We start from the raw sequence: 144,179 nt of genomic DNA on the forward strand, positions 1-144,179 counted from the left end.
TTATGTAAGTTCAGGTGTAGGTTAAACTTCTAAAACACTTCAGTCAAAAATTATTTAAAACTGACCTTTTTTTGGTTTTAGTTTCTGAAGAACATTTAATTAAAAAAAAAAGAAGAACCACAAGAAATTTAGCTTCAGATCATTTAGATAATAAATTCTTTCTTTGTGGAGATTTTTTAAAATGTTACTTTTACTCAGGTATCCTTGTCATATGAATATTCTACCAGTTTTGAAGCGACGCTGCTCCATTGACTGCTGGGAGTGTGCTTATGCTCGTGAGCACAACTTGCTCTGAGAGTTTTGATACGTTATCGAAATTGCTGATCTGTGTGGTCAAGGACTTCCTGCTTTCTGTGCTGGTTCGGCCCCTGGTGAGCCGGTCCTCTTGGCGATGGTGAGCTCCAAGGCAACAGCAAGAAAACGCAGCTTTAAATTCCTCTCGAAATTTTCCTGGCAAACCGAGAAAAATGAAAGGAAAAGGAAGTATTCAGAACTGTTTGAGGAAGTAACGAGCAGGGTACAACTGAGTTGCTCCCTTGAGCCAAGCTAACAATGAGGTGTAATTTTCCTCAAAGATGGGGAACATCGGAAGAGGAAATTGAGTTTATTGGAAGTTTGGTAGACTCTAAAAACAACGCACAATTCCTATGCCAGAACGAGATTGCTCCTCGCCTGTGACTCATGAAGCTTGCTTCAGTGCTTTGTAGTTACAGCAGATGTGTTCGTGACTGTTGTTATATTTTAACATAAAAATGATCATGAGAAAAAAGATACACAGAGGTGTCCCATATATAAAAAAAAAAAAAAAAAACAGAAAAAGTAATAGTGAAAACTCTATAGAGGTTACTCCTGCCTCTACTAGTACTGACACCCCCACCTCAAGAAACTATCCAGGGAATGGTTTCTAAATATCTGGAAAGCTTCCAGTTCCATAATCTTACTAAGCAAAACCAAAAAAAAAAAAAAAAAAAACCTGGAAGGGAAAAATTTTAGAAGGTATTCTATATCTTTAAATGGCAGGGACATTCTAGAACTGCAAAAGTGAAAAAGCTTACAACACTTCTCTTGCAATGTTAGGACACACCCTGCTTTCTCTCTGGGTTACAGAAGCATGCAGGAGAAGAGGAGCAGTCTAAGGCCTGAGGGAATGGCAGGCACCTAGCAGGTTCTCCGTAGCTGTCAGTTGCCTGCCCTAACTTTGCCTCACTCTTCATACTAGAACATTGAGTTCATCCAGGCATTCTGGCTTCCAGTGCTCGTCCCTTCAATTTCCTAATAAATTGTGTTTCCATAATTTAAGATACAAAACTTAGGTCACTGAGTATTATTTTTATAAAGACAAAATTATTTCTTAAAAATGAAGGTCAAAGTTGATGGTTGAAGATGCACATATCATTTATTCAGTGTGCAATAAAATAAATCGCCATTCTCCCCTATGAAGTCACTGCAAATTTGGAAAAAAGAAAGAAAAGGGAAATAGCCAATAGACTGGAGATGAAGAAAATGTAATGGAAACAAAAAGTATCTAGAAGTCAGGTAAATATAAACACAGCAATAATGTCTAGGAGCTGGCATTGTGACACTGTGGGTTAAACTGCTGCCTAAGATGATGACATTGAATGCCAAATCATTGAGGCTGGCTCCAGCTGCTCCACTTCAGAGCCAGCTCCCTGATATAATGTCCCTGGGAAAGTACAGTATGGCCCACTACCTGGGCACCTGTGACCCATGTGGGAGAACAGATGGGCTTCCTGCTCCTTTCAGTCTAGCCCACCCCTGGATATTGCAGCCATTTAGGACGAAACCAGAAGATCTCATTCTCTCCTTTTCTCCTTCACTGTGTCACTGACTTTCAAGGAAATAAATAAAAATCAATCTTTTAAAAAGTCAACTTATTTAAATTTCTATAATTATATTGATTACATGATCATATGAATGTGTTTTGTTATTTATAAATAAATTTTGTGATCAGAAGTCTTGAGACAAACCTGAGATGTTACCCACAAGAGAAATGCAAATAGTGAATTTCTAAACAGAAAGACTCCAACTTAACCTCAATTAGCCTCTAAATTTTGGAGAAGGGATAATATAGAAATGCAAAAGAGACAAAAATATTTTATATTTTTTGTAAATTACAATTTTAAAGCATGGCACTCAAGATTTTACATTACTTACTTAGGATTTTAACTTTTCTCTTAAGCAGCTTAGATTTGCAGAGGAAAAGCTCAGATGATTTTCTTTGTTAGATTGCATGCAATCCCTCTCATAAATTGCAAAATAAAAGATAGATCAGATTAGGAAAAAAGTGTTTTAGCAATCAGTTAAGTTTGTCATATATTTCAAGAGTATTGCAACCCTCTGGTCATTGATCCCTAATCCTTGGTAAAAACTTTGACTTATAAAAGAAATAACTGAAAACTCACCACTGAGAAAATTATAAATAATTGGGTTCGCAGCACTATTGGCGTAAACAAGCCAGTGTGAAAATGTAAACCAAGCATACACAGTCTCTCTATCTTCTGTGTGGGCGAACATCCCAAATACTCTGGAAAGAAAGAAATAGCAAGAGAAAACACAGTGTGTTTAAGAAAGTACCTTTTCCATTATCAAATTCAAGGTGAGCAAAGCTATTGATGCAAGCTGCCTTACACCACATCCTTTACTACCAGTGCTGAATACTGGTTGGTGAACCATGGGGTAGTTCCTTTAGAACAAAGCCCCTATCTGAGTAGACATACCATGGCACGATTTGTAAAAGAAAAGTTCAATCAGGTTAGAGAAAGAGCATTACTTACTCATGCAAACAGCAAATAAAATGCTTTGTGCAGATAAAAATACAGTAGTTGAACATATGTATCATATTTCATTTTGTTTCTTAAATATAATAGAAAATATTGTATTTATTATTATATGGATCTTTGAAAAGCAGTCAATGAGAGGAAGTCTGTAAGTATTACTTTCATTTGTGCATGGATGAAAGTATTAAATTTGCTTAATTCCGATATTCCTGGCCTTGTTGAAATTTCACTTCTTGGACTTCTTTATCAGAGAAGAATTATTATTTTCAGTAGACATAATCACAGAAATTTCTTAAAACTCATAAGCTTCAAGTTTTCATGTAACATACTATACCCTAAAATATTCTAATGTGGCAACCTTAGAGACTTAAGATTTGTTCCAAAGTCAAAATATCATATGTATCAAATTCATCACACGTATTCCCTAACCTGTAGTACTTAGCTTGCACTGTAAGTTTGCAGATCAATGTTCATAATGTGTTATCTGCTGGGGGCGCTATCATTGAGAGCATGATTTTTGTCCAATCTTAATCTTTTATTTCAGTAATAATACATATGCTAAAAATATTTTCTCTGGAAAAAAGTGATGCTCTTATAGATAACCAGTTTTTAATAAAAATACTGTGAGACAATATGGAATATGAAATACATTATTCATTATAAGCCTTCATTTAGAAATAGCTTTGAAATTTTGGACAAACCAGAAATGATATGAGGTTGATTTTGACAACTCAAGCAAAAATTCAAGTTTCAAAGAAGGAAGTTAGGAATTTTATTTGTTTGTAATATAAGAGGGAGAACCACTTTAGGACGTGAGGGTAAAACTAGACATGATCACTTCAAGGAAAAAAAATCTATGATAAAACCAATTTTCCAAGTCATTTTATGTTTTTAAGCTGTAAAAACAGGCAGAATGTACAAAAACTTGAAAATATTTAAAATTTAACATGAATTTTCTCCTTAAAATTTATTTGTTTTCCTTGGAAAGGAAGGAAATGTCCAAGTATATAAATTAGGCGCTTGGATACGAGTGAAAGAAAGCTGTAAGTGCTGAGGTGTAGAAATGCCAAACCAGCAGTTCTGGAGAGTAAAGCAATAAACAAAAGAAAGATGAAAACCCATCTGGTGCCGTACTCAGCTTCTTCAGGCTTCATTTTTAAGAGCAAGGAACCCAATCTAGCACAAGAACATAATTATATGATATTGCTGTGAGCAAGAAAAAAGAATAAGAGGGGAAGCATGAGAACATATGAAGGACAAAACCATTCCTTTCTTCCTCAAGGAATCAAGGTGCCAGAAATCTTACACTTCGGCTGTGACAAAAGTTCATTTTCCATTTCTTCGCTGTTGAAAAAAAGCCATTAAATAATCAAAAACACGGGCCAAAGGGAATGTGAAATCTTTGCAGCTGGGTTTACCACCTTTAGTTGGAATCCAAGCAAGGCTGTCTCTCTCTAGAGTCCCCAGCTGTGAGGAATATGATATTGACTCCGAATCAGGGAAAAGTAGGAGGAACAATTCTGGGTTTAAGTTTGAAGCTCATAATAAACAGAATTAGCATTGTCTTGGGACCAGTTTCTGTACGACAGCGTTGATAATTTCCAATAAATTTGGTTGGTCATGAGGTTCAGTGTGAATCTCAGGCTCTGTTGTTCATGTTATTGTTCAATTATTTGGACTTAATAGTTGTAAAATTTCCAGTTGTAAAATTTTACATCCTTCCTCTCACTGAAAAATTGTGAAATTATTTTTTAATAATATTCACCTTGAGCTTGATCCAGTGACTTTGAAGCATGTGTTCTCTTTCTGGTTTTATATTGAACATGCAGCATCTGCTTTGATTGCTTTTTTTTTTTCTGTTTGAAGCAAAACATCATTACATCTTTTCAATTCTTACACAGAATTTTGTCACAATTGCCAATGACTTTGAGAACTTCTGGGAAATCTTTTTTTCCTCATCTCATCAAAAAAAAAAAACCTCTAAGCTGAAAATACTGGTGTTTTTGTTTGTTTATTTCACGTTAAAATGCTTTGCTGCATGGAAGGCTTAGCAGTTAGTGCCAAGAGTTTGGGAACATCTGCTTTCTGTCTGCCATTCAACAGAGAATCTGCATGGACAAGAGGTAACAACATCATCCAGTCATTTGGCCTGTAAGGTACCTATCAAGAAAATGTAGTATTTCTCCCTGGCTTGAAAGAAAATACTTAATTATTAACCAAGAAAGGAAAAACAACTTTATTTTCAAATAGTAGGTGAATTTTACCTTTTCAGCACATTGAGGATGCTAATTGGTAGGTAGCAAATTGCAAACACCAAAAGCACAACCATTAACATCCGGGCTGTTTTCCTCCTGGCTCGGATCTGCTTTATTTCAGCAGCCACAGCGCTAATCCGGGACTTGGTCTGCTGGACTGGCATGCGAGACTGTGAAACGGGCTGTGACGGCTTCCATTGTCTCTGAACTACAGAAGATGTTCCAGGGATCTGAAAGGAAAGGGGATCCTTTGTTGCTATTTGACTTAGGAAAGTTCCACTTTGGAGAAGTAGTTAGAAGACCCAGGAAGGTGTGCCAGCCTCGGCAGGTCTGGGGGGTGCCAGTTTCCCCAGGACGTTGGTGGAATGGAGCAGGTTTTTGACTTTCCTTCAGGCTAGGTGTCCGGATGGAAGCACTTTAAAACATCATAAATTTGTCAAGTCTTAAAGACAATTGCAAGTGGAGAATATGTCCACTTACAAGAGGGGAAATAAGAACTGGAGAGTGAGAATGCTAAAAGGAAGACAACCGAATTAGGAATTCTGGATCAACTCAGATATGTCTTAAAAGTATGAAAACCTAGCAGGTAAGGAAGCCACGCATATGAATTTTTTCATGTTTCAACACTGCCATCTGCTGTTAGATATAAAGATAGGAATCAACTCCTGACTGGTGTTTTGAGGTTATAAGATTTTCTGTCTCTCAGGTTTGTGTGAAGAAAACATTTTAATGAAAGGGAAATACATTTACACACACACACACACATGCATTCTATCTTATTTGTTATTTGTGAATACGAAATGTCTTGAAGCCCATTTTGCTGTTAAGTCCTTTAAAATGCACACAAAACTCTAAGAGTGCCTTGTGGTCTTTACATTGATATTCCAAATAGCTAGAAATGGTAAAAAAAAAAAAAAAATTAAAAACTGTTACACGACTTGTACTTTTCCATTTCTTTTCAAAGTATTTATTTGATAATAGCAGGGAGTCCCGCCAAGTATGATATTTTCTTAATTATAAGCTCATGAAGATTGATAGGGTTTCATGAGCAAAACAATAACATTCACCCTGTACAATTTTTTAAGAGGAAAATGTGTCAACAAGTACACCATAATGCTGCTTTGGTTCTATTAAGATTATTCAGCTGTTACTTTTATCTCTGCAGTGGAAGCCAGGACAGAACGATGTGTCCCTGTGGTCTCGCCAAATGGATGTGAGATGGATTCTGTTGCTTTTTACACCATGAGATCAAAGTCCATTAGATAGTCTTTAAATTGAGGACAGAATTTCACTTTGATGTCCACACAGACAAATTAATATGATGTGCCCTTTGACCATCTCATCTCTTGGAGACAAGACCTTAATGCAAAACGTACCCTTAAATAGGAAACAGCTGACAGACTGCTTCTTTCTATCCTGTCATGTGTACCACAACTTCACTTAGTCATAGTCCAACCTAATCTTTTTGTCTATTGTCTGGTGATGGGGATGGGAATAGCAGCTGAGAACACCTTCTCTTCTAAGGCGCTGTTGTTAGAACAGTAATTTTAAAACAAAGCAAATCAAACAAAACAAAAATCCTAAGAGGCAGCAATGAATGTTGAAAAGTTCCAGAAGAAATAGCATGAAAACCCTGTGAGTGTGCTAAATGGTCTTCAGCTGTTTTTCTAACTGATCTCAGAGATGATTCTGTCATTGAATGTTCCCCTGAAGAACAGACCCATAACGAGGGGCAGTAATCAGAATCAGAGCCATGATTCCTGCAATCAGAAAAACAAACTTTCAAGTAGTGATCTCTTTTTTATCTTATGACCTGGATAAGGGTAGAGATGTGTAGTCTTATACTCATTTTGACAACAGATAAAGGTCTCCATTGATAACCTGTTCAGAGAAACTAAATACCCAGAATTACTAAGCATAATTTTGAATAATATTTAATGCATCCCTAAAAGTAGCTGATTAGAAATCCTATTAAGCAGATTTTACAGCTCAAGCACTTAGGATTGAATCAATATCCATATCTTATCTTTAATGAGTGTGAAGTCAGAATTTGAATTCTTAACTGCAGAGCTCATCTTTTTTTCTTTTACCAATGCAAAGCATTTATCTTAAACTTAAGCACAATGGGATATACAAATCAGTTAATTTTTGAATGTAAGGCTAGTTACATAAAAGCAGTAATAGTTACACAAAAACAGTTAAACAAGGCAGCTATACAAAAGTAGTAACAATTATACAAAAAGATTTTTAGTGATCCAGCCTGGGAGGCTGTCACTACGGGAGGATCTATTCCCTGTCATGCCAGTGGTGGCTCAATAAACTATGACTGTGAAAGTCAAATACTTTCATTTCTCTGCCCTAAGTCAGTTTATAACTCACATTTAATATGAAAATACATTCTGAAAGTAGTATTGCCACCCAAAACATTTAGTAACATCATGTTGGTAACTGATCTGGAACCCTGTCGTGTCTTAAGAAGTATTTATGAGCATGATTGAAGGGCAGATATGTTACCGATTTTGAAAGGAGAAGAAGGGCAATGAATTTTCCACTGCACATAAAATGGAAAAATTCTTTGAAAGACAAACACTACCAAAAAATTGACATTGTACAATATTAACAAATTTTCTTGCATCTCCAGGCTTAGATTGACTGATTATCAGATTCTCTCAAACAGCAAAAATTAAGTAACAAAGTCTTATTCACACTTCTTTTTCTACAAAATTCATAGAATCTCAATAAATTTCATGAGATTACAATTATCCCAATAAGACTCCTTTAAAAAGTCAATTCAAATTATTTATATATATATATATTTGAAATATATTATACCAGAAATATATATTAAAAATATAATGCTATTTGATCAATTGATTCTAGCAATACAATGTTGGATTTAAAATTGAGCAATCAATCTTATTTATATTAATAACCTAAAATGTAGTTAGATAAAGGAAAGAATTGGAAAAAGATCCACACCAAGTTATAATAGAACTTTCAACAATCCAATCATACAAGAAAACTTTCTGAATTAGATAAGTGCTATCTATGAAGACATTAGCTATCCATGGTAAAAGGTGAGCATTTTCTTCTGCAGAACAAAAAACAGGCAATGAATTCTTCTCTCACCACTTCTATTCAAGTTTTAGCCAAAGAAGACATGGAAAAGAAACAAACAAATAAGCCATAAAGATTTATTTCATTGACAAGAAAATTTTCTCTGCAAAAAACTCCCAAAGAATCTACAAAAAGCCTCCTACGGGGAAAAAAAAATACTTAGCAAGATGCAGGTCACAATAGTCTAAACAAGGATCAGTTGTATAAAATACCATAGCAATAAACAAACGGAACATTAAATTAGAAAACATTTATTTTAACATTAAAGAACATAATTTAGGCTTACACTTAAAAATATGTTGGCAAGAATATGTAAACTGGAAATTATGAAACATGGCTAGGAGGTAATGAGATAGTAAAGCAAACCTAAATTAATGAATGAATTCAACATAAATATGGACTGGAAGCTACAGTATTGTGAATCAGGTAATCTTTTCAAATTGATCTGTAGAGTGAATGCAATTGATCCAATTCAAAATCACAGCAATATATTTAATTGATTTACTTAATTTTTTAAAGAACATGCACAGTATAGCCAAATAAGTTTTGAAATCTTAGATGACCTATGATTTGATTCAAGATTTTTGAAAGATATGGCATGTTTTTGTAAGTGTATATGTATATGGGAGGATTAGTCTTCTATAAACCACCTAAAATGCTATATGGAGTTGTGAAGGAAAAATATTCAATATTCACGAAAGAGACAATAATCCCTTAAAGTGAAGGGAAGTAAAAAGACACAGAACTGGGCTGTGGGAAGAGACTATTCAATGAAACCTTGAAGAATACTACTTATTGTCACCAAAAGAGAAATCTAGAAAACTTCAGGACATCATTCCTTTGAAATCATTGGCAGTTTTAATGAAAGCTGGCTCATTGTTGGGATGGAACTTGGAGCCCGAACACAGTGGACCGAGAGAATTCATTGAGTCAGAAGGAAAGGAGACCGGAAGTAGAAGTTATGGATTCCATTTTCAAAGAGAAGCAAGGAGTTTAACTAGTAGCTGGAAAAGTCTGATGTTTGGATGACACATTTTTAGCACTTAACAATTGTTTGCTGCAGGAGGCAAGTCTCTTCCTCTTCCCCCTTCCCTGAGTGTTTAGTCATTCACTAACACTCGTTGGGTACATATTTGTTTAACAAGCTCAACTCCATCTACGAAACTTTGGTCTCCTTTTTTTTTTCTGTAAAATGCTTTAATACATATTTCATCTTACAGACTGATGCCCATAGGTAAGATGATCTGAGAAAAGTAATGATTATTTTTATTATATAGATATTCAATTTATTTTTTTAAAATTTACTTCTTTTCTTCTTATAATTATCCTTTTTTGATACAGTTCCACAGGCTCTGGGATTTCCCTTATCCCTCCTCCCTAATCTCCAGCCCCTCACTGAGTTCTCCTATATCATTACTATAGTTTAGTTCTTCATACACAGTCATATGTCCACCATTGCTGGCATGGACAATGGCAGAGTCCAGCATCCTATTGTCAAATTATAGTAAACAGTTTCATTAGGACTCCGTATTTAGACTGGAAGTAAAAATGCATACTGCATTGTATCCTCATATCTGGATATGACAGTCTCCATTACATAGTTACTATACATCCCCTTAAATGATAAGCCATAATACAAAATCAACAACAGGAAGAAAAACAGAAATTTGCAACACTATGAAGTTAAATAACATGCTGCTAGATATGATAGTCTCCATTACACAGTTACTATACATTCCCTTAAATGAAAAGCCACAAAGCAAAATCAGCAACAGAAGAAAAAAGGAAATTAACAATACCATAAAGTTGCATAGCATGCTATTGAACGACTCATGTGTCGCTGAATAAATGAAAAAGAAAGTCAAGAACCTTATTGAAGAAACTGATATTACTGTATGATCTGAGTCACTGAAAAATTTAATCAGAAGGAAGGATTTTGAAGAGATGAAACTAACACAAAAAATCAAAATCTATGAGATACAGTTTCTAGTGATTTTTGTTGGTGAAATGTGTCTCCTGTAGGCAACAAATAGATGGATTTTGTTTTTTAATCCAGTCTACTAATCTATGATGTTTGGTTGATGATTTGAAGCCATTTACATTCAGGGTTAATATGAATGGGTGGTAATTTGGTCCTGTCATTTTAGCAATGGGTTGTTCATTGATTTAGTCTTCTGTTGTTATTTTACTTGGATGTTCTTTACTTTTGCCTTTGGTTTTCCAAACCTGCCCTATTGACTTAAAGATATTCTCTTGACAAAGAAAAGGATAACACCCACCAATTTATTTTTAAATATTTTCTTTCTTCTGTAAAGTGCAAGTGTCAATACGAGAGTAAAGCAGGTATGAATACATGGATTTGGATTCTGGTTGTTAACTGTTCTATCAAAGACCTGAATGCCTGTGTATTACTTGATTTTGCTGTTTTGTACATATTGTTGTGAAAAATCAGAATGATTCAACAGAGTGGTGACTAACATTTTCCAGATAAAACATTGATCTCCCCAAATTGCTTTCAACCAAGAGTATCAAGAGTGGAAGGAGATCATTGAATAGAGAAGTGGTGGGAATTCCTTTTCTCGTATTTGGTGGAATTTGGCAGGCTTTTATCTGTTTTTACTCTCAGAATCACTGATGTGCGCTCACACTTCAACAGCAATTTTAAGAGAGCAACCTGAGGCCCAATTTCTTGTACCCACTCCTCCCACACTAGCCTTGGCTGTATGAGGAAAAAAGGATTGGAACAACACATCTGAGAAACAGGATAGACTGGAAGTGACTATTTGCATCAGAGCCACTGTCACAACTTTCCTACCTGAAGCTCAGATACAGCACAAAAGAGAAAAATCAGATGTAGATCCTGACTTAGACATTCAGGTATCTAATAAAATATAGTTATAGCCCTACAGCCTGATTTACATTCTTGCATTTGCCAAGGAACGTTTTCTTGTTTCTCAAACCCAGCGTCATTTGATGAGGATTATGTTCCAATACTCGTGACTTCAGGAAACTTTTCTTGACCTTGACTCTGCTCTGATATTATGGTCCATACCTTAAATTCTTATGATGCAGACTGTAACAATTTTCTTTATACAGGCTTTCCATTCTCAGAATATATAACTCTACTTACAAATTTTACACACATTGGATACAAATACTGTTCCTGATTCTTAGACGAGACTGTCCCCAAAGATTGCCACCAGCCCTAAGGTCGGATTCCTGTCCCTTGCCCACACCAGACTCATTCTCTCAAAATAATCCCGCCCCTCACTGTATTAACTCCTCGGCAGAAACTGATTCCACTTGCCTTTCTGAAATCTGACACATGATTTTTATTGACTAGATTGTCTCACGTCTGCACCCCTGTGGACCGCAAAATTTTCACTCATAAACAAATCTTGGAGATTCTCTACTACACACTTTCAGAACATCATGCCAAACTATGTATATAACCTGGCTTCCTTCCCCAACAATATCGGAAAACTTTCCTAAAGAAAATTATATTTTAAAATTATTTTTAGTTTAACATACCCATTTTTTAAAAAAATAAATTTACTGAAATATAATTAACGGAAGGAGCACAGCTTAGCAATTTTAATATATTCATAGAGTGTTGCAACAATCATATAATCACTATCCAAAATCAGAAAATATTCATCACCCTAAAAAAGAAATTTAAAAGACATTAGCTGGGCCTGGTGTGATAGCATAGTGGCTAAAGTCCTTGCCTTGAATGCACAGGGATCCCATATGGTTGCTGGTTCTAATCCCAGCGGCCCTGCTTCCCATCCAGCTCCCTGCTTGTGGCCTGGGAAAGCAGTGGAGGACAACCCAAACCCTTGGGACCCTGCACCCGCGTGGAGACCTGGAAGAAGTTCCTGGTTCCCGGCTTTGGATAGGCGCAGCACCGTCTGTTGTGGTCACTTGGGGAGTAAATCATCAGACGGAAGATCTTCCTCTCTGTCTCTCCTCCTCTCTGTATATCTGACTTCGCAATAAAAATAAATAAATCTTTTTTTTTTAAAAAAAGTCATTAGCAATTATTTCCCGTTGTCCAGTCTTGTAGCCCCTGCCAAGCATGAAACTTTGGCTCTTTAACTTTTCCTATTTTCAATATTTCTCATAAACAGAATCACAAAATATATAGCTCTGTTGTCTTGATTCTTTCATGTAGCATAATATTTTCATGACTCACCTATGTTGTAGCACATATAATTTACTTCATAGGTTTATAAAGCTGGATAATACTACATTATATGCATATGACACAGTTTATTTAATATTTTCATCCATTATTAGAAAACCATCCTTGTTGTATTCCTTGGACTACTATGAATTACGTTGGTTTGAACATCCTTATTCAAGTTTTATGTGAGCATTGTTTCAGCTTTCTTGAAAATATTCCTAGCAATTATTATTGTAAGTCATAGCATAAATTGATTATAATTCTGGGTAACTACCTTGTTTTTTCTAATCAGCTGCATCATTTAGTATGGCCACTAGGCAAAACATAAGGATTTCAATTACTCCACATCATCATCATTTTTTCTGTCTTCCATTTTTAATTTTTGATCATCTACTGAATCTGAAGAGGTGTTCCTGCGATGTTTTTTATTTGCATTTCTCTAATGTTTAATGACGTTGAGTAAATTTTTGAAGAGATTTTTCAACTTTGAAGATTTCTTTGTTAATATAAATTTTATGTACATAGTCTTATATTATATATGTATATAATCTTATTTGAAAGAGAAAGAGAGAATGGGAGAGAGATAGTGCTCCAATATACTGGTTTACTGGTTTTACCTCACAAATGTCTGCAAAGGCTGCATCTGGGCATGACCGAAGTCAGGAGCCAGGAATTTGTTCTGGATTTCCAACATGTGTGACAGTAAGTCAGGTGCATCAGCCATCACTGGCTGCATGTCAGGGTCTGAGTTAGTGATATACTGAAGTCATGACCTGGAGCCAGGACCTCTCAGGGGCACCCAGTTCCTCTGTTGTGAAAACACGGGGATCTTCACTGCAAGGCCAAACTCCTGCTTCATTTTTGTCTAGTTATTACAAGCTTTGGCTTGGAGAAGAACATGAGAAAATTTCCACATGCTTAATCACTGCCCACATTTTCACAATTACTGGGTTCACTCTAAAACAAAGCCAGCAGCCAGGATTTCAGTTTAGATCTCCTAAATGAGATGCAAGCATCCTCCTTAGTAAGCCACCTGCTATTGCTCTGGGTGTGCATACTGTGGGAAGCTAGAAATGGGAAAAGATCAGGGATTCAAACCCAAACACTCAAGTTCTAGTTCAAACTGCTGCCTCTTTGCCCATTTTTAATTTGTTAATTTATTTTAATTCTTGATTCTTATGAATTACTGTATATTCTATTGCATACAAACCTCTCAACTGATACATGGTCTGTCAATATGTTCTGCCATTCTTTGGAGTATCTTTTTAAATTTCTTCTTGACATATTTTGAAGCACAGAAATTACTTAATTTTGATAATGTTCTAACTATTCTTTCATTTCCATATTAAGATTTTATTTATAATCAATGTAACTAAGAAGTTATCATTTACATAGTTGAGAAGGTATAATTTATATGTTGTTTCCTAATTATTTTCTCTATAAAGTATGTGTACTCTATTCCTTCATTACAACTTTAGTTTGTGTCATCTGGATATTGTGATAACATATAACTTTAATTCTGATTTCTTTAACTACTTGCAAAGTATTTTCTGAATGATTACAATTGGGAGTGTTATGAACAGCTTAATCTAATTTTTTTTGATTAAGGTCAACTTAGTTTTAATGACATTCAATAACTGTGCCCTAATATATCTGTATTCCCTTTTACTTCTTTGTAATTAAACATTTATGTATCATACACCAAATCTCCATAGCTATACAGCTAAGTTTCATGCAATTATCTTTTAATTCTGGCAAGAGAGAAAAAATTCAGAAGCAAAAAAATGTTTTTACTGTCTTATATATTTAACTTGCTCATTGTCTTTATTGAAGCTATTCATTTCTTTGTATGGGCTTTAGTTATTATGTCCTCATTCTTTCTTTGCAATTATAATCTGTTATTCTTTTGCTTAAGCTAGACACCTTTGTCATTACTTAATATTATTTTTATTATAGATTTAAAAATGTATTATTTTATGATGCAGATCACAGGTGCTAGGATTTCCCCTCTCCCTTTTTTATTTCCCCCATATTATTACAATACTATACTCTTGTATAAGCAGTCAAAAGTCCATCATTGTGTTATTTGAGTGTATCCTGCCATTGTAGGTATAGACAATGGCAAAGAGTCCAGCATCCTATAGTCAAGATATATTTAACATTTTCGTTGGAAGTCTATCTTTGATTTGAATGCATAGATGCATACTTCTTTGTATCTGGATGATGTGATAGTCTCTATTATATAGTTACTACACATGCCCTTAAATTAAAAGCCATGAAGCAAAATCAACAATAGAAAGAAGTAGAGAAAATTAACAACATGAAGTTAAAAAACATGCTACTGAATGATTGATGAGTTGCTGAAGAAATGAAAAAGAAAATCAAAATCCTTCTTGAAGAAAATGATGCTACTATATGACCTATGTGTCACTAAAAAATTGATAAGAAAAAAACACTTTTTTGAGTGATTGAAAATAAAAACAATATTTCAAAACCCATGAGATACAGGAAAAACAGAAGTAAAAGCACATTTATGGTCTCAGTTGCTTATGAACAATCAAAATATCTCAAGTCAATGATCTAATAATTCATTACTTAATATATTTTAGATCTCTTTGAAGAATTTTTTAAAAATAGAGGGCTACAAAACAGATTGAAGTGAAAGCCAAGAAGACTAATTTCCTTCAAATAGTTGGGGAGTGGAGACATCACAGCCAAGGACTCATGCTGTGTCACTCTCTGCAATGCCAGCATCCCACTGTGTAACAGCTCCTGACTTGACTATTCGACTTCCAATCCACCTCCTCGCCACCACGTGGGAGACCTGGATGAAGCTCCTGGCTGCTAGATGTGGCCAGGCCCAGCACTGGCCATTTCGGCAATCAGTAGAGTGAACCCATGAAAGAAAGGTCTCTTTCTTTTTCTCTCTCTCCCTGCTAACTCTGCCTCACAAGTAAATAAAAGAAATGTAGTTTCCAAACCCAACTTTCATTACAGTTCCCTACAGTGCTACACAGTACCTGGTACATTGCAGGTACCCGCTAAATATTTTGCAATAGAATACACTGCACTGATGACTATTACTTGAGTGTTGAATTATGTAAAAGCTCAGAACTGGAAAGAACTCTTGATACGGAGCCAAGCAAGATACTAAGTTAACAATTCTAAGAAGAGTATAAGTTTTAGGAAATTATCTAGTGATTTCTTGTTTGATATAGTTCTAAGACACAGTGCCAAGAAGAATTTTAAGAATTAGTTAAGGAAATTTTAAGAATTAGTTAATTGTTCTAGAGAAACTTGGAAGTTCTTGAGGAAGTCAAACAAGGGCATAAACTGTGTGATCCCTAGTATTGTCAAACCTACTAATTCAAAAGTATGTATCAGATTGCATACATCTAATTTAAAGCAAATACAATAGGTTCTTTATTTGATGGCTCATTTGATGTAGAGTTCTGTTTATAAACACTAACAGAAGCTGAGAGTTGCTCAAGTAGAGATCTGCAGAATGACCCATTTGGGATTAATTTACTTTATTGTGGGTGCAAAAGTGAGCCCGGCTGAACTTGCTATTTTCCCATTCCAGTATGTTTTCCAAGTGTTTTTAGTCTCACAGCTGAACAGTTTTGCTGCATATCTGTTGCATCATATGATTTGGGATAAGCAAGAAAATGTGTCGAAAGAATGTGGATTACTTCTAAATCCTTAGAACAATTTTAAATTTGTGTCAGATTGTAGAGGCTAAAATAAAGAAGATAAAAGTTGTTTTGGATTTAGTAGTCATCATTTTTTCAGCAAACATTTTTGGTAATTTTATTTTTGTGAAAGATACTCAGTTTGGGACTACTATGGTAAAAAAAACAGACACAAATAAGTTTCAGGCAGTTTTAAAGTTTTTTTAGTTTGTAAATAAGGTAATAAACATGTATATGTATACATATATATATATATACATGTTTACTATATAATGCAATTATCTAATAAGTATAACACTTGAATATATTAGTGAAAATCTATGTCTCAACATTAAAGTCTATTTCTACCTGAGCATTAAATGATTTTTTTCTTTCAACACTTTTTAAAAAATCTATTTTTTCTAAGAACTTTTCACTTATTAACTGGAATAGATTTCCCTATTTCATTTTTTACAAAAATATTCACAGAACATTTTTGCATTCTTCTGTCCAAGCTTTTTGAATAAAATGTTTACTAAGCAACTAATATGTGCTGACCATGGTTAACTAAGGAATAAGAGATTAAGAACCATATTTCTTCTGTCAACTAATTTTTCCTTAAGCAAAAAAAAAAAAAAAAGATGTATTTTATTTATTTAAAGGCAAAGTTACAGAGAGAAGGAAGGAGAGGTAGAGGTCTTCCATTAACTGGTTCACTCCCCAGATGGCCACGATGGCCCTGCTGGGCCAGATCAAACCTTGGCGCGAGGAGCTTCTTCACAGTTTCCTCGATGGATGTGGAGGAACAAGCACTATGTCTGGCTCTGTTGTTTTCCCAGGAATGTTAGCAAGGAGCCGAATCAGAAGTGGAGCAGTGTGTAGCTGAACCATTGCCCATATGAAATTTTGGCATGCCAGCAGTGACTTAACCACAGTGTTGACCTCAACTTTCCATGAAATGCGATGAACAGGTTATTGTTTTCAAAAAGCCGTACACATCCACTTAATAACTGCTGTCATTTAAGACATATAAGGTAAACTATTTGAAAGGTCAAGTAACAAACTTTCTACGCCTAAATCACTTTAATTAATTCATCTAATTATAAAGTAAGTTTATGATATGGATCCTACACCACCTTGTTTTGAAGATGATGAGAAAGAATAATGGTACAGGTTAACTCCATAATTCTCAATGGGAGGCATGTCTGCATCCCATCTCAAACGGTCAGTTCAGTTCTCCACTTTCTACCAAGCTCATTGCTAATATTTCTGGGAAAGTTGCAGAAATATCTGGGCCTCTGCTGCCATCCATATGTGAGATCATAATGGATTCCTGGCTCTCAGCTTCGGCTGGGACAACCCTGAGAGCTGAAGCCACTTGGGAAGTGAACCAGTGGGTGAATAACTTCTCTTTTTCTCTTTACTTGTGTGTGGGTGTTTCTCCACAATTGCCGTTCAACTAACCTAGTGAATAAATCTATACAGACAAAAAAAGATAATTAAAAATGGGCAAAAATTTTAAGTCACTGACAACATTCATTTAACCAGTGAGAAAGTTGAGATTTGTATTCATATAATTTGCCCTTGAATCTGGATTTCTCTGTAATTTGACATTCCAGATTATCTATACCAAGCTGGTAGGAGGAATGCATCTATTTATGACTTATAATGTATTCTGTCAGAGAGGAATTTGTCCATTCTTTACAGTCAAACTTCTATATACACTCACTTTGATCAATTAAAAGTGAAGAGACATAACATGACAGTTACCAACTCAACAAATGAGAGCTCACAGAAGTTTTTATGAAAGCACACTTTTCCCCCAGTTTTTTTGTGCCATCTGTAGGTCTGAGAATGACATGTGCCACTAAATACTGTTCCTTCAGACTGAGTTCTTTCAGTAAAAAGGAACACGTGGAGGAGAGTGGCACCTGATCCTCACCCCTGACAGGTAACAGGAGTGACACAGCACTGCTGTCACAAATTGTTTTTTCTTTTCACACCATGGACTAAATTACTGATAACTAATGGTTACAAGAGTAGGGGCAGGTTGTGGGGAATGAAACATGTTACCTTCAGGAGTGAACAGGGAGCGCTGAGAACATTGTAATTGAGATGTAGAAAGTTACCCTTAATACATTCCAGTAGTCCACATATGCTTTTTAGTTAAACCTCTGGGGAACAGAATGCTATAATAAATACTGCTCTGGTAATACAAAGTATTGGAACAAATGGCTGCTTTACAAAAAAAACAGGTGGGAGATTTTTCACATCATGTAAATAAAAGGTTACAAAATATAAGTGCTGCTTATATCTGTTTAATGAAAGATGATCTCCAAAAATCCTGATAACAAGGATTAAATAAAAGTCAAAGACCCATCCTCAAAGACTAAATTAAAAAACAAAAAAGAAATCCTTGTAATGAATTCAGGTGGCTTTAACCAATCTTTTTAGTTGGATAAATGATGTCAGAGAGAATATACAAATACCCTGGCTTTCTAAAAGTCTAACAAACTAAAAGTATTGGCAATGTGATTGTAGAGGTAAAGAAAAACAACTTCAAGAATACAATGTGCAAAACACCTGAAGCCATGAGATAGTCTTTGTATCTTTAAAAGCCTAAGCAAATATTTGTTGGTGACTTTGTTTGAATTGTCAAGATTCAACGTAAATGCTACTTGCCTGGATTAAATTCTCTTCCATTACAGCTTGCTCAGAGTCTCTGTACTTATTAGATTTATGAAGAGTACTTTGACTCTGCATCTTTCCACACCCACAGTCTAGGATATGCATTTCTCAATGGATCTTAACTTTTTGTAAGATATGTATGGAAAAGATACAGGATAAGTGTTTGATGCTTGAATAACAGAAAATAATGCATATCTTCATTGATATAACATTATTGTGACAAATTGCAGTAATCCCAACTCGGTAACTATAAATCTTCTTTAGAATTCAAAATTTGCTTCATTCTTTAACTCTTGCATAAACAAAACTTTTAAAGAGTATATTTAGTGGCCGGTGTTTTCACTTAACTGTCTAATCCTCCATTTCCAATGGAGGATTAGACAGTTCCATATGGGCACCAGTTCATCTGGCTGCTATACTTCCAATCCAGCTCCCTGACAGTAGCTTGAAAAAGCAGCAAAAGATGATCTAATGCTTTAGGCTCCTGCACCCACATGAGAGACCTGGAAGAAGCCTGGAAAAAACTCCTGGCTCTTGGCATTTGGTTCCCAGCTTTAGATCAACTAAGCTCCAGCTACTGTGGCCATACGGGCAGTGAACTAGTGGATGGAAAAATCTGTCTCTGCTTCTCTCTGTAAATCTGCTGTTCTAATAAAAATACTAACATATCTTCTTTTTAAAAAGATTTATTTATTTTTATTACAAAGTCAGATATACAGAGAGGAGGAGAGACAGAGAAGAAGATCTTCTGTCCGTTGCTTCACTCCCCAAGTGGTCACAATGGCCAGTGCTGCCCCAATCCGAAGCCAGGAGCCAGGAACCTCCTCCAGTCTCTCACATGGGTGCAGGGTCCCAAAGCCTTGGGCCATCCTTGACTGCCTTCCCAGGCCACAAGCAGAGAGCTGGATGGGAAGTGGAGCTGCCGGGAATAGAACCGGCGCCCATATGGGATCCTGACGCGTTCAAGGTGAGGATTTTAGCTGCTATGCCACTGCGCCGGATCCTAATATGTCTTCTAAAAATGAAATAAAGCACAGATTTAACCCATAAACTAAAATCTCATCATTAGCTATAAGATTTAATTAACCCATACACAGAAATCTCAGCAAAAATATACTCTTCTAGACTTACAATTTCTTGAAAATTTAAAGGAATTGTAATTTGCTATTTCTCATAAAAATTAGTGATGCTATTTGTAGACAAGAGTCAAGTGAATGAATCATGTAGGCTAAACTTTGGCTTAAAATTAAGACTTATGGCAGCTTATAAAATGTGTTGCTTAAACACCACTCTAAAAATTATCCAGACATTTCCATATGAGGAAGACCTCTATACTTTCAGAAGAAAGCACAGTCCTTCTCTGAACATAGTCTACTGGCTTAACACATTTCCAAGTTTTGTTTTTAATTATATCCTAAGAAAAAAACATTTAAGAAAAAAATCAACAACATTAAAAAATTGCTGATATTTACATACCTGTCGGCACCAGAGTTTACGAAATATTTGTAGATAAGCCAACACCATGAGACACAGCGGTGCCATGTATGTCACCAGGAAGAAACATATGTGATACATTTTGGGGTAAATTTCACCTAGGATGAAAGTTGAAATAATGAAATCTTAGGTTACAATACACGAATATTTTTACAGACATATCTGCCAAAATTTTTATTCAAAGTAAAAATTCACCGTTTATGTGATCGAATTGACATAATATGTACACTACCTTCTCATGTCAAATAACCTACAATACTCAGCTACTTACTTTTAGTTTTAGTAAATTTAGTACATATCAAAAGTAAAGACTTCCTTGTACTTAACTGACTTGTAGAGAGGCAAAGGTTCGTCACCTTTTTAATATATGCTACCACATTTTATGAAAATCAAGTGCTTATTTATTAAAACACATTATTACACTTGGGCAGTTAATAAAAATTGATTTGTTTTGCCATGCTTACAAGAATGAATATGACTCAAACAATAACAATTTATTAAGTTTGGTGAAAATGAGATGATAACTCAAACAATTCAGTACATCAGTGTATGACTTACATAAGCAATAATAGCCTATTCCTAATTGTACCTTCAAATACCTTCTTTGGGAAAAGAAATACAACTGGCATTTGATAATTATTCCTTCCGTTGACTTACTGGCACTTACTCTTGAATTCCTCTTTAAACTTGCAATGTCTTTGATTGTATATGTTTGCACATGTGTAAAAACACAGATTTTAAAAATTAAGTTCAATTGTGTGTCAGTATTTTCCTTTGTTATCTCCTCACTTATTCACAAAAGTACCTTCAGCATTGTAGTATTTTTGTTTATTTTTAAATATAAAATATAAAAATGAGGAGTATCAAAATTAGACATTGAATAAAGAATCAATCATTTGATAAAGGCTTTGTGTCTTAAATTAATATTTCAGTATTTTTAGATTACAACTATTATTAACTTTATCATGCTTTTCCTTTAGCATTTAATACATCACAGTAGTCCATCTATGAATTCAACAAGAAAAGGTGGAAAACAATATATATATTGCACACATTCCACAGATAATAAATCCAATAATTCAACAAAACATTCAAGGTTTTTTTTTTTTAGAAGATTTATTTATTTTTATTGTAAAGTCAGATATACAGAGAGGAGGAGAGACAGAGAGAAAGATCTTCCCGTCTTATGATTCATTCCCCAACTGACTGCAACGGCCGGTGCTGCGCCAATCTGAAGCCAGGAGCCAGGAGCTTCTTCCGGGCCTCCCATGTGGGTGCAGGGTCCCAAGGTTTTGGGCAGTCTTCGACTGCTTTCCTAGGCCACAAGCAGGGAGCTGGATGGGAAGCAGGGCCGCTGGGATTAGAACCAGCGATCATATGAGATCTCAGCGCATTCAAGACAAGGACTTTAGCCGCTAGGCCACAGCGCCGGGCCCTGAAGGTTTTTTTTTTTTTCAATTTCTAAAAGTTAAATCTCTGATTTTGCCTCTGCTATTGATGAAACTGTTGGTTTCGCACTGTTATTGAGAGGTAATGCTGTCACTTCCACACATTTTATTCTTTTCATTACTACAGAAAACTTCATAGACCTGTTTATGGGATCAAATTTGTATGAGGGGCAATTCACAGTCAGGCTTCGCAAAAATATGCATAAGTTTTATCTCAACAATAGATAGTATTTGTTGATAAGGTATTTAACCCTGACTAAATGCATTTTTCAAAATATCTGAGAATTTAATATTGATTAAGTATTCTTATCACCTGGAGTCAGCCGCATTTGAGTCTAATAATTTCTATATTCTTCATTGTAAATCTCAGTTATATTTCCCAGATTAGACCTTTCCCTTCACTGTAATCTTCCAAGGGGGAAGCAGGGTGCACATGCTGCTGTAAGAGCCAAGAGACCAGTCTCACTTGTCACTTTCAGGCTCTGTCTGTCCCAGGAAGCTCTTACCTACCTCATCAGTTTCTAACTTCCTTTCAAGTTTATTCTGTAATACAGGTCACTTAGATAAAAAGTGGCAGAATTCAAGTATCCTGACTGGAGGGGTAACAAATAGGCTTTCTCTTTGAAGCACTACCGCCTGAGTAGCATTTGGTGGGTCCCTTTCAAAGGAACCAGAAGGGGACCTCAGCAAGTCCGTGGCACCGGAATTGCTTTGAACTTTCATTTGTTTTGACAAGGTGTCACACGAGTGTGCTAACTAAAACATACCTTTGAGACTCACAAACCTATGATGTTTGCATCAGACGAAATTGAGTGAAGGAAGAAGGTAGATAGGGTGGAGATATATAAATATATATATATATATATATATATATATATATATATATTTATGTGTGTGTGTGTACCCATGGAAGATTAAAGTGAAGGAAAATGTCTAATCTGAGAAACAGGACTGAGATTTACAATGGAGAATATAGAAAATGTTGGACTTAAATGCAAGTGACTCTGGGTGACATGAATATTTAATCCATATATAAAATATACATATATATGTATACACACACATATGCATATGTTTGGTAATTTGTATACTTCCAGGCAGGGGTAGGAGACTGCTCATAGTCTCATGTCAACTCCCTCTCCTGTTGATACATAAATTCATCAAACGCTCCTCCCTTATGTCCACATGACTTTCACCCTTTAAAAATCTGATGCTGTTAATAAACTTCCACTATTGACCATCAGTCAGCACTCCATATGTCTGCTTATCAGCTCTGTGCACCAAGGCCATCTCTCCTGGACAGTGAACATAAGGCAGCATTAATTGTGCTTTCATAAGGAGATGATGACAACTGGGAAAACAGAATAATCTTTAAACATTTTAAAATTTATTTTTTGATAATGTTTACATAGTTGATTAGGGTGGGAAAGGTCAAAGGTTAGTGAAAAGTGGGTGAGATCACTGTTTCCATGTTTCCTTTTTTCTTCTTCATGCCTCTGGGGGAAGGAGGAAGAAAAAAGAAGAAGCCACACCCAGTCTCCCAACCACCTCAGTATCCGGAGATGGAGAACGGCCACCCTATGTCAACCCAGGGTTTTTGATGTGGGGCATGCTCCAAGGGTTCTGCTTAAGTGGCTTCCATAGTTCTGAAATGCTATCAGTGTCATCAATCTAAGAATGAGGAATTGCTTCCAAGGACTATTGGCTGAAATAGACCATCTTAGAGCCTCCATTCAATGCTTGACCTGGGTAGTTGACCAATTTGTTCTATCTTCTTTCCTGTGTTATGGTATCAGATGTCCCCTGCAAGCTCAATGGATTGCCATATCCTCCATGTGCATCTGTGTATGCCATCCACTGTTCCATGTAAGCCACTGAGGAGGCCCAACTCTGATACATGCACTGCAAAGTCACACCACAGATCCTGCAATTCTCCTCATGGTTGGAGCTCTCAGTCAAATGCTTCAGTTGGGGGGATCCTCAAACAAACCACATCTGATTTGATCCCAGACCTGATTCTTGTGTGTCCTTGCCAGTGCAGTGTCTGGATCAGTCCATCACCCATATCAGCCTATGCACAGACTGGTAGTTGAAATTGCTGGGTCAGTTCTATTTCCTGCTCCATTTCCTATGCAAATTCATGAGTACTGCAGCCCAGCCTGACCCTGCCCACCATACACTTGGCCCTCACATACATCAACAGGAGCTGTGGCCTAGTCTCAGAGAACCTCAACAACCCCCACTAGGCCCACCCCCAGCCCTGGCTCCTGTGCTTTCCAGTATGTGTAGCAGACACAATATCTGTCCCAAATCCTGTTCAGCTCTCACACAAGTCAGTAGGCATTCAAAACTGGCTCAACCCAACCGACCCCACTATCCAGCTCACATTCATGCCAGTGGCTTCCACTGCCTGTCTAACCAGATCTTGCCCTAGCACTGGTTCTTATGCTTACCAGCGGTCCCTCTCTCCCACATTCCCTTGCCCCTTTCTCTAATCAATCCATAGTCCCTGTGCCCAGAAGTACATGGATTTCCCAGCCCAGACTTCTGAAGCCCAGTGGGTGGTATGCTGCCTGTAGCTCTGCCCACCTACCAGGATCCCAAGCTCTGGCAAGTGTGCTGGCCTGGGATCTTACCCCTCTGTACACCCAAGATCCAGGCCCATTCTAATTCCCCAGGCCCACTCCACTGGCATACTAGGCATGCTGACCTGGAGCTCTCCCTACCCCCCCCACCCTACCTGGGATCAAGAACATGGGGAAATCCCTAGGTATGCTCTGCCAGTCTCGATGTGAGCCACCAGGTCCCTCTACACCCTGCAGGTGCTATCCCCCTGCAAGACTGCACCCCCAGGCCCCTACATGTGGAATGGGATGGCATCTACCCCGACTACAATTGGTCAGCAGAATAATCTAAAATCCCTCACTTTATGTTCAGAATTTCAGCTAATTAAAAATCAGATATGCCACTGAAGATTTAATTGTGTATGTTGAAAATACCTTTCTTTGATTCTTTTCTACACTTGATAATCAATGTTTCCAATAGATTTTAAGACCTTTATTCCTAGCCTAGAATGTTGCTATATCAATTGTCTTTCATTTAAGCATAATTTTAATTAGGAAACTTCATTTTCAAGATTAACAACTACTAAAAACTTGATTCTATTATGTTAATAAAAGGCACAATTAAAACATAAAATGTTTGTACAAATATAAATACAAATATAGATAGTGAACACACATTTAGAAGACTTTAAAAACACATGATATAATGGAACTACAAGATAATTTTGCTTTAGTGTCCCAAATTTTATGAAATCCATGTGAAGTTTTAAAAATCATATATTTCTGAACTTTCTGAAGACTCCTCATAGGTATGGACTCCCAAAATCAAATATTACACCATTGTGAAACTATTAAATAAATATTAAATGAATAATGTCAAAAGGAATATAAAATAATTAAAAGCAGATCAATTTGATATCCGCCTCTTTGAGCATTGCTTTAATTATGGAATATATAAAATTCCTTTGAAAAACTTTTCTGGGGCCCAGCGGCGTGGCCTAGCAGCTAAAGTCCTCGCCTTGAAAGCCCCGGGATCCCATATGGGCTCCGGTTCTAATCCCGGCAGCTCCACTTCCCATCCAGCTCCCTGCTTGTGGCCTGGGAAAGCAGTTGAGGACGGCCCAATGCATTGGGACACTGCACCCGCGTGGGAGACCCGGAGGAGGTTCCTGGTTCCCGGCATCGGATCGGCGCGCACCGGCCCGTTGCAGCTCACTTGGGGAGTGAATCATCGGATGGAAGATCTTCCTCTCTGTCTCTCCTCCTCTGTGTTTATCTGGCTGTAATAAAATGAATAAATCTTTAAAAAAAAAAAAAGAAAAACTTTTCTGGATTATTTAAAGTATTTAGGCTAAGATTCGATGTTCAAGTATTCAGTTATAGTTGTGTTTTTTTTAAATTAGATGTTTGTAATAGAGTTAGATAATACTAAATAACCTTCCAGGTATAAAAGTTTTATGTGTTTATATAATTACTGAAAGGCAATTGGAAAAAATACATCTACATACTCAATCCTAATAATTGCCAGTATTCTCTGGTTTTGTCATCTTTTTGGAACTGAGGATTAATATTATTTGATTGTTTAGGCTGATATAACAAAAGAAAAGCTTAACAACGTTATGAAAGTTTCTGTAACATATATACCATGTACATATAAATAAAATAAACTATTAAAATACTTGAGGGAAAATATGGCTCATACATACCAAATAATGTGTTTTAATAAACTATAAACTTTGCAAACTTAAACGATCATAACTTTTGATTTTAAAATTTAAAAATGGATGTACATATTTGCTTCATAATCTTGAACAAATAATTTAATTTTTAAAAAATATTAATTTATTTTTAATTGGAAAGGCAGGTCAGATTTACAGAGAGAAGGAGAGAAAGAAAGAAAAATCTTCCATCTGCTGTTTCACTCCCCAGATGACTACAATGGCTGGAGTGAAGCTTATGTGAAGACAGGAGCCAGGAGATTCTTCCTGGTCTCTCAAGTGGGTGCAGGATCCCAAGGCTTCAGGTCATCCTCCACTACTTCCTCACGCCATAAGTAGAGAAGTGGATGGGAAGTGGAGCAGCTGGAATAAGAACCAGTGCCCATATGGTTTGCTGATGTTTATAAGATTAGGATTTAGCCATTGAGCCATCATGACAGGCCCCCAAAAACCTAATCTTTTCTCAACTTGACTTAACCATAAGTTAGCTAAAATATTGTATCCAAGCAATTTCTTGGCATTTTTCTACTGTAAATCATTGTCTAGGAAGTATGAGACATGTTAAAATTGTTACCCCATCTACCTTCTCTCAAAACTCAGTTCTTTAGACTGCCTATCCCAATGTTCCAGAAAGGACAAGCTCTGAGCCACTTCCTTTGCTCTTCAATTTGTGGTGACATTTGATTTTCCTGCTTCTGTATCTGAAGAATTGCTTTTAGAGCCAGTGCTGTGATGCATTCCATATTAGTGCCAGTGTGTGTCCCTGTTGCTTTACTTCTTTACTCTTGAGCCTGGGAAAGCAGCAGAGGCTAGTCTAGGTGCTTTGGTCCCTACCACACACCCGAAAGACTCAGATGTTTCAGGTTCCTGGATTCTCTCTGTCCTGGCCCTGACTTAAAACCACTTGGCAGGTGAACCAGGAGAGAGAAGAACACTCTGTGTATGTCTCCATCTCTTCTGCCTTCCCTCTCAGTCACTCCACCTTTCAGATACAAAAACAAACATTTTAAAAATTTTCTTTTCATATTAAAAATTATTTATTTTAATGGCAGAGATGGGGAGAAAAGCAAATAGAAATACTGCTCACATTTAAAAAGATATTTTCACCTCCCCTGCAATAGTCAAGATTGAGCCATGTTGAGGCTGGCACAATCCACGTCTCGGGCAGAGACCAATCAGGTATTCCAGGGTAGGACATAGGTATCTTAATGGATTCTAGGTGCTAGGCAAAATATGTGCCTCTTTGCTCATGTTTGTTGCTTTGATGAAAAGTCAGTAGCTTCTCAGTAAATTTTTGTCCAAATAACAGGAGTTGAGTTCTCTTATTTGTATTCTTGTACTTTGTATGTAAATAAATTAAAATATTTTCAAGTCCCTATACTGAATGTGCTGTCTTAGAAAGAAACTTTCTCTTTCAGGTTGGCATAATGTCTTACACATCTTAAATATGTAAGATTATGCTTGAGCATTAAATGGCTAAATGGGTTGTAAGGCATTTAAGAAATGTTCTTATCAATTTTGAAATTTTCTATTTATTTTCATTTTATCTAAACTATTAAGGAAAAAAGTTGAAAATACTGAATATGACTTAAAGAAAAATACAGCAAAGTCAGTGAAATGCTATAAAGGAAGGACAAAGCTCAACAGAAGAGAAATATTTCATGTTTGGGGCTAATGAGAAAGTAAAACCCTGAATTGAAGCTGTGCAGATTTTATGGTAAATCTTAACTTGTAAGTATGTTTTAAATATAGTCTTACAGTATTGAAAACATAGGCCTAATATTTCAGCTACTATGTTTTTTCTTTGCTGACTAAAATTACCAAGATGAAAATTATCATCAATTCAAAAATTCAAGTATTTGAATATATCATAGCCCCAAGCAATCCTTGTGGTTTTGATACATGTATGCAATAATCATAAATGTAGGTCTTACTTATAAACAAGTGCTTATCCTGTATCTAAGTTCTCTCTGTATGAGCTAATGCAATACACATACAGCAAATGTTCAATTTTTTTTCAGATTTCTTGTAATAATTTATTTATCAATACATTCTATGTTGCAACACAGGGTTCTTTTATTCCCTGTCATTCCTTGCTGTGCAGGCATTGACAGAAATGTTTCCGCTGCTACACAGAATTCTCAGAGTGGCTGTAAGTTTTGCAATAAAGTAATATGAATTTCTGCTTAAGTTTCACTATCATACATATCAGATGGGGAAACAAATTATTCATAACCAATATAATTCTTACATCACATACTAAATATCTCATTGATAAAACTCATCGATTGAACATTTGTGAATATAGGGGGTAAACTTACATAGGACATGCTTTAAAAACGAGAAACCAACTGTATTGGAAGCCCTTTAGAGAACTTGATACATCAGACAATATAAAGAACCATCCTTAAAAATGATAATTAGTTTGGGATAAAAGGTTAAATTTGGAGTTTAGAAAATTTAAGAAAAACTAACATAACTAAATCCAGATTGTAACCTAAGTTCCCCTTCCCATTGACTGTATGAAAAATATGAAAACTGGAAATGAATCCATGTAGTATTTCCAAAAGACATTAATTTATTTTTAACTTGCTTTCTGTACTTTTGCAGCTCTATTAAAAATTGTATAAATCATGATTTATTGTGGCAATGCAAGATCAACTTTTAGTTTATAGCTGTCGTAGAAATGCATGCTTGTAGTCTGTCATATACTCACCTCCCCAGCGCTCATCACAGACTGTAAAGAGAGTCGTTTTATTGGCTAAGCCAGGGAGCATGGTACTGCACTCCATGACAATGGCCTGAGGAATCATTATGATGCAGGAGACAATCCAGATGATGACGATACTGTTGCGGGCCCTCTTGGCTGTGCTCTTGAACATCAACGGGTGACAGATGGCATACCATCTATCTAAGGCGATGCAGCTCAGTGTGAGGACAGACACCGATACTGACACAGTCTAGAGAACGGAAAAGAAACAGTGCAAGAGAGCCATCATGTGTCAGAAGGATCACTCATTGCCCTGACAGCATTAGACAACTGCTCACAATAGGCAAGAATATCCAAAGCTGTCCAGAGGTGTGGATGCAGAGGAAACATAACCCTAACACACTGTGGATGCAAGTGCAAATCAATGCAGCCTTTATGGAAAATAGCATGGAGCATCCTCTGATAACTAGCAGATCTACCATATCCCTATTCCCTTTTGGTTACTACATCCAAAGGATGAAATCACCATATGAAAGAGATACCAGGAGTGGCATACATATTACATATCAATTCACAACGATAAAGATATGAAATTGAACTAGGTATCTATCAAATAAAGACTAGATAAAGAAAATGTGGTAGATATATGTGATGGAATATTATTCAGCAGTAAAAAATAATGAAAGCCTCACATTCTCAGCAAGATGTATGGAAATCAAAGTCTTTATGATAAGTGAGATTAAACAGACACAGAACAGCTAATTCAATATATTTATTCCCATATGTGGGAGTAAATAAATATATATTTATGACACATCTAATATGCAGTATAAGATGTGTGGACCCATATTATTTTTAGATATTTGTAGACAGCTGTCCTCATTTTCTTGCACCCGTTTGTAAAACCATACCCTCCTTTCTCTGCACTAGGCTCTTGTCATGAGTCCCATATATTGTGATGTCAATATCCCTGTTTTCAAACAGTAGCAATTATTGTGTACATAATGTTTACACATGAGCAGATTTGGAAAAGATGTTAAAATTGTTTTAAAAAAAGATAAAAAGTAAGGTATATGTCTATGAAATTTTTAAACTTGCTTTATAAAAAGTCTTAAGAATCAAGTAACACTGTTTTGAACAAAGGAAAATTACGATAGCATAAAAAGCTCAGATACCTTGTAATGAAATTATTAAACTGGAAACTACAAATTTTATGGAAGATAACTAAATAAATGCAGACATAAAATATCAAAGAAATCCACACAAGTGCTTCTTTCTAATAATATCAGAAAGAAAAAAAATGTGTTGGAAAATGTTTATTTTCTTTAAAACATGAAACAAATGCCATTAAAACCTCACTAATTTCTTTTTCACCAAACATTTTAATTTATACTATAACATTTATTGGAAAATGACTTTCACAATTTGGTCTTACAACAAAATGGCTTCTTTTAAGTTATCATGTAAACATTTAATTGAATTCACAATTAACTATATTTGAATTATAGGTATCTCATTTCATATTATCAAACAACAAGAATAATTTGTACATTAATTTCCAACATGTTGCATCCCCAAAAGCAAAGATCTTATTCAATCAACAAAGTGGTGTAAAAGGATCTCCTTTCTAGAACTTATCTCTAAAACCCAGAAAGATTCACTGAGTCTAGATTTCTGAACAATTTCCATCACCATAAATTATGCTGCAATTAGGAACTTGAGGGAATAGAAAAGAAATGTTTCAAATCTGGCTATACTCACATGTTCTTTTTAGGTAATTATACTTGATGTTTTCTCTCCTGGGTAAACAAAGATCCTTAACATCACTCAAAATTCCCTTCATAAAGAAAAGTACTTTTCATTTCTTTCATTTTTAATTAGAAACCCCTATTCAATTTCTTCTCAATATGTGTCATGTGATAACTCATTTTGCTTAATTTGCTTGTTGAATCACCTGCTTTACACCTTTGTGCTAAGAATGTGCTGGTGTATGTTTTTCTTAAATGAAAGAAGTTTGACAGGTAAGATTTGTGCCACTTCTGGTTCTTTATTTCCTTTTTTGGGAAAGGCAACAGTATAATTGGTAACCAGGTTTCCTGGGCGTGAATCTGATTTCATTTCCCAACTGTGTGATTTTTGGCAAATTAATTATTCTCTTTATTGCTGTATAATAATTGCACTGAATCACTTAGGCAGAGGTGATTAAGATGTGAAATACCTGGCCAAGGACTGGCATTTAAATGTGTACATCTGTTATTCGTTATGCTGATAATTGCAATAATAATGCTAATTCAACTGCAAGTGTTTCTATTTTAGGGCATAGAGTTACAGATACAAAGTGGAATAAACTGCTTTTTAGAGAACAGCAGTGATATAAATTACAAATAAAAATATAAGTTTTGACAAATTCTCGTGATATAAATTACAAATAAAAATACAAGTTTTGACAAATTCTCGGAGGCCAATTCCAAGTATAAACTTAAAGGACTGAAATCTACTGGAATCATTTAGCTTAGCGATTGGCTACCGGGATTTCTTTTGTACTTCCTTAGAGTGCTTTTGACTCTACTTCTCAAAATAACTTCACTCCCACCTTGCTGAACTCCCATTGCTCCTGTTCAAATAAAATCAATACTCTAGAGCCCCTGAATAGCTTAGCTAACCTGGGAATCAAAGTATGGCAGTCTAGACCTGCCCAATTTGCTTTTCTGAGCTACAGTTCAGGACAGTATTTATCCATTCTAGCAATTAGAAATGAAAAGTGCTGAAGACTTAGTGTGTTACTTTTTGATTAATTTTAATCAACATGGATAGAAGGAATAGTATCATGACTTAACTCTATATTCGGATACTACCAAGTAGTAACGATTCACAGTTGAAACAATTGAATAGAATCCTGGCAGTGACTTAGAAGTAGCTACAAGTTTGCAGGTGGGTAGGAATATGAGTATACAATTGGATCTCACGTGATGGCAAGTTAATCCTCTTCCCGTGGTACTGGCATCTCAAAAGGGCTGGTTCATGTCCTGGATTTTTTACTTCCAATCTAGCTCTCTGCATGTGGACTTGGAAAGCAACAGAAGATGTCTGAAGTCCTTGGGGGCCTCTACCCAATTGCGACCCAGAAGTTCTGGCTCCCAGCTTCAGATCAGTTCTGCTCTGCCTGTTGAGGCCATTTAGTAGCAAACCAGTGGAGGAAAAATCTTCGACTTTCAAATAAAAATGAGTAAATATTTTTTAAAAGAATATAAGTAATTAACATTTTAATAGATTTTCTTTAGAGTGTATACGTTGTAACTTGTGGATATAAATGAGAATTCTGCTCTTTTTTTTCATTCCAAAGTATTCATTTTTGTTCTTTTTATTTATCTTTTATTTCTTTTAATTTTAAAACTGTTACTTGAAAGTTAGAGAATCATCATCTGTTCCCTTCCTGGGTCATCAACAGGAAGCTGTATCAGAACCAGAGGAGCTAAACTCCAAGCAGAACTCTGAAATGGGATGCAGACATCCCAACTTGGTGGTCCACGTGCTGTACCACAGCATCTGCTCCTTAAAGGATCCTAAGTATCCGTAAACAGTGGAAGTGGAAATAAACCAAAAGCTAGGAGCTGATAGAACAGAAGGCTAAAAATAAGGCTGAGAAAGTGAAATGAGTCTGTTTACACAATGCCAACTGCCACGTTTCACTTGAATTCTGCACTTTCTTTTTTTATGTTTGCTGTGTAATTTCTTTTCTGCAGTATAAGAAAAAGTCAGCATGAATAACTAGTCTCCTGCTCTTATCAATCATGGTTATTGGAAGAGAAGGAAAATGCATGATAATTATTCAGCCAACAGCCTAACAAATGTTAATGGTTTTGGAATTACAAAATTGTTAAAGACTCATAAGAATCATTTTATTCTGCTAGGTTTTATTGCAACTGTGATATTTTTAAGAGTTTTGGGAATTTGCCAAAGTTGTTTCAGTATATCAGTCATCAATCTAAAGCTATATTGTATTTAGAAGAAAAACATGTAAATAACAGCAAATTAACAAATGGACCTAAAGTTGTAAATAAAACCAAATAAATTTAAATGGTTGTAAACATTATGTAATATTAAATATTCAGTAAGAGACAAATCCCATATCAGAAATAAAAGCTACAAGTATTGTCACAAGCAGGCGAACTAAAACTACTCAAATTAAATGATAGCTGTATTCCCAGTTCCATTGTTAGTGGTGAACCTCTGGAAAAAGGACAATAAATGTTGAAAAGATGAAGATACTGATTTTACTGTTCAGCAGACTTTTTATGAATTTATATCCTCACATAAAAAGTAATGTTGGATGAGTTTATGGGTGGATCTAGTCTTTTCTGCACTATGGGGATTCAGTATTGCTTGTTCCTTGGCCTGTGTTAAAGGGGGTCAACTGAGGAGTCTGCTATATTGGATAATGTTTGGAGAGCAGACAGACTGTCTCAGCAAATCAGGACGTTTTTTTAGCTGCAGAAACTTGCCATTAAGTCATGCTCTAGGAGACAGAGTCTCACTATTGGAACTTTCCATTTGAGAAACAAGCACATTCAGGGACTTTAACAAGTACCTCTGCTCCTCATCACTCATTGGTGGCATGCCAATTGCACTCTGTCTCCCACAAAAAAGGAAGATTCTGGAATATGCTCTCTATAAGACAACATCACTGCATTTTAGAAGAGCACTGAACATGGTTCAAGGTGATACATACTTCCCTTGTTACCCCATTATCCGCTGAGGAATTGCCTGGCTCACTGACAGAACATGAAATAGTCTCAGTCAGTTGAACAGTCTAGGTAACTGGAGTCATCCTGAAACCTAAGAGGAGCCCTAAAATTTCCTGCTGGGTGATAAGAGGAACAAAAAGAAATAGAAAGCTTCCAGGAAATATCACAGAGGTGGTGAAATGTTAGAATTCACTTATTTTCCAATGTCTCTATGTAAATATCATCAGAATCATACATTTCTCATTGAATTTTGTTTTATTAGGATTTTTTATCTATTCTTCCATTTATCTACAAATCTGCTACAGCTTGTTTTTCAATTCATTCATAATTTTCAGTAAGCTGACCCACATAAAACCTATAATTACAAATAATATGCGCAAAAAGCTTCTGTAACGCCTAAGACAATTTACCTTTTGTTTTTTTTTTTGTTTTTTTTTAAAGATTTATTTTATTATTTTTTTAAAGATTTATTCATTTTATTACAGCCAGATATACACAGAGGAGGAGAGACAGAGAGGAAGATCTTCCGTCCGATGATTCACTCCCCAAGTGAGCTGCAACGGGCCGATGCGCGCCAGCCCGAAGCCGGGAACCTGGAACCTCTTCCGGGTCTCCCACGCGGGTGCAGGGTTCCAATGCATTGGGCCGTCCTCAACTGCTTTGCCAGGCCACAAGCAGGGAGCTGGATGGGAAGTGGAGCTGCCGGGATTAGAACCGGCGCCCATATGGGATCCCGGGGCTTTCAAGGCGAGGACTTTAGCCGCTAGACCATGCCGCTGGGCCCAATTTACCTTTTGTTTTGTAGATGATCCTTGAGCCTTAAAAATATTCATTTCACTTGTAAGCATTTATTGAGAAACTATTGAGCTAAAGATTTCTCTTACCTTTTTGAGTCCAAAAAGGCCAAATAACAAAACTGCTAGCAATAGAACATTCTTGGCCTCCATTATGTTTCTATTATTGCAAGACTATTTACGTCCCTCAAAATAAAATCATCACTACTTGGTAGCCTGCGTAGAGTAAGCATTGGGGTGGTGGATAGAGGAAGACAATGCAAGACAAGTATGCAATGGCTGCCATTTTATTATCATCCAAATTCCTGCGGGGAGTCAACCTCTGAAAAAAAGTGGCTGTTGCTACTATCTTAGGAATTTTTGCTTTTGTAAAGTTTTAGAACTATGTGAACAACCAGAAAATTGCTCATAGAATTTATTTTTAAGTATTTATTGGAGAGAGAGGGAGGGAGAGATCATCTGTTGGATTATATGCCAAATGCAAACCATGAACATCAATAACTGCATTACAGCTAAAGTCCTTACACTGGTGATAGAAACTCAGTTACTTGAATTATGACTACTGTGTTCTAGAATCTCCATTAGTGGAAAGCTGAAGACAGTTAGCTAGAGCTGGGAATCAAATTCAGGCACTCTGATTTTATATACTGCCATCTTAAACACTAGGCTAAACATTCATTTCTCTTCTTATGTCATTAAATGGCGAATAAATACTGCAAAGCTTCTTTCAGTTTTTATTACTGAAACATCTTACAATTATGCTTCCAATGTTCTTTAATAGCATGCTATACTTTTATTAAATAGTCAACGTCCAGAAGTTAAGCATTGTACCAAATGACATGTAAATTTTGAAGGAGAACTGTCACGACAATCGTATGAGATCAATCTTATTAAAATTATTCTCTTTACATGAACTGATCTCAGAGAGTTTATTTACCTAACTTGATAGGTAAATAATAGAGATTTTAAAAATGGTAGTTTATGTTAGTACCTACACTAAAATCTGTCTGCTGCATTAATTTTATTATCCAGCTCTTAATTTTTCAGTATGAAATGAATCAACTTACAAACATAGTCTTCAAATTTTTGAACTGTAAGAGCCTCAAATATTACTTTGTTGATGTTCCTTATATAAAACATTTGTTCTGGGCCCAGTGCATTACCCTAGCATCTAAAGTTCTTGCTTTGCAAGTGCCAGGATTGCTTAAGGGTGCCGGTTCTAATCCCAGCAATCCCACTTCTCATCCAGCTCTCTGCTTGTGGTCTGGGAAAACAATCAAAAATGGCCCAAATCTTTGGGACCCTGCATCTGCGTGGGAGCCTCGGAAGAAGCTCCTTGCTCCTGGCTTCAGATCAGCACAGCTCTGGCCATTGCGGCCCCTTGGGAAGTGAATCAACGGACAGAAGATCTTCCTCTGTGTCTGTCCTCCTCTGTGTATCTGCCTTTCCAAGAAAAATAAAATAAATCTTTAAAAAATTTGTTCATCCTCTTTCAATAATTTTGTGGATTCATTATTTTTACCTAGAGTTTAACTTGTTCCCCAAACAGTCTCATAGTCTCACATATTTTCTTCTTTAAATTTTCAAGTTTCTAAATAGTGTGTGTGTGTGTGTGTGTGTGTGTGTTTAGGTCATTGGTTAATTAACTGAAGGGCTATGACTGTGAAACTAATCTGTAAGATATTACAGTGGTTGATAAATGTCTTTACCCATTTGTGCAAACCTATAGAATGTATATCAAGGATGGAACTCTAAACTATGGGCTCTGGGTGATTATGATATATTGATAAAGCTTCAACAGGTGCAACCAGTGTACCACGTTAGTGGTAAGGCAGTGTTGGTTATGGGAAAGGCACATTTGTGGGCGAAAGTATGGGAACAGGTGTAATGCCGAAAATCACCGTACCATGTGTTCAGATCTGCTATGACACTAAAACTGTCTCAACAATGCTTTTTTACAGAGCTTTCTGCGTTTGAGTTAAAAAATTATGAAAAATTATTACCTGTAAATAAGGGATCACTTTACAGAGAGACTGCCCGAAGAACCAGGTCTCTGTGATGTCCACGACCAGCGTGGCGGGAAGGCAGGTGATGGTCACAAGCACATCAGCCAGAGAAAGGTTGACTATGAAGTAGTTGGTTACCGTCCTCATGTGGTGGTTCTTCCACACTGCCACACAAACTCATTTGAGAAGAGAGAAAAATTAGGCTTGGAAAATGGGTAACAATGAAGAAATGCTGGAAATTTTACACATATGTACCAAAACAATAGATAACTTGAGCATGTTTTGTGTCTTCAATGAACCAGTCAGTCGGCTTCAGTGGCGAAGGCACATTTCAAATGAGTGCATTCACCTTGCGTGCTATATCTCGATGGAATCTAAGGCCGTGCACATTTTCATTTCATTTTAAATTGAATGACAATGTAAAGAACAATCATTGATTCATCCTTCTGTTCCATCACTACTAAGTATACAGTAGAACCTGAAGAAATAGTTATTCTATCAGATAATAACGGAGCTAGGAATTTTCAATAATTTGTGTTTTCTTTCCCCATTGGTTTGAATCATATCTACTTGCAAACTGTACTTAGAACTTCTAATAGTTGAAGAGTTTTGTCTTTAAAACACAGTGGTCAACAATTATTCGGCTCTCTTACTATTGCCTAATACTGAGCTTCTGTTATTGAATCACAACAATGATGTGAAGGGTTAACACATGAAACAATGAAATGGAGAGTGCATGCATGACATCTGAGGATACTTGGTTCATAAAGCACAGAGTTATAGTTAGAACTTGGATTTAGTTCTAAGTGAAAATCTGGTCTCTTCTGCACAGTTTGTCTCACAAAATACAGGGAGCAATAAGTAAACTCATATAAACATTAGAAATCCAATTTGCTCCTTATAACCCTTATGATCTTGAAGCATCAGCTTCCAATCAAAAACATTTTTTAACGCTTTCACACTTGGCTTCCTTTCCCCTCTAGAGAATGCCCGCAGTGTAAAATTAGGGGCTATCTCAGTTTCAAAAAACAACCGAGGGCATACTGACTACCCCACTCTCCATCCTGCTTCTACTTTGTAATACAAATGGGACATAATCACTGACTCTAGAACTGTGTATCTTTATGCACTGCCACTCACATCTCTTGGTGGATATCTTAACTGCTAATAGCTGAGAATTTGGGTATCATTAGCTTTACCCTCTAGCATTTTCACTTATATACCAGATGATGCAACGGTTACTGATTTTATACAGCAATGAAATAATAATTTAGTCACAGAATGAGGAATTCAGTTATGTATCATATAGTAAAAGTTTTGTATGTTGCAAAATGGTTTTATAAGCTCAGGAAGCTGAATTTATCTGCTAGCTATGAACAGATGTCAATTTAATAAAATACCTGGATTTCTGAAGATTTATCTTTGAAAATGTTACATCTTTCTCTAACATATTAATACCTTAAAACTCAGGAAAATGAAAACTTTAAATAAGCCTGATCTTTAAAAACCTTAAATTCAGAATGGATTGTCCAAGCATAATATAAATGATTTATTTTATAATTATTCTATATTAATCAGTGAATATGTAAACAATCAAAAACGTTTTCAAAATTCACTTCTTGCTATTTAATCAAACAGCATGTTTTACTACTTGTGAAACACAAGTATTTTTACAGAAAATTGTCATGTTTCATTTTAAACAATGCTTTGTGTGACATTGTGATTTTTTATGTGTGTGTATGTGTGTGTGTGTGTACAAACATGTAAAAAAGCAATTTCTTGATTGTTACTTGCTATATAAATCACACATAAACTTTAAGCAAACATGTCTAGAAAACACTGTAGTTCCACCATTTGCCACAAAGTGTCAGTGAAAGCCTTTGAAATATTTTATATTGGAGTTTCAGGGCCAAACTTCATACATTAAATTATGTTTTTTAAAAGTAAATTTTGAAATTTTGCATCTTAAAGCTCACCAAAAAGGACAAAATGATAGTTCCTAATTAAGACACAAAGAATGGCTGAGTTAAAGTGAAATAAGCAATTTTTCTAAACGAAAAACAGAAAAAAAAGCATTTGAATGCATATAGAAGAGAGCTAGTGTTTAACTTTGAAAGAGACTGTATTGAGGGCCTGACGTGATAGCATAGTGGTTAAAGTCCTCGCCTTGCACGCGCCAGTATCCCATATGATCTCTGGTTCTAAATCGGCGGCCCTGCTTCCCATCAGCTCCCTGCTTGTGGCCTGGGAAAGCAGTGGAGGACAACCCAACCCCCTGGAACCCTGCACCCGTGTTGGAGACCTGGAAGAGCTCCTGGCTCCTGGCTTCAGATTGGCGCAGCACTGACTGTTACGGTCACTTGGGAAGTGAACCATTGGATGGAAGATCTTCCTTTCTGTCTCTCCTCCTCTCTGTATATTTGATATTTCAATATAAAAACTCTTTAAAAAAAAGAGACTGTATTGAAAAGTTCATGTAGTTAAGTCATTCAGCATCATGTCAAGTATTTAAATTTTAGGGTCTGGATAGTGATTCATCAGTACGTATCTAAGAGGGTAAAACAAATTATGTAATTCAGAGACATTTTTCTCATTTTCACCCCACCCTAGTCCTTGATTGGCCTTCCCTCTGTCTATTTTACCATCTTTGTGCCAATTTTCCCAGCTCAAGTTCCCACGCTTGGTCTCCAAACATTGGCAGTCTTTTCTATAAATCTTTCTGTCTCCCCACTTCTCTCTGTCTCTCTTTTTTCCTACAAGTTCAGAAAAATGGAACATTGCAAAGAAGAGCAAGTTTCTTGTGAAACACACCTGTCAAAAGGTTATCTAATAGCAGCAGAGAGAAAACTTTCAAAATGGTTACTGCATTCAGAGTTTAAACATGAGTTTCATTTCTGCTTCTTTACAAAAGCAGAAAACTATGTCCAAACTTGAACAAATATCTCCCCATTAGCATTCATTCTTTGTATTAATGTTGGTAGGAATTGTCCCGGAGAGAAATGGTGTCACTGCAGAGTTGATACCTTCAAGGCAGTATGGGAATATTTAAAATATGACGATCAATAATGTATCTGGGAAGGAATCTAGAATAATAATATCACACACATAAAATGAGCAAAAATGAATGTTGAATGACTGAAGTGCAAAAGATATGATAATTTACAAGGGTCAAATTCAAAGGCAGATTCTTCAAAGAAGAGTAGGAGAAGTAGGAACGTGGACTTGGACCATCAGCTGCCTCTGGTGGTATGACTTCAGTCATAGCGAGAGCTGCCAGGGAGCAAAGCCACACTTCCACACGTAGGAGGAGGGAAGGCGCCATGCTGTTAGCACTTGCAGTTCTTTAATGGTTATATCTACCAGGTTATTATAATTTCAGTTCAATAGAATTTGCTTTGGGGAAATACCCACTTCTTTATTATTCATATTTTTAAAAACTCCTTTACTTTTTGTTGAAAGCAAAGAGACACAGAGCTTCCTTCCACTGGTTCCCTTCCCAGATGTTCATGACTGACCTGGAGCGAAGGCAGGAGAAAGAATTTCATTCCAAGGCTCCCATGTGGACAATAGGGACCCAGCTGCTTCTGTGGCCAGGACTGTGCCCTTGCAGGAAGTTTGCGTGGGGATTCCTGCTGGGATTCCGGGCTAAGCACTCTGATGTGGGACATAGGCATCCTAAACTACAATCACTGCTGCACCAACAGCCCGCCCCATCTGCTTTGTCTCATAGTTTGCATCTAGGTCATTTCACATAATTTTCAGTGAAACCTCTAAGATTTACCCTTCAATTTCTACCCTACCCTTAGAAATCTTCAAGGATAAATAGACAGCCCTCATTGTAGACCCATTGGCACTCATTAACATATGGCTATGCTTACCATGACATTTGACTTAACTTCATTTTATCACCTGTAATAAACTTTTTTTTTGGAATATTCTTTGTAGAAATATTCCTGTCCTTTTTCTTTTGACAAATTATCTCCAATCATACTGCATTTTTTCAGCTATGCTGTTTCCTTCACTGTCATTATTAACTCTAACATCCACAACCCTCATTTTCAGACTAATTCAAAATTCCAATCCAAAGTTTTAATTTGTTCTTTATCCTCCCACTTGCTATACCAGCATCTCTAACTACAACTTGTCCACCACTGAAATGCTCCATCTTCACCTGAAAATTAATGCATGGATCTCTGTGTGTGTGTATTTGTGTGTGTATGCATGATATTAAAATCTTGACCTGAATACAATGGAGTATCACTGAAAAGTTTCAGACCAGAAAATGTCAATATGGTATTCCTATTTTTGAACAATCACTGAAGGGAAATTACATAGGCTATTTTTTTAACTAGAAACAAGGGAATGGATTTTGATGATATCTTAAAATTCCAAGTAAGTAAGCTGGTGAAAATAATGGGGTAGGTGAGTGATGTTTTTATTGTAATGAAGCTAAAATAGGAGACCTTCATAGAGATTGAACGTGAGAAGACAGTATGATTACCAGGTATCCTGCTTGAGAGCCGAGGAGTGTGATTCGCACCGAGTTGAAATCATTAAGCTTACTGAATAAGCCAGTTCTCTAAAGACAAATCTTCTATTTGTTTCTGGTATATAACAATTAACGTAGAACACAAAAGATTTTATAAAAATAAAACAGATATCTTGTGGTATGCATTTAGTCCTTGTCTATACTCCCATGGAAATACGGTCTTCCTATGTTTTAATTGTTGAATATTACGGCTAATGGTGATTTAAAGCTGTGATTTTTTTTTTTGAGTGGACTGAAGTAGCACTGCAAAAATAAAAGAAAAAAGAAGGAAGGAGAGAGATAGTGGACGGGAGAAGGGGAAAAAAGGAAATATGGTGATCCTGCAACTGCACTTATTTTGTGCCTAGAATCTTTTCACCTTATATTACTAAATATTAAAAAATAAAGGAGAATAAGGTGACTTGATTAGAAAGCAAATGGTAAACAATGAAGAATTCAGATTTCTATATTCAGTTTGAAGCAATCAATACCCAAGTGGTGTTTGGACATTTGGACTTGTATGAGGGAAGACATATTTCACTAATGAGTAAATGTTTGGATTCAGTCAGACTAGACATAAGTGTTTAAAGCCATCTAAGCGAATAACTAGGGCTGAAATTAGAATAGAAAAAGAAGGAGTTTAGCTAGGTACAGAAAACTGCAATGGCAATCAAGAAGTGCTAATTGCTCTCTGCAGCACTAAACATTATAATATAGCAGCTTTTATATTCTAGGATGTTTGCTACAGAACAAATGCCCAACACCCAAAACATAATTGTTCAAGATATGAAGAATCTACTATAGTGGGAAGGGGTTAATGGAAGAAAATGCATGAGGAAACACATCTGGAATACTGTATCTCTTTTAATAATGTGGCTATTGACACGATAATAGTTTTGCTTTTCCAACAACTTAAAAAGTAGCATTCTTTTGGAATGCATTAAGTTGAATAAAAATGTGAGTGATCCGAAATTAGAGGGACAACAGTTGGAGTTCAAGGTCTGTCAAGAAAGAAAACAACAATCTGCTTTCATCTGCAACTGCTGGAGTGAGTAGTAATAGAAAAGTACTTGAAGAAGCCCTCCCCAACATTGAAGTTAAGATTCAAATACCTTCATTAATACACTGGACACAGATCTCCTTTACCAACAATCACTGCCTGAAAACCTTTATTAAAACTTCTACCAGGGCCCAGCACAGTGGTCTAGTGGCTGAAGTCCTTGACTTGAACGAGATGGGATCCCATATGGGTGCAGTTCTAATCACAGCAGCCCCGCTTCCCATCCAGCTCCCTGCTTGTGGCCTGGGAAAGCAGTCGAGGACGGCCCAAAGCCTTGGGACCTCGCACCCGTGTTGGAGACCCAGAGGAAGTTCCTGGATCCTGGCTTCGGATCGGCACAGCTCGGCCGTTGCGCTCACTTGGGGACTGAACCACCGGACAGAAAATCTTGCTGTCTCTCCTCCTCTCTATATATCTGATTTTGCAATAAAAACAAATAAATCTTAAAAAAATTCTACAAGAAGATAATATCACATGATTCCTTTACCGTTTCAAATTAAATGGTCATGGGGCCAGCATGGTGGTTCCCGGTTAAGGCATCTTTTGAGATACCAACATTCTGCCTCAGAATGCAAGGTCTGAGTGCTATGCTTCAAAGCATACTTCCAGCTAATGCGCCTGCGAAGGACAGGTTGGCTCAAGTACTGAGATCTAGATACCCACGTGGAAAAAAAGAATGGAGTGTCTGGATCCTGGCTTCAGCCAGGCACAGTTCTGGTTACAGTCATTTGTGGAATAAAACTGAGGGTGGGAGATCTTTTCTGTTCTTTCTTTTCATGTATCTTCCTCCCTACATGTCATTCAAAAACCTGTATGTATACAAGCAGGCAATAGTACAGACTGAAAGAATATCTTCGTCATGGTATAAGTATGTTACAATTGTAAGGAATATGAGGACTGCTACTGGCCATACTAATTTGAATTTTACAATCATTTACAATTAATGACTAAGTTGATTCACTACTCATTACAATTTATTTCACTTTACTAAATAAATTTGCATCAGTCATGTCTTGTTACATTGGAATATAGGTCATGAAGTAATTGGAATCAAGGATGATTCACATTTTCTCAAATCATTACTGAATTTAAGATTGATCAGGAATAAGACTCTCCAATGATGCTCACTAATACGTGCATGAAACTTGTTTTAAATCAATTTTATGCATTGTTAAAAATTCACATTTGACTCCCTGCTAATTTTAAGATGTGTCTCTCTTCTGTTAATGTGTACAATAACCATTTCTCTAAAACACTGCTTAGATCAAGGGATGGCTTAAAAATGCTGTTTTCTTAAAATAAAAGATAATAAACTAGTCCTTAAATTTACCAGTCCATATGCTTTAAAATTACTTCCCTCAAACAAAATTAGATTTTATAAGATTTATGGCTTTGAAATTTATAAAACATAATTAGATTCACCTCTCAGTATTCTGTTAACTTTGGGCAAGTAATTTTTCATCTCTGTGCTTCAGTTGCGACATGTCCAAGTGGGAGCTACTTGTACCTGTCTCACAGGATGACTTTCGTGGACTTTAAAGAACTTGCCACAAATCTTAGAATGTGGATGCAAGACATATAAATGCTAAAAAAATATTTACTTCAGCACACTAACATTTAATGAAATTGCTCAGAAGTGATCTGTATTATCCATTAACCCAAATTTTATCATTGGATATTAAGAACAATTACTACAGAAGCTAAATTTTATTGAATAGCTAAAAATAGCTATAAGAAGAGATTAAAAATCATCTCTTACTCTGGGGGTTAGCAGTGACTAAAGAAGATGACATATTTTCAGACAGCATGTGAGAGAAAGTTGTTTTTTATATATTATTACTTCAACTCTATACAAGAGAGTAGGAAAAACCAGAATGTTCACCTGGCACCATTAGGCAAGAGGAATGACAAACAGTTGCAGCTATTTCAAAATTTACATCCCATAGATTCAGTGAAAACTACCAAGGAAATTGAAACTATGTGGTGAATTTCAATAAGTGAACATGTAAAATCGTATTAATTAATTGCCCATTTGACTAAACAATATTCATATCCCAATGAATGGATATGAAAGTCAATCACATGCAAATTAATGTAAATAGTCACATAATGACAAAGAGGGAACTATCTTTGAAGCAACTATTAGTGTTGTTAAGTTTTTAATTATATGTTGAAGCCAAATGTTTCAATCAGAATAGATCTTTTAAAACAATCATTTGATACACCAAAAATTCATTAAGGAAAAATGAGAGCACATCTGTTCTATGGAAGCTGATGAAAACATGAACAAAAATGGGGAAATTATTCATCGTAGTGGAACAAAATAGAGTTAGGGAGATTCTAAAGATGCTCAATTTGATGTGTTTGGAGGACATTCATTAGGAACTGTGCAGAGGTGCTGTTAACTTTAGAACAACAGCAACCAAATGTGTGATTAAAGACAGATACTCAATTTGGTTGTTGCAGTGTTTACTAAATTGGAAGTCTTGCCAAAATAACCGCATTGGCTTATCTTAATTTGCACTTCATTACTTCACAACTTTGCAAGATTTTGTAACAAGTTTTCCTATAGCAAGTAACCGAATATCTTTTTTTCATTAATTGTTAAGATCAAGTAATTCTGTATAATAGCGGAATGTGAATTTGAAAGAATACACAAAATAGTTTCACCAATATTTGTTTCTTAAGACAGTAACAACACACACACACACACACACACACACACACACAGTTCCTGCCATATTTCCATTTAAATATGAAAGACCTGGACAGAGTGGTGCTGGCCCCATGAGTACCATTTAATTTGAAACATGAAAGGAATCATGTGATATTGAGGATACTATTATCTTCTTGTAAAAATTTTAATAAAGGTTTTCAGGCAATAATTATTGGGAAAGAAAATCTGTGTCCAGTGGATTATTGAAGTCATTTGAATCTAGACTTCAATGCAACAGGCTAGCCTTCTGTCTGGTAGCACCTGCATCTCCAATGGGCAAAATTCTAGTCCTAGCTACTCTACATCTAATCCAGCTCCCTGCTGGGAAGAGCAGTAGAAGCTGGGCCAAGTCCTTGTATCCCCATGCCTATATAAGAAACCAAGAGGAGACCACTGGCTCCTGGCTTCAGGACAGTTAAACTCCGGCCATTTGCAGTCTTCTTGGGAGTGAGCAAGCAGATTGAGAATCTCAGGCTCTCTGCCTGTCTCTCCTTCCCTCAGGAAATCTGTGCTTCAAGTAAAAAAAAAATTAAGTCCTTAAAGAAATCACTTTCAGGTATCAGTTAAATAAAGTGGGTTATTACTTTTAATGCTGTTCTTCATTGAAAGAGAAAGCAAAAGGCAATTCAAATTTGAGGAAATTATTGGAGCATACATTTGCCATTTCATAAAGCAATAATACAATACATAAAAATCTCCCCTGTAAAAAAACACCAAGAAATAAAGAATAAAATTGTATTTTGAAAACTCTTCGATGAGACCCAAAATTCATACAGTGCTTTATAACTAAACCGGAATTATTTCTGTAGCTATGTAAATACTAGATTTAAAAATGAATGTTCAAAAATATGCATCAATTTTTAAAATGAATTATTATATTATACTACCAGACTTTTAATGGGAACATCATTACTCATGCTCTTTAAACACATTTTTAAAAACACTGAAAAAGAGTAAGGAAATAATGGGATATTTGAAAGTGTTCATCTCAAACATTTTTTAGCGGACAGAACACTTGTGTCCATGTCAAGGAATTCTGTTCAGTCTTACTTTATTTTTTCCTGATAATTTTTTTAATTTAACTTTTGAATTTTTACTCTTTTTCTGATTAAACTGAGAAAGGTGAAACTAGAAATATTTCAGTCTTTTAAACCGTTTAGTCTTAGGAAATATTTGTCCATTCAGCCAGGCAGATCTCTTCCCCAGGGAAGGAGGCAGGTTCCTTCGTATGGCTAACTTGCTTTGATACCCTGAGTCACATGTAAACATTTTTTGTACCTAGAACTTCATTTTTCTCCATCAGTGAGCAAGAGTAGTGTTTTCCTAAGTTAGTAACATCTGACACAAACAGAAAGTTCTCATTTCCTTGGAATGCAGTTCCTAACAAGTAAACCTTTTCTCCTGCTAACTGTTCTGGATGTTGCAATATCTGCGTGCAACACTTGAGAAGATATGTATTGGTTATTGAATTTTTTAGAATTACCTCTAAGCCAGAAGATTGCTACCCTGATTTAGCCTTCCCTGAACAGGGCTTCTGCGTCTGGTCTCTGATAACATTCCATGGCTGGTGGTATATGAAGCCTCCTTCTCTTGAGGGCTTCCTAGAAAAGACGAATTTTTTTGCTCAAGCAAAGCACCCTCTGTCACGTGGAGCTAGTGGCCCGCTGTCAGTACAGAGAGGAAACGTGATGCATAGTTCTATCCATGCAAGGAGCAGGATATTTGCTGTTTTGCATTCTTTGCTTCTTCCCGTTTTTTGTAATGTCTCTACAATGAGGGACAAGTAATATTTTCTCAGTGCTTGCAGAAATCATACCACCAAATGACAATCTAACAGTGACAATGGCCTGGGAATATAGGAGTTACAGGAAAAGTCAATTACATAGACTAATTTATTGAAAAGATGGAATGATGAGATATTTTTCACTTTCTGCAGCCCCCAGGAAAGATTCCAAATAAAGTTGAGGTGAATGGGTCTAATCTTGGTAGCCTACTACATCTATGTTTTTAGGGGAGTCAGGGGGCGGAATTTACAGTCTTCAACTTTATGTATCCTTGTTAATAGACACTCCCATCTCTAAATAATCTAATCATTAACTTTCAAGTAGGAATGCAATATATTGTTTTTTGGTTCACAGAATTCCTATTACTGCTACTTGTTCCTTTTTTTTTTAAACTGTACTTTCTTCATGTAACTCTGGAGGCCTTTATTTTATTTCCTAGTAGATCTTTCCTATGAATCTGTATGTAAAATCTACTACATTTTTTCTTTTATGTCTATTATGAAAAAGTTAATGTGATTTCCATCCTCCTGATACATTTTTAACATTGCAGAGTAGTTTTAAACTTGTGCATACAAATTTGTTAGGCTGAACTATAAAGAATTCCTCAGGTACTTCTCACCCCATGTTTCTTACACACATCTTATAATATTCATCACGATTAATCAACTATACTATGCTTCCCCTTTTAAAATTCAAGCTCTTTTATTCCTTCCATCTCTCCAGCTTCTACTAATCAACATAATTTAGTCATAATGATTTTTTTTAAATTATAGTGTACTCTAACGTGGCATAGTGCTTAAAGCGGCTTGCACTCTCCCATGTGGGTGCTGCTTCAAGTCCTAGCTGCTACACTTCCTACTCAGTTGCCTACTGATGTGCCAGGGAAAGTGGGAGAATATAACCTAAGTGTTTAACCACTGTACCCAGGCCCATGCTTCTCTCTCTCTTTCTCTCTCCTTTATCCTATCTTTCAAATAAATTAAAATAAAGCTTAGAATTTTCAAATAAAATAGAATTTTATCTCCCTCATACCAGGGAGAATGTATGATATTTGTCTTTCTGTAATTGGTGCTCCAACCATTTTGCTACAAACAACAGGATTACATTAGTGTTTTTGCTATTATTATTGTCGAACAGTATTTCATTGAACACATATATAACATTTTCTCATATATTTTTTTTTTTGATGGACAGCTTAGTTGGTAGTATATTTTCACTATTGTGAGCAGTACTGCTATAAACCTGATGGATCTGTTGGCTATCATTAGTTCATGTCTTAGGGTATGCACTTATGTATATTAGGATTGAGCAATAATAAGAAAAGTCTATTTCTAGTTTTGTAAAAAACTGTTCTCCATATTGACTGTGCTAACTTACACTCTCACCAGCAGTGTGTAAGAATTTCCTTTTCTCCACATCCATACATTCTCTCTCTCTCGCTCTCGCTCTCGCTCTCGCTCTCGCTCTGTCTTTCTCTCTCTCTCAGCATAGTTGGACTGACACATTATTTGAAGAAATACCTCAGCATGGTTGTGGTTTGTATTTCCCTGACAGCTAATACTTTGAGCATTTTTTCATGTATTTGTTGATCATTTGTATTTCTTCTTTTTTCTTTATTGTGTTTTGATACAGTTTATTAGGCACTGGGGTCTCTCCCCATCCCCAAGTTCCCTCCACTCCCCTCCGTTCTCCCCTCAAGTCTCTTTGTCCTTTGTGACTTTTTCTCAAGTCCATCATGCTGCTGCTGGAGTGTCTCCCAACCATGTAGCAGACTGTCAGTTATTTCATTGTGAGTCCATTCTTGCACTTCTTCTTTTGAGAGTTGTCTATTCGTGTCTTTTGCCCATTTCTTAACTGGATTGTTGCTCAGTTGTTTGATTAGCTGACATAATCAGAATATTAATCTTTTTGGTGGTATCTTGCAAATATATTCTGTCATTCTGTGAGCTATCTCCTCTAATGATTCCTTGCTTTTTTTGTACAAATGTTGCTGAATTTGAATGAATCCCATTTGTTTAGTTTTACTTTTACTTCCTGCGCTGGTGGAGTGTTATCTCCGAATTCATCAGTGCTTTGAAGTGTTTCCTCTGTGGTTGCTCTTAATATCACTGAATAATGATGTAATGCTGTAAATATCTAAAAAAAAACTTATTCTGAGGATAATTGAAGTTATTTATTTGTTGGATAGCAGCATTCTTTCTTCAACTCCTACCTGTGAAAGTCTCAATTCAGTTCTTCATTCCAATAACACCATCTCAAAGAACTCTGATAAGTAGACTTATACAGCATCTATGATTCTGTGACTGCATTATTTCATTTGGTGTAATGTGTTTCAGGCTTTTTCATATAGTTTGATATACTAAGAAATTCTGCTATTTAAAAGCTTAATAATGTTCCATTGTATGTGTATATATTTTAGTCTGATATTCATGAAAAGACAGAAAGCTTCTTATGTGAATTGGGTGAATGAAATCAATGTTTTAGTTTCCTTGAAATTGCTCAAAAAGTGCTGAAAGTTTGAAAGGATTTTACTAAACCATTTTCCTATTTTCAAGATATTTTTATTAAAATGTTATTTTCCAAAAAAAGAAATAAAGCCTTCAAAAATTACAAAAGATGCTATTTTACAACAGATGATTTTTGAAATCTAGAACAATATATGATGAGAGTAAACTTACTAATTTTCTAAGCAAATGACATGTCCACTGAAAAATGGAATGTAATGATCTCTCGAGCACTTATTGCTGGATTATTGTCTAACCTTGGGTCATATCATTAAATTGTTTTTGTCCTTCTGTACATGTCTATCAGCATTATTGTCAAAGATATCATAGTTATGACAATGAGAAAGGATAAATTGGAGTGAATATTGCAGACCTAACTTCTTTAGTTGTATTCTGTAAAATGCAAATTGGGAAATTTTGCTGTACATTTTAAGCCAGTGATGAAAAGAAGCAAGATTTTAAACTATCTTCGCAGTCTCAGGGTGGTTAAGCCCTGTGATATATTGCAACTGTCTTCAATACTGGACCGTGATCTCCTGTCTTGTAACTACTGAGAAACTACTTATTTGAATAAACAATAATTTTTATATCAATCTTTTATGCCTTTTCTGATATTTTATGGGAGTATATTACGTAAGTCTGTACTTGATTCTGTCCATATTTCAACATATCAACTATGTTTTTAATCTATTTCAATTTATCTGTTTATCTTCTCTATTTTTGCTCACAATGAAAGTTAACTTCTTCTATTCAGTGCCAAACTTACCCCCAAGACGTGTTGCCAAGAATATTTTCATTCACTCAATACTGCACACCATGGGAGACTAGAGATGCAAATGACATAGCTCTTAGCATGTTAGTTTTTAATGGAGGTAGAACACTAGATAAACAGAGACATCATAGTAAAATACTTACTATATAAGAGTATTCTTTTATGCAGTATGCAATGCTTTATTCCAATACACGTTCAAACAATAATACACATTATTCACCCAGTAAAGGGATGTGTGAGAGAAACTAGAGCCAGGCAGAACTGAATTTCATTTAAGCTTCCTGAATGTAACAGCTCTGTTACTTCAGTCAAGCTACCAAAATGAGCTAAAATTAATGGGATTACAAACCTATCCCATTGGACAAACATTTAAAAAGTGAATGAAATGCACATGTTAATATCAATGAAATTGTCGGGAAAAGTCAGTATATATATTCCAGCAAGTTGCTATCACTCACTCATTGCTAGTGTATAAAGCTATTAGTTTTAGTAATTGTGTAACCCTTGTTTGAAAAACTCCAGTAAAAAGATGTTGACGTCACAAATTACAACAATAACTAAAGGAAAAGTTCAAGTTACAGAACAAAGCCTGGCACATAAAAGGAATATTCAATAAATATAAATTATCAATTACTATATAATTATGCTTATTTCATCTATTGTAATTCATCTGCACTTTAAATTTTTTGTCTTTTTAAAAATAGAGGCAATGAATTCAAAATAAGAAGCTGTTTTTCAATGAAAGAATACTCTGCTACTTTGTGAGCTTTTTTGCCTCTGTAAACAGTTATCTAGGATTTGGTAGCTCTATAAAGCACAGATGACCCAGAGATTGGACATAAGCAGAGTGCATAGCAGTGTCCTCACCTTTGTGAATGTTAGAAGATAAAGATTTTTTTTTCTTTCAGCCTCCACACTGAATAAATGCAGAGTACTTTGCAGCGATATAATTCATCTTATAATGTCAAGTGGGCTTAACAAAGCTCGAAACAAAACCACAGAGAAGGAAGAACAGGAACGAGGAACAAGAATGGTGAAGACATGATAACCAGCATACTCTGTGAAGACATGTGTGTTGACTTTTGATTTAAGTGAAGGCTGGCTTGTTTACTCTTCTTGTTACATAGGAATGTCCAACTAAGCAAAACCACAATTTTGGATGTCTTTCTTACACTGTTGTGATGGGGCCAAATAATAAGGGGATGCAAGTCTCTTGTCTGTTGTATGACTATAAAATAGGGCTTATAACTTATTTTGAGGATGAAGACTCCCTGAATGTCAAAGACTGTTATACTCATTGAGTAGCAGTTTTACTTAAACGAAGCTGTATTTAACAGAAATTGTACTTTAGTTTTGTTTGATAAAGAAAGTATTAGATTACAATGACAACATTTCTGGGTGAATTTTTAAACTGAATCTACAGATTATTATTTACAACAATGCTTTACATACATCTGAAAAATATCTATGTATATGGAATCATGACACTGTACTGCATTATCAGAAAATTTGATGATGTTGACTGAGATTCGATGTTCATGCTGAGATTTTTTTAAATTGATTTCATATATGAGATCTGGCATATATATCACAATCTTTCAGGAAGTATTTGTGGAGATGTTGACCTTCCTGACTGGGACCATGTTTGTGAAAATGTAAATGGCTCCAATTCACCGTTTGGTACTAGCTATTACACGACTACTTTTGAGATGCAGTTAATATCTAAACTTACAGGAAGGTGGTGGTAAAAATAAGTAGAACTTCCTACGTTTTAAAGAATTAAAAATATTGTAATAAAACTTTGATGAAATTCCATTTATACCATCTGTGAGGTTGTACATCTGTTTGGATATATGTTTAATAAACTTTTGAATTTTAATTTTTGTTGGTATAAAAGTTTTATACATATTTGTTTGAGAGAGAGTCAGAGAAAAACAGAATAGCAGCTAACAACTGGTAGTTCAGTATGCAAATGCCTGCTGTGACCAGGGTTGAGACTTGGCTGGAATCAGTGTGCGAAGCACAATCCAAGAGCCCAACGACTTGATTATCTACTGCAGGCACTCAGAGTCTGCGTCATCAAGAAGCTGGTGCTAGGAAACTAAGCCAGGAATCAAATCCAGATCCTCTGATGTGGGATGCAGGTATTTTAACTGATAGACTAAATGCCCATTTTTTATTTATACTTGTAAGTGACAGATACAAATTGTATGTGTTTATTATGCAGACTGTGATGACTTGAAATACATAAACATGTGTGAAATGGCTAAATGGAGCTAATTAACACATAAATTACCTCACATACTAATGATTTTTGTGTATGTATTTGAATACCTAAAATCAACTTTCATTGTCAAGAGTACACTTTATTGTTACGCAATAGATCTTTTGATCTTAGGTACTGAAATATTGTTTCTGCTAATGAATATCTGCACAAAACACTCCACCTTGTTTCTGATTGTGTATTGATGATCACAAGTTGTTTATCCTTCATTTTGTTCATGTGATGCACCACACTGATTTTCACATGTTGAATCACTCTTGCATTTCACTTTGTCATAGCTGTAATCTTTTTCCACAAAGTTTTGGATTGTGTTTGCTGTTTGCTGAGAAGCTCTGGATCTATAGCGGTTATAGACATCAGTCTGTGGTTTTCTTTGTCTTTCAGTGTCTTTGTTGGTTTTGCCATCAGGATATTGCTAGCTTCTTAAAATGAGCTTCGAAATGACTGTTTCTCCAATTATTTGAAAGACATTGAGAATATCTTTTTCTTGAACGTTTGGTATGATTTTCAAGTGAATTTATTTGATCCTGACCTTTATTTGTTGAGGAGTTTTGATTATTGATTAAATCTTCCTTCTATGTTTTATGGATCTTATCTTACCAGATTTTCTGTTTATTTGTAATTCAATTATAATAGGTCACATGTTTCTAGGAATTAGTACATTTCTTGTGGGTTATCAAGTTTCCTGCTGTATAATTGTTTATAAGTATCTCTCATATAATCACTGTTATTTCTAAATTATTGGTGATAATGCTTCCTATTTTATTTCTGGATCAATTTATCTGCATCATTCCTCCTTGTATCCTTAAGCAATTGTAGCTAATGTTTTATAGATAGTGTTGCTTCGAACAAACAAGCCTCTTAGCTTTATTTATTTTCCTGTTAATTTTCTACTCAATTTAACTTACTTATTTTCTAATATTTATTTTTATGTTTGCTAATGTACATCTTAATAATTTCTTGTTCTAGGCCCGTAAGGCATAAAGCTAGGTTATTTCACTGAAATCTATCTTCTTTTTCAATTATAGGCATTTGTCACTGCAAACTTCTCTCCTATTAGTTTTTTTATATTCCATAAGTTTTCATGGGTTTAATTTCATTATTTTCTCTCTTGATTTATATTTTAACTTTCGTTTGTGTGGCCTCTTTTACCTTTTAAATAATATGTTGCTCATTTCCACATATTTCTGAACTTTACAGGTTTTCTTTTGTTGTAGATTGAATTTCTCTGTATTGCAGTTAAAAGAAAATACATATTATATTTCAATCTTCCCAAATGTGTTAAGCATATTCTGTGACTTAGATATACTCTAGTCCACAGAAAAATTTATGTGTGCATGAGGATATGTACTCTGCTATGATTGTGTAAAGCACTCTCTTTGTATACATCTCTCCATTAGGTTCATTTAGTCATCACATTGTTAGGGTGGTTCTGTCCCCTTGTGTATTAATGTATTTTCTTCTGCTCGAACAAAATGCCCAAGAATGAAGAATATTTAACAAAGAAAGTTATTTAGTTGATAATTTTGGAGGCAGAAAGTCCCTCTATGTTCTCTGTTGATGGCCTTGTTGCATTATCATCCTAATGATCAGGACTCGTGTAGAAATCTCAAGACAATATGGAAGCCACAGATAATGAAGGGTCAATTTTGCTCTTTCTCATAATAACTCATCTTCATGGGGACTCACCAGGGTTCCACAAGAGCTGTATTAATCCCATCCAAGAGTGACACACCCTAATGATCTAAATACCTTCCACTAGGCCCTACTGTCTAAAGGTTAAACTAACTCTTAATACCTTCACCTTTGGGATTACACGCCTAGCATATGAATCCTCACATTGTGTCCAAGCTTTAGTGCTTGTATATTGTAGTCTATTCATAATGGAATGCTGGTTCAGAAATTGTCCTACTAGCTTGAACATGAGGGTTTTGCCCTCAGATCTATAAATGTTCACTTGATGTGTTTGGGTATTCTGATATTGCATGGGTATATATTTACCACTGTTATATTTTTCCTAGTCAATTACAGAATGCCATTCCACAATGCCCTTCTTTGCTTCTTGTGATGTTTGTTAGCTTAATTTCTGCATTGTCTGCAAAGCATACCCATTCCAGTTCTCATTTGATTACGTTTAGTATGGAATAACTCCATCCATTCTCTCAATTTCAGTATATGTATGTTATGAACTTAAAACTAATCACTGGTAGTCATATAGTTGGTTCTTGTTTTTGGCTAAATTAATTTATTAGCTTTACTTTTGCTTCCATTTATGATTAAAGTAGTTTCTTGAGGAGAAAGATTTACTTTTACCATTGTATTAATTGATTATCTGTCTTTATAAATTGATTGTCGGGTCCCTTCCTTTTTTTCTTTGTGTTTCCTTGATCTTTTTGATAGTGACAGGAGTTGATGTCCAATTTTTTCTTGTTGACTTTCTATTGATATGTCTGTAATTGTCACATGACTTACATTAAATACCAATGATTTTTAAGATGATAAAAGAAAAAATTCAATTTCATAAAAATCCATATTTTTAGTTTCCCTTTCTGCAGACTATGAGCTATTGATTTAACACATGTTTTTATTGTATTATTACCAAAAATGGTATGTCATGTATTTTGTAGTTGCATTCATTTTTATGCTTTTAATTTTCATCTCCTAAACCAGAATAAGAAGTGATTTATTTTCCACCACTACTGTATTATTTAGGACACTATTTATATATTTGGCCTTGCCATAATGCTTTGTGATTTCATATTCAGGCACGACCTATGCCATTAGAAGATCCTATTAAAAATTATAATACATTAAAATGTTATTCTTTCTTTCCAAGCGAGAACCTGAGAGCTTGGAGTTTCTTCCAGATATCACTGTGCTGTGCCAAGAGAAATGATTGTCACAAATTCCCTTCTGGCTTTGATGCAGCTGATTTTGCATTTACGTGCAATGAAGGATTCTCTTAAACATTATTTTTAATTTCTCACAGAAGAAATCTGTCCATATACTGTTTTGAATCTGTTTTCATAGGGGAAGGGCATTCTAAGGTTTCATTTTCTCCTATCATATACCAACCCTGGTTCATTTTAGTGTCACTATGTTTTTTAAAAATAAGACTATTCATGGCAAAGGAGTTACATAGCAATTGTTTAACTTACATATGGATAATATTAAGATGCTACAAGATGGATTTCTACCTAAGGGAACTTTATCTTTTTTAAACCTGACTCTACTTCTTGCCGTTTTTTGTTCTTTCTTTTATATTCTATATTATCCTTCCAAGTTCTGCAATTCTTCAGACATTTAATTCTTTGCTGATACTTCCGCAAAAACTACCCATAGTTTGACCTCGTCCTGCCTTTCTTTTTCTTTTTGTCCTGTCTGTTGCTACTTTTTTCTTTTGTGTACTTAATTTCATTTTCTCCCTTGAGCATCACTGAGGAGTGATTTGATCCATACCAAGTTGCAAGGTGAAATCACAGCTGCAATTTGCATGTGAAAGTATAGGGAGTTCTCGCCATTGAAGAAACTACTTTCTGTACTTTCATTTTTTGAGACTCAGATTTTGTTTAGGTTTTCTAAGTAGGTTGAATTTTCAACCAAATGACCATTTCTCTGGTGCTTCTTACTAGACTGAAACAAGATAATGGCACTGTAAATCATCCATTTTGCAAAGAATGCCTTGAAGCATGAAGAGAATGAGCATTTTATGTTTATGAAGAATCCTGATAAATTCTAACTCAGTATTTGCTCAACACTTTATAAAATACTAGAGGCATAGGCCTTTTCCATTTTCCTGCACACTTCTTTATTCTCAGGTTACTCAGCATACACATAAAAAACGTTTATCTGAGCTTACATTATCAGACTTGTTTATAAATATACACAAGGATTGAACAGAGGAAAGAAGTCTGAAAGAATGCTTTCCTGATGCTGCTTTTGCTTTTGCTTTACATCAGAGAGCTAATCTTAGAGAGTTCAAAAAATAAAATTATTTTTTGCATCTTTGGATAGAAGTACTTATTTATCTGCTTCATTAATAATCTTTGAGGAGGGAGAAGAGAATCAATGATTAGCTCAAAATATAATGATTTATTGCTGAAACTGGACATAATTCCCCATGAAAAATACTGGATTTGGGGGCCAATACAGTGGTAAAGTTGGTTAAACTTCTATGCTGGCACTGGCATCCCACATGGTTGCCGGTTCAAGTCTTCGTTGTTCCAATTCTGATCCAACTTCCTGCTAGTGGTCTGGGAAAGCAGCAGGGTCCAAGTCCTTGTGCCCCTGTGCTGTGAGGGACCTGAAGGAAGCTCCCGGGAGCTGGCTTCAGGCTTCAAACTGGCCCCAATCTGCTATTGAAGTCATTCAATGAACTGAAGAGGGTGAACCGGCAGATTGACGATTCCTTGCTCTTTCCTCATTGCTCTGTCTTTCCAATAAAAATAAATAAATAAAATTTGGAATTCAGTCATTAAAGAGAAAAGTCAAAACAGATGATAGTTGTTTGTATACATCATGATCTTCAGGAACCAAAACTCCTCCATTCATTCAAGCAGTAAGCCTTAGACTTAGGGGGGAAAAATGGCAGCCATGTTGTAAAGAACGATATAACATATTCATCTGGTATTGTCAATTTTGATGTAGAGATGTATGAATCAATGTTGAACATTTATGTTGGCATATCAATAAAGATATGTGTCTGGGAGTGTATGTGTGTGTTTCCATTAATGCGACTATTCTGTCATTGTGGTACAGCACTTATTGAGAGAGAGCGCATATTAAACAGCACTACAGGACTTTTAATATTACCACAATATTTGCTAAATAATCTAATTCCACAACAGATGTGGTGAGCAACAAATAACCCATGAAGCACATAAAATGCAGTGCAAACTGGGAATTAGAGGAACAGAAAAATATTTTATGCTATTTCCCTAATATTTATAAGACACCATTTCTCTAACAAAGCAGTGAATTCAATTTAGGTTGTTTTAATGGCTATCTGAGTGTTAATATTTATTGCTTCAATGAGAGTGAAAGTTGAGGAGGTTCTTGGATTGCAATTTACCCTTTTAAAAATTTATTTATCTGTGTATATGATGTGATCAAGTGCTATATAATAAACTGTATTTGAAAATACTTGTAAGGAATAAAAATACTGTCAATGGATGATGTTCAGAAAGGCTTTCAAATGCAGAATAGTAGTAAGATAAAGATTTTGTTGTTGTTACTGTTGTTCTATGCAAAAAGAAATCAACCCTTAATTATGAAAAGAAATAGAAATATGTTATATATCTTATAGAGACTAATACATGTCTATACATGGACTCAGAAAGGGATTGCTATCATAAAGCAGAAAACCACCATCTCTTCTTGTGTCTTCTTTTTTCTTGCATGCTTATTTTGTTTTTCATGCTTTCCTTGTGAAATGAGCAGCCACTTCATTCTGATATAAGTAATGACAGACATGAGATGCAGTTTTGAGTTATAATAAAAAATGTATAAAGGAATTCAAGTGCCCCCACCTTCTTAATGTCTACTTCTGATATATTCAGAGAGCGTCTGAATTATAGCCTCACGAAATTCATGTATGCTGGCCATTTACTTATATGTTTGAAGGATAGGTCGTTCTGAGATAGAAATGAATTCAAACCTATAAAAAACTAGTAAATATAAAGACTTATTTTAATAATTGTGTTGTTAAATTAACTGTATGTCATAAATCAGAGTACATAAATTACCTTATCTAAAAATACCTTCTAAATAATTTTAAAAGGTATTTTGAAATTTTTGTTATTTTGCATTTTGTTTTTAACATAAAAGAGGATTTATTAAGACAGATTTTTAAAATTCATTTATTTTGATTGGAAAGGCAGATTTAGAGAGATAAAGAGAAACAGAGAGATCTTCTATTTGCTGGCTCACTCCCCAAGTGGCCACAGTGTCAGAGCTAAGCTGATCTGAAGCCAGAAGCCAGGGACCTCCTCTGGGTTCCCATGTTGGAGCACAGTCCCAATGGTTTGTGCCGTTCTCTACTGCTTTTCCAGGCCACAAGAAGAGAGCTGGATGGGAAGTGGAGCAGCTGGGACACAAATCAGCACCTATATGGGATCCCGGTGGTTGCAAGGTGAGGATTTAGCCACTGTGGTATCGAGCCAGGTCTGAGAGAAATAGATTTGAACAATGTTTTTCTGAAAGAGAAATCAATGATTTATGGGATTGCAGTCATATATAATGAGGCATATATAGCTCTTTTGTATCATTATTGATCCATAAAGCTTTTTTATTTCCCTCAATGATATTTATGTGCCATACGTAAGCTTCTTTTGTGATATGACCTATTCATACATGATTTCAGGTAGATTAGGAATTAAACCATGTCTGCTGAAATATGTCAGTAATGTAAAGTAGAAAATTAAACAAATGATGCTCTAATGGACTTGGAAAACACTATGATTTGTCTTATCATATTATCATAACACACAATGATACACGATAAGCAGAAAATCTGTGTAACAAAATAGCTATAATAAATAAAGTAAGCCAATTTTCAATTTGTACATATTCTCCAGTACATCACATCATCTCTCTTAAACATGATTCATCAGTAATATCCATGTTAAGACATGAAAGACATAATTTAGATTTCAATGTGATTCAAAACAATGCTTGGTTTCAAGTCCTGTGCTTACCTCCATGTGGCTGTAGTAAGAAAAATAAAAAATACTTGTACACAAATCCAATTTTAATGCATACTTCTTTTATTTATGTAGCTCACTTGCACCTGATACTAACTGAAACATAATTTATCTTTGAATTCCCCTAAATGTGCCTAATAGCATTTGTCATTGTTGCATTCCATTACAGGTTTAATCTGAATGTCTTCCACATGCAATCCAGCAAGAAACTGAAAATTGATACCTGGTTAAAATGTGAGATGGCCCTTCATATTAATCAGAGCATAAATCAGTAGATGACATGGCTCATTCCCCGGATGGATAGATCTTTCTGTTCCTATCAATATGCTTACCATGGTAAGATTAGATTTAATCAGCAGTGAGGTCACTACATGGGTAATACGTTTTTAAATGTAGGTTTACAGATAAAATTTATGATTCTGGATTTTTGCTGTTAAATAGAGTAGTTCATGTTAAAACATTGCATATTCTTTCATTAGAGTAGGCATTCTAAGGATGTTCAAAGATTTCACAAATTGGAGTCCCAAGCTGTAACACAAGATGATGTCACCACAACTCAGCTATTCCAAGGACCGTAAGAAAGGTGTGATGCAAAAAGGTGTTCTGTGAGCCACAGATTCCCATCTATTCTTTCAACATCTGTAGTTATAGAATATATTTTGACAAAGATACAGCAACATCCATCAATTTTATTGCCTTCTTTTGCAATTATTTGTGTTAAAGAAAGAATAAATTTTGCTGCTTTATTGCTATAATAAACAAAACAAAATAACTGTGAAATATCACCTTAGCTGATCTTTTGACCAAGGCAGAGGACCTTCAGTAAAATAACCTGTTACAACAAGTGCTGTAACATTTGAAATGTTTAGGTGCATATATCATTGTTTCAGCCCATTCTTTCATTTTAAAATTCATAGAATTTCTATTTATTTATTTATTTATTTATTTATTTATTTATTATTTTTAATTCATTAATTACATTGTATTATGTGACACAGTTTCATAGGTATTTGGATTCTCCCCACCCCTCCCCAAACCCTCCCACCATGGTGGATTCCTCCACCTTGTTGCATAACCACAGTTCAAGTTCAGTTAAGATTCCCCCATTGCAAGCATATACCAAACATAGAGTCCAGCATCTTATTGTCCAATCAAGTTCAACGGCTTGTTAGGTATACCCTCTCTGGTCTGAAGACAGAGCCAGCAGAGTATCATCCCGATCAATTAAAAGCTCCAACATACCATCAGCAAAAATTTTCATCATTATGGAATTGACATAGTAATGAGTAACCAATATGTTAAAAGTAAATGCGAGTTCTTCACCACCTTCTGTGACCACCTCATTGACATTTCAACTTTAGTTTATACACAACATATAACATACATAACATAACATGTTATACATAACATCATATCATCTTAAATTAAGGCAAACATGTGGTATTTAACCTTTTGGGATTGGCTCATTTCCCTAAGCATTATGGTTTCCAGTTTGGCCCATTTGGCCACAAAGAACTGCGTTTTGTTTTTTCTAATAGCTGAGTAGTATTCCATGGAGTAGATGAGCCATAGCTTTCTTATCCAATCCTCTGCTGATGGGCATTTTGGCTGCTTCCATGTTTTTGCAATTACTGATTGTGCTGCTATGAGCATAGGAGTGCATGTTGGTTTCTCATAAAACAAGTGTTCTGGATATATTCCTAGGAGTGCTATTGCTGGATCATACGGTATGTTGATTTTGAGTTGTTTGAATGTTCTTCATACTGATTTCCATAGAGGCTGTACCAGCCTGCAGCCCCACCAGCAGTGGAGTAGGGTTCCCTTTTCCCCGCAACCTCATTCTTAGTGTTGTATTATATCATTAGCAACTGGACAATTTTGTAAAGAATCTATGATTTCTTCTCTTTGGTTCTAATACAACCCCTCAAAAATGTCAGTTTTATTCATGTATCATGTAGTCTCATAACACTACTGAGTTTTAGATCTGTTCCAAATGGCATATTATAAAACAAGTCACATTTATATTTCTCAAACTCAGTATGCAGATAACTGAAAAGGGAGTTCATATTCACTAAATGCAAGAAAAAGGCAAATTCTTCACATACAAATTTCTACATTTAAGTTATTGAAGGCAAATAAAACATTTTATTCCACATTTGAGATTTCACCTATGAATGATTTCATAATTATATGTTTTATTTTGCAAGCTACCAAAGCACATATGAAAAAAATCTTATCCGATTAATGATATATGTAAATTAGTTGATCTATTTAAGAATTTATTTAAACCTTAGTATAAAACATAAATAAATAGAATCAACCTTAGTCATCTAATTATTTCTATGTCCAAATACAAAGGGTCTTAGATGTTTATGCACTGGTTTGTGTTCAGGCTCTCCCTCTTCTGATTCAATTCCCTGGTAGAGCGTGAGAAAAGCAACAGCAGATTGCCCAAGTGTTTGGAACACTACACCTATGAAATAGACCCATATTAAGCTCTGGCTCTTGGCTTCAACCGGATTCAGCACTAGCAATTTCAACCATCTTGGAGTGAACCAGCAAATGGAATAGCCTCCTTCTATTCCATCTTTGACTTCCGAGATACATAAGTAAATAAATGTCAGAAATTAATGGAACAATAAAACTATTCCTTATCTATAACAATGCAAATGAAATCCTGAATATTTTCAATAAATGTTACATCTATTACAATTGCCTCCAATATTTTTGGTCTAGTTAGCAGAAATCAAGGACATGAACTTTGATTTTGGACTCCTGGATGTTTATAAAACAGTCAGTACTTTTGTAAGTTTTGGGAAGCACTTGGTATTTTTCACTATCCTTTACAAAAACCATATATTTCTAAATGACTTGCTTTAGAATTTTTGCTTATTTATTTGAAAGATATACAGTTATTTATTTGACAGACAGGCATATAGAAAAATAGAATTTTCACCTGCTGATTTACTCTCTGAATGCCTACAACATCCCAGGCCAAACCAAAACTAGGAACCAGAAACCCAATCTAGGTTTCCTATGTCAGGAACCCAATTATCGGAGACATTCCATGCTGCCTCTGAAGTGCAAATTTTTAGAAACTAGAATCATAAATATCACTGGGATTTGAACCCAGACTGTTGAATAAGGAATACAGGCATCCAACATGCCATTTTCTTAGCTTGGACAAATATCATATTCTTAGATAGTTACCATTAAGTTCAATGTATGTTTGAAATGTGTAGCATTTTAGCTAGTTACATAAAATGTACTTATTTCCAGCACAATCTCAATTATGAGACTTACCTGTATGTAATTACACTTTACACTTATGCTTTTAAAATTATTTCTAGAGCTTTTTTCATTTGAAAATGATTCAAAAACTAATTAAGTCCAATTTAGAGCTTTCTTGCACTAAAAAATGCCTGAATCCTTCTTCAACTGATACTTGGCTATTTATCAAGCATATTAAAATAATCTTCAAAACTACATAAATATTTATTTGTGCCAATCTTCCAGAAATTCAGAGAAAAGTTTCATTAAGTAAAATAGTAAAAATTTTAATCATAAAATATTCAAAAGTGAAATAAAAATAAAACATTAAGTAGTATGTGAGGAAATGGATGTTAGTTAAACCACATTATTGTCATAATAATTGGAGATATCTCCTGATATCTGGTTACAGATGAGAAGACAGCACAAATACAGACAATATTATTTCTCGAAACTCATCTGAGAAACAAACATACTAATTAACCAAAACACTTTTAAAACGTCTTTCTCAATTTCTATTCTGGTTTCAAGATTATTTCCATTGTGTTTTTCAAATCACAAGTTATTAGAAGATGATTATTGCTTTTATTCTCTGGTTTTATTCCCTTTTGAGTCAAGTGTAACTATTTTCCACCTAGCCATTTCTACATTTAAAGAATTACCAGGCCCTGCGTGGCAGCCTCATGGCTGAAGTTCTCACCCTGCATGAGCCAGGATGCCATATGGATGCCAGTTTTTATCGTGGCTGCTCCACTTCCCTTCCTGCTCCCTGACTGTGGCCCGAGAAAGCAGCAGAGGATGGCCCAGAGCCTTGGGACCCTGCACCAGTGTAGGAGATTCAGAAATAGCTCCTGGATCCTGGCTTAGGGATAAGCTGAGTCCCTGTCATTGCAACCACCTAGGGAATAAACCAGCAGCTGGAAGATATTTTTCTCTGTCTCTCCTTCTTTCTGACTTTCCAATAAAATTTTAAAAATCTTATTTGCAAAAAATTCTCTTTAAAGTTATTAATTGAACATATATGTGCTAGATGTGCCTTCTTAAATTTTTGTCCTCATGTTACTGAATAGAACTATTAGAGCAGTAATCATGATTAAACAGAAAAAAGAATAGTAAAGGCCTTAGGCCCTACAGTCTGCCCTCCCCCTCCCCCGCAATTTTACTAACAACACCATGCAAACAGCTGATTGGAAAAATAGATACTTCCCTTTCTAAGGAAAATAGTATCAAGGAAAAGAGAGAAAAATCTCTAACCCTTTGTCTGATCTCAGTCTAAGCTAAGCCATTAGGGTTTACATGACCATAGTGGGGTGAAATCTATGAATTATGCCAACCTTGCGTCCTTCTCTCATCACCTCATCTCTATACCCTTTCAATCATGCCACAAGGCAGAAAGTAGAGGGAGAGGGAATCACAACTCATCCAACTAACATACTGTACGTAGGGTAGATCAAGCTGACAGTAAAATACCAGAAAGAAAACGTCTAGTCGTCTAGGTTTGCTTTATTTCAATATCTAAAACTGCAGCAATTTCTAGTTGAGTTAGAATATCTTATTGCACATACACAGAAGTGTTAAGTCCACAAATCTTGCTTAATGGGTTTCATAAATTTAGAGAGGTAACTGCGCTCATAACATTGACATCAATCTGAAACAGAAAAAGCTTCAAAGATTCTATTCTTCCAATTCATAAATGAACCACAAGATGCAGCTGTGAGGTTCATGAAAACACAAATTTTTGAGTGAAGGCTGAAGACCAAAGACAGGACAAAGTTAATTATTCTAAGAAACAAATGATAAATTTGGCAATTATTTGGTTGTATTTTTAAAAAAATTGGATGAATGATGGGCTAAGATAAAGGCAGAAGAAAGGTAGACTTTTTTACATGATGCTTGAAATTCAAAGAATTAAAATACATATTCAAGAAAATAGAAAGTAAAACCGACATTCTGTAGAGAAACATTTTAGAAATCAAAAGAAAAGGGGAATGAGGTAAAACTACATAGAAGAAATTAACTAGAACAAAGATATAGTTTTAGAATTGTAAGTGACATTGGAAAAATGTCAGTGTCATGCAAATAGAAGATTTTTAAATATAAACATCAAATCAGGTAAAATAGAACTATGTAATTTCAAATAATAAAATATAACCAAGAATGAGGAACAGGGTAGTTCTAAAAATATCAAAAAGGAGAGATTAGACTGAAATAATTTTCTCAAAGCACTAAAGTACAAAGTCTTCAAGAAAAATCATTTTTTGAAAAAATTGTTAACTGGCAATGTTATATATAATCAGACTATGTTCATTTGCAAAGCCAAAGAAATTATATTTTGTGAATATGGAAAATAGAATATAGAAAAGTGGACTCTAATCCACAAAATCAATGCAATCAACGGAATCAGGACAACTCTAGGAGTCCGTACTGTGGTGTGGTGAATTAAACAGCCTAAACAGCTACCCACAATACTGGCATCATATATAAACACCAGTTAGAGACTCCACTGCCCCACGGCCAATCCAGCTCCATTCGAAAGAAATCAAAGATGGCCGAAGTGTCTCCGTATCCATATTGGAGACCTAGAAGAAGAATTGAGCTCCTGGCTTTAACCCGGTAAAGCTACAGTCATTGCAGCCATATGAGGAATGAATCAGCAAATGGAAAATTCCTTTCTCTTTTTTTCTCCCTTTCTCTTTCTGCATCCCTTTCAAATAAATAAAACATAAAGCTTAGAAAAAGACAATACAACTAGAAAAATGAAATATGAATGAACTACAATTGAATATTGAAATTAATTATATTATAGAATAATGAATAACTTGTAGATATATGTAGAATTTAGATTAAATGTGAAAGCTATTCAATAAGATTTGTAGAATATATAACAATGCATTATAAAAATGTATTATGTAATCACAGAGATAAGTCAAAATGCTAGTTATCTCATAAATGCAAAAATTAGAAATTCTATAGATCAGAATAAGACCAGGGTTCAACATTGTAGCATAGTTGGTTAAACCACTATGGAACATCACAGCCATTATGGGTCCTGACTGTTCCATATGGATGTAGCTCAGTGCTGATGGGCGGGGAAATCCTTGGGCAATGACCCAGGTACTTGGGCTGTTGCACCCATGTGGGAGACTCAGATGAAGCACCCGCCTCCTGGCTTTGTCCTCACCCAGCCTGACCTCTGCAGCCATTTGGGCAATAAGCCAACAAAGCAGATGGATTATCCCTGTGTCTCTCACTCTCTCTGTATCACTACCCTGCAAATAAATAAATGAATAAATAAATAAACCTAAGGAAAAAAGAAGCTAAATGGATGATCAAAGAAATTGTGAAGACACATTTTAAATCATGGAAGATTATGAGCAGGGCAGAGGGAGAAAGAGTAGTGATAGCTTTTACAGAGTGACTGATAGATTTCATCACAATCATTGATAGAGTAAGAGTGAATGATAGACTTCATCACAACCATTACTTGGGTAACTTGTAAATCCTGACCTCCAAATCATCACTAACAATCTTAAAAACACTCAGGAAAACAAGGAAGAACAACAAGATATATGGTACAATTAAAAAAAAAGAAATTTAATGATAAAGAAATCATATAGGAAAAGAGTACCCAGTTTCAACTGGAAATTAAAGGATTTTACAAGCAGGTACTTCCAACTTTATTATTGCAGTGGAGATGGGGGGGTCTTACAGTTGGAGACACTTCAACAATGGCTATGCTCAGGTGGACTGTGAAGGTTAAAGGCAGAGACGAAGTCTGTCTATTACTGAAAACTGCTTCTCAATTCCTGGGCTCTTGGCTTATTTGCATTCATAGCACAAGCTGTAGATTACTTTAATGTATTCATTCAGGTACTAAGCACATTGATACTACACCGTGAATAATGTGATGGATTTGGATTTTTGACCAAATGATTAAATCCATTCCTTATGAATTTTTCATTTCATTCATGGAAACATGGGGGACTCTTGGAATTTTAATATAATACTTTGTCAAATCATCATTTATAGGGAAAGGTGTTCTTCTCTTGTTTAAATTTTTTCCAAATTTACATCTCCTTGTTAATTAAAAAAAATGAATGCAATTATTTTCAAATGTAACAAGGAGATGTTAAACTAGTTTTCTGTGTTATCTGTAGTTTTCTGTGTTGTCTTAGCCATAAGTGAAATGGAAAATATTTAGAAAAATTCTCATTTTTTAAACAAGATTATGATCCCTTTGGCAAACAATGCTGGTGGGTGGTGGGAGAGGACTGGACATTTCTATTTCTAGTCCCAACAGCTGAGATCCGATGGTTGACAATTTCTCCTTACCTACATATAGGAAATGGCAAAAAACAGTTTCCCAGATGAAGAGATATCACTACTCAAAACATGGGGATGAGAACAAAAGGGAATGTGGCTATACGTGGTTGTTGAGATGACAAAAGCAACAGCCATGGACTACAGACACCTACACTCTAGTGAACTTCAATATGCTTGATAGTTAGGTGTTGTGGAATATACCAGGCTAGGTTCCTTTTCATTATCAGTACTCTTTCTGTGCCTGTTTCAGTCTCTCTCTCTATCTTTGTCTTATTTTAATTCACAACATCTCTGCTAGTCCCATCAGTGACTACCAAAACCAGCATGATGGATCACTTTCCTGTTAATATCTTTATTTAAATACAGTTAAATGTTTAAGTCAATCTTCAGGTCATTTTGATTTGCTTTTCATTTTATATTTTCATTTTTGTACATTTATCTCCCTTAGGTTTTTTACATTGGTATGTTTCTGTCATTCAAAATAAGTCAATACTCAATTGATTTTTCATTATATTGCCACATACCCTTTCAGTTCCAGATTGTTATTGGATTTGCTCTTCAGTCATCTACTCTTCACTCATTCTTTTCACTTCCTGCCCTTTATTCTAAAAGTGAACAATTGATAATTAGCATTTACAGTAGTGTTAGTAACAACTTAACTGGAAAACATAATAGCTTGAGAAAATAATTTTGTCTTTCTGTATTACTCTGCTTGAGAATATTTTATATGAAGAAGTCCATGTTTGTTTTAAAAGTAACCTTTTCTCTTTTTATAATTCTAATCTCATTAAAAGTTATATTTTATTGCATTTTGTAAAAATCCAAGGGCCAATGCTTCTTTCATTTAAAAAGTCATATTTAATAACAAAGCACTGTTATTCATGTGTCATGGTCTTGCTTCTACACTAGTCATATCTGAAGATTATTCAGTGAAAAAGATTAACAAGTAAATATCAAATTTTTAAAGATTGAGTATTGTGAAGTTGAAAAAAATACAGAAATGATATTTTTAAATGAATGATCAAGTTTTTCTGTGACTTTGTTCATTATGTTTATGAGAAAGCTGAATTCTGATATTAATACTTGGAACTTCATAATACTGATAAAGAAGTAGAAATAGCAACACAGCTTAGTTAGCATCCTGGATATGTGCTCAGATTTGACACTTAAAAATTAAGAACCACATTTAATTATATTGCTATATAGTTTGGAAATTCTACTAAACAATCAGGATTTCTGAACATGAAATATTCAAATTACCTATTAGTGTCACTGATATCTCCTTAAAATATATAGAACAAACCCAGAATATTTTTATGTATATGTGTGTATGTATGTATATATATTATATACACACAGCATATATACAATGATTGGGAAACACTTTAGATCCACACATCCCAAATTTGATTTATTATACCTAAAACATCTCTTCTATAATCTACAATGGTCAAATTCATACCCGAAGATTTATAAATTTGCCAGAATACTTTGGTAACATCTGCACTTTCGTGATGGAATATTGAAGAAGAGGTTAGGTAACACTATTTGTAATAGATTACAAAGGAACTGCAAGTGTCTAGACTCCCCCACAGAAGATTAAAGACCTTCTGCGACAAGTCCTTGAAGGAGAGATTTTATTCCTGTCTTCACCTTCACTCTTCTGATATTTTCTTTTCCATAGTGTTGTTGCTAGTTTTAAAAAATATTTTTAGATTTTCACTCAACAGTATCGTCTGTTTTGGGACCAACAATTTTTCTAATTTATAATTATGTCATGACACACATTTAATTTTTGTAGTGGCACTTCATTTCTTTCCATGACATCATTATTTGAATTTATTATATATAGCAATATTTAATGGTTTAAGAAACACACTGTAAATGGGACTAAAATTTATTTTAATTCTACAATATTTTCATATAAAAAATAAGTTAGTGTATATAGATCAAAATTTTTTACTAAAAATACTATTCCACAGAAATGTCATCCAAAAATTCTGGTATACTTATTTTTATTAATTTGTATAGTAGAAAGTGTATTGTTTGCTAAATACAATGACAAAGTGTGTAGCTGTTCACATTGATAACTCTACTTAAAATGTTTCATAACTGAGCACGTTTCTTTTAAGTTGTTATGCAGAAAACAGTTTAGTCTTCCTTCTATTGACTTATAACTCTTTCTATAGGTCTTTGAATTGCATTTTCTTTTCTTCCTAATGCTGTTTCAAGAAATGCCTTTTAATCATCACTTATTTTAATCATCATTATCAACAAAATTGAACTTTTGTCCAATATCAAATCATTCAGTTTCATATTTGTTCTGCATCAAAAAATAGGAGCCTAATTTTACTTTTCCTTATGATAAAAATTCTCATTTTCAGTGTACATGGACCCTACTTAACATCTAAATTCTAATCTCCATTTCCTGAAATTGATTTTGATAAGTCACGCATGGGTGCTAAAATCAGATCATTTTATCATATACCTCAACTTTGTTACATGAATCTTTAGAAGAGTAGGGTTCAAAATCATCATTTCCAGAATTTAATCAAGCATATTAAGTATGGTTGAACGCAGGAGAAATTCAAACTAGAACAATCTCTATAAAAGAAAATATTCATCATTTTATATTCATTATGTAATTTCTTCTATAATCTGATGCCTTGGGTAATGTAAGAAATGTACAAAACTAGTATTTTTGAATAAATCTTGATCGTATTTCACCAGACCTAAATTCTGCCTGAATTGTTGACTTTATATTTAAATGGCCACTATACATCTACTTGTACTGCATCAAATAAATCATGTCCAAAATAAAATATTGATTTCAGCCTCACTCTTTCCCAAGTGTCTCAGTAAATGGCAACATGGCAACATTAACTGCGTACTACACATAAAAATGTTGACTCATATCTTTTCTTTCTAATAAATCAGCAAATCCTATCAGTTCCAGTGTTAAAATATATCCTACATATCACTACTGAAATAGAAGTTTCCTGAGAAAATAAAGCATCTATGTTATTTTCTGTTATGGATATATAATAAATCTATTTTTATTAAAAATTTATTTGGTATTTCATACAAAAGCACAAACCTCAAGAGAATGATATTTCCTTGAATACCTCAAAAGTTATTTCAGTGGGCATAAGTAATTTTTACATGAGCTGTGTATATTGTATGTAAAGAAATAAATTTCCAAATGTAAGATTAGTTATCAATGACATGCTGGAGCACAAACTTTGCTTTCTGCTGAACAAATATATATGGATGCCACTGAACTCAATCCATATTCAGCAGAGCTCTCTACTCTTCACGTTTGATATTCTTGCTTAGGTTAAGAGAGAAAAACAAAAGCAACATCCTATGCAATCATTGTTCTTTCTACACCCCTAATTTCTGCCAATCAGCTGGTTATTTTCTATTTTTATCAATTCCTCTTGCCTGAAGAACTGGTAAATTCTATCTCTAGAATGTCTTTTATTTTAGTTTCATTTGTTTCCACATAAATTCCATTAACTTCATGTTACCTCCATAATCACTGCCCAGGAGCGTCTCAGCAGGCGCCTAACTAGCTTTCTGGTGTTTGGTCACTGCTAACTTCAATAGGAGCTTCCTTTGTAATACTCTCATATGTTAGAGCAAAACCATATAAAAAAACTGCAGGCATTTAATCTTATATTTAATTCAACCTACCATGACACAACACTACAGCCGACTAAGGCAGAAACTTACTGGGGCAGAAAGACCGAAGGCCATGGAAACAAACACATGCATAAGACATTGGCTCCTTAGTCCTTTAAAATCCTCAGAAAACCTGGAAATTATTTGAAATTATTTCAATGATTTTAATGCATTTATTTTTCATAATTATGTAGAGATTTTTCTTGCCTTTTCATCATATTAGGTGGACTTTTTTTTCATTTTTTTTTCTCAAAATTATACTCACATGTCAGCAATGCTGCAAATGATACTGACTGAGTGAAGAACTTTTCATTTGCAGTCAGATCCAACTGTCAAATCACTGTATTCTAATGTAGTTCTCATCCATGGTGCTCAAGGTATAGTTTGCTGTTTATGTTAGTCTCCTCACAAAATTAGAAATTCCTTGTAGTAAGGACCATGTGGTACTCACTTCTGTGTTTCCTCCACAGAATTTAATAGAGCAGATTATATTCAGTGAGCACTCAATAAATATTTGCTGAATGAAATAAGAAAAGGAAATAGCGGACCCGGTGGCATGGCCTAGCAGCTAAAGTCCTCGCCTTGAACGCGCCAGAATCCCATATGGGCGCAGGTTCTAACCCCGACATCTCCACTTCCCATCCAGCTCCCTGCTTGTGGCCTGGGAAAACAGTCAAGGACCTCCCAGTGCTTTGGGATCCTGCTCTCATGTGAGAGACCTGGAGGAGGCTCCTGGCTCCTGGCTCTGGAAAAGCACAGCACTGGCTATTGCGGCTCACTTGGGGAGTGAATCATCAGACGAAAGATCTTCCTCTCTGTTTCTCCTCCTCTCTGTATGTCTGACTTTGTAATAAAAATAAATAATTCTTCTAAAAAAATGAAATAGCTCAGAATTAGATAAGCCCTAGAAAGGTAACGTCTTGATTCAATATTGTGGAGAGCGGGACTTTGCCCCAAGATGGCGCTTGTTATTGTCTTCTCAAGGCACAAAGGCAGTAAACAAGTTTTAGGAAGTTGTAGAGGATTGGTTCAAGGTCTCATGCAGTCTGCATGGTGTGCGTGTGATTAGCGTTGTGATTGGTGTGTGTGTGCGTGATCAAGGCTGTAATTGGTGTGTTTGATGCGTGGCCAAGCAGCCCTGTTGCAATTGGCTGTTGATAGGGTTTTAACCTAAGTTTGAGAGAGAACAAAGGAGAAGAAGAACAAAGAGGAGTAGTGGTAGAGTAGTAGTAGTAGTAGTAGAAGAGGAAGCCTGTAAATATGCTGTAGTTACTGCCCTTCTGTATTATACTTGGATTTCTTGTTATGTTATGTTATGTAATTAGTTTGTCCTTCAATAAATCCTCATAAGAGCAAGCACCTGTGTCGGAGCTTCACTCGCTGGACGAGGGACCCCGTTAAATATAGTTAATTTTTCTGTGTGCTCTTTTTTTTTAATCTTTTTTTTAAATTATTTATTATTTAACTTCAGTAATTACATTGTATTATGTGACACAGTTTCATAGATACTTGGGTTCTCCCCACCCCTCCACAAACCCTCCCACCATGGTGGATTCCTCCACCTAGTTGCATAACCACAGCTCAAGTTCAGTTGAGATTCCCCCATTGCAAGCGTATACCAAACATAGAGTCCAGCATCTTATTGTCCAGTCAAGTTCAACGGCTTCTTAGGTATACCCTCTCTGGTCTGAAGACAGAGCCAGCAGAGTATCATCCCAGTCAATTGAAAGCTCCAACATACCATCAGCAAAAATTTACATCATTATGGAATTAATTGACATAGTAATGAGTAACCAATATGTTAAAAGTAAATGCGAGTTCCCAGCCACCTTCTGTGACCACCTCACCTATACTTCAATTTTAGTTTATACACAACATATAACATTCAAAACATAACATGTTATACATAGCACTCCTAGGAATATATCCAGAACACTTGTTTTATGAGAAACCAACATGCACTCCTATGCTCATAGCAGCACAATCAGTAATTGCAAAAACATGGAAGCAACCAAAATGCCCATCAACAGAGGATTGGATAAGAAAGCTATGGTTCATCTACTCCATGGAATACTACTCAGCTATTAAAAAAAACAAAATGCAGTTCTTTGTGGCCAAATGGGCCAAACTGGAAACCATAATGCTTAGGGAAATGAGCCAATCCCAAAAGGTTAAATACCACATGTTTGCCTTAATTTAAGATGATATGATGTTATGTATAACATGTTATGTTCTGTGTGCTCTTTGCTAGTAGAGTTGGAAGAGCCCTCTGCTGCTCCATGTTGCTTGTGCATGATGACAACATAAAAATATGTCGAAAATTCCATTGTTGTTAACCGTGACTAAGCATTCAGAGCAACATGACAGATAACAATTTATCAATGGATTGTTTTGCCTAACTTGAATTCTTCACTTCCTTAGTCTCTAGTACCATTGATTAGTGCCTTTGACCATAGAATTCAAATCCCTTTCAATTGAGTTTATAAGAAAACATGTTTTTCTTAAATTTCACAGTTCATATTGTTCAATACGCTAAGTAGACTTATGATGAAATTAGTCACAGGAAGTTCTTAAAGGAAGAATGGAAGTGAGAACAGAGCATGCTCACTGTTTGGAAATGGGGAGGCCAAACGATACTATTTAACACTACGCAAAGGATGAACTCATTGCTGTTTTCTAATCTAAATTATGTAACACTACCACACTAACTGCCATAGGCCTAAATTAGACAATGTATGAGTTATAATTTGGGAGAAGATCATACAGTTAGGTCAAATAAACTCAAAAATGTCATTCACTGGAATACAATAGTGGGAAATCTTGAAAAAGTTTGTTTAATTCTTACAAAGTCCACATGATTGTAGTATAGTTCTGAAACATGTTATCTCAAAAGGTTAAGAAAAAAGATAAAAAGAGAGAAAGGGAGAAGGAGTATGAGAAGGAGATGGGGGAGTAGGGAGGAGCAAATTTTCTTTTTTATTGTCCAAATAAATTCAACTTCACTTATCCTGGCAAGATTGCACATTTTTAAGTTATAATATGGTGACCACTTCAGGAAGTGAAAGGTCAGAGATAGTTAGTAGACTTTATTGATTTTCTTCGCTATTAAATGATGTGCCTAGAATTACACAGCTAACGTCAATACTGGTCTTGCACTCTGCCCAATAATTTAACTTTTTTTCCCCAATGAGTTGCTAATTCCAAAGTGTCAAAATTGGCATAAGAGACTGGCACTGAGGAAGAATGACAGGGCATTCCTGCAACTGAGCCTCTCAAGGTATTCGGAAACACTCTGAGCTCTGATGGGGATGTCGATATGTTTGACTCTGTCATGGAGCAAAGTAAAGAGTCCTCTTTGAGTTTTGAGTGGTTAAGTGTTCTGTTTAATTTTACAGAAACAACTAAGAATCATTTCAAAATAAACTGAATTTGAGTCTTTTTTCACAGCACATATTCTCAGTCATTTCAGAAATGTAATATTATTGGGAAGCATCTCATTGCACTTTCCTTGAAGGAAAAGAAATTCCAAACCACCAATTTGCTCATTTCTTTTTGTTTCATGAGAAGTCCAAGAGAATTTCATTTTATAGATCATCAAGTCATGTCCAGTGATCTCAATGCTAAGGAGAGATTTGTCTAATGGTCCTGCATAACTGTTAGTTCAATCATTATAAAATGCTTATTTTAATGTGTGTCTCTCTTGAGATGAAGATCAAAATGGTCATAAACATGTCTCAAATTATAGTTTTATTTTGATTAATCACATAGAGAAATTTAGACACTGTAATGCCTAAGTTATAAGACACATTAAAATATTCTTCCTGGTGAAAGTCTAACAATAACTCATTTGATTTGCTAAAATGTGTCATATTTTTAACACTGTCCTGTAACGAACATGCAAAGCAGGGATCTAGAACACTCTTCTCAGGGAACTTAGCATTTTTAAAAGGGAGACAGTAAAAGAATGAACAGAAAAATTTGAATAAGTACTAAGTCCTTGATAAAAAAAAAATGGCATTCTATTGTACATGAGCGAAGAGTGACTCAGACTTGGCATTCTGAGAGACTTTCTGTGAAAAGTGAGTGGAGCAGCAGCCAGTCACTGGAAGGTCAGGAGGTTACCAACTGGAAAGTCTCCAAAGCAGGAATCTATTGAGTCTGTTCAAAGAAATTATGTCACAGTGATCGATCACTCAAAGAATGCTCTTTTTATATGGTTGTTAATTCAAGGACTTACTGCTTTCTAGGATACTTATCTTTTTTACTTCCCCAAAGGTTCCAGTTCATTTAGTTACGTGATAGCTAAAAGTCTGTTTTGACTTTGGGAGTTCAAGGACGTATGTAGAAAGTTTTTGCCATTTTTAACGTCTTTGAACGACAGCTCCTTAATCCTACATGTAAAAGGAATAGTAATCATGATTCATATCACCTAATTATGAAAATACACTTACATTTATATGTGTCATGGATAGCTTTTATATTCTGTGTCTTCAAACTTTTAAATGTTTTTAAACTTTTAAATACTGATTTTCCTTTTCCCCTCTTTGATGTTTTGGTTTCCTGTCCATGATTAGCCACAAATTACATTATGCCTGAAGAGGGGCAAGCCTAAGTTTGCAACCTAGAGTAATTTCACGGATTTCCAGGAATTTCTGAGTCCCAGCCACCATCCCCAAGGAATACTTCAAGGAATGAGGTCCTTCTAGGCTCTCCTGTGCTCAAAACACAATCCAAGGTCAGTTAGAATAAGCCCCAGTCGTCACGAGGATTTTACCTTCAGTAGCTGGTAAGAAATGTTACTGTGCCCATTTCCCGTGCCCATTTCTTGAGTGGCTTGTTTGTTTTGACATTTTGGTTGTTTTGTAGCTCTTTGTATATTCTGGAGATCAGCCCTCTATCACCTAAGTCGTGTGCGAAGATCTTCTCCCATTCTGTGGGTTGCCTTTTTACTTTGTTGATTGTTTCTCTAGCTGTACAGAAGCTTCTTAGTTTGATGAGGTCCCACTTGTTTATTTTGGTCTTGATTTCTACTGCATTTGGAGTCTTTTTTAGGAAGTGAGGGCCTACCCCTAAGTGTTCCAGTGTGTTTCCAACATTTTCTTCCAAAAGTTTGAAGGTTTCTGGATGTAGGTTTAAATCTTTTATCCATTTGGATTTGATCTTAGTATATGGTGAGAGATGTGGGTCTATCTTTTTGTTTCTGCAGGCTATCAACCAGTTGTCCCAACAGCATTTATTGAACAGACCTTCCCAAACACTTCACAAAGGAACAAACCCAAATGGCAAATAAACATATGAAAAAATGCTCAAGTTCCCTGGCAATAAGGGAAATCCAAATTAAAACATCAATGAGGTACCACCTAACGCCAGTAAGACTGGCCCACATGAATAAAAGCACCAACAACACTTGTTGGCGAGGTTGCGGGGAAAAGGGAACCCTACTCCACTGCTGGTGGGGCTGCAGGCTGGTACAGCCTCTATGGAAATCAGTATGGAGAACATTCAAACAACTCAAATACAACATACCGTATGACCCGGCAATAGCACTCCTAGGAATATATCCAGAACACTTGTTTTATGAGAAACCAACATGCACTCCTATGCTCATAGCAGCACAATCAGTAATTGCAAAGACATGGAAGCAACCAAAATGCCCATCAACAGAGGATTGGATAAGAAAGCTATGGTTCATCTACTCCATGGAATACTACTCAGCTATTAAACAAAACAAAATGCAGTTCTTTGTGGCCAAATGGGCCAAACTGGAAACCATAATGCTAAGGGAAATGAGCCAATCCCAAAAGGTTAAATACCACATGTTTGCCTTAATTTAAGATGACACGATGTTATGTATAACAAGTTATGTTATGAATGTTATATGTTGTGTATAAACCTAAATTGAAATGTCAATGAGGTGGTCACAGAAGGTGGATAAGAAATCGCATTTACTTTTACCATATTGGTTACTCGTTACTATGTCAATTAATTCCATGGTGATGTAAATTTTTGCTGATGGTATGTTGGAGCTTTTAATTGATCGGGATGATAGTCTGCTGGCTCTGTCTTCAGACCAGAGAGTGTATACCTAAGAAGCCGTTGAACTTATCTGGACAATAAGATGCTGGACTCTATGTTTGGTATATGCTTGCAATGGGGGAATCTCAACTGAACTTGAACTGTGGTTATGCAACAAGGTGGAGGAATCCACCATGGTGGGAGGGTTTGGGGAGGGGTGGGGAGAATCCCAGTACCTATGAAACTGTGTCACATAATACAATGTAATTAATGAATTTAAAATAAAATTAAAAAAAAAAAATCAAAAAAAAAAAAAATAAAAAAAAAAAAAAAAAAAAAAAAAGAAATGTTACTGTGATCATGTTTACCTTATCCAAATTTTGGGAATAGTCTTATGAAGCATTCTTATTGAAGGATTCCATTTTTTAGTCATTTTTTACAATGAAAAATCCATTCAGTTTAAGCCAATAATGAAATAGTTCCCTAAGCACTTTGTGAAAGATAGCACACTTTTCACATTTTGGGTGGGGCTTTCCCTTTGTTTCTCCCCTGACCCCAGATACAGGGAAAAAAAAAATGATATTAGTGTGGAAACAATGGTATTACCCACAAAAAAATGGTATTGAAAAACAACATAGTTATCAGGGTGAATATATCTTCAAATTCATTCTGAATGAATTTAAATATTTATTGAATTCAAGTCAAAATAACATTAATCATAATTTATTAGAGCCAAATTTTTTTCTGAGTCCATTTCTGGCAATGTAATGAAAGTCTCATGGTTTCGTATGCCATACAAATTCATTTAAAGTCATTGAGAAGATCAAGAGAATTTCATTTTTATAGATAACATCTATTATGTATTATCTTTCTGAGAATCTAGAAAAGAATATTAAAATTTTTAATCAATACTCTTTTTTTGCTGTGAACTGGGAAGAGCAAGCAAAAGTCGTCAAACCATGCACAATTTTATGTTACCATACCAACTGAAGAGCGATTTTAACTGTGAAATTCTTAAGGGCTGACCTGGGGTCAATGTAACATCTTCAGTGATTATTTGAAGAGTGTGTCATTTAAAGTTAATTTTCAAATGCAAGCATTTAGAAAATGATATTTAATTTATAAAAAATGGATATTTAATAGAAAACCTTTAAAATTTCATTAGATCTCAAATTTTTAGTCTTTTAGGTTTTGCTGTGATATCATATTAGAATCTGAAATCCAAAATGAGATATGGAAAGGAATATATTAATATACTGGAATCCAAATAGGGAAGTTATTATAGAAATTACTTTAATGAAAAATTATATTGAACTTTGGAAAATGCTAATAGGGCTATCACATACAAGATTCATAAACCTACATTGTGGGAAAGAAACGGTAAAATATTATTTAAGGAATAATTGCATGTCATAAGTTAAACATTTAATACAGCAAAAGCAGCATCAGCTTTTCTTGCATTTATTCCTTCTTTCTTCTTCTTGCTCCTTTCTCTTCATTTTTCCTTTTATCTTTATTCAGCATATTGATACTCTCCTGGAAATATCTGTCTATAAATTATAACTATTAATGCTGTCAGTTGTTTCTTTGTGTTTTCATTAAGTCATGCTTGATTGGATGGACCAAAACAAGACAAAAATTCAAACTTGGAAACCTTCACCAGTCTTTCTTCTTTTATATTATTCTCAGCGTGCATTAACATAACACAAAATAGTGAACACACCCTTCTTCTACCCTTGAGCTAAGGCATCAAGGCCTACTTCCTATGTTTAGAACACAACTTCTTTCCTTGTCCATTCATTTTCTACTGTCTGGACCTCATCTGTGGACTCTTCTGTCTTCATATCTAGGCTTACAGGAAAGTGTCACTATTACTTAGAATTCTATTCATAGCTCATACTACTTGACGCCTTCTTCATCTGGCTCATGTGGATTCCTCTGCTTGCAACATCTTTACCCATTTTCTAAGCTGGATAGTTTTAGTTCACCTTAGATTAGGTGTCATCTTCTGTGTCTCTCCCATTTCCCCAGATGGATCTGTATGTCCTCCTCCTTGGGTTCCACAGTATGCTGTGAGTGCCACTGTCATGCCACTTCCTTTAACATACTGAGGATATCTATGTGTACAACTGTCCTTTCAATGAGAGTGCAAAATCCGTTGGATTCTATTATCATTTTCTTCTCTGGATTAACATAGTAATTGGTACAACGTCTCTACATATTACCAGCTACTTATATTGTATGAGATTTAGAATGTGAATGTTACATTCATCAATTTGTCTTAGCAATATAAAATCAAGTAGTTCATTTGAATTCTAAATTTAGGCAAGAAAAATATTTTTCACTATTATACAGTTTTCTCGACAGACCTTACAACATCAAGTTCATCTGCAGTTTGATTGATAAAGCATAATTGGTTTGGCAAAAATGATTACGAGCATGAATTACACCTTTTGCTTTCTGGCTGAGGTAATTAACAGCTATTTTTAAATTTCAGTTGAGCCTCCCACTATAACTATTGGAACAACATAACAACTTAACACAAAACTCTAAGTATGCGGCTAGCATAGCTGGATAGTGTTATCTCAGACTCTGCCATTATGTACCAGCCACGCCTTCAGTAGACTGAAGTAATAGTACCATGATAGTTATCCCAACACTAACCTGGGCTGAAGAATTTGCTTCCCATCTCAGACACAAGATTGCTAACACTATTTCCTCCCTGACAATGAGCTGCAGATTTTGATTCTTGAGTTGATAACCCCCTCACAGCAAAGCAGCTCACCTCCTGTAAAAGGCCTAGATCAATGAGACAGACATCAAAACACTGGGTACTCCATGCAAACATATCAATGACTTACAATGCAATCAAAGTGAGGCACTATCATTCTGCTACCTGCATTGGTCACCCCAGCCATTTCTGACAGCTGGTAGAAGACTATGCATAGGTGTCAACCTAGAGACATGTACTATCATCAGCAGTTGGTGACTTTAGAGGCCATACAGTGAGAAGGTGTAAAAATTAGCGAATCCAAGAACCCTAAATCTTGTGCAAAACTGACTCTGCAACCTCTGTGAGAGGATACATGAGCAAGAAACAAGGTTTTGGTGATAACTAAATGAAATTTTGAGGGCATCGTTACTGCCATAAGGTATGTATTCAAATCTGTAACAGTTTTCATGTAATGTATCCTACAGGAAAACATTATGATGATTGAAAGGGCTCTGTGTGCTTTAGGGCTTGTAAGGGTAACTTCTAAGTTAAAATGTTGGAATTATTATTTTATACTATTTTGGACAGGTTCCTGGATTTAGTTAATGTGAATCTGTCCTCAGAGTCTTGACAAAATAATATATCAAAGACTGCACAGCTGAACACCAGACAAAGGTCATCACATTCCCCATAGGAAATCGGCAAGTTATTTCAATGCCGAACCACAACCTTTTGATATTTCTGTGTGCCTGTGTATTTTTGTTCTACAGTGATTTTAAATCATTTCAGATAGATGAGATTTTTTCATTAAATAAGATCTACCTTGTAAGTTTGTTGTGAAGAGTAAGTAGAGAAAAATGTAAGAATGTCTATAAACAGTAAAATACTAGAAAATTTAAATATTCTTCTTAATTGTTAAATATCAAAGCTAAATTATTGTTAAACTCAGTGATAAGATCCCGACTGCTTTGAAAAAGTAAATAGACATTTATTTTCAGCAATTTTAGAGTTTAAATATTATTATACTACTGGCTAAAAGGAAACTTCCAAGTACAAATGTGAAAGGAAAAATTTTAATGCTCAGAATCTGCTATTTAAATAAAATAATGGCCATATATGTCACATATTAAATATAATAACATCTCAAAGTATTCCATACATAGGACCTAAGTTCATTTCTTATCTGGTGTGATAGGCAATGCTTTGGTGAACATACATAAGATCATTCTGCTCTAGGAGCACTATTGTGTAATATAAGGATTTCTTTATTCGTTCAAATCAATAAAACTTATTGCTTGTTTAAGTAAACAGGAATTATTTTATCACATGGTGACTATATTGACAAACAGAAAATAAAACTGGAGATCTTTAATGTCTTAAATGTTTAGGCTGTCAGTGTTACATTGTATCTAAAGATTGCATTTTCAGTAAAAAAGCATTCTTTGGCCACAACTATTTGGCAATTTTTTTTTTTTTCAGTGAGTCATTCCCATCCCCCTAAGAATAAGCAAAAGTGTTTTGGCAGCACCTGTTTTACCTTGAAATTTTCTCATGTAAAGTAATCCTAGCCTGACCTTGATTAGCTTATCAAATGAGCTCATCCTCATAGCTGAAGTGCTACAGTCTATCAGAAAAATAGCATGGCGACATGCCAGAAAAACTCTGTAAATTGTCTAGAGGGCACACCGGTGCATCACACTCTTCCCTCTTTGTTTTGTTCTTCCCTAGCTGGGGTCAGAAACTAGAGGAAGAGTCAGTATGAGTAATGACAAATTTGAATTGCACAATTGGATAAATCTGTACTTGCAATCTATTGCTGCTGCTCATGGATGATTAAATTGCAGAAGTTAAAATTGTTCTTGGAATTTTGTTTCTGTCATTAGTAAAATAAAGCATTCAACTACTCATCACTAGAAGGTTGGTGTTGCAAGAAATCAATAAAATACACAGAAGTAGGGGCTGTCATTTGTAAGATCCTACATGTAGTCTCAAATACTCTTCCTTTTCCTATGCAGTGGGAGGAGGCACTGGAGTCGGTTACGTTCAGCTTCTCCTTTTGCGTGTTTGATGAACTACGCTTGTGACCCGCTACCTAACAAAATTTGTATGTGTGAAAGTATGAACATTGTCAGAATATTATCGTAGAAAAGATAGAAGTATCTTTTTCCAGTAGTAAAATAACATCACCAATTGATGTTTTTGATATTGCAGGAGCCAAATGATGATTCAAAAATTTATGAATGCTAATGTAGCTGACGTATATGAGGATTTTGAAATACAACGTAAAATACCAAATAATGAAATTTCATAGAGAAACATGTCATGGAATTTATTCTATATGTCTTCTTAAACTCAACAATAAAAAACCCTTTTAAACTAGATCATGGTGTTTGAATTTGAGTTTCAGATTTCACTTATATTTATAAAAGTAAAAAATACATATTTGTTTTCTTTATTTGACAGGCAGAGAAAGTGGGAGATGTTGATGTGTAAATACAGAGGGTAAGTTCCTATTATCTAGGTCATTCTCTGCTTAGAATAGTTAGAATGGGTACAGGCTGAAACCAAGAGCTCAGAACACAGTGCAGGTTTCCCAAGTGGGTGGCAAGAACATCATCTTCCGTCTCTTACAATGGCCATTAGCAGGAGCTAGAACTGGAAGCAGAGCTGGACTCTATGGGGAATGCAAGCATTTTAAGCTGTGTCTTAAACATAAGCCAAATATCATCCCCTCAATTTGATCTCCTTTGACAAAGTTTTATCTGATTTTTTTCACTTTTGTTTCTTCTTTTTCAGTACAGCAAGAGTCCACTGCCTTAAACTATCCATAGTATGCATTATTCTCGTTATTGTCTGTCCATGATAAATGTTGCTGTTAACTGTGGGATAGCCATTTAAAGAGATCATTTGACTTGTGTTTAAGTCAAATACATAATTTATTTTGCCAACTAAGACTGAATGTCCATGGTTTTAGCAAAACTCCAGAGCATCAGCTTAATTCCCAGTTAGATAAGTATTTTTAATATTATGTGACTAAATAACACACAACAAGTTTAAATCTTAACAGCAAATACTGCCTCTTATGTTTGCAATTTGTGATTTCTATTGAGTCTTGATAGAGATGAGTAATGCATTCTTTCTAACCTCTTTCTGCTCCCCACTTAGTAAACGATGAGTTCATGAATCTCCACAGAGCTCAGTTGTGCACTAAGATATGTAGACCAAAAAAAAAAAAATGTCCCTTATACTTAAGAATAGCAAGCACGCACAACTCAGACTTCTCCACTGGTAGGATATAAGATTAACTCTGTGGGAAGCAACCCTTTTATAGATAGTGTTTCCACCCCACCAACACAATTGAATAATGAGAATTGGCCTTATCCAATTTTGTGTAAATTATTTAATGATCTGTGTGCCTTAAACACAACAGACTCAATGTAAAGACAAGTTAATGCTATGTACTAACAACAAGTTCATGTTAGATGCAAGTAAACTATTACAGCAGATAAGAAGAGCTATCAGAAAAGGTAATTCAATCTTAGGTAAAGTTGTTGATGGGACAGATGAGTGGTGTAGTATGGAAAAGAGTAAGCTGACAATTATGGTCACATTTTTCAGCAAAACAGTCAGTGAAACAAAATGCTACAGCATTAGGCATATGAAGCTTCAAAGAAACAAATTGGTCATGATAATACAAAATGACTACAAACCACATTGGGGAGAAATTTCAGTCGTGAGAATTGAAGTATTGATAATTATCATTACTTATTATATAGCATATATCAACTTACGCTCCTCCATTTCTACAGAGAGTGTGTCTATTATATCCTCATATAATTGCCAAGAGGTAGTCACTTTCAACCTAATATGGAACTTGAAAAGGAGACTTTATTGCATAACTCACTAACAGTTGCATGAGAAACACAGCTACACTCAGGCCTCTAATGACTAAATCTCTAGATACATACACAAAAGAGTTAAAATGGATCCTTTCCCTCAGGTAGTTAATGTTTGAGCTGACTACAAACACATGTCTCCTGATTTCCATTCAAGAAGTCAGAAACAAAAATTACATCAAATGTATTTCTTCAAATTTCCCCTGAATCCTCCCACACATACACATTAATAACATAGTATTACTAAAAATATACTGGTGGAATGCATAGACATAAACAGAACAAAGCAGCAACATTGAAAGATGTATTTAAGGATGTATTACATTTAGCATTATTTTAAAGGAATCAGAGAAATCACTCATTTGAAAAAAGAAGCTATTGCCATGGTTCTTCAAAAGATTCTCAAATCTACAATTATTCATACATGTGGCTTTTTTATTATGATGCAAATGTCCATGATATACCCTTTATAGTGGTTTGTGCCTATTGTGACTGTTCTTGTCAATTTTTCCAGTAAATTGTTTTCCATCTATGAAATGAGCACCTGAAAATGGAGAAATGCTATAATGAGAGAGGACTATAGAGATAAAGAAAAAAGATTGAGCTGATAAAGACTTTTTCATTTTTCTCAGAGCATATCTTCTGCCACTCTGTAAAAGGACACTGCAATATAAGCAATTCCTCACTGATGGCATTACACTTGTAAGTTCAGCAAAGTTTAGATTTTCCAAGCAGACAATTACATGAAGGAGCCAATGCTGAAAGGATCTGATGGGTCAGTGATTACATATGCTGCCTACACTGCGACATTGCCCCTCATAAGTAATGCTTTTTATCTATGGTGTATGAATAATGTGAATTGTATTTCTACTCTATGTGTAAAATGACAAAGGAGAGTTAAAAATAGCTCTCAAGATAATTTTCTTTGCAAGTTTGACAGTGATGTCAAAGAGCAAGAAGTTGGCTGTAATGATACATTACAAATGTATCATTTGTAATGAGCATACAAATGCTCATTCATTTAAATGTCAAACCTAAACTTCAATTTTCAGTGACTATGTTAGTAGAGAATGAGCTTCAGCTTATCCAGAAAGGATTTCAGAGCTAACCCCAAGAAAAAGAGTTGTCAGGATCTAGAGAGCAGAGTGCTTTGAGTAAATCTTCCATTTTAAGCAGAACAGAATTGGTCATTTCAGCACTTGAGGCTGTGGACAGCGGTGTCTTCCTTGACCAGAAAGAAGTGGCCTTACTGTAGAAGCATTTTGTCTTTGGATAGGAAACTCCCCAGGTTGGTGATTATGCCAGACTATAGCATAACCACATGAACTATGCGTCAGAGGGCCTGTGCAAATCTAAAATTAAAAAACAGCCTAGAAAACCACATTTTTATCACAAAATTAAGCCTCAAATAAAATTGTGGCAAAGCAAATAATTACTGTTTGTAACTATTCCTGCAAAACTCCAATAATTTTCTTTATAGGTAGGATTTGATAATGAGAATTATAGTGAGGTTATTGACACAAATGGACATGCATGCCAAGAAGAACAGGAAATGTATCCAGCAGACTTGCAGATAATCAGAAACAGTCTATTCTCCACATGATTTCTATTGATAGAGTGGAATATCAATAGGGAATTCCTGATATGAAGCCAAAACTAATAAAACTGAATCTAAAATATGTTTGTTTATAAGTCATTCCATTTATTTAAGTCTTGTTTCTTCTATTGAATATGGACTACTTTGAATTTTAACTGAGAGAGTGTGTGTCTAGCTGTCTGACATACAGTCGATGCTCCATGAATGCTTGGTTTTGATCACCTATCACTAACTGTGACGTAATTCAGTGAAACATTGATGTGCTACACCCTTATGTTGCAATTGACAAACACTGAAGAACACAAGGCAGGAAGGAGGAATCAAGACAGGCCTTGTTATTGGCAGACTCAGTTATCCTTAAGACAGAACACATAACCCAGTGTATCTTCAATTTCACACACTTTGTCTATATTCCAAGATTCACTTTATGTTTATTTTGAACTTTTAACAACAGCACCAGCAACAAATTCAGAAAACAATACATAGAGAGAAAGATAAAGTTCTTTGAGATTTCCCATCTCATTACTTAATATTCCACCAACTCACTGGAGAAATCCCCTCAGCGACGTACTATCATTCATTCTGCCTGCAAAATTGCCCAGAGACTAGGTTGAGATCTCTCCTACCCAGAATAAAACACTTCGCAGAACAGGAGGAAAACGGATTATTGCAGAAACCTAGTTAAGTTCCTTATCGTTCTCTACTACAGCTGCAAATTATTTCTTCTTTTTTATAACAAATTCTTTGCTTTTGTCTTCAAAGCCTCCCAGCCTATTTCACTTCCCTCAGCTTCTCCTTTTAGAAATAAAACTCAAGGGCATCTCTCCTAGCCTCGTTCATTTCCTGACATTTCCAGCAGACACTTCCTCCACACTGCCCTCTGCATTTGAAACTCCTCCTGCTCTCCATTCATGCAGGTACATGCTCCTTCCATTCACAATTCCTTCTCAGTCGTCTCTGCCTTCCAAGGGTCCTTTTCTTTTAGTAGAATCTGTTGTTCTAATACACCCCATTACCACAGTCACCTAATGTCCTCCCCAGAACTCAGAAATCCACGGTAGGAAAGGGTCTAGCAAACCTGTGTTTGCTAACGATTCTAACAGGGGAAAATACAGTAAGCCTAGCATTAAGCGTAAGATCATTTGGGGAGGGGGTCATTGGCACAAATATTTCCTCACCACGGCAACACATCTACTGAAAAACATTGATTGGATGAATGAATGGAGGAATGAATGAATGAATGGGAGGATGGGTGAAATGATGGATGGCTGATTGACATCTCCGTGGTACTTTTCTTGGATTCCCCTCCTTCTTTTTACTGCCCACAGGGTTCCAGTTTAATTCAGGTTCAGGAGTGAGTGCACTTTCCTGTTTTGCCTGATCGCACTCCAGCGGCTTCATTACGGATTCCTGACAGGAGCCCAGACCTCCTTGCTAAAGGGCAGGCTATCTAGCTCGCAAATGCTTTGGACTTCAACAGTCAAAGGCAGCTTGCACTCTGCCAGCCTTGCCTCTCCCCAAATCCCCATTCAGCCTGATTACACAAAAGGATGACTGATTCCCGTAAACTCCACCAAATCCACCTGCAGATCCCTGTGGCTGTCCCCTCTCCTTAAGCTTGTAACCTAGGTGCACGGAAAAAGAAACGAGGTTTCCCTCTTCTGTCCGCTGGGGGGGGGGGGGGGGCGGAGGGAGGAAGTGAGGGAAGAGGTGGGGGTAAAACACATGCCAGGGTCTGTCTTGGTGCGTGAAACCAAAAAACTTTTGCTTTATTTTTCACGGGAAACCTCTTTCAACACAGAGAGCGCGCCTGTGAGCAGCCACCTCTTTGTTTGCATCCCAAAGGGTGGGAGGGGTCTTTAGAGCCTTGGCAGCCTGGGGCGAAGGGGAGGTGACAGCCCTTCTGGAGGGCTGCCCTGGAAGAGACTCACCCAGGACGTTCCCAATGAGAGCCACGACAAACACGATGATGTAGCCGGCGATCAGGACCCACTCATATTCTTTCGGGTGTAGGTATTCCCTCCACAGGTACCGCAGGAATTCCTCGTCATCATAGTCGGTGGGGGTTAAAAAGGGCTCTTGAGTTTCGTTCAGCTCTGATGAGGCAGATGACCAGTTGCGACGAGGCGGGGAGTCCTCCAATTTGGTGCCGGACATCACGGGCTCCGGTCCGGTTCAGATCAGTGCTGCAAGCTCCTCTTCGCCTGCCCCATGAGCACTGGTGATTTGCCGTGGGAAAGGCTGAGCGGAGAGCCGAGAAGGGGCTCCGGAGCAGAAAATGACGTGAAAAGTTCCTGAGCCAATGCCTCCGGAGTCTTCTGCCGGGCAACTTCTGCGGCGGCTTTGCTGTCTTTGCAGGCTGTTTTGCACTGGGAACAGAGGCGGCTGAGCAATTAGGGACTGGGCAGGGGAGGCTGCAGCAATGACACCAGGAGGAGCAAGTTACCCCAGGCTCAGCTCAAGCTCAATACCCTCCTTCCCCCCACTTCCAGCACTGATTCTGCAGCCCATACACTGCTCGTGAGGATACTGGGGCCAAAATAAATGAGTAAATACAAAGTAACGAAAATAATTTTAACTTCTTTCCCTATGAATGAAACCTCATTTTCTACGTCTTTCACGTGCCGTTTGTGTAAACCACACACAGGCATGTGTAGATCTGTGAACATCACAAATTGGTCCACACAGGATGAATACAAGATCTCTTGTGTTTGTTTTTCTAATGCAAATGTAAAAGTAATGAAGCATTATGTTCCTTAAAGCAGGGCAGAGTATAAGTCATTTCAGCAAAATATCTTCAGGTTTGCTGTTTGCCCAAGTAGCACTTTCTGGGTCTTTCAGAAACCTCCTTTCTCTCCTCTAAACTGGGAAATGGCACTGTTTAGTTTTGTTTTGTTGTTTTTTGTTTTTTAACGGCAGGCTATAGCTTGCTGGAGTTTGTATTGGCAACACCAAGTGTCATGAAATACAGCAGCAAAACCTTGAAGGACATCAAGGGTTATACTTCTAATCATAGTTAGGCTTGCCTAGCAAAAGACCCCACCAATATACCAGATTCCATTAAACAGATTCTCAGATGCAGTAGAGCAAGCAGCAGTACATGCTCACAGTGGATACATACCTCTGATTTTTCTCCTCATGAACTGGTTTCACCTGTTAGTCTTTCATTAACTGTTTTTTTCTCTAAAAAGAAGAATGTCAGGGTTGTTTGTCAACATACGAATTTGTGACTCTTTGATTCTTACTAAACTGTAGAATATTTTATTTGCTGAGTTAGAGTTTTGGACTTGGGAGAGACCCTAGATTCCGTAAGCCTGAAATTTTGCTTAATGGCAGAGGGCTCCTCCGGACCTTGCTAACACATCTCTGTTTAGCTAACACATAACCACTATGATCCCTTCCCTCTGCCCTCATAAGATGGCTCCAAAGAAGAAATTGGCCATTTAGGGTCTGAAATAATGATTAGCCTACCTAAGTTTTTCATTTTCAATTCTTATTTTGTAGCTTGGCATTGCCCACAATAAATGTTCTAAAAATTCTAACACGCAGCCGAGTAAACATGACAGCACTGGCTTCCTTTTCATCTTTCCTGTTCTTAATGTTTCCTTCTATTTTTTTCTACTGTTTTTCAGATGACAAGATTTCCATACCTATGTTTGGCAGTTCTTCCTTTGACAATAGCATCTTGCAAAATGTGCAAATGAGAGGAAATACGGTAGACTGATTTAAGTCCTACAAGTCCAGCTGGAATACTAATTTCTTGGAAGTAACCAATATTTAATCTAATTAATTTTTTTTCCTTAAAAGTCAAAGTTAGTTTATCTTGAGCTTTTGGTCAATTGCTCCACCCTCATCCGCAATCATACTCTTTCTTAATTTTTTTGTGCTGTACAGTCAATAAAAGTCTTTGACATGCATTATTCTAAAAGCCACAAGGAACCAGCTATAATTAGCCCCTTTTTATAGATGAGGAAACCATTCCTTAAGAAATTGAAATGACCTGCCAGAAATAAAAATTAAAAAGTCAATCAGTGGTAAGTCAGCATTTAGTGTTTCTATTACTATGAAAGTGTCCTTTTGAGACATATCAATACTTCTAATATTCCACAGATGTCATGTTTAACATAAACAAGAAAGTGCTACTGGAGTTTCCCAAGTATACTAGTTGGATTCCTTTATAATAGAAGTATTTAGCTGGGCGTTTTATTGTTTAATCAGTCATTGGGTGACTCCATCCCCATTCTTAGTGACAGAAGTTAACCATGTTGTTTCTTTCACATTTTTTTAATTTTTTGCAACTTTAGAAAACAAATGAAGTAATAAATACATAAGGAAACCACTCCGGAGAGACAAATGCCATGATAAAAATCAAGCAGGGTATAGTCATGGCGATAGAAAATCTAGAGTCTGTATTAGAACTGAATGGTCTAAAAGGCCTCCGTAGGGGTGGCCTGCAAGCCAGAGACTCAAGTGATTTATGGATATATTAATTCAATTTTGTTAATTTGAGGTTTAAATAGATCTTCTTAAATGCTAATGTTATTATCTGAAGCATTTGCCATTCATCCAGACCTGTTGTCACCAGAAAATTTGACAAGCAGACCTTTTGTGTTTTCATTCAAGTTTGCTGATACAAATCTGCTAACTTTTTGCTCTTGTATACTATCTTCCCGTGACATATTATTTGTATGTGCCTCTCCCATAGATTATCCTTCCCCAAATATTCCAATCTGTGTTCACCAATGTCTGCAAATTTCTTTTCTTTGACAAGACACAAATATGGACCCAGTCCACTATTTCCAAAGGAGTTAATGCTGTTAGATTTCATTGCACAGCACTTCATATTATCAATATTTAAATCTTCTCTCTAAACCTGTTACCTGAAATTAATTATCACTGTTTATTGAAGTTATAAATAAATGTGAATATTTTCAACATTTTATTCTGATATCTGCTTTATATTATGACAAGTCTGGATTTTATCTTAATTTCACAAATATTCTATTTCCTTCAATGCTTGCTTTATCAGTTGAATCATTTTAAATAGATATTACTCTAATGTCATATAAAAATCTTATGCAAATCCTCAAATCATTATTTGTTTTCCTTTTTTGCAACTCAATAGAGAAAGCAAATATTGCAGCACTCATTTTTATATGATCTGCTTCCTTAAATGTTTTAGGCTATCTGAAAAGAAGTTATAATTCTTAGGTATTATTATTATTTTCTGAAGTTAAAATCCTTCTTCTGGATGTATATAAAAAAGGCTAACCCAGTTAGCCAAAACATTAAAGAAAGTTAATTTTGTTTTAAGAATTAAGTAAGTTGTTATATTTGCTAAATATAACTTATATTTTAAAATCTGTTGCATTTATAATTAATGAAATTAAAATGGTTGTTTTTAAGAATTAGATAAATTCATCTCTTTTCTCCCTCTTAACAGTTGCATCTGGCTTCTTCAGAGATCGTGGAGTGGTATTGGCTGTCCTGGATTCTATTTGCTTATTCTTGATGACAGGTTATCTTTTTGAAGTCCCACAACAATTTACTAGACCCGTTTCAATAAAGATTTCTGAGAGCCTACCGTGAACCCAGGAGTGTGGCTAGAAGTTGGGCACAGAAAATCAATTAAATTATTGTAGCCGGAATGATCCCTGCATTCACCGGAGAATTCAAAAGATCATGATTCTTGACTAACTGTGAGTTGCCAGGGAAGAAAGATGAACAAGATGTCACGCAAGCATGGAATTCGGCTTCATTCAGCCTGAAGGAAATCAGAGTGAATGATTTCCTCACAGAGACAGTTGTTTTGGACTGAACGTGTAAAGCAAGAAGTGGGGGATTATCACATAGTTACAGAGGGAAAAAAATGCAGGTAGAGGAGACAGCACTTTGTGGGAACATTGCAGAGCAGCAGGAAACACACACGGAATATAAGGGCATAAGAAAGAGAAAATAAGGCAAGATCAGGCTTCTTAGCAGTGATGTGGCGAACAGACTGGACAAGAGTGAGATTGCAAGTAAGAGAACAGTAACATGACCCTGTTATCACAAGGAAGGTAGTAATTATGGAAAGCTAATAACTAAATGCAGCTGGTTATTATTAATTAAATGTAAGACTTTGAGTAAATACCAACCTAAGTGCTGCTGACCATGCTTGAATTTATTTCAGTGTATTTTTGATTATAGTTATTTTTTTAAACTTTACAAATATTATAGAAATGAATGGGGTATACTATGATATTTTAATACATATGTAGAATGCATTATGATATAATAAATATGTTTGTTTTTTTCTGGTGGTAACATTCAAAATATTCTCTATTGAGAGAGGACAATGCAGTAGACAATGAATGAATGTTCATCATAGTCAACCTACCCTGCAGAACAATACTAGAACTTACTCCTTACTGCAGTGTTTTACCTTCTAGGCTGCCCTCCGAATCTCTGTTAGAAACTATTCTACTCTCTATTTCTGTGTGATCACATGGTGAAGAAAGAAATAAGTGATAACTCACTACCTGAGGTTTGAAAAAAAATCTTTCTATGCCTCTTCCAGTTTGGCACATCAAGAAATTAAGACACAGAAAGATTGAGTAACTGTGTCACTTACAATTACACAAGAAAATGGCAGAAATTTTGGGCTTGTCATAGTCCACTTCCAGAAATGAGCCTTCTGTCATTGTCTCATTCTGTTACCAACATAAAGAACCAAAAAATTTGAATGTAACCCTGTTTTATTTATTTTGATAATAATAATTACAAAGTTTGATTGATTACACACACATTGATAAAGTCGCATAACATTGTGTGTGTGTTTTTTTAAGTTACTGTAGTCTAAATAGTTTTGAAGTATGGAACTCTGGAGGAAATTGTAGTGTCTGCCAAGATGATGTTGTGCCTCCCCAGAGTAAATCATTCCTTTCCTTTACTCTCCACAGCTGTACATCTGAGAGAATGAATGTTGTGTAATTCGCCTCTTATCTAAACCTTACCGTAGCATTTGGTTTATAGCTATAAGTCAATCACTATTTGATAATCAGTCCTGAATTGAATTCCAGTGAGGAATTTTTTTTTCTAAAAGGTGGATGTCTTGTGATTAAAATGAAAAAAAAAATCTGTGTCATCTTGGTTTCCATAACAACAAACTCTTAAAAATGTAACTGCTGTGTTTTAGGAGTCTTAAAAGTAATTTAATGATTATTTTTGTTTGCTGTGTGATATTTCATTAATACACTTCCTCTTCCCATAACTAAAATTTTACTTTTTTCATAATGATAAATAGTTCAAATGGAAGAATAATAAGAGTGGAAAGAGAATGGGCTTGAATGTAGTCATGGAGTACAGACTGTGCCTTCTGAGGTGCTTGCCTCCTGGCATCATGATTATTTGAGAAGTATTCCCAGCCCTTCCCCCACAGAGGCTTTACAGAACAGGATCTTGGGAAGATGAGGATGAGCATACATGCTACATTTTAGACCTCACCATGTGATTTTTTTGTTATGGTTCTGGACTTGGATTCTTTAAATTTTTGCTGTTTTTCTGAGGGGTCCTTACATTGCATCTCTCTTTTGAAAAGAATATTCAGATAAGTTCAGGTTATCAGTAGATTTGGCATATCAAAATAAATAAAAGCCCATTTTTAATTTTTCCATAACAAAATAGAAAAAAGCAACCAATTTTACTGTCTTTTTATTGTGTCAAGAATATTCTTTCTGATTCTATTTGAACAAATATGTATGGTATGATCTCTACAGAGTTAAGATGAGAAAGATTTGGGTGTTCCAGATTTCAATCTGGAAAGGCAGCGTGCAAGCTTGGCCTAGCAGTTGGGATGTGCTTGGGATGTTAGACCCATGTCAGAGTGTCTGGTTTCCATATCTGGTCCCAGTTCCTGTTTCCATATTCCTGCAAAATACAGAACTTTGGAGGCAGTGGTGATGACTCAATAAGTCGGTTCCCTGACACTCATATGGGAGATACTAACTGACTTCCCAGTTCCCAACTTTGACCTGATGCAATCCTGACCGTTGTGAGCATTCGGGGAAATGAATGAGCACATGGGACTTCTGTTTCTTGGTTTCTTTCTTTCTCTCTCATACAGGAATATAAGAAAGGAATTTAAATGAATTAAAATACAACAAATTTTACTCAAATACAAATGCTACCATTGAATTGCATTTAGTGACATTGTAGAAACTACACAGAGGTCATTTCTTTTTCTTGATGATGATATTTATTATCATTGAAATACAGAGAATCTACGATTTTATCCATTTCTGCATGGTAAAGCTTAGCAGTTAGTAGTTTATTTAGTGTTGTTTCTCCATTATCACCATCTGGGTCTAGAACTCCCATAACTTATTCTCCTCTCCTCTCATATGTTGGTCAACGCTAGCATGCATTGCACTTTTATGAGTTTGACTAGTCTGAAAATTTCTTATAGATGGAATTAAAATAGGTTTATATTGGAAATCTTTCATTTAAACTAAGGTTTTCAAAATTCATCTACATGTTAGCATATAGCTAGACTCTACTATTTTTGTGTTTAAATATTGTTCCACATAATTTGCTAATTGAGAAGCACCCCAGCAGGTTGTCTGCAGACTGGAGATTCTGATAAAAATCAATCAATCCATGTCCAAGGGCTCAGAACTAGAGAAGCTAAGGATACAATTGACTGTAAGAGCATTAAAGTCCAAGTGCCAGGGAAGGACCACTGATAAAAATCCGGTGGTTCAAATTTCAGCAACTGATGTCCAGTGCAGATATTGGATGTAACCTAGATCTCAGATTGAGACAGCAATTACACTTCGTATTTAATCTCTTTAGATTCCCTGTCAGTTGATGATGCTTCGATTTTTTCTCACCAAATCCCTCAGACTCACATGCTAACCCCCTAGAAATGCATTATGCAGAATGACTGTCCAAGCTTCTGAGTATTTCTTTGGATCAGCTCAGCTCTGCTCCTTGTGGCCATTTGGGGACTAAGCCAACAGAGGGAAAATCTCTTTCTCGATCTTTCTTCCTTCTCTGTAAATCTGCCTTTTAAATTAAAATAAATAAATTATTTAAAAATCAAATTATATGTTTTTATAAAAGCAGCTTATTTCTTATGGATACTAGACCTAAAATCACAGTGTGCAAATATTTTCTCCAGTTCTTTGAGTTTTCTTTTCACCCTCTTCTTTGTATAATCTGATACAAAACTCATTAATTTGATGAGGTCAGATTTATGTATGCTTTCATTTTTAGCTTTTGTTTTTGATCTATGTAGAACACTACTACCTAATATGCTTCCGTAAAATTTATATCTGTTTTGTAATAATATTTTTATAGTTTTTACTTTCTTAAATTTATATATTCCATCAATTTTGAGGTAGCTTTTTTATATGGTGTGACTAAGAGATTGAAACTACTTTTTCTTACACGTTGAGATGCTCTAATCCCTCTAACTCTGACACTTTTAACCCAAAGAACTCTACTTTTCCTATTGAGTAGTTATGACATTTGAAAATTAGCTGAGCATAAGTTTATAAGATTATTTGTGTCCTAATTCTCTTCTATTGGGTTATAGGAGTATCATTATGATAGTAAAACAATGCTATCATCACTACAGCTTTGTAGTAAATTTTACAGTTTATTTATTTTCATGTTTTGAAAGACACAGAGACGGATATAGGCAGAGATTAGCTATCCATTGGTATACTCCCCAAATGCCTGCAATAACCAAGGTTGAATGAGTATTAAGCCAGGAACCCAGAACTCCACCCATGTCTTCCTTTTGAATGCCAGGGACATAATACTTGAGCCATTATATGTAGCAACTTGCATCAAAAGCACAATAGCCAGAGTGAATGAGGTACTCTGATTTGGCCTCCCAAGTAGCAACTTGGATGAGTGTGCCAAATGTTTGCTCCAAGGTTTGCATTTAGAACTATAATCTGCTCATCTTTCTTTCTGAGACTGTTTTGGCTGTTTATGGTCCCTAGCAATTTCATATAAATTTTAGGACATATTGTCCATTTTTGCAAAATATGAGGTTTCAATAGAATTTGTAACTCAAGTTACAGCCTGTTTTCACCTTTACAACATTATCTTCCATGTTATGAACATAGAAAATCTTTATGTTTGATGATATTTTATCTTTTTCATTTCACAAGATCTGTATCATTTTGACTAAATTTATTCTTAGGAATTTTATTCCTTCTGCTACTATTGTAAATAAAATTGTTTTAGAAATATTTTTTTGTTCTTATATTGTTCATTGTTATTGTATAGAAATAAAAAATGTCATTGCTTATTTAACTCCATGATGCTAATTTGCTGAATTCATTATTTCCAGCTATTGCAGGTATGTAGAATGTACAAAGTTTTCTATACATAACACTGTGCTATCTGCCAGTCATAATTTCAGTTATTTCTTGCTATTCTGGCTGACTTTCAATTTTTTGTGTCTTATAGGCTAGAACTTCTAACAATCTTCGAATTAGTGGACCATCTTGTTGTTTTCTGATCTTAGGAGAAAGCCTTCAGTCATTTGCTTATGCATGATATGAGCAATGAGAGTTTATAGGTGACTTTTGTCAAGTTGAAGATGTATTCTATTTCTGGCTTGCTGAATGGTTTTTAGCTTAAGACAGTGGCAGAATTCGTCATTTTTTTTTTCCATTCACTTAGTCATTCATGTACATATAGCTTCCCTTTTATTAAAGTGTGTTACATTGGTTTTATTCAAAAAAGTTATTTTAATTTGAATGACATTTTATACAGAGAGAAGGGGAGATAGATATATATATAGAGAGAGACAGAGAGAATCTTTCATCCACTGGTTCACTCACCAGATGGACACAAAGGCTGGTGCTGAGATGATCCAAAGCCAGAAGCCAGGAGCCTTCTCCAAGTCTAACGCATGGGTGCAGGGGCAAAAGGACTTGAGCCATCGTCCACTGCTTTCTAAGCTCAAAAACAGAGAGATGGGTTAGTACTGGAGAGACAGGCTATGAACAGGCATCCCTATGGAATGCTGATGCCAAGGTGGAAGCTGAGCCTAATAAGGCATAGCACTAGCCCCTATTGCTTGCTTTAAACAAACTGGTGTCACTAGACTCAATTGAAATTGCTTTTGGTATATACTCCTATTACTATATGATTGGATTCAGCTTGCTAATAAATTTTGGAGGATTTTGCTTCTACATTCAGATTTCTCATTTAAAAATGTATTTTTATATTTATATTTACTATATTTTTAAACATTTTGCTTCTTTTTATTATTACCATTTTATGATGCAGTTACATAGACCCTGGGATTCCTCTTATCCCCTCTCCAATTCCCTCCTCCTTCACTGAGTTCCCCTATTTCATTACTATAGTATATTTCTTCATACACAGTCATATGTCCATAAATGCAGGCATGGACAATGGCAGAGAGTCCAGCATCTTATTATCAGGATATACTAAACAGTTTCATTGGGAGTCCATCTTTGTCTGAAAGTAGAGATGCATACTGCATTGTGTCCTCACATCTGGATATGATAGTCTCCATTACACAGTTACTGTACATCCCTCCAGATGAAAAGCCACAATACAAAATCAACAACAGGAAGGAAAATGGAAATTTACAACACCATGAAGTAAAATAACTAGCTACTGGATATGACAGTATCATATATTTAGCTCATATTTATATTTAATATTTAATTCAATTATTTAAAATTAATTTAATGTAAAAAATATATAATTATTTAAAAGCTAGAAAGAGAGAGAGAGAATCTTTTATCTGTTGATTCACTCCCCAAAAGTTTGCAAAATCAAGGGTTGAGCCCGGTCAAAGCCAAGATCCAGGAGCTCGATGAGCGTCTTAGGCAATCTGTTGTTTTCTCAGATATACTAGCAGAGAGCTGGATCAGAAGTAGGGTAGCTATAGACAAAGGCAAAAATCTAGTATGATATTTTCAAGGTATATTTAACTTTTTTGCTAGGAATCCTCCTTTCTCTCTACCTACAATGTCATGGTACACTTAACTAGCAGAATATTAATTTTAAAACTATTATTAAGGGACTAAGCTACTGTAATAATACGGGGGGAAATAGTTAGGGGGCAAAATGAGGAAGGAGAAAGGGAGGAAAAGAGGGGAATCCCTATAGCTATAAAATAATAATAACAATAATGATGATGATGATGAAAGGGGTAGGGCAGCGAAGACTTGAACCAGCATCCAGATGGCATTGTGGGCCACAGCCTACAATGCCATTATGCTACAATGTCACCTCCAGATTCCTTCTTTTTTCATAACAATAACACACTATACATCATTGTGATGATTAGATGAGGTTATTATGCATACCATATAAAATGTAAATCACAGTATTTATAGCTAATTAAGGGAAGGATTTGTATGGGTGAGAATAATAGCAAATGGAAGTATGTAATTAAAAATAGCGATATCTTGACTAGAATTGCTACATTTAATTTCTCTGTCTCTATTATTCTCTTTTAAACATTAGTATTATGCCAGCTGTGTAATAATAATGTTAATAGTACTAACAACGTAACTATAATGGTGTAACCAATCACTTTAATAATATTATTTATATTACAAATATTATGCATGCATGCAAATATAAAGGTATGTCATATAGCCCCAAGCATTTGACATGTATCAATAAACCAATTTTTTCTCAGAATCATAGTGAAAATATTGCTATTTCTCCTCATTTCTAAAGAGAAAACATCTAAACACCACCCCCGCGTAACTCCACATTGAATAACACTTAGTCCTTGGCAATTCAGAGAAGTGTTTCTGAAATAATACACCTTGCAGTTATAAGAAACATTTAAAACCAGTGGTGAAATATCTCCCTTGAAAGCTGAAATCCAAGGGCATTACATGGCCTTTATCAAGGCCTTTTTTAGTTTGTTTTAATGAGGTACTTTGAGACTTCTTTTATATGTCCTGTTTTGGTGGGCTAAAGCATAAAACATTACATTTATGTATTTTTTAATTGAATGGCAAAGAGACAAACAGATGAAAACATATAGAAACCTTGTGTTTGCAGGAAAACTCTCTGAAATCTTGCAACAGCTGTGGCTTATACAGTCCTCAGCCAGATTGCCCTTCATGCGTGGAAAATGGGGACCCAAATACCTAAGTATTTCCTTGTTACCTCCCAGGACATGTGCATGAACAGCAAGCTGGGTTCAGAAGCACAGCCAGGACTTGAGCCGATATTCACTGATATGAGGTGTGGGCATCCCAAGTGAGGGGAAACCCATTTTAAGCATCTATTTACTAAATTGGTTTAAACATATAGTATGATGTTTTAAAATGTTTCTGTTAGGAAAAAACAATTCTCACTGGTGTTTGTATAGAAATTTCAATGGATTTTCACTTTTGTATGATTTCTTTATTTTTGTTCATTAGTGCTTTTTATGGTACAATTTTCTCAATTTATTAACCAAGTCTATTTATAACAATTTTATTCTTTTTGATGATATTGCAGTGAGATTTTTTTTCTAATTTCCTTTTCACATAGTCTGTGATTATTGTGTAGAAATGTAAATGAATTGTAAACAAATTGGTTTTTATGATTCTGTAATTTTATAGAATTTTTTCTAAGATTTATTTTATTTTTATTAGAAAGGCAGATATGCAGAGAGGAGGAGAGACAGAGAGGAAGATCTTCCGTCTGATGATTCACTCCCCAAGTGACAACAACAGCCAGAGCTGCACCAATCCGATGCCAGGAGCCATGAGCTCTTCTGCGTCTCCCACATGGGTGCAGGATCCCAAGGCTTTGGGTCGTCCTTGACTGCTTTCCCAGGCCACAAGCAGGGAGCTAGATGGGAAGTGCATCTGCCGGGATTAGAACTGGCGCCCATGTGGGATCCTGGAACGTTAAAGCTGAGGACTTTCGGTGCCAGGCCACAGCGCTGGGCCCATTCTGCAATTTTATGAAATCTATTTGATTGGTACTACTGGGCATATTTGGACTCAAGAGCTTTTGTTTTGGCTTTTTGTTTTATGTAGTTTTCAATGAGATCACAGCATCTATTTAAAAATAACTTTTCTTTCTCTTTTCCTTTTTAGGTGCCCCTTATTTCATTTCTTTGCCTAATTTTCTTGGTTTAGAATTCTAGATCCTGGGCCGAGCATAGTAGCATAATGGCTAAAGTCCTTGCCCTTCATGTGGCAGGCTCCTATACGTGTGCCAGTTTGTAGGTTTGCATCCCAGCTGCTCTACTTCTCATGCAGTTCACTGTTTGTGGCCTGGGAAAGCAGCAGAGGACGGCCCAAAGCCTTGGGACCCTGTGCCCACATAAGAGGCCTGGAAGAAGCTTCTGTTCCCTGGCTTCAGATTGCTTAAACTCTGGCTGTTGCGGTAACTTGGGGAGTGAATCATAGGATGGAGGATCTTCCTCTCTGTCTCTCCTCTCTGTATATCTAATTTTGCAATAAACAACAACAACAATAATTATTTCCAATAAAATAAATAATTGTTTTTAAGAATTTCAGGTCCTGTGTTGAAATAGAGATGGCAAAAGAAAAAAAAAAGCATCTATAAGTAACAACACTGGATTAAAATTTGTTGTAGACTAAACCTCACATGAAATGTGCTTATTACAAGCAACAAAAAAGAATAAGGAAATTTTTGGAAGCAACAGACAAATGCTAATTGCTTGATGAGTATATACTTATCTCCAAATTCATCAAGTTGTGTACATGTAATGCAGTGTTGTAGTGGTACTCCTACTATAATAATATGCATTTTTGAAATCTAATTTTAAGTGTGTATGATAAGTAGATTGTTAACAAGTGTGAATATTATCAGCACATCCTGGACACAGGCTGACTCAAGAAAGATAGTTCAACTGCAAATGTTCAATGTAGCTTCTATGAAAAAAGGTATTCTATAATCATTATTTTATTTTTAGAAAGCTCAGAATTAATAAATTTAATATTTGGCAAAGCACAAAATATTTAACCTTATCAAATGTTCAAATGATTTCTAGCTAAATCTCTGAAAACTGAGAATATATATTATGCTTAAATTTGGTATTCCAAAAATGTCTGTTTTTATATATAACATATTGTATTGCATAAATAATATAAAAAGTATATATATGATGTGATTTTATATAGTTGACAGATCTATTAACATGTATATATATACCTATATATACATGTATATGGATGAAAAACGAGAATTTTCAACTATTAAAATATATCTGCATTTTTTCAGTAGAATAACTACAAAATTATTTTTTATAATTGAGGCTTTGGTTTCAGATGTCAATATGTGAACTAAATGCTGGCTGAAACACTCCACATAAAACTTGCATTACCGGATTTATGTTTAATTTCAAATTCACTGTTCTTTTTATGTGACCTGTTTGGCTTAGTCAAGATGTTTTGAGTTGTCCTCAGTTGCCCTTTCTTACATTCATGCTTGATAGCCGGATGGGAACAGAAGCGCAGTTAGGTAATTGTAACGGCAGTTTGAAATCTCTTCTTTTAACTATGGTTGTGTCCACCTGCAGCCACATCTTCACTTATCGAGTATCACGAAGGGACACTGGTTACCCATCCTGGTGCAAGTGTTAAATATATCAGTGACGTCTTTCAAAATTAAGTAATCAGTTATCCACACACAGATTTTGGATTTTTTTATTTCAAAATAGATTTTCAAAACAAAGCTATAATTGGCTGAGAAAAAGAAATTGTAGCAGAACTTCACAGGAATGATAAACAGAACAAATGACAAGAAACAACAGATTGGTAGGGTCTCTTCGTGAGAATCCGTGATAATGTTTTGTATGAAAATGCTAACTTTTCCCAATTTGAGGAAATACTCATATTTGGCTGGCTTCAGAACTAAAGAAAGATTATTACTTTGGATCTCAAGTTCTCTGCAAAACTACATTGCAAAGAGGTTAGCTCTGTCAAAGTGATGGTTCTTAAAACTTACTGCTTCCTGTACGTGTTTAAGCAGTTCAAGAGCTATTTTGGGGTCTATGCTGCATTAAAATGTTCATATAGGCATATGCACATGCTCTCTGGAATGTATCCATAGACCATGCATGGAAAGATTTCTGACCTGGTGGACATAAAATTTGAAGCATCTCAGAGGTACAGGATGTACGTATCATAAATTAAGGAACAATAATCAGCTAAATTCTTGGGAGGAGAGCATGGCTTCCTCATAGCTTCTCAGAGCAGCTTTCCCAACTACAATCCTGCAGTTGCTGCACCCTCCTGCTTCTGAAGCACTTGGTCACTCTCAAGCCTGAAGTCAAGCACTTCTCATTTCTCGTGGAAGGAATGGTAGGGAGAAACTGTTAAACTTTCACTGCCCGATAACCAGTTAGTAATGACAGCAGATAATGGCATCCCTAGACTTTTCAATGCACAACTAATAATGCTGAGCTTTAGTCAACAAATGTGAAAATAACATTTTTTTTATGAGGACAGGAGCCATAGAAACTGAAGATAAGCCAACTTGCTCTAATTCCCAATGGCTCTTGTCATTTGATATTTTGAAAAGACTGTTGATTTTCTGGTTCATCACAACATATCCTGTAGAGTTATTTGCGTTAATATATCCATTTTTATAAATTTGTTCACTTAAACAACCTTCCTCCAAACACACAAACTATAAATGTATGTGCATATATATATATATATCATTTATAAAAGTACATTATACAAAATGTAGCACATCATTTTTTCTTGATTACTTTTCATTGGAAATTAATTTGACTTGTTGCTACATTTTTAATCAGTCCTATCATACCAGTTTTTCATTAAGAACTTATTTCTGGGCCCAGCTTGGTGGCCTAGTGGCTAAAGTCCTTGCCTTGGGCCCAGCGCCATGGCCTAGTGGTTAAAGTCCTCACATTCAACGCACCGGGATCCCATATGGGCGCCAGTTCTAATCCCGGCAGGTCCACTTCCCATCTAGCTCCCTGCTTGTGGCCTGGGAAAGCAGTTGAGAACGGCCCAAAGCCTTGGGATCCTGCATCCATGTGGGAGACCTAGAAGAAGTTCCTGGCTCCTGGCATCGGATGAGCGCAGCACCGGCCGTTGTGGTCACTTGGGGAGTGAATCATCAGACGGAAGATCTTCCTCTCTGTCTCTCCTCTTCTGTGAATATCTGACTTTGTAATGAAAATAAAATAAATCTTAAAAAAAACCCATGCAAACATTCCAAATAGTAATTTATCACTGTAACAAATGACTGCTGTATTTAGCTAGATAATTTGTGTAAGTTAGAATGGACATTAAAAACATATATATATAAAATAAAGTCCTTGCGTCGAATGCAATGGGATCCCATATGGGAACCGGTTCTAATTCGGCAGCCCTGCTTCCCAGCCAGCTCCCTGCTTGTGGCCTGGGAAAGCAGTTGAGGACGGCCCGAGGCCTTGGGACCCTGCACCTGTGTGGGAGACCTGGAAGAGCTCATGGCTCTTGGCATCAGATTGGTGCAGCTGTGGCAGTTGTGGTCACTTGGGGAGTGAATCATTGACTGGAAGATCTTTCTTTCTGTCTCTCCTCCTCTCTATACATATTTAACTTTGCAATAAAAATAAATAAATCTTTTAAATAAACAAAATAACATTTCCATTAAAAAAGGAATGATTTATAGTAACCTCTAACATTCTCATTGTTTCAGAGGCTTTCATTCTATCTCCTACCATGATTTCAGTTTAACACCTTTACCCGAATTAAACTATTCGTATCCAGAGCAGGCGCAAAGCCATGTGAGCCAGAATCAACTCTTACTGCAATTAACTAAGTCATCATGATATTTAAGAAATAATTTTAAGGACCCAGCATGGTAAGCTAGCAGGTAAAATCCAGGTCTTGACGGGATCCCATATGAGCTCCGGTTCATGTCCTAGCTGCTCCACTTCCCATCCAGTTCCCTGCTTGTGGCCTGGGAAAGCAGTAGAGGACGGCCCAAAGCCTTGGGACCCTGCACCCGTGTGAGAGACCCAGAAGAGGCTCCTGGCTCCTGGCATCGGATTGGCACAGCTTTGGCCATTGTGGCTGCTTGGGGAGTGAAGCAATGGACAAAAGATCTTCCTCTCTGTTTCTCCTCCTTAATGTGTATCTGACTTTACAATAAAACTAAAATAAATCTTAAAAACAAAAGAAATAATTTCAAAGCATCACTGTTAAGTGAAGTTTGAATCCCACCAGAAAAAGCCTCAAAATGAATTTTTGCATGAGAGCATAATATGGCAACTTGCACTGACTTTGAGGACGGCCACAAAGATCTCTGAACTGCACTGACTTTGAGGACGGCCACAAAGATCTCCGAACTGCCTCTTGCCGTTTGTTCCACGACCTCTCTATATCTCAGCTTTAATCTCTATAAAATGAGAACAGTAGTTGCTGTGTCTTCAGGTTAGTACAAGTTTACACACAAAGAATTTACAAGGTTATCTGCTCCATAAGCAGTGCTATATTTTCACAATCTAGATCTACAAATATCGGTTGGGAACTGTGTATATGAACATGTATACATAGAATCATACATTTTTCATTAAACCAAAATATTTAATAATTAACATACATTATCTTTTACATTCATCAGAACAGAACCACATTATGATGCATATTCATTTTTATCAGTTATGTAGATGTTTGTGAATATCATGATCTAATGCATATTAATGTTTTCCCACACGTTAATGCGCAAAAACTGAAAACATTAATAAAATGACTTTTTGCTATTTATATGTTTATAGTAACTAAATGGAACATGAAAACAATCAAAATGTCACATTAGATTACATTTTATATGAAAATAAGCTAGTAATAGCTTTTAAATTTCCCCAAAGCCATTGGTTCTCCAAATTTTGGTCCACTAAAATCATCTGAAAGGTTTTTAAAATCGCAGTGCTTGGATAAAATCCCACATCAATTAAAACAGGGTCTCCTAATGACAGCTAGGCATTCGCACTTTTTGCAATATCCCCTTGGAATTCCATGTGTAACATAATTTGGAACCACTCCCCGAAAATCTCGTTTTTAAAGACTAGTGCAGAGACCAAACACTTTGACATTACATGGGATTATCATAGGCCCATCTCATGACATCTGAATCTGTATTATTAGCAATATTCTCAAGAGATTCACATCCTTGTTGTTTGAAAAGCACTATTTAAAATGAAAGAAATGAAACCCCAAAACAAACAACTCCACAGAAACTAGTTCAAGTGACTATATTGGCATCAAAAGCAGCTTTAACAGTAACCGTAAGGAGAAAATGAGGACTTCATTTCTTTTTCAATACCATTTGTCCTGATCTAATATTTTTGGTTTTATTAATCAAAGGTCAGGTACTTTATCTGCAGTATTAATTATTTCAAATTCTGTCCAAAGCATATTGCATTTGTCCAAGATTAAATTTGCATTTTTGACCTTGAGATGTCAGCATCTTATAGATCTGTAAAACTTAATGTATGCAAGTCTTTTTCAGTACAGAAATAAGAATTCTATAACAATGTTGCATTTTTGCTATTATGTGATTAAATTATTACTTTTGCATCAAAATAGTGTACTTATTTCAGATTTTATTTAGGCAAGAAAGATAACTTACATTGACAGTATTCCTTTGTGAGATAGTTCCCAATTATATATAAGTCCTGCAGTTCTTCTCCACCCTTCAACCATTTATTAACTTGGTAATATTTGTTCCATGTCTACTATGTATGAGCCAATTTTACAGGGACCATCTTTTACAAAATCTTCACATCTCACACCATAGACTGTTCAACTTGGAATTTAGTTTTGAAGAAAAAAATGAATAAAAACAAAACTTAAAATTGTAATAGATGGGGAACAACACGCACTCAGACAACAAAGAGGAAGTAATTTGCTTACCAATGACTGCTCCTTCATGGAGGGTGACGGAGACTGTGACTCATTTGGTGAGTAAAAATACATGATCACTCTGTTCTAAGTTAGCGGGAGAGAGTTACACAAGACTAACTAATTGTTATTTGTATAATTCCGTATTGTTATTTTTTTTAAGTTAATCCAGGGAAGAGAAGTGTGGCATTGGCCTAGTGTGAGAAGAGAACGGGCAAAGGAGGTACGAAAGGAGGATGGTTAAGATTGGTTATATATTTTATATATCATATGTGTATATGTATATATGTATGTGTACATATACATATACATGTTTATGTGTCATATCAGAGAATGAGAGTATTTTCCATGTTTATGTGGAACTGTCAGATTGAGGCACATAAGCAACAATAGACGTATGTTGTTGCCGCTTATTATGGAAATACGTAGTTTTGAAAAAAAAGAAATATGTCTGAAGAAGATCAATAAAATGGCTGTCATAGCAAACTTATAGCAGGATATAAGAATAAAATTCCTTTAGTGATTTAAGGAATACAAAGCAGAGAGAAGAAAGGACACTGAAAGCATATTTTTGGACAGTAAGGTCTACATTACTGTAATGGTAGACAGTAAGGTCTACATTAGAACTTGGTGACTGGATGGATATGAAAGAAAGGATAATGATACGTTACACAGAATACATTGGTGGCCTTCCTTGGGATAAAATCATGGTAATGCTCAGACAAAACAAAACCAGGAAGAAAAACCAACTTGAGAAGATGGACATTAGTTGGGTTAATTCTAGTGCTTTCAGATCTCAGGAAAGCTCTAAAGCAGAAAAATGAAAGATCTAACACAGAGCTGACAGACTAAGCAAGTCCAGCACGTTGAAATCATTCATGCTCACAAGTGACTTTTGAAGTGGAACTGTAACTGTCACTTACAAATCGGTGAAAGAGGGGCCTGAGTCTATTTCTGAAGATGATCATTATTCGTAGGACACCAGGAGAAAATGATTCTGTAGTTAACTTGTAGAAAGATCTACAATGATGGGGGCAGCAGGATAGGAAAGAATATTCCACAAGACCATTTTATAAGAGGATTAAGCTGAAACCAGGATCAGCCAAGGCATGATGGGATTTATCTGACCAGTCGTGACACCTGAGCAATGTGTGATTCCATTCCTTTGTGAAGAGCCTAGGGATCATAAAGCAAACACAGCATTCTGGACGTGAAAGTAAAATACTCAGTGCTGTTGAAAATTTGACTTTAATCTAATCGTATGCCAGGTGGAGAGCTCATTTTATGTCAGATGACCATCGGACCAACCTCCTGATTCGGATTCACACCTTGGCTATATAACTTGTACAAGAGTAAACTCAACTGTATGTGGCATTTCCTCCCTTTATGTCTTTATCTCTTCATTTTTTACCCACTCTCTCAGAGTTATTGAGTTTATTAAATGAGAAGATAAACGTCAAGCATTTGAAATGAGTTTCCACTGAATAAATGTTAGCTATCATCGAAAAAAAAATTTATTTAGTTAAACTAGGCTCCTATAAGGGTATACTAAGCAGACAATTCCAAATAAGACAAAGCTTCAAAAATACATGTATAAAGCATTTTCTAAGCAAGTCAATAGGTTTTTGGTCTAAGGCAAACTACCATTTTGAACAATTTTTTTTTAAAAAAATGTATTATTATTCAATGCAAACATACAGGTCTGTGGTATCCACAGCTTTGAGTTGATTATTGAAATGTAAGGAAAAATAATTATTCCTCCTTCTAGGAAAAAAGTACAAGGGATGACTGTCCATAATGATGGCAGAGTATCAAAACCAAAAAGTCAAAATGTCAAACATCTTAAAAGGTGCCAGAAGTATCTGAGTGCTGGTCTTTCAAACTATTTGGATATTAGTAATATTATCACTTAAAAACACTGAAAATTGTCACTCTTTTAACCTGAAATATGTTTATAAAGTATCACACTCTGTTGAAGAGTTCAAAATTATCTCAATCTGGAAAAAATATTTAAAACATGATTTGGTATGTAGACTTTAAAAGAATAATTTTCTATCATAATCCATCCCATATTTGTTTGAAGACTATACTGAAGTTCTAAGATGACATGAGATAAATCTATGTGAATTTCAAAACTATTTTCTCATTATCTCTAATATTCTTTCTGTTGATCACTGTAACGGGCTGAGTAAAATGTCTTTCTTTGAATAAACATCATGTGAATGAATTAGAAGTATGGGCCTGGTAGCATACACAGCTGGAAAAGCATATGCCACTATTAAACCTTGGTGTGTGTGTGTGTTTAATTTCAGTGCTATTTTTTAATTTCAAAGATTAAATCAAACACCAGAAAAACAATGATTGAAAAAAAAAAAAACACAGGAAAAGTCTGTCGGCTGGGCCCCTGGGCGGTAGCCCGGGTAGGGGTCCTGCCTCAGTACCGGCCTTGCCAAGCCAGGCCGAAGCATTCCTGCCTCTCCTAGCAGCCAGGCGCCTGGGAGCCGAGGGAGCCGGGCTCCGGCGCACTGCTCCGCCAAGAGCCCGTTCCCCCGGCCTGGCCCAAACTAGAACCCAAACACGGAGCTTGGAAGAATAAGCAAGACATAGCGGACGAGGCCTTGTTTTAGCTGCTCCATAAGGAGATAGTGTCCGGAGTGTACAAGTCCGCGGAGCAGAGGGAGGTGGAAAATGGACGGTGTATAACTAAGCTGGAAAACATGGGCTTTCCAGTGGGACAAGGATTGATAGAAAGGTTCACAAAAGATATTGCAAGGTTCAAGGATGAGTTAGACATCATGAAATTCGTTTGTAAAGATTTTTGGACTACGGTATTCAAGAAACAAATTGATAATTTAAGGACAAATCAGGGCATCTATGTACTTCAAGACAACAAATTCCGTTTGCTGACTCAGATGTCTGCAGGAAAACAGTATTTAGAACATGCATCTAAGTATTTAGCATTTATATGCAGCTTAATCAGAGGTGGCTTGTCAAACTTCGGGATAAAAAGTATTGTAACAGCTGAAGTTTCTTCAATGCCTGCCTGGGAATCCACAGAGAGAAGGAGAAAGAGAGAGAGGAAGAAATCCTCCATCCACTGTTTCACTTCCCAGATGGCACGGAGCCTGGAACTGAGCCTTTTTGAAGTCAGGAGCCAGGAGCTTCTGCTGGCTCTCCCACGTGGGTGGCCTGTGCTAAACACTTGGGCTGCTCTCACAGGCAAATTCCAGGTGATGACACAGAAGCTGTAAAACATAGTGGAAATACAAGGTGTCACTATTGTGAGGAGATAAATTATTGGTATATAAAGTATTCAGGTAGTAATGATTTTGCTACTCTGTTGTACATTTGTATAGAACTGAGGGTATATTTTATCATTCTAACAGAACAAGTAAACTCTGATAAAGGAGCATCTACTGTGACTTACACTTTACTGCAACTATTCAAGATGCAAACCTGACTTCAAATAACGAGATTCTAAGATGTAACTCTTACTTTAAATAGTGTTTTTTACTTAGACTGATATGTATTTAACTATAGGTGGAAACACAAAGCTAAGGTTTTGCTCAGTCAGCATAAAAGCGTGCCCGTTAAGTCATCTGTATCAGAATGCATACATTTTGATAAAGTTAAAAAAAAAAACAGGAAAAACAACATTCAACATTTTCTATCAATCACTAACATTTCCTCAGTTTTACAGTTTTTAACATCCTGTTACACACAATTCTGTCCAGGAACTAAACATGTCATTAATAACACTTTAAGAAGATTCAGTGATGAGAGAAAATGTATTCTAATGAATGTCAGACTTTCTCTTAAAGTCTGTTCAGCAAATCCTCCTTCAGTTGTTACATTTTATTGGCAATCAGTATCTATTTTATGTACTTTGCTGCTGTCAATCAAATCTTTATTTGATTATATAGTAGAACCATATCTGTTTCTGCTGACATTTCTTTGATGATAATAATACGAAGTTTTTCACTGGTATAATTTTACAACATATTTCACATTTCTTCTTCTATGTCCTGTGATCCATAAAGTGCTATGCTTGGATGTATAGTAAAGAGTTTTGCAAACTTCCATCAGTTTTCTTTGTGCATCTCTCATATTTTCTTTTTTTTTTTAAAGATTTATTCATTTTATTACAGCCAGATATACAGAGAGGAGGAGAGACAGAGAGGAAGATCTTCCGTCCGATGATTCACTCCCCAAGTGAGCCGCAAAGGGCCGGTGCGCGCCGGTCCGAAGCCGGGAACCTGGAACCTCTTCCGGGTCTCCCACGCGGGTGCAGTGTCCCAATGCATTGGGCCGTCCTCGACTGCTTTCCCAGGCCACAAGCAGGGAGCTGGATGGGAAGTGGAGCTGCCGGGATTAGAACCGGCGCCCATATGGGATCCCGGGGCGTTCAAGGTGAGGACTTTAGCCGCTAGGCCATGCCGCCGGGCCCCATCTCTCATATTTTCAATGCTTTGAATTTGTATGCACAAATTAGTAGTCACTGATAATGTGTATATGTCAAAAAATATTTTTTATTTCCTTCCTTGCTTCTCCAAATGTTACCATTATATGATTATTGGGTCTCCATGTTTCCTTAGTAACTGATGGTATAGATTTCCAAATACTAGATAGTTCAATTAAAACAGAAAATGTGACATAATATCCCATTATATCTTATGTAAATATTATATGCATGTATATATGAACTCAGCCCATTTGTGTTGCAATCTGTGTCAGAAAATATTAGGTCTTCCACAGCATGTGCCTGACCATGTGCGTTTCTATTTTTGTTTTCAAGAGTTTATAAACAGTGTGTTTTAAAATGTAAATGTAGATAAAGACTAGTTTGACTGTAAGTAATTTTTCTTGATTCTGAAAAAAATTTACATGACAATGGAAGCTAACATTTTTCTAACTTATTTTATGTATTTGAAAGGTATCTTCAATCTGTTGGTTCACTCCTCTAACAGGCCAGGCTGAAGCCAGGAGCTTCATCCAGATGGGCACAGACGCCCAAGGACTTGAGGTTTTCTATGCTGTTTTCCCAGCACATTGGCAGGAGCTGGATTAGAACTGGAGCAGGCAGAATTAGAACCAGTATCCATATAGGATGCCACTGTTACAGGCAGTAGCTTAAGCCGTGGTGCCACAACACGAACTCCTTAAGGCAACATTTCTCATGAGTCGCTTTTCCTCTTCCGTCTATTCCTGAGAAGAAATGCTTTGCTGTGGAGTCATACCCAAGGAAGAGCTGGGTGAAGATGTTGGAAAATAATTGAGAAAACAGACAAAACATGTTAAGGAACAGCCTCAAAATTCTTCAAAGGAAGGGTGATATTCCTAAGTGATCTCTTCCACTGTCAGCCTTAATATTTTCTTCAGACCTTAATATGTTCAATGTAATGAACAGAAAGGGATAATAAAAATTAAGTAACTGACACGTGAAATTGTTGGAGACTTCTGATGCATCCTGTTTACTAACAAGAGATACATTACATCCTGCAAAAATCGGAAGCACTATTTTTGCTTTGTCTTACTGGGAGATCAGGGTACATCAGATATGGACAAGTTAGTGTCCTGACATTCAACTTTAACTTCCATCATAGTCCACTAAACCTCCCTGGCTTGCTTTCATAATGATAATCCAGGTATTTTAGAGACTGTTATTTAAAGTTACCCCAAAGGTTGTAAGTATATCAAAATTGATCAATTTTTATGTCTTCTGCTATTCAAGGAAAAACTATCTTTGTAAAACAAAGTCTGGTGAGAGTGTTCAGATTCCACCTGCTTTGCTAAGTGTACTAGACCGCAAGATTTTATGTTGTTTAAAATGTTTCTTGTTTGAGAAATCTAGAGAAAAAAGAAGCAGTTCTTTGCTGAAAATCAAACCAGAGCGATATTTACGCATAAAAATGCCCAGTATTTGCAGAGTATCACACTTTGAAGTTCATGACTTACCCAGTGCTTTGATTACGTATTGTTTCCTTTGATCATGCCATCATTATGGGTGGAAAAGAAGACAGGTATCACTGCATTCCGCAGATAAATAGACCTGGGACTTTAAAGATTTTGGAACTTACCAACTTCCTCAAGTGGTATTAAACAAAAACAAAATGGTCAGACATAGCGTGGCTAGGCTTCCTCAACTTCCAGTCTTAACGTGCCAATCTGCCCCTCCAATAACAAACATTGTATGTCTTTGGTATGTGGAAATGAGCATGTGACTTTGTTTTAACTATCCCATAACTGATATCCTATGTGCACATTAATTCCCTTTCATCCACCGTTTAGAGTTCAGCCAGGATGGTCCTTAAAGCACAAATACAGGTACGTCTCTTCTTCCTACTTCCTAACCCTCAAAGGCAACATGATACCTAAAAGTGAATTCATGATTCTCTTTTGGTCTATTAGGCCATTCTTGAAATGTGCAGAGGGTCCATTACTTCACTTTCTTTCAGGCATAGCCACAGTGTTTCTTTCTCAAACACTGTAAGGGAACCTTGAGCTTTTGTGTTCTAGGTTATATCTGCAACACTCTTTTCAAGCACAAGTACAATCTATGCACTCACATTTACTTGCAAATTTTGTGTGGCTAGTTGATTTAGGTCTATGCTTGCTATCAGCTCTTCCGAAATGACTTCTTATATCCAAAGAATCTCCCCAAACACATAATTAAAATCTTGTGTCTTCTTGCTCTTCTGTATCTACAGCACTTGGAGGGATGCATAACAAAATGAGACTCAGCAAATATATGTATACTCGATAAACAGAGGAGTAGCTGAGTGGAAGTACAGTTAAGAGGATAGGAATACAGCAAGGCTGAGCTTGCCCATGCCATACCACCCTGTAGGAATATCCACATAGGCTATAGAGAGGTGACTTGCTTCTCTTCAGTAAGGATTTCAGGAAATCCAAAACTACCTGGTTGCTTTGGCAGTTTATAAGGATGAATATTTGAAATTTATTTATAAACAAAAGTTAAAGATGAAGATGGTAATTCAGGAGGAATTAGTTTACAAAAACAGCAACAGTTGCTTTAAAAACATCAGGTTTTGACATTTTTATACTTATTCACTACTTGGAATTAAAGTACTAGCAACATGGCAGGCCACATACTTTGTGCAAGGGGGATTTCAGTTTAATAATTGAATACATGCTGTATTCTCCCATTTAGTCAAGCTACTTATTGATTTGATCAAGCTTATTTTAGCAATTAAGATCGACACTTTCTGGCTAATGGTTTGTGAGCAAAATGCTGTGACATTTAATTGCTTATCTATGTGGAAGATCTGGAAGAAGCTCCTGGCTGCTGGCTTTAGATGGGCTCAGCTCTGACCATTGCAGCTCTCTGAAGAGTGAACCAGCAGATAAAAGATATCTTTCTGTAAGTACATATAATTGCTGGCAATGAACTGCTCTTCAGCTAGCTTTTAACACTCAGTCAGGGTTAAAATATACTTGCTAGTTCTAGATTACTCATTACCAATTATAATATATGCATTTTAAAATTTAATATTTATTTATTTCTACTTGAATGTTAGAATTACAGAAAAGGAACCAGGAGAAAGAATTTTCCATTTGTCAGTTTGAAAAATTTGGAAAACTCATATAACCGCAATGGCCAATGCTGGATTGCTTTCAATCTGGGAGCCAGGTGTTTTTTCTGGGTCTCTCACATGATTGCAGAGGCTTTAGAACTTAGGCCACCTGTTGCTGCTTTTCTAAGTCATAGCAAGAGAACAGGATCAGAAGTGGAGCATCTGAGACATGAACCAGATTCCAAATGGGATGCCAGTGCTATGCCACCACATCAACCCCCCAAATATGTATATTTTAATAAAAGAGCATAATTTGTGAAATAATTAGTTTTTATTATGTCCATGAAAAATGAAGTTTTAAGATAATTTTATCTTAGTGCAAAACAAACTTGAAATTTATGCCTAATAAGACTTAGAAAGTTAATGCGAAATCCAATATATGGGAAAAAATTACATGTCCTCTTAGCCCCAATTTTGGGGTGCTGGAGGACAACACAGAGTAGAGCACTCAGCTTACCTCCTGGACGTGAAGTGGGAGAAACTGCAGACCAAAAGGAGAGACAAAGAAAGAGATCTTCCATCTGCTGTGTCATTCTCCAAACACCCACAACAGCTAGTACGGCTGCCTATGTTGAGATGAGAACAATGAGGGGCAGAATGTAAAGGGAGAAATGGAAGGTAGAGGGGGAATCCCTGTATCTATAAAACTGTATAAAGCAAATTGATATTAATTTTTAAAAGAACAAATGCACATGAACTTTCACATTTTTGCACACAAATCATCTCTTCTTTTAATTCAGTTTCTGCAAGACTTTGAAGCTCCCTTGTGCTTATATAATGGATTCATTCTCATGACAATCATTCATTTGTTTTCATCTTTACCTAAAGCCATTGTAAGATAAAAATGTTATTCAAAGACTATCTATTTGTTTAATTAAAGAGACATTTCTATGTGTTTAGAATTTGCCACAAGCACTAGGGCATCTTGCTATTTGTTTAGTCTTCAAAAATAGGGTTTCTGAGTTATAGATTTAATGCATTATTATTTCATTTCTGTGCTCGAAATGAATTGCATTTAACTTGATTACAATGCTTGTCATGCTGTTTAGCAATCAATTCTCATTCTGCTTTCCTTAGGAAGCAGAAGAATCTCACTTCTTTTTGCATCCTTAGTGCACCACACAGAATTTTTTTACATAGATTTAGCATGACAGGGTTAAAGAATATATAATTAATTGCATAAATCAACTTGTATTTCTCTCTAAATTATTTTTAAGTGATTTATTTATTTGAAAGAAAGAGTTACAGAGGGAGAATGTGCCAGGGTTGGGCCAGGCCAAACACAGAATTCAGGAGCTTCATCTAGGTGTCTGCCGTGGATATAAGGATGCAAGCACTTGAACTGTCTTCTGCTGCTCTCCCAGGCTTATTAACAGGCAGCTGGTTGGAATCAGAGCAGTTAGGGCTTGAACCAATGTTCATATTGGATATTGGCTTTACCAAAGCAGGTTTAACCTGTCGAACTGCCACACTACGCCCAAGATCTTATTTCTTTTTCTTTTTCTTTTTTTTTTTAATTTTTATTTTTATTAATATTTAGCATTATGTGACAGTTTCATAGGCTCTGGGAATCCCCCCACCCCTCCCCCCTGGTGGATTCCTCCACCTTGATGCAGCATTACAGTTCAAATTCAATCAAGATTCTTTCCTTGCAAACATATACCAAGCATGGAGTCCAGCTACTTATTGTCCAGATGGGTTGAACAGTTTCTTGGGGAGACCATTTCTGGTCCGAAGTCAGAGCTGGTTTAATATCATCACAGTCAATTAAGAGTCCCAATATAACATCAACAGCAATTTGCAATATTATGGAATTGACATGGCTTTGAGTAACCAGTATGTTAAAACAAACAAACAAACAAACAAACAAAAAAAAAAACAAGTCCTAACCACAACCTATGATTAGCTCATTGAAATCTCAATTTTAGTTTATATACAGGACCGGACCGGCTGCTATATACCTTGAAAAGGCTATAGGGTACCATTCAGCTGTCTCGTGTCTATTTCATTTTAGTATTTAGCCATCTGTTGTGTTGAAGTATAATTTTGTTGATCTTGGCAGATCTTGGGATAATCTAGACTGGCTTGTAACTCTAACAAGATATTTGTCAACATTTAAGGTGCAGAACATTTTTTTTGGGGGGGTGGTGTGCAGGAAAATCCTCAACACCATGGTGAGGAGTGACTAATCTTTGTGTCCCACCCAGCAAGGCATGAGCCAATCCACGCCAGCTCCAAGACCTTATTTCTTAACAATTGTTCTCATGCAATCACCTTACTGTCATAGAACTGAATTTTTTATTACATACAAAGTATTGAATTTTCTTTTGCTCATGGTATTTTGCACAAGTTATTTTCAAATATATGCTCCTCCTTAAGAAATTTAATTTTTTGCCTGTTACTAAATTAATTGACATTAACTTTATACTCTAATTGAGTATACTTAATGCTATTAGTTTCAGTTAAGGAACTAAACTACCAGCTATATTTGTTCAAATTTTGACTAATTATACAAATTTTAGTGACTGGAAGTCTTATTATTAATTTCAGATTGTTTACATACATTTTTCAAGAAGTCCAAAACTCATTTCAGAAAAAAAATAATCTTTACAACATAGGGGAGGCATTTTGAATATCAATTTTTAAATTTATTTTTCATTAGCATAAAACTTGCAAGGCTCAAATCGCGGTACATGCATTTGTCCTATCAAATATTTATCATTTCCTTGTGTTAAAAGCATTCAAAAAATTTTTTTCTTGGTGTTGGAAATATTCGAAACATTGTTGTAGACTATAAACAACTGAGTATAGAGGAGAATGAATTTATCTTATCTAACTAGTCAAAATTGTTTTTAAAATTCAAATACATTTGTACAATAGGAAAAAAATCTAAAAGCTTAGAATCTTATGAAAATGAAATCTGTGTATTTAAAGATAATAATGATGATAATAAATAAAATCACCTAGGCAATCCTTAAATACCTGAATTCTTTGGTACTCAAAAGAATTTTAAACTGGAGGAAATTCTGACATGCCAGTTAGGGGATATTTGAAGCTGTACCTTGGTTCTCATTGTTTAATAGCATTCCTTTATTTCAAATAAGCCTCACCTTCACTGAATCATCAGCTTCACTTCCCAGTTACACTGTGCTTTTCAAATTCACGTAACTCTGGTTCTTTCTAGTTTCTCCTCCAATGCCTAGAAGTTGGTAAACACTAACAGTGATGAATCGTGAATCTCAAGGACATGTTTTTGTGCAAGAAGAATTGTAGAACTCAGAGATATTTTCTTTGAAGAAAGAATTACTCAGATTTCTTAAAACTGTTTGTTATATGAGTCTTTCTGTGTGTCAAGGGGAGAGAGACAGTGATACAGGTGGAAAGTAAAAGCATACAGTCCGTCAGCAGACTTTGAAATCTTCATAGAAAATAGAAATAGAAATTTCACTAAGTAAAAATTTATTTAAAACCTATGTATATATTTTTCCTATTGTGAATGTTCTATGGAGTTTTTGAAGTGCTCTTGTACATAAAAGTGCTGAGTATAAGAAAATTGAGGTGCTTAAAGCATGTGGCTGAAGACTCAGAAACTAAGCCACACATTACAAGCCCCAACCAGCACATTTGTCTTTAGATTAGAAGTACTGATAATTTTAAAGATTTATTAATTTGAAAGAGTTATGCAAAGAGAGGGAGAGACAAAGAGAGACAGATCTTTCATTTGCTGGTTCACTACCCAGATGGACACAGTGGCCAGTTCTGGCCCAGGCTGATATCATTAACAGGGGATTTATACAGCTTTTCCACATGAGTGTTAAGGACCCAGAGATTTGGGTCATCTGCTGCTGCTGTTCCCGGGCTACTAACAGGGACCTGGATCAGAAGTGGAGTAGTTAGGACACAAATCAATGCCCACATGGAATGCTGGTATTGCAGGAGGCAGTTTTGCCTGCTACTCTACATTGCGGGAAACTGAATATTTTAAATAGAAATTTGATGGCATCTAATATTCACTTTCCCAACTTTTTTTTCCTATAAAGATTTGTGTATTGTTATTGGAAAGACAGATACACAGAGAGAAGGAGATACAAAGAGAAATATTTTTCATTCTCTGGTTGACTCCCCAAGTGGCCACCATGGACAGGGCTGAGTCAATCTGAAGCCAGGTGCCAGGAACTTCTTCCAGGTCTCCCATGCAGATGGAGATTCCAAGGCCTTGGGTCATCCTCAACTACTTTCCAGGCCACAAGCAGGGAGTTGGCTGGAAAGTGGTGGGGCTGTGACATGCACCAGCAACTATATGGCATTTTGGCAGATGCAAGGGGAGGATTTGTCGACTACGCTATCATAATGGATCCCAGATTTCTCACTTTCAAGCATCCCTTCTCACTGTTTAGCCTGGGAAATTAATAAAAGAGCAAAAAGCGTGGATGAAGAGAACTCACAGATATCCATCTGACAGATGATAATATGTATAATGAAAAATAGAAATGTTTTCAGAAATATAGAGAGGTTGAAGTAGACAGTGATTATCAGTTGTTTTGCGTCAGTCAATGGGATAAAAACGAGGAGGTTTCTGGTTCTCCAGCTGGTGAAGTAAATATGGTGGCAGCATTCATTGGGAGCACCAGGAGCACATTGGGAGCACTCAGCATTGGGAACAGAGATCATGTTACACATCTGTCACACTACATTCCTATTGCCTTAAACATCAAAAGAGTTCAGGTAAGAAATTAGATAAAGGGACTCATAACTTAGAGGAATGTCTCAGATTAGAGAAAACATTTTGTAAGTCACTGGGTAAACTTGATGTCTCTGATAAGGATAAGGGTGAAAAGTTTGAAAGATAAGGTAAGGGATTAATACGGCATATTTGAGGAAATTCACTCAGTTTGGCAGATTTTGTTCAGACTTTGAAACATGAGAATATGTTAATCAAATAAAGGTTTAGTCATATGAAACACTATGGTGGGTCCACGTTGCTATTACTCAGAGAAAAAGTGAAGTGAAACTTTGAAAAATAGATATGAATAGGGAAGAGTATTGAGGCCTTGCACTCAATATGAAAAAAGGGGGGGAGAAAAATAAAAGTGATTTATTGAACATGACAATTAATGTGTGAGGACATATAGAATGAAAAACATCAGAGAAGAAGAGAGGAGAGACAGAGCAGTACTGATGGGAAACAGGGTTGTAAGGGAAGAGTGGTCATCTTCTTGTAACTGAGCCTATGGGATGCAGAAAACCTGCTCTCTTAATAAAAAATTTTGAAAAGACTATAACATCATTTGCAGTTCTCTAGCTTTAATTACTAAGCAGCTTCTAGCATTTTTTAATTATTTATTATTTTTAATTCATTAATTACATTGTATTATGTGACACAGTTACTTAGGTACTTGGGTTCTCCCCACCCCTCCACAAACCCTCCCACCATGGTGGATTCCTCCACCTTGTTGCATAACCACAGCTCAAGTTCAGTTGAGATTCCCCCATTGCAAGCGTATACCAAACATAGAGTCCAGCATCTTATTGTCCAGTCAAGTTCAACGGCTTCTTAGGTATACCCTCTCTGGTCTGAAGACAGAGCCAGCAGAGTATCATCCCAGTCAATTGAAAGCTCCAACATACCATCAGCAAAAATTTACATCATTATGGAATTAATTGACATAGTAATGAGTAACCAATATGTTAAAAGTAAATGCGAGTTCCTAGCCACCTTCTGTGACCACCTCACTTACATTTCAATTTTAGTTTATACACAACATATAACATTCATAACATAACATGTTATACATAACATCATATCATCTTAAATTAAGGCAAACATGTGGTATTTAACCTTTTGGGATTGGCTCATTTCCCTTAGCATTATGGTTTCCAGTTTGGCCCATTTGGCCACAAAGAACTGCATTTTGTTTTTTTAATAGATGAACCATAGCTTTCTTATCCAATCCTCTGTTGATGGGCATTTTGGTTGCTTCCATGTTTTTGCAATTACTGATTGTGCTGCTATGAGCATAGGAGTGCTTGTAGCATTTTAACGATCATTGTCATGCTATATTTTAGTAGCATCTATTCTCATATATTTTCCTACATCTACCCTGAATTCTCACACAATTATGTCTTAATTTGATAAACTATTACTGTTGTTTCAAAATATATTTTTGTCAACCGTGTTGAGTTTCTGCAAGTAATGCTTAATCCCTTTCTATATGTACTAGCGGGATATTTGTGGAAGCTAGAGCTTTCTATATAAAGGTTTGTATTTGCAGAGATTTTTGTTACGTGCCAGGTGGTATGATTAGTCAAAATTTGATGTATGTGTGAGATAAGGGGGCCAGGGGAGTTTGTTTCGATAACTGGTTTTTATGCAATGATTAAACTTTAAAATCAATCAATGCATATAATTAGCACAAGGACAGCAGTAAACTAGAGAACATGGACTTCAAACTTTAGGCTGACAAATAAATAGTCAGAATAAAGGCAAAGCGAAGAGCAGGATTGTTGGAGAGAACCATGAGAAATAAAGGATGTTTCTACAGTGTTGGCAGAAAGGAAGCATTTCATTTGGTGTTCACTTGCATTTATTATTACTTATAGATGTTTCACAATTTTTGTATAATGATGTCGCTCTATTAATGCAACAATAATGACTTTTTTAAATGCCATACTGGAATAAACCTAACATACCCTAAACCTCTTACCAATAACAATTAAAACAAACTGTGTAAAATATAATTTTTTAGGAAAGACACAACATGGATGTTCTAAAAAGTAAGTTAAAAGCAGAAAATTGTGAAGGATGTGTCAAAAATAGCAATGCACTGTTAAGGCAATAGGTATTATAATTTCTGTCCTTTTGAGGTGGTATCCCAAGAACAAGCGTCATTTACAGAGTGGTATAGCAAGAGATGACATAATATTAACATAAACATATTTCTGTAAAGAGATACCAGAAAACAGAACTCTTGTGGACGGAGACTGTCTAAAGAATAATGACAACAGGTTCATTTGCTCAAACATTATAAGGAGCACTTATCTAAGATTCCAAAGACCTAACTCTAATTCCTTGTTCATTACTTTAAATCTCTTTGAGCTAATATCTTTGAGCATTTATCTTGTCCTATGGGGGAAATAAGGCTACAGTGATATTTCCTTGTTTAATTCGCCAGAGCTGTGATAAATGTCACTTGGGAGTATCATAAAAGATCATAAATTTTTACTCAGGTATTAGACAAGTTTATGCTTTGTTGGTTTATAATCTTTCACATTTTCGCCATGTAGGTCCATATTCCAGGTGTGATCTGGACAGTGCTACATGCAGATAATTACTATCCTTGTCAATTTCAGTAGATTTAACACAATGTTTATTTAATTAGATGACATTGTATGTTAGTGCAGTTATTTTCCTTGCTTATATCTGTTCTGTATATGCAACTATCCTATTCTTTGCCAGATACTTTATGTAAAACCTGCTGTCTAATGAGCAAGGAAATCCCATCTAATAATGATGGAAATCTCCTTTTCTGTGCCCTATGACTTCTTTGCAGTTTTCTTTTTTCCACAGAATTATAATTCTGAGAGGTCTGTGAACCAAATTTCATATCATTTAGATTGTTAGAACCTTTCCATAGTTTTGACCTTTCCATAATTTTAACCTTTGAGTAGCGGTTTTTGAACTGACACCACTGGATAAAACAAAAGAAAAAAACTTGATTTTTCCTTTTTACAGAATTATTCAAAATTATACTGTTTTTGATATCAAATTACTGATTCTTTTCTCTCCTTTCCCTACATTTTCTTTTGTCTTCTCATAGACACTTGTAATTCTCTTCATCCTTTTCTTTTTATTCTCTTTCCTGTTCTATCTCCCCAGAAATATTTCATTCTTTTTATTTCTAAGAGATTTTCTTTTTTACTTATTTCATTTGAAGGACAAGTGACAGAAGAGAGAATAAGAAAGAGAGAGAGTTTCCATCTTCTTTCCATAGAACTGCAACAGCTGTGGCTGTGCCATGTTAAGTCAGGAGCCACGAACTCGAAGTGGCCCTCTTGGGTGGCAGAGCCAAGTGCTTGTTCCATCTTATGCTGCTTTCACAAGTGCATTAGCTAAAGCTGGGTCAGAAGATGACGTAGGACTGGAACCAGCATTCTGATATGGAATGCCATTATTGCAAGGCATGGGTCAACACTTACACCCCAACTCAGGACTCTGCATTTTTACAAAATCGATAAGCAACCAGAATAATGTTTATTCACCAAAATTTAATCTGAATGTATAAAAAATACAACTGTGCAGACTTAAAATTAGCTTAAAATTTTGCAATAACGAATTTATTCTTACATGTATCTGTGAACTATTTAATATATTCCATTTGTTTCATCAGTCATTTCTTAGAAATTAAAGATCCTCATAATAGATTTTGGAGAAGGAGAATTTCTCAACTGTCACATGGCATTTGATTTCTTTGTAGAATCCATATATTTTTATTGAAACAAAACAAACAAATAGATAACTTGATAATATTTTCTGAAAGTCAAAAACTGGAAATAAGTCTTGAGAATGAAAACAACACTCAACACTAAGAGATATGACAGGATTTAAAAATTCTTGAGTAAAATTGAATTGTCCCATATTATTCAACAATAATGATGAGGTTTGAATTTGGCTGTTTGATTATTAGTTTATTTTTAAGATTTATTTCTTTTTTTCAAAGCCTGAGTTATAAAAAGAGAGGGACAGAGAAAAACACACAGAGAGAGAAAGGAGAGAAAGAGATTTTACACCCACTGTTTCACCCTTCCAGATGGCTGCAACATTCAGGGTTGGACAAGGCTGAAGGCAGCATCCAAGAACTTCATCTGCATTTCCCACCTGAGGGAAGGGCCCCAAACACTTGGGCCATTCCTTGTTGCTTCTTCCCGTCCATTGAAAAAAGCAGCAAATACACAAACTGACACTCAAATGGGATGGCAGTGTCACAGATGATAAGTTTACCCACTTTGTCATAACTTTGGCCCCTTGATTATTCTTTTATTTTTTAAAGAGTTATTTATTGTTATTAGAAAATAGATTTACAGAGAGAAGGAAAGGAAGAGAGAAAGATCTGGCCTACTTCCCAAATGGCCACAGTGGCTAGAGCTGAGCTGATTTGAATCCAACAGCCATAAAATGGCTGCAGGATACTATTCATCTGTCTCATGTCTATTTTCAATTTATTATTTAGCAGTTTATTGTGTTGAAGCATAATTTTTACTGAACTTGGCAGATTTTAGGATAGTCTATACTGACTTATAGCTTTAACAAGGCATATGATACCAGTTGAGGCTTAGAACACTGTTGGGAGGGGTGTGCAGAGAAATCCTCCATACCCTAGTTAGGAGTAATTTATTTTCGTGTCCTACCTAGTAAGGTATGTGTGAGTCCCCACTGATGTTTCCTGTCTAGTTCTAAGCTTTCCTTGTTGTTCTCCGTCTATTCTAATTTTTTGTTGCTGTTTGTTTTATTTTGTTTTAAGGTAGGCCAGTTGTATACAAACTATAATTGAAATGTTACTGACGTAGTCACAGGATGTGGTTAAGAACTTGCATTGTTTTAACATATCAGTCACTCAACACAATGTTAATTAACCCCATAATGTTGGAAACTGTTGTTGATGTTATGTTATAGCTTTTAATTGGTCGGAACGATATTCTGCCAACTATGCCTTCAGACCAGAGTTGGTCTCCCCAAGAAACTGTTGAATTGAGCTGGACAATAAGATGCAGGACACTATGCATGGCACATGCTTGCAATGAAAGAAACAAGACTGGATTTGAACTGTAATACTGCAATAAGGTGGACCAATCCACCGTGGGGGGAGGGCACAGGGAGGGGAAGGGGGAACATCAGAGCCTATGAAATGATGTTATAAAATGAAATGCAATTATATATATATATATATATATATATATATCTCCAAGAGCCAGAAACTTCTACTTGGTCTCTCTCTTGGATATAGGGTCCCAAGGCTCTAGGTCATACTAGGCCATAAGCAGGAACTGGATAGGAAGTGGAGCAGCAACAACATAAACAATTATCCATTTGGGATTCTGGAGCTTACAAGGTGAGAACATAGCCATTGAACCAGGCCCCTTGGTTATTCCTTTAAACAGGAAGTCCCTACTTCATGTTATGACTGAGGATACAGAAATAACGGGTCATTAAACTCTATGCTCAAAATCACTTACGGTCCAAACTGAAGACATAGACTGAGGGACTCAGAAATAATAATAAAAGAAAAGTCAACGAATACACGCTTACAAATGCAACATCAAAATGCTTGCATGAGAAAGTACAGCTGGAGAAAGAAACAATCTTTGGGTGCTATGAGCAATACTAGAATATTTTTCTTAGTTTTGCAGACAGCATTGTGCAACATGTGTCTACTTGCACCTTTCTAGCTTGTTTGTCTACATTAAATGTCAGAAGTGAAGCTCTGTCATTGGAAAATAAGAGGCTTTGGGCAGTGAAAGCCTCATTTCTCTCCATCCACACACCCATTAACCATCCACTTGGTCTGACTGCACGCTCTGATAGGCGTATGTATCTTCTACTCACTGCAGAGCAGGCCCTTGCAAATAAAGCAAGCAAAATCTTTAACTAGACTTTAAATGTTAGATGATTTGACTTCTTGGAGTTTTGTGGAAATGTATTGTTTTAGGAGTTTAAATCAAGTTAAGGTACACAAGAGGACTACTGAGAGGGGAGATACCATTACTAGCGTTTGTGAAGGTGATTAACGCCAGCTTGTCGGGCAGCGGAGAGGAATGGATTTTAAAGGCCTCCTAAGGAGTCTTTTGAATACACGTAGTGAGGTGTTGGATTATATTTGTCCAGTTATCAAATAACTTTTTAATGAATCAAAGCAATTAAACAAGCTGTTAGTTTGAGTGTAAAATTCTTGGCTATCAAAAACTAACATTCTACAAAACAATCTTGCTTAAATCACTTTTAAGTGCAACTATATTTAGTTTTGACACTAATTGTCACAGATTTATGGACAATCATAAAAAATTTAGCATCAGTTTATATTTTTCTTTTGCAACTCATTTCACATTTTTATGTTAGGTGAAATTATTTCAAATTAAAACCCTAACTTCAGAATTTATAGGATAAAGCAGAAAAATGTAATCAGACATTTGAAATTAAGGAAAATTTGTTCATTAAAAAATCCATGAAGTATTAAATAGCCATGGAATATTTTGCTGGGAAAACACGATGAAAAACAAAAGTTAATGAATCAACCATATTACTGAATTGAATAGATGATTATAAAAATTGCAGTAATTTTAGAAAATTAAGTACATACCATAATGCATATTTAAAATATTTGTTTTATTGTTGTGATGTTTAAATGCGCATAAAACTGATATTTTGTGGAAGAAAAATGAACCACAGGAAACATTTTGTAAAACTGTTTTGCTATAGAAAGAAAGTAGAAAAACCAGGACACACACAGAGGCGCCGCATGAGATGCTGGTTCCACTAGTGGAGTCTCAGTGAACTACAGCATGGTGCTAGCCCCAATAGGATCTTTTTTTTATATATAAATACAATATGGTATTTATTTGTTTTGTTTTGTTTTGTTTTGTTTATTTATTAATTTCATTGCATTATGTGACACATTTTTTTTATGCACTGGAATTCCCCCCACCCCTCCCCAAACCCTCCCCCCCGGCAGATTGCTCCACCTTGTTGCATTTCCATAGCTCAAATTCAGTTGAGATTCTTTCATTGGAGGTTTTGACCAATCATAAATTCCAGCATCTTATTGTCCTGGCAAGTTCAATGGCTTCTTGGTGAGACCATCTCTGGTCTGAAGGTGGAACCAGCAGAGTATCATCCCAATTAAGTAAAAACCCAACATAATATTTACAACCATTTACAACATTATGGCATTAATTGACGTGGTATTGATTAACCAATATGTTACTAGGGAAATGCAGGTTCTCGACCGAAACCTGTGACTTCCTCATAGACATTTCAATTTTGGTTTATATTCAACCATGTTCCATATACCTTAAAATGGCTATAGATTGCTATTCAGCTGTCTCTTGTCTATTTCAATGTTAGTATTTAGCATTTTATAGCATTGAAGCATGATTTTGCTAAACCTGGTTGTTTTTCGGGCAGTCTAACTCTATCACTTTAACAGGACCAATGTCAACAGTTTAGGTGAACTTTTTTTTGGGGGGGGGAGAGGTGTGCAGAGAAATCCTCAACACCCCAGAGAGGAGTAACTGATCTTTGTGTCCCACCCAGTAGTGTTTTTATGTCAGTCTGATCGCTCCCAAATAATCTCTTTCCACTGGTGGAATTCATCGCGTGCTCATGAAGCAGACGATGGCGTCATTTTTCCCAGGGGACTTCTGTGTTTCCTTTTAATTGAGCATGTGTTGGTTACTCAGCGGCGCATTATTTTATCAGGGTGCTGTACCCAATAGGATCTTTTAAGATATGTTTCCAAGTTAAAAGATAAATACTGTTATTCAAAAATGCATGGAAACCAAATATTACTTTTAAAATCTTTGTTTTAATGTTCTTTTTTAAAATATAATTTATTTACCCAGCAATATTATTTTCCACAAATTTACCATTGTATATGTCAAGGTACCCATTATGATAAAAATGAGGGGATATATTTATGCTATTTATTAATATGTGTGTCTGCCCATTCATGCTTATCCTATTATACCTGCAGAGAGACAGAAATGAATAAAAGATACTTACGTCTTCATATATGTACAGATAGTCTCTGAAGCAAAAAACAAGAATGTAGGTACTTCAGGGATGAAGAATTAGAGACAGATAGGGTGTGATGGAGACTTGCTTTGTATGTTATAAAACATCTTTAAAACCTTTTGTGCAGAAAAATCTGTAGAACTATCCTCCTACTCCCCAAACCATAATCTGTTTACCCAAACCACAGTAAATCAGCCACTTAAACAGCGTGGTGTGAGAGTGCATGAGTTTATTACAAAACATACAACAAACAACTGCCCAGCTATTTCTTAATCCCCAGGCTTTCTGTGAGATTGTTTTTAAACAATCCCCAAACTAAATGGAAGTGCTGATAAAGAACACACAAACCTGATTCACTCTGATAGTCAATTTACTGCCGTTGTGGTGGTGGAAGAAATCATTTAGAGCAAGGAGCTGGAGAGCTATTGCTGAAGTTCTGGGATTCCTAGGTAGTTAGGGGTAAAGGTTTCTGTGTTGAAATCAGACTTGAGAGATGCACTTTTAGCTTGTGTCCAAAGCACCTGCTTGTCCAGCTGTGCTTGTGAACTCGTTTTGATTGGAGAGTAGTTCTTTGCTTTTTAAAATTTTTATGATAGCCAGATGGACTCTGCTTGGTCTGGGGATTGTAGAGGTTTGCTTATTTCAAACTTGGAATTTCACTGTCTGATCTTGCAATTCTCCTGGATAAACCTCTGCAAGAAATAGACAAACAATCAAACAAAACTGGCCAATAAGGTTATATCTGTTGGAGAAGAAAGGACACCTTGAGTGTGATGATTAGAATCCGGTAGAACCAACCACAGCCTTCCTTTGCTTTAGTGAATTCCATTTGATAAAGGATAGCCAAGGACACTTTGGGTTGAAGAAGACAGAGGAGGTTGACCAGGTTTGGTCTCAGGATTGGAGGTAGTGAATGGTATAGTTTAAAGCAAGTGTGAACATTGTATGATCCGCTCATGTGTGTGGGCTTTGCCTGGTACATATTGCCTGTGCCTTTTGATTGGTTATCAATAAAGGCTAGTGTTTTTGGAAGTTGGACAAGAGCTAATAATGTAGCTGAACAAAATCACCACTGTTAATCCCATCAGATCTTATTGCTGGACCAGAGACCAGCACAAAGCCATTTCTATCATCTGGCTGCTTTATTCCCTACTCCACCATACTTGTAGCCTCCTTATAAACTCCAAAGCACCCTGACTCATCGGAAGAGTAGTTCTGAAGACATGAGCCTGCTATCTTCTCACTTATACACAGATAACAGTTTCTCTTTCCTTTATCCTCACACTTTGCTTTGGTACCATTAACAATCACAAGCTTGTGATAGCACCATGATGGAGAATGGCAGGAAATTGATGCATGCTTTATCTTGCAGGTGCATCATCGTTTCACAGCAATAAAAACAAACACATAACAGTGCTCCCTTACTTAAGTAAAGCTGGAAAGATTAATATTTTGTTACCAGAAACTTTTGGTCCCAAACTAGGAGTAAAACCATTGATTAAGGCTCAATGTGAGGTCAGACACGGTATTAATACGGGTGTACACATCCTGGAGAACCAGAATGCTCCCAGAGCTATTGGGAGAGAACATCCTGCTTCAGTGAGGTGTGCATTCCATCTGGGTGGCTATGACGACATTCAAAGCCATCTGGGTTTAGATGACTGCCTTCCTCTGTAGAAAAACTTTAGTATCACATAAGGATAGTTCTAGTCAAATGGGCATGTCATACAGGTAAAGCACACTTGAAATTAGTACACAGATTCACTTCTTACCCCCTTTCCAAATATAAGGCATGTGTGAGAACTATAATTTTAGCCCTTTAGACTGACTTACCTGGTGGTAATGTTTCTTCCTCCACATTTTCTTGAGATGATACTAACACCTATCTAATCTTTCAGTTTCCACAGCACATGAAGCTGATCATATCTATGAAGGGTCCCAGATTTAGCATTTCTAAGAGGACACCTGTCAGGTCAAGCTTGCTACAGTCACTTCTAATTTCTCAAGCATAGGCTCTCCAGAGGGCTCTGAAGGTGAGATTTAAAGATGCAATTATTGTAAAATGCCATTTTACCTTATTAAATAAGATAGCTTGGTATTTCCCCAAGAGGCCAGGAGTGAGTCAGTAACTTCCTTATTTTTTTCAAAATTGACAGCATGCAGTGAGCTACCTTGGTCAAGAGTAAGCTAAGGTATCACTTGTATATCACACGAGATGCTTCTGTATTAACACAAGTTGATGTGCCTTGGGTGACAATGTCTGGAGTCTTTGAAGAATATGCCACCAAGGACTTTATTTTCCCTGAATTTGTGGGTCAATAATTTCAATCCTCACCCTAATCTCTTATGAACAAATAAATTAAAGGACTTTCTGAAATACAGCAATCTAAGTGTGGGTGCTATCTCTAGGTTTGAACATAAGACATCAAAATCCCAAATGCCATGTTTTGAAAACACTCACCTTCAACTGGTGATCCTCTATTCAGTAGATGGTCTTTCATGATGATTTCTGTCAGATGGCAGGCATAAGAACCCTTTCTCTATCAACTCTAGGCACTATATTTTGGTTTTGGTTTTCACCAGTAACCCCATCTTGATTTTTCTAGACTCATTAAAAAAATGGCACTGATCATTCATAGTCAGGTTCTGTATGTCCCTCATTGCCAGATTGAATCTATCTTTGGTGCTGCTCTGATCTGGCCTCACAACGGTGGGGGAATTGATTGACAATCAAGATTTAGTGTCAAAAATCATTTTGGAAGCATTTGAGCAACAAAAAATATTAGAAGCATAAATTCTTAGGCTAAGTTTATCAAGAGTCCACATTTAATTTAACTTTATGAGTTACACAGGTGTCAACATCTCAGAATACCAAGATAGCGTCTAGTCATTGGTGTCATAGCATTTTAACAGACAATAGGTACAGAATTGAGAAGAGGAAATGCAGCAAAACTAACGAATGTGTGGCAAATCAACTTTGTATGTGAAAATGAGAAAAAAATTATAATGTAAGGTAGATGTATTATAGTTGAATTCAGGTGTATATATAGCAAACAAGCTTAGTTTGTCATACTTTCCTATCAGATTTAGAAAGCTCTCCAAGTTAGGAAGACTAATTAAAGCAGGCAAGATATTTTAAATTATAATACCTAATATGTTGAGGTTTTAAAATGTACTAAGAAATGATTTTACATATCAAATAAAATTATGGAGGCTCTTGAAAATACATTCTATGTATATATTCACATATGTCAATGTTTCAATTGTATTATATCATGAAGAGAAAATATTCTCAATGAATTTATAATGGTAATATCATTGTCATGAAAACCAAAAATAGTTACAAGCAAATTTTTAATAATTCAGTATGAATAAAAAGCAAGTGTTTTTAATCTTTGTTTACAAAACCATACTTTACCAAGACAATACATGTTTTAAAAAATCAAAATTTTCATTTAGTTTATAAAAATTCATTTTATTATACAGTTCCAAAGGTTCTGGAATTTCCCAACCTTCCATTTGGTACCCCTTTTTTATTACAATAATACAGCCCTTCAGAAAAAAGACATAAGTCCATCATTCTGCTATTTAAGTGTATTCTGACATTGTATGTGCAGAGAATGGCAGAGTTCAGCATTGTATTGTCAAAATATACCTCCTAATTTGATGTAGTCCCATTTGTTTACCTTATCTATGATTTCTTGTGTCTTAGGTGACAGTCTACAAACTCTACCAATACCTGTATCTTGCAGAGTGCTTCCTATATTTTCCACTGAGAGTTTAATGGTTTCTGGGTACAGCTTTACGTCCTTGATTCATTTACAGCTGATTGTTGTATAAGGTGTGAGGCAGTGTTGGGTAAGGGAGAAGGATTTTACTTTTTACTTCCGCAGGCTGTTATCCAATTGTCCCAACAGCATTTGAAAGGATTTGGAAAACATGAAGAGATAAATTTCTTTCCCAGGATTATTTTCAGTTTTATGTTCCACTGATTTTATTGCCTCTTTCTCTACTAATACCAAATTGTTTTGATAACTACTGTTCTTCAGTATGTTTTGAGATATGTAATTGTGATTCCTCTAACTTTTTAAAATTATTAATATTGTTTGGATAGCTTTGACTATTTGTTTTTCTTGTGTTTCTAGATTAATTTTTGTATCATATTTTTATTTCTGAGAAGAATTGTTGAGATTTGGATTGGGATTGCTTTGAATCTGTATGTTACATGCATTAATGTTCACATTTTGATGATGCTGATCCTGCCAATGCAGGAACATAGAAAATTTCCACATCTTTTAATGTCTTTTCTTTCCTTTTGCAATATTTTGTAATTTCATCATGGATATTTTCGACGTGTTTGGTTGATTTGTTTCAAGGTATTTATAGATCTTCACTATTTTAACCAGGACTTTGCCTAAAAGTTATTTTTCAGATATGGAGTTAATTGTGTATGCTGGGGCTACTGATTTATGTTCATTAATTTTCTATCCTGCCACTCTGTCAAATTCTCTTTTAATTCTCAACAGTCTTTTGATGGAGTCTTTGGTTCTCCTACATATAGAATCATATTGTCTGTTAGCAGGGAAAATTTTAATTCCGTATTTCCAATTTTAATTCCTTTCTTTTCTTCTTGCATAATAGCTCTAGCGAGAACTTTCAGATTTTAGTGGGAAAAGTTCCAGTCATCCCCCAATCAGGATGATGCTGGCATTGGACTTTTCCTATATTGATTTGCTGATGTTGTAGACTGTTTCCTCTGTGCCTATCTTGTTTACTATAATCTTGGCCCTGTTATTTGAGTATTTTAATTCATCTTTCTTTCTTTCTTTCTTTCTTCCTTTCTTTCTTTCTTTCTTTTCTTTCTTTCAGTGCTGTTTCTTTGGGTCAAGAACAACAACAAAAAAGACTAACTGATTGGCAAAAGTAACATTTTACTCCATCTTGTGTGTGACTTTACTTTCAACAGGAAGGTAGCACAGTTGACATTTTCAGCAGCACCTGAAAGTATTGCTTTAACCTATTGTTTTATACACATCATTTTAAATATATAATAATTGAGTAGTGAATATAGTATGTGATTTGTATTTATCCCTTTATATGCTTCACAAAACCCTTAAAATACTATGATAATATGAAGATGAAACTAATTTACAGGATGTGGCATATAATATGTAATTTAGATCAGATATTTGAAACGCATGTGGAATACTGGTTAGTTATTACAGAGGATTCAATGACATGTTAGTCCACAGTGTTAACTAGTTTGCATATGGCACTGCAGAGCAACCTTGGCAAGGTTATAAGTGCTGCTTTGTTTCAAGTTACCTGAATGGGAAAAGCCATTTGTGGCAATATCACATTTCCAATATTTCATGCAAGAAGGTGAATATAAAAGACAATATTGAACCCAGGAAATCTGATTCTCTATTCTAACCATCATAAACACTAAAAACAATTATTGGTAACCTCTTGAGAAAGGGAGATGGGTTTTTGTTTTATGGCAAATAATTTAATACAACAGTGTTCTAGTGATTAAATGTTTATATTATAGAATGAACTACAAAATATCTCATATTTTTTGATGGCACTTGAAACTTCAATGAACCACTTTCAGTGATATGAATTCTTCTCTCTAGTGTTACGTTATGGACAAGGTTAAGGAGCACTGCTACCAGTGTAATCCTCTGCTTTCCTTCCTCTTTGATCCATTCCAAATTTGACAGAGAATCAAAATGGGAGGTAGTTTATACCAGCCGATAAATTTTTATGGCTCAGAGTTGAAAATACATTTAAATGGTAGTGTACAGTATATTTAAGCAACAAATAAGAATCTACAATTATGCCGTTAGGTCCTCAGCAGGGTGAGAAATATCTTTTTATATAAACAATCTTAAATTCATCATATTTCTTCCTGTAAATGTACATCCTTTAGATTTATCATTAATACAATAAAGCAAGAAGCCACTTCTTTCTTTCTTTTAAAAGACTTATTTATTTTTATTGGAAAGTCAGATATACAGAGAGGAGAAGAGACAGAGAGAAAGATCTACTGACTGACTCACTCTCCAAGTGGATGCAAGGGCTGGGAACAGCTGATCTGAAGCCAGGAACCAGGAGCCTTCCCTGGGTCTCCCACATGGGGCAGGGTCCAAAGCCTTTGGGCTGCCCCAGCTGTTTTCTTAGGGCACCAACAGGGAGCTGGATGGGGAGTGAAGCAGCTGGATATGAACTGGCACCCATACGGGATGCTGGTACATGCGAGGAAGGATTTAGCCACTAGGCTACCGCCATGGACCCCAAAGCCATTTATTTAAACAGACGAATCAAATAGTCTTTTTGATTCTTTGAATGACAGAAATGCTAGCTTCAGACTTTTTTTTTTTCCTTTCTGAGGACATTCTATAATTTCTTTCTTAGGTATTCCGCAAAATAACATCCCAAATGCACTATGGATTTGTCTTTTCAGAAAATTTAAAAAATCACATTAATTACATACAACAAATCTACTCAAAACATGTACATCAAAGCTGTTACTGAGTTTGATTCAAGCTGAGAAAGATAAAAAGACATGTCAGTACTTTCGGATGTACATTTGAGAGAGTACACAAAGGCTTAGAAAACTACTCAAAACTGCAACGTGGTTTAGAACTTCAAAGAACCCGAGAAAAGCATGTAAATAGCTTTGTTCACCTGAGTTCCTAAACAGGAACCTACTGAGTCCCAACAAGAATGAAGCCTGAAAATCACTGAACCAATAATGGTGCCCAAAAACTTAAAAGAAAGTTTTTTATTCCCTTGTGGAAGGGAAGGGGAGAGAGCGAGAGGAGAGGAAGACAGAGATGAAGATTTTAGAGAAGGGAGAGGATGGGAGGGGAGAGGAGAGAAGAGGAAGGAAGGGGAGTGGGAGGGGGATGAGAAGGAAGGGTTGGGATGAAAGAGAAGTGGATTGAGTGGGATGGGAGGGAAGGGGAGAGGAGAGAAACACAAAGAAGAAATGAAGAAAAGGGATGAGAAGACTATCATAAGAATGAACACAGCCGTAAAGGGATTCATATTTATTCATGCAAACATATTCTTTCGCATCTTCAACTCTGTGCCAAGAAACATACTGGCCAATGGGGATATTCTAATGAGAATAACTTGACATGACTACTAACTGTAGCCTAATGAGATTATAATCTATTGCAATGATTAGAGACAGACATTTGGAAAACAGTAGCAAGTATCATGACTGCTATAAATAAAGGAACACACAGTGCCAAAGACAAATGATCCAAAAGTATTTATATGCAAATAAATATTTATATAAAAAGTGATCCAAAGAGAAATAACAAGAATATGAATACTATAAGGACAGAAGCCAGAATTTCCATGACCAAATGTTAAACCAAAACTGTATTTTTTTACTGTTCAGCCTGGTCCTAGGGTCCTCTGGCCTTACCCAAGAAATGGTGAACGCATTTCTGTACCTATCCAGATGGAATAATTGCCCCCTTCCTTTCTCCCAAAACATCATTTCTAGAGCATGACACAGACACCTGTTTGGGCAGGAACCAGCATCTCTAACTACCAGCCTGTTTAGAAGGATTGAGTCTACCAACCCTAGGGCAGCGGTTTCATCCTAACAGCCTGTAACGGGGTAAATGTTGCGTTTTGCTCTTTGCTAAAGGGTGTGTGTGTGTGTGTGTGTGTGTGTGTGTGTGTGTGTGTGTGTATTGGGGTTGGGAGACAGCTCTAACTTGCCCTTATGAGTCTAATTCAGAGCCTGATATCGAAGTCTTGTTACTTAAACTAGAGATCCAAAATCCATTTGTTGGAGCTGCTAGAAATCTGCTACATGGGCTGCTTTCTCCTAGAGGGTCATTTTCAATCCCCCAGGTGAGGATGAGCCCCAAATTCGTTTATTACCTGATAGATCAGCAATGTTTTTCTTGGATATGCAGTAGCCTAGTTCTACTAGGAAATTAAAAGTTCAGGTCAAATGCCCCAAACTGGATTTTCTGTTGAAACAAGAGTAAAAACCATCTGCATTTTAAATCATCCCCTCAACAGATTGGACCATTAGGCCCTCTGCAAAAAGACCTGATCAAACAGGTGGAGGCAGTCCATCAATCTATGCTTTGTAGTACTGTTCATGATAGCTGCCCAACCCAAGCAAATGCATTTCTAAAGCAAAAAGGAACTAGCTTTCTGGATCTATAGGAATGCAGAAAATGCTTTGTAAAGGGCAAGTACGGAAAACAGAACTAGGAGATTTTTCATATCTGGATCAACAGAGTATAAAAATTGGAGACTACTAGATGGACTTCATGTCTATTAGTGAACTTCATGTCTTAAACTAGTCTCCATTTATCTGTCTACTTTTTAGCTCACATTACAGGTGAACTATACGACCTGATAATATTCCTTAAGTGTTCCTTGTCTGAGGAGGCCTCTTTTTTATAGGATTTGTTTTAAAGGTCACTAGAAATCTCTACACGAACTTAAAATAGGGGTGGAATATACAGTACTATCTTGTTATTTTGGAGAGGTTTTGCACTGTTTGATTTTGAGATAATTGCGATGATGACCATGGAAACTGATGCAAGAATAGTATATTATCAGTAAAAGGAAAGTTTGTCAGAATGAGATTAGTATGGAAGCGTCTACAGCGATTCCAGTAGAGTTGGTGTATTATTTATCCCATTCCTCTATTTGAGAAACCATTTCACTCTCATTTCTAATCAGTGTGGTGTGGGAGGAGATAACTCTACTCTTTCCATCCTGGGGATTGGAGTCAGAGTAGTCATAGTTCTCATACTTAAGGATCCTAGAGTTATAAAGTTAAACCATTTCCTTTTATATGGCTGATATGGATGTTGAAGAAACAAAGATCTGACCTCTCTTTGGAGAAAGCTGACATTAAACCTGAGCTCCCGTGGATTCTCTGCTGCAGCTGGAAGTGCATGCTTTAAAACCTGACCAGCAAAGAGATAAAAGATATTATGCATTTATGTCACAGGAGACTACAAAGTCCTGACAATGAATTTAGCTGAGAAATGAGTGTAGTTTAGACCAGCATGGTATAGAGAAAGCGAAGAAAAGGAACAATGCACTATCAAAACTGAAGCAAACAAAAAATTAACATGTGACATCTTTACAGTTTAGTGAAAGCAGCCTCATTTTAATAGTATGATATTAAAGATAACACACTTATGTAAGAATTCTCACCACATGTAAGATAGAGGCAATGCATATTTATAGCATTTTATCTGAAGAATAAGAACTGAGTAAGTAAACATATGGTTGGGTTTAGCTTTTCATCCGATTTCTGAAATCCACACATGAAAAGAAAGCCTATCCTAGCTTTCCAAGGCACACCTGGCATTTGTTCTTTATTTCCTAGTTTGCTGTCTTTCAGAATAGTTTTGAAGCAGTGTACCTCCCAAGTGGTAGAACCAAGTGGTACTTCTGGAATTGTTCTATTTATAGACACTCCCAAGGCACGCTGCTTCATAACTCTGGTCTTATAAGACTGGATAATCACTCTCTGTTGATCTTGAAATAATGAATTCAGTGAGTTCATATGGCAACTATTTGCATTTTTAAGTAGTGTCAATGTTCAAACTTTTCCAGGAATCATGTGTAACATGAAAAGATTTTTAAATAGACTCAGAATTTAGGGTAAAGGCAATTTCACAATCAAAACACCTGTTATCACTACAGCACGTGTTTACATAAATGACTGTATGATCAATAGGCCAAATGGTACCCAAGTATACTAACCAGTTTCAGGACTTGATAACGCAAAGGCCAACACATTAAGGAGAGTGTAGTTTACTGAATTATATGGCATAACTCTCACTCGCATTTACCTAGGCTCTAACAGATTTTTGTAAGAGTTTGGTGATTGGTTGTAATCATGCATTTCTTCATTATCAGAGTACTGAACCACACTTCAACTCTTTTACCTAGCTGCATGGGAAGATGTCCTCACCCAGCAATTTCTGTGACCATGGCTTTGTCTGATTCCAGTGCATTGCTAACACTGTGCTTTGTTGTTGTTGTTTCTTTCAGATATTTTACTTCTTGGGCCACATATTTCTGTTTGAAGTAGACTATTCCCCCTTCACTCTATTGTAGGCCCTTTTTCTCAGTATATGGGAGTTACCCATTTATTCTCAAAATAAAATACTCACTTGGCATTCAAAATATATCTTTACCTAATCTTCTTTGAATAAATTGAAGTACAAAATTTAGTACTAAAATGTGAATGTGGTGAGAATTTTATATATGCCCTTGTAACACCAGTAACACATATGGGAATGCTTGGATTTGATTCCATATTATAGCTTCTGGCCAGTGAGAGTCCTGGGAGGTAGCTCTAGTAGCTAGGTCCCTGTCAGTTACAAAGAAATCAGGCTGCCATCCCACTCAATGACTATAGACTTGTTTGTTGTGGGCATTTAGAGGGTGAACTAGCAGATGAGACATCACATTGGCTTATTAGTTTGAATCCCTTTTTAAAACAAGAATGTCTTTGAATATTTTGTTTTTATAAATGTGAATAATGAATTTCCATATAAATACTGTATGATGAACTTTAACTCGGGGTGTTTTGGCTTGTTTGCTTGTTTGTTTTTCAAAGATTTATTTGCTTTTACTTGAAAAACAGATTTTACAGAGAGAGAAGGAGATACACAGAGTGAGGTGTTCCATCCACTAGTTCACTCCTCAAATGGCCACAATGGTCAGAACTGAGCTGATCTGAAGATCTGAGCCAGGGGTTTCATCCCAGTTTCCACACAGGTGCAGGGACCCAATGACCTGGGCCATCTTCTGCTGCTTACCCAGGCCATAAGCGGGGAGCTGGACCAGAAGCAGAGCAGCTGGGAAACAAATGAGGACCCATGTGGGATGCTGGCACTAGCAGGCAGAGGATTACCCTAATATACCAACATGCCAGCCCCAACTCAGGTCATTTTTATCCCAAGCATACATTTTCACCACATCAAGGTGGTGTTGCTATCAATAAGGCCTGTTCCAGACAATGTGCTTCATGGCTTGTTGTCTTTTTAAAATGTGTCATTAGAGTCACAGAATATTGAAAATATGCTTTGTTATTTTATTGTCATCTCCAAATTGTAACTTATAAATTGGAAACTATAGTAGAGACTAGAATTAAGTATGTTACCCAATGCAAAATAAAAGCTGTTCAAACAAAACAAACAATCACAAAGAACTATTGAAACATTCAGCATACAGGGGACACAGGAGATGAGGGAGGGAATCTTAAGAAGTAAATTTATCTCTTTAGCATAGATTGATAAAATGCCAATCTAACACATTGGGAAATACAATGATATATATTTCAAAATATCTGTTTTCCTCTTTTGACAAGAAATGTTGACAAAAATCACCCAAATTCTTATTTTACTTTTAACGCTTGTTTTGACATGAATGTTTGTAAAACACTTCTTTTTGAATTTGAAAAGTAGAATTTCTATTTTTTTCTATTTCTCTTTAGAACCCAAGATGCCAGTTTATGAACATCTGCATTAATATTGATGAATTTGAAAAATATACTCTTGATCTCTCTTAAAATTTTTACTACTGTTATATATACTATATGCTACAAAGATCACAATATTTGCTATGGAAGATCCATTTTCACAGGCAAAAATTATGGATTTCCTTAATTTAGATGTTTTAGTAGTTAGTTCTACTATTATAAATATATTATGAGTCACAACTTCTAAGCAGTATCATCGATTTTCCATTGCAAAGGATGAGGGATTTCTCATACTATTAATGTATCATTCTCCATAAGCAATATAATAAAATCCACATATTTTAATTTTTCTTTTGATTGTATTTGCTATCCAGATTATTTTTATATCTCTATTTTCATTCTGTTAATGTCAATCAATAACTTCCCAGCTGTCCTATGAACTATGTTACATATCTATATTTTCATTTTTCTTTTCCTAATTCTTTCTGGATCACAATTATAAAAATACACATAGTAGTCAATATCTAAACATATACCATTTATTTTTGAACCATTACTTGACCTTTATTGTGGAAAAATGAGAAAAATAATTTTTATTGCTGTAAAGTCAAGTCTGATAAAGAATAAAAAGATACCAGCAATATAAATCAACACGGGCTGGAGAGGTGGCAAAACTGGCTTTTCCTTATGCTGTGTTAGGATCTCATAGGAGCATTTGTTTGTGTCCCAGCTGCTCCATTTCCAGTTCAGCTCCCTGCCTAAGCCTCAGAAAGCAGCATAGGATGGCCCAAGGCCTTGGGCTCCTGCACCTATGTGGGAGACCCAAAAAAACTCCGGGCTCCCAGCTTCCCATCAGCCTAGCTCTGGTCATTACATCATTTGGGAGTGAACTAGTGGGTGAAAGATCTCTGTCTCTCCTTCTCTTCTTGTGTAACTGATTTTAAAGTAAGGAAAACAAATCTTTAAGGAAAAAAAGTTCAAATGCTAAAATCAGAAGTCTTTCCATTTTGCTGCCTCTTCCCAGTAGTTTTCCCTTTGTGTGATGCATTTCTACACTGATGGTGTTGTAGTGCTGGATAGGCTGTAGACTTTGTACTCCTTGTTTGTTCAGTAAACCTTCCTATGAGATATCCACTTAGAGAGGATTGCTTCCTCTTCAGAATCAACATCTGGATGAAATAGAATAATAGATGGTTCTCTCACATAATCTATATAATTTAGCTAATTTGTGATTCACTCTGTGTGACATAGGGTTACCACAGTGACTCACTATGGTCTACCTAAAATAATGAAGAAACAAGGCCCTTGGAAGTGAAAACTTTTCAGATCATAAAACATTCCCCTGACACCCAGAGCATGAAGATGTACTGCTTCATAATAAATAGTGCTACGATTCTGTCAGCTAAATGACCTATGACTCATATGATATTCTTTTGAGAGAGCCCCAGAGTTAAGGCTACAGAGAATTTAGTCCTATGCAGCAGTAGCATGATTAATAAAAGCTTGCAGTAGAAAGGTTGCAGTATATAACAGGTACCACAATGTTGTCACACTTGTTATAACAACATATCAGAGTTGTTTGCCATCCTACGATAATGGTACAAATAGGAAACAGAAAGCTGTAATGGGTAGCTCTATAAACTAATTCCTTCATGTAGAAGAAATTATTTTTATATATAATCTCTCAATCTTACAAATACACCTGCAAGCACATGATTGCCTTGATAGTAAAACTTAGACCTTGTTAAGATAATTTGTCAAAACTGGGGGGAGCAATTAACTTCAGTTTCTTTATGTATCCACCAATGTATGTAAATCAGAAAAGATTATCCTATAAATATGACATAAGGATATGTCTTTAAAAATGCTGCATATGTAGTTTAGCTGTTCGTCAGTAATATTCACTGCCCATTTGGTGTAAATATGAAGTTTCTCATATGTCCTGACATAAAACAAACATGTCAAGGATGAGAGAGATGGGGTTGGAATTGGGGCATAGTGGGTTATGTCCTCACCTGCATTGTTGGCTTTTATCTGGATGCTGATTGGATTCTCAATTGCTCCACTTCCAATCCAGCTTCCTGCTAATGTGCCTGGAAATGCATCAGAAGGGCACTTAAGCTGGTAGATTCTGTATTAGCCCAGCCTCACCTCGATTGTTATAGTCATTGACGAGTGAACCAGTGAATGGATGATCTTTCTTTCTGCGTCTCTCCCTGTTCCTCTCTGTAACTCTGCCTTTTAAATAAACAAATAATTCATTTTTAAAAAATTAGAGAAGTAACCTCAATTGGTAACTAAATAACAGTAGACACGCACCCAACCAACCACCACCTACACGCATACACATAGAATACCACAGAACTGCAATGATGAAAGTCTTTGAACTATGTGGATAAACTGAGAAAGTACACTGATTAGTACTTATCTCTTGGTACCCTGGCAAGTATGGATTTCTTCTGCAACAGGTTGCAGCCATGTGATGGCACTCCATGACAGTGAGCAAATAAGATATTTTGAAAGAGGACCCTGGCATAGTACGAGGTTTTGAGCATGACTAACCACACTATCTGCTTCTGTAAACAGGCTTATCAGCTGATTGGGTTATGGTGTAAGTTGATTAAGTTATTGAATGATTTGTAATATGCGTCACATAAGTTGATTGGAAAATTTCTGGCTGTTGCTTGTCAATGGCTGTTGAAAAGTCCCCTTTGGGACCATCAGCCGTGCGGTGTGGTGGTTCCCAGAGTGCAACAGGAGCTGCCACTGTCAAGGCTGACTAATAAAGACTTCTCCTAACACCCTACACTGGTGTCTGCTGTGATCTCTCTCCTCTCCGTAACATCTCAAATGAAAGCAAATACTTAAACATTTTTATATAATTTTATTTTTAAAAATTAAGAGATCTAAAAGAAAAATACAATCTTCAGTTTAATAGTGAAATGCTGAATACATTAGCATGATGTATAATACCTACACTTTGCAATGAAACCCCAGAATTTTTAATTCATAGCTAGCTATAACCTAGTATGCTTCTTTCCTTCCACACTTCCCTCTTAGGTCTCCGGTAAATTTGTAACTTCTATTGAGATCACCAAGTTTTTAGTTTCCATGTAGCGGTAAGAGCATGTGTTATTTATTTTTCTGTGCTTGGCTAGCTCACGTAACATAATTATCACCACTTTAGAAAAATCCTATGATGGCCTAGTGAGCTTCGCTTTGTCTGGAGGGGTTACATGTAGGTGGTCATTACCTTCTGCTCTAGGTTAGGAATTTGCCTTCCTGAATCTAGAATTCACGTAAGTCTCTCAAACAGCAATAGGTCAACAAGGTTTTAATCTATTAGAGAAGCAAATGACATTTTTATATTGTTGATGCGTAATTTCAATGGATATCTGTAGCTGAGGTGGTTATTTTAGTCTCTTTTATTTGTTTAATTCTTGTTTTCCATTTTATAGTTCTAGAGGTATAGGGACTTTCCCCCTCAGCCCCACCGCTTTCCTCTCTTTATTTTCTCCCATCCTGAGTTGTCTCCACTATTTTACAATAATATAGTCCGTCAACTGTAGTTTGACTCCAGTGCTACGCTCTTTATATGTATCATGACATTGTAGGCATAAGCAATGGTAGATAGTCCAGCATTTTGTTGTCAAGGTCTATCTAACAGTTCTATTGGGAGCCTAATTTTATTGGGGAGTAGAGATACATACTACAGTTCTTTGTTTTCTTGCACTCTGGTCTCCATTTCACCATTCATTTATGAGATTACAAGCATATTCTTGTTTACCTACATATCTTTTTATCGTGAATTAGAACATCATAGGGCCAGCTAAACCACTCCCTCACTTCAGTGGGTTTATTTTGATAAAGGGCAAGCAAGAACACTGAGACAGAGAGACAGATAAGCTGAGACCTGACTTCACATCATAGGGTTTGACTCCAACAGCAAAAGTAAGTGCTACCTGTCTGCAGAATCCATGGCAGGTGGGAAAGAATGAGGCCAGGAAAAGAAGCAGGCTTTTGTTTTAGAGATGGATAGGAAATCAAAAGAAAGAAAGAAGAGAAAGAAAGGAAGAAAGAAAGAAAGAAGAGAAAGGAAGAAAGAAAGGAAGGAAGAAAGAAAGAAAGAAAGAAAGAAAGAAGAGAAAGAAAGAAAGAAAGAAAGAAAGAAAGAAAGAAAGAAAGAAAGAAAGAAAGAAAGAAAGAAAGAAAGAAGAGTAAAGGAAAGGAAAAGAAAGATGGATAGCAAATCATTGATTGTGCTTTTAAATTTGAACTTTTTAATTAGATAACGTGGGTGGCTGTGAGATGGTGTGCAAAAACAACAAGTACAGCAGAATATCTCTGAAACTAACGATAAATGTGAACTGAAAACAGATGAATAAACCACAAACTAAGCACCTGTTGTTGGTAAGATGTACTTGCTATGACAAGCTTTCTATCTGTTGGATGTGCTGGTGTATAAAATCAAGGATAAAAATTTGAACATGATGTAAAAATCAACTCTCAGCAAAGTTAGCAAAAAAGCATTCCATGCTAATTAATCAAACTGATAACTGTCTCAAGAAATCCTCTGTCCATTAATATTAAAGTTCAAATGAAGAATTACAGAGTTTGAAGATAAACTAAGAATTATGAAAACAAATTACAAGCAAGAATATATAGTAGAATATATAGTAGTTCTAAAGATATGAGCCAACAGAAAGTAAATTTTCTCTTCACCTTAAACAGCTAGTAGAGTAGTCAAAATTTAGGAAACTTACTACTAGAGTTAAGCTGATGGTTATGATAGCTATATGTTAGGAAATTTGAAGCTGCTGGAAGTTACAGAACTATCTTCCAGATTACACAAAGTTGGGACAAAAAGTGCTGCCACAGTGAGCACAGACATTCACATGTAAGTTCACTCGATGAGATCGGTGAAAGACAATCAGAGCGTGTTCAGATGAATGGTCTCCAGGGAATCACCCAGATTAAGAACTCACTTCAATTTCCACCAGCCAGCATGGAGATTACTTTGTTGGTCACTTCACACACTCTTTATCAGAGCATTAGTTAGAATATTTAAACTATCCGTACTCTAGACTCTGAATAAAAACTTACACACGGGATTCAACAGGATGAACACAGACATCAAATAATTTGTCAAACATAAAACCCAACCATACTGAAAATAAAATTGAAACAAATTCAGTAGCATAAAATTTGTACTCTATAGCTTCCAATTTAAATTAATATGCATATCAGTAAACATGAAAATGCAAGGAATATACATGGGAAAATCGCTCACCAGAAATGCAGTAGAAATTGTAAGAATGGTCAAGTTAACATAGAAATAAAACATACGACTATTAAAATAATTATAAAATTATTTATGGTCAGATATAGAAAAATATATGAATATAGTAAAGAAAATTGTGGAAGTTACAAAAGACATACAGGAACCATAAAATCAAAATCAATAATTTACTGATAAATTAACAATAGATGAGGCATTGCAGGGAAAAAAAAACATTAACGAACATGAAAGCATGGCATTGGAATCCTCCAAAATAAAACTAAATAACAGCTTTAAATCATAAGAGTATTTGTGTTCTGTAACTTGACCTCAATCGGTCTGAGTATGAGAGTCCCAAATGGAAAATTTTGACAGAACACATGGTTGAAGAGGCAATAGGAAAAACTTTTCCTAATTCATGATTTTTGTCATTACAATTTACTATTTTGGTGATTTTTATAAATGCCTTATTAATCTAAAATTTTATAAGGAATTCATTAAGATATCATATCAAAATTATAGTCACAGAAAATTCATGATGGCTGCTACAGCACAATCCTCATGATAATGTGACAATATGAAGAGAACAAACTCAATGTAGTCTGCAGACACAAGAATACAATACTTCTCTGTCACTTCCATTGACTTTCTCACTTTCCCTCAAACTCCAAAATACAAAGGACTTGATGTTTCCTCAAGTAAAATTAAAAAAGTATGTAAAGACAACTCATAACCAAATTCCTAAAAATCCAAAAAAATGAACGTGTTCCAAAAAACAGTCCCCAAGAGAAATTATGTATGGAGAAACAATGATGTGAAACTTAAGAATGTCACTTTATAAATGATACAAGTCTAATGAAAATGACAATGAAATGATCATACATAATCATATAAAACAGATGTTTCAACTCGTTTTTAAATTTCTAGAATACAGATGACTTACATATAACAAGTGTTAAACGTTTCATGAAAGAAACACAAATAAAATCGGAAATCTATTTTATTTGGAAGGCAGATTTCACATAGAGAAAAGGAGAGATGGAGAGAGATGTGTTCCATCTTCTGGTTCATTTCCACAAATGCTCGGGCCAGCAGAGCCAGTAACGTGGGCAGTGAGAGGGTCTGGGAAGACGCACGGACAGGAATCCAGCGATGGATGAAGTCTCTCTCAAGCCTCTCTCCAGTCTCTTCATTAATCCTCCCCCTCGCCTTATATACCTTTCCCACAAAAATCCTTGGCCAAACAATTACATACAGCTAAACCTAGTTCTGCCAGTCCATACACCTCAGTCCAACTCTTCTTAGTCTGGAAAATGAGTCCAGGTGCTTTGCAGGGTTAACAGTTCAGCCTGTGCTTCTGCGAGCCCAGTTACTGCTTAGTTTAACAAGCGCCATTAACTCCTTAGCCCACAACACACAAACAGCTATAACCATCAGAGCTAGACCTATCTGGAGCCGGATGTCAGGAACCAAGAGCCTCTTTTAGGTCTCCCACGTGGATGCAGGAACCAAAGGATGTGAACCATTCTGCACTGCTTTTCCAAGCAAGAAGGGACCTAGATCAGAGGGAGCTATCAGCACATACGCTGGCACTTGTATAGAATGGTGGAACTTCGGGTGGAAATTTAGCCTGCTATGTCATTGTGCTAGCCTTGAAATTTAATTTTTAAAAGCAATTCATTTCAAATCATCAAAATGGCAGAAGAAACAAAGACCACATAGAAAATATATAACAAGGTGGCAAAAAAGTATATTGCGTTGGTAAAGACCTTTGAACAATCATTAAGAGTAAGTAGCCAAACACCCACCTTAACAGCCAGTCTCACAAAGAGTAATAACATGTGTCCCCTGACCTGTGAAAACAGAGTACTGAAAAGTTTAATCCAGATGAGTGAAATTGACATTTTAAGATTTGATTGTTTAAAAACTTGTCTATGTTCTTAAGTAGCATTTTTTTTCCTGTTAACTGTAGAATTCTTGAACTATAGCAGTGTTAAGCTTATGATTGTAAAGTGAACTGAAAGTAAACCTTTGTAAAATTACAAAAAAAAAAAAAAAGGAAATATGGAACAAAGAGGGTGATTGAGAAAGTGGTTGGGTCGAGAATAGGGTAAGAAATATCACTATGCTCCTAAACCTGTATTGTGAAATATATGAAATTTGTGTATCTTACATAAATAAAATATTTGTGGGGGCATGCATAATGGCTCAGTGGCAAAATCCTTACCTTGCTAGGGCCGGGATCCCATATAGTTGGCAGTTTGGGTACCAACTGTTCCAGTATCCATCAAGCTTCCTGCTTGTGCCCTGGCAAAGCAGCACAGGATAGCCCTAAGCCTTGGGAAATACGTTCATAGCCTTAATTTAAAAAATGAAAAACAAATCAAAAATAAAACCTTGAAACAGATGAAGTCATCAACACAACATATTACGATTTATGAGGGCCCGGCACAGTGGTCTAATGGTTCAATCCTCACCTTGCAATCCCTGGGAACCCTTACAGCTGCTGGTTCATGTCCCAGCTGCTCCACTTCCCATCTAACTCCCCGCCTGTGGCCTGGAAAAGCAGTAGAGGATGGCGCATGACCTTGGGACCATGCATCTGTGTGGGAGACCTGGAAGAAAATCCTGGCTTTTGGCTTTGGATCAGCTCAGCTCTGGCCACTGCAGCCGCTTGGGGAGTGGACCACTGGATGAAAGAACTTCTCCTCTATCTCTTTTTATCTCTGGAAATCCTCTTTTCCAATAAAGATAAATCTTAAAAAAATTTTTTAAAAATGCTTCAGAATATATCAAGCAAAAATTAGCAAAAGCAAAAAGAAAAATACACAAATCCACAAAACTTTTTGGGTTCATCAGTATGTTCCATGAATAATCTAGAAAACAAGTACAAAGAAATTAAATACAGAGGAAGAAGATGTGGGTAATCACCATAAGCATCTTGACTTAGATAAAATTTATAGAAAAATGTTTCTAACTTTAACAGGATGTACAGTGTGATCTGGTTCATATGAAACATTCACCAAGATATGTCAGAATATAAAACAAATGGTACTAAATTTAATAATAATTATAACCATAAAATGTCTCAAAAATAATGAAATTAA

General features: G+C 35.8%; 1 protein-coding gene across 1 annotated transcript; it reads right to left on the reverse strand.

Moving 5' to 3' along the window:
• Positions 1-220: 220 nt before the first annotated feature.
• HCRTR2 (hypocretin receptor 2) lies at positions 221-86,553 on the reverse strand. Its single transcript, XM_058671840.1, has 7 exons — positions 85,973-86,553; positions 36,192-36,370; positions 28,656-28,899; positions 20,192-20,307; positions 5,063-5,283; positions 2,424-2,545; positions 221-450 (listed from the first exon to the last, which is right to left on the reverse strand). The coding sequence occupies exons 1-7, from the start codon at positions 86,196-86,198 to the stop codon at positions 221-223; spliced, it is 1,338 nt and encodes a 445-aa protein (XP_058527823.1). The 5' UTR covers positions 86,199-86,553.
• Between the last annotated feature and the right edge of the window lie 57,626 nt (positions 86,554-144,179).

Source organism: Ochotona princeps, chromosome 1 (assembly GCF_030435755.1).
Source record: "Ochotona princeps isolate mOchPri1 chromosome 1, mOchPri1.hap1, whole genome shotgun sequence".
NCBI classification, from domain to species: domain Eukaryota; kingdom Metazoa; phylum Chordata; class Mammalia; order Lagomorpha; family Ochotonidae; genus Ochotona; species Ochotona princeps.

What these genes read in the sequence shown, in the direction of transcription:
- HCRTR2 (XM_058671840.1), bottom strand. Translation starts at nt 86,198, where the DNA reads ATGTCCGGCACCAAATTGGAGGACTCCCCGCCTCGTCGCAACTGGTCA. An exon ending in GTAAACTCTGGTGCCGACAG is followed by an intron (nt 5,284 to 20,191) that starts GTATGTAAATAT and finishes CTTTCCTTTCAG; the next exon opens with ATCCCTGGAACATCTTCTGT. An exon ending in TATTTATAATTTTCTCAGTG is followed by an intron (nt 451 to 2,423) that starts GTGAGTTTTCAG and finishes TCGGTTTGCCAG; the next exon opens with GAAAATTTCGAGAGGAATTT.